Source organism: Rhinatrema bivittatum, chromosome 14 (assembly GCF_901001135.1).
Source record: "Rhinatrema bivittatum chromosome 14, aRhiBiv1.1, whole genome shotgun sequence".
NCBI classification, from domain to species: domain Eukaryota; kingdom Metazoa; phylum Chordata; class Amphibia; order Gymnophiona; family Rhinatrematidae; genus Rhinatrema; species Rhinatrema bivittatum.
In genome coordinates this window covers 28045750-28189928 of record NC_042628.1, presented here as the reverse complement: position 1 = coordinate 28189928, position 144179 = coordinate 28045750, and the positions used below count along the sequence as shown (strand labels likewise).

Below are 144179 nucleotides of genomic sequence, written 5' to 3'. Positions count from 1 at the left end.
ACTACAGTAACAAAAAATCCAACTGACCCCCAACAGTTTGATACAGAAAGCACACAACAAAGAACGGGTCGTATGAAAGAGGTTTTGAACCTTCGCTTTTTATGATACCAGCAGGTTCAAAATCTCTTTCATTCTTTGTTGTTGACTTTTAAGTTTGCTGAAGAAATTTATCAAATCTGCAAACTTATTGCTGGTTCATGAACTTTAAAAAATATTCCCCACCCTCTCTCTCTCTTTATTTATATATGCATTGTCAGTTGGTCCCCTGTGGCACATCATGATTTGTGTGCTGTACCATTGCCTGGTAAAAATGCATGAGCATTTTTTTTTTTTTGGTCTTGCTACCTAGAATGTCAGATCAATATACAATGTGAGAAAGTGATGTCTACTGAAGAGAGAAGAATAAAAGGAAAAGGTAGGAACAATAAACAATAGGTGGCTGATCAGTATGCTAGAAATGATGATGTTCCTTCACTGCAAAAAATAGGAAGGATGGGGGGTTTGTTTACATGAGAAAGTATCCCAATATTCTCAATGAAATATCATGGGGACAGCAGTAGATATTTTGAGAGTAATTTTTAAACAATTTGCCTAAATTAAGCAGCAAAAATGTATGTAAATTATATCTGGCTTTCAGCAGTTACCTACCTAAGTCCGCTTTGAAATCATCCTAGCAAATGTACCCCCACACAATTAAACCTGCATTTAAAATATTTTCAGAAAAAATTTTGAGCATACCTTTGAAAAAAAAAAAAAAGTATGCATACAATCCCAAATCCCTTATACCACCACCCCTGGAATGCCTCCATTCAATCTGGATGAATTTACATGCAGAGAGGACATCCACATATAAGTTTACCCATTCTGTATATTGGACAGGACATTTTGTAAAAGGCCATTTAAGAACTGGCAGCATGTGATCTCATGCATGGGTGTCATTTGCAATGGGGGGGGCCTTTGACCCACTTTCCTGAGCCTCCCGACTCACCAGATCTGCGGGAAGGTGGGATGGCTTGTCACCCTTGGCCCCTCCCCCTTGTGCATCTGTTTGCAGTGCAAGATGGTTAGGTGGGGTAAGGGGAGGTTGTGCTGGCCCTTTTCCCCTTGATGTGACAGATCTGGGGGAGGAAGAGAATAAAAAGCTGAGCTGGTGACAGGTGACAGGGCATCATCCACCAAAGCAAAGCAAGCTGGGGAAAGAGGTGGAGCCTCTGGAAAATTTCATCCTAAGTAAGAGGTGAGGACAAGGAAGTGAAGACACTCGGACTAGTGGCATGGGGAGGTAAATTCATTAGTGGGCTTCCAGTGTGATACACACTCCTTTTCCTCCTGGCTCGCCTTCTGGCTCAAGTCCTTATGACTGATCAGCAGGTGCCATGAACAGATTGGGGAGAGACACAATTGAGCGGTAACTTGCAAAGTGACATGCCGGCATGCACACATGGATGCGCCGATATTATAACGGGCACGTTTATGTGCACACTGTAAAATCAGCTACCTATACGAACATCTACATACAATTTTATATTGACATTTACACATGCGTGCGAATGCCATCTTGAGCGCATCAGTGGAGGGAATTTTAGAAGGTATGCGCTGCAGCAAAATTGGCCTTTTTCCTAGTTTGCTCCCAGTTCGCCCCAGTAAAGAAGAGGGCTTCCTAAACCCCGTAGTTAACTTGCCTCCCTTTCACACTGTACCCCAAACCCTTAAAACCCTGCTAACTAGTGTGTTTGTTTTTTTTTTACATGACTTTTCCGCCATCCATATCAGACGTAAAGTTACACGGTAGGGGACCCCGGCGCAAGTTTGTGCGCATAAGAGTTATGCGCTGGTGTCATTGGGAAAATCCGGAACACTCAGGCCCCACCTAGACCATGCCCCTCCCCTTTTCCACAAAAAATTGTTTTGGGTCTCACACATAAAATACATTGAAAGCATGAAAGCTTAAATTGTCAGTTGACTCAACTGATATGCTATTCACAACATACTCATAACAAATCAAGTAATTTTTCATTTCTAGTTTTTTTTTCCATCTTCTCTGGTAAGATTTATAGGGATGTGAATCATTTTTGAACGATTAAAATTATCATCAGATAATTTTAAAATCGTCCAAAATCGTTAGAGTGCACAATACAATACAAATGCCCCCGATTTATCGTCAGGGGCATTTGTATTGTATCGTTAAATAGGGCACGGGAATTATTTGGGGGAGGGCGGGAAAACTGGCACACCAAAACAACCCTAAAACCCACCCCGACCCTTTAAAACAAATCCCCCCTCCCCTCACCCGTATGACATAGTGAGGGCAAAGGTAGCGCCGGCGCCATTTTGAATATTGGCAATACGGCCCGCGTGCAGGAGGTCGCTCCCGGTCCCCCGCTGGACTTTTGGCAAGTCTTGTGGGGGTCAGGAGGCCCCCCCAAGCTGGCCAAAAGTCCCTGGGGGTCCAGCGGGGGTCCGGGAGTGATCTCCTGCACGCGTGACGTCGGGAGCCAGGAACCAAAATGGCTCCGGCGCTACCTTTGCCCTGTCACATGATAAGGGCAAAGGGCCACCAGCGCCATTTCTCTTAATGAGGCCGTGGCCAGAGAGTGGGAGATCGCGCCGGGACCCCCCCCCCACTGGACCCCAGGTAATTTAAAACATTTTGGGGGGGTTCGGGAGGGGGGGATTTGTTTTAAAGGTTCGGGGTGGGTTTTAGGGTTGTTTTGGTGTGCCGGTTTTCCCGCCCTCCCCTGATTTACAATTTTTAACGATTTAAAAAAAAAAACAAAAAACACGACGATCAGATTTCCCTCCCCCCCAGCCAAAATCGATCGTTAAGATGATCGATCACACGATTCACACCCCTAAAGATTTATACTTTGATGCTATTTAGGGGAAAATAATGCCACTGAACTGTATATACTCAACCTGATACTAAATTCATCAAAAACGGAACTTCTAATCATCACACCAGAAAACAGCTCCCTCACACACACTCATCCAACCTTACCAAACACTACACAAGTGAGAGACCTAGGAGTTCTAATTGACAATCACCTAAACCTGAAAGCCAACATCAACAAAACCACCAGAGACTGCTTTTATAAGCTCCAAGTGCTGAAAAGAATACGACCTCTCTTCCACACTCATGACTTCAGAACGATTCTACAATCAATCATTTTCGCAAAGCTGGACTATTGTAACACCATCATGCTTGGTCTCCCTTCATCACACACCAAACCATTGCAAATGGTCCAAAATGCCTCCGCCCGTATACTCACTAACACCAGGAGAAGAGAACACATAACACCTATCCTGATGGGCCTCCACTGGCTGCCTATCCACTTCAGAATAATCTACAAGGCCATTCTCACCATTTTCAAAAACATCCATCAATTAGCCCCAATCGATCTCCATATCCCCCTCCGATTACACTACTCAACAAGACCGACAAGAGATGCTTACAAAGGATCACTTCAAGTACCTCCAGCCAAAACTACCAGACACATCACGCTTAGAGATCGGGCCTTCTCCACAGCTGGTCCAACTTTATGGAACTCCATTCCCCCGGATCTTACAATGGAACCCAGCATCTCAACATTCAAGAAAAGACTCAAGACTTGGCTGTTCACGCAGGCCTTTCCTAACTCCAACATTACTTAACTCCCTTCAATCAACATACTTCGCTAGGAATAGCATTAATAGCCACCCCTTATAATGTTATTATATATATATATATAATTATCTGATCTTCATTTTCCTCCTTACTCCAAGTTATTGTTTCCCTGTTACATGTAACTGCTTTTCTGCACTATTGTTCAAATTGTAAAGTTTATTTTAATCGCACCCCTGTTTCTTGTGAACCTGCATGATGGGACTATCGTCTTGAATGTTGGTATATAAAAAAACTTAAATAAATAAATAAATAAATTTAACCATCAGTTTAACCATCTTGCTATTGCTATAGTCCATCCTTGAGTTTTGTTGAACATTACGTTTTTGAAGAAACTGAAACATAAGGCCAGTTATAATAAAAGGTTCTTCCTATTACATGTGTATGGCAAAAATGCTTTGTATATCTGTCTTATAGAGTATCAACAAAAAGTGAATCAGAAAAAAGTTGTACAAGCATAGGTGAAGTACATATTCAATATGGTAGACAAAATTCAGCTATATTGTGTCTAAAATATACTTGACAGGTTGTAGAAAATATTTCAGTTTCTGTCAGTTGGAAGATGTTCCATGTCCAGTTTTTTAAATTGACATTAATAGGGGAGTCAAATATTGGAATAGTTTTTCCCTGAACAATAGAGCTGTGAATGAGAATAATTCTGCATACTCCTTAAGCACTAAGCAGTTGAAAGTATTATACTAAATCCTGGAAGGAGAAAAATAGTTTGTAAAAAAAAACAAAACAAAACACTATCTGTTTTTTTTTTTTGTGGACTCTAGATGCTCTTTATTGTATAATGGTTCTCATAAAAGGTCTTAATAAATAAGATCCTTGTAGACTTACTAGGAAATCTCAAGAGCAAAGCAGTGGAGGCCATTGCATTTAAATTAGAAAGTAATTAGAGTCTAGAGGAAAAGATGGCCGTGTACACTTCGTTTCTCATATCTCACTAAAAACATATTTAATAAGCTGAGTGAGAATGCAAAGAACCAGCACTCTGGAGAAAGGATATGTTAGACTGCAAGAACTTTGATCCCATGAAGTTGGAATTAATCTAAGAGGTCATCATCATAATACCCAAACAAAAAATAAAAAGAAATGAAAAAATAAACCATAAACATGGGAGCTTTTAAATAGAATGCTTTTTCTTTTTTTTTCGGGGGGGGGGGGGGGGGGTTGGTAGGAAGGGGCCAGGACCTGACATTTTTTTCTTGCTTTCTATTTCTTTTTCTCCCATTGCTATTTTCTGTTTTAAATAAATCAAAAAAAGAAAAAAACAACAACAAATGGAAAGTAAAAGAAAACAAAATGAAACAAAAAATCCAGTGCATACCTCTCTGGTCTCCACCATCATTGATGGATTATACCTATGGACGAGATTTGTGATGCACAGATATCAGGTTCCTGAGGTAGCTCTGGCCCTTTGCCAGGGACTGGAACTACAAATGGCTGAGTTAGATGGGGGGAGAGAATTACCTTTTGATCTTTACTTAAAAACTAACTGAAGTTTGTGGAAATCTGTGGCATATTTTTGTAAAATAATGGAGTGTACAATGGATGCCTAAAGACTGTATGCAAAAATATTCAACTTTATGGCATTTTGCACTGTGCACAAAAATGGACTTTCAAATCTATATTTTTTCTTTCTTTCTTTACATTTGTGATCTAAAGTGTGAAACTGCATGAAAAAAATGTTTTCTACATTCGCTTCTTTTTACCATTATGAATTATTATTAAATGCAAGGCTGTTACAGAGTATCTATCTGAGTGTATTCCCTTTTCATCACATTTCAGCTTTGAGTAATAGTGCATGTATGGCATGCATGTACTGAGTAAACAGATTAGCTTTTAACATGAACTTATTTTTCCCTATGGGAATGGACAAACTATGTTCTGATGCTAACCATTATTCAAACCTCTATCTCATCTGTTCTTGTCCAGAAATGTCTATTCATGCTATAATAGAAACATTATTAAAAGAGTAATCATTTAAGAAGCAATATGGCACAATGCAATCAATTAAAATGTCTTCTCATGTAGGCTTTCTTTGTTAGTCAAGTTTGATGAGGTTCTATGTCCAGGAAGCCATTAATACCTAACCTTGGAAAACGTAAATGTTTAACCTTTTGACTTAAGCAATAAATACTTAGCTTTCAAAGAAATACCCATGGGGCACTTTGTAAACTATATAGCACTATAGAAATAAGTCAGGTCAGGAAGATAAAACCCTGACTCGAATTTGATTCAGCCATATAGTACAATATCTAAAATACCACATAGCATAGAACCAGTGATATTAAGGATATGGCTCATCATTTACATGGGGAAAAAAGAGAATAGAAAAATATTGTTCTTTCATTTCAACCAGTTACAATGTGAAGATCTTTCAATTAATGGGATGTTGGAGAATATAGTTAACTGTAACAGTATAAGTAGAAATAAAAGACCATGAACCTGCTGTTCAGGCAGCCAGCATACTGTATCTCTGCTACTGAGAGGGTTTTAAGATAGGCAAATAATTGTCCAGAATGGTGGTATAGTGGATCTTGCCAGACATAAGGGGTGAGGACTGGATGACCTCTTCAAGTCTTTTCCATTTGGTTTTCCATGATTCTGTAACCATATCATAAAACACCAGGTTGGACATCTCTAGCTATCATTATTTAGGAAATTCTATGAAGGCATAGTGACGTAGAGGAAGAAAGAGTGTGTTACTTTGATTCCTCCTACATGAATGTGTAATAATCTAGATTAACCAGGAACAGTATCTCTGCATTCATTATTTATGGGTTTATTCAAATCAGTATATCAGATATTAAACAAATTAAATCAATGTATGTTTTAAGAAAATTAACATGGTTGCTATGTCTAGAATTTCAAAAGTAAAAACTGAATACAACAAAGTCAAAAGCAATAAACCCCTCCTTGAGGAGAAGTCTATAAACTGCTATTAATCAATGGGAATAGCCACTGCTTGTTGCTGGCATTAGTAGCATGGGATCTAATTAATGTTTGGGTACATGTCAGGTGCTTGTGAACTGGACTGGCCACTGTTGGAGACAGGATACTGGGCTTGATGGACCCTTGGTCTCACCCAGTATGGTATATACCCAGTATGGTAAATGCCCAGTATTGTAATCATAGTTCCTTATGCTATCATCTGAACTGAATTTTTAAAATAATCTCACTTATCTCAGTTTCAAGTGTTCATGTATGCAATCGTGTCTCTTTGTTGAAAACTGACCATATCAATAGAAGGAAATTTCTAGGGCTTCTAGATGTTATGTGTAGTTCCTCAGACCCCATGGAAGATACCTCTTCCTGCTTCAAAGGGATATGTCACCCAATGATAAAAACTTCCATATGGCAAGAACTCAGCAAAACTTCATCTCTTCATTAGTATCAAAGTGCACAATCCATTAACATGGCAACTAATATTCCTTGCACTCAAGGAAGGAATAGATCAGTGGTTGTCAGGCCCATGAGCTATAAACAATGGCATCGGCCAGACTCGTAGACCAGAATGATTAAGTCAGGAGTCACAGCGTCATCTCAACAGAGCAGTAGTGACAGCTGATGACAGAGCTCACTTTCGCCTTGAACAGAAGAGGTGTGTGTGTGTGTGTGTGTTATATAACTTGTTATTATAAATGTATATATTGAAATTGTGTGTGGGTAGTCCAGGAGGGTACCCGTCTGTATGTCTGTCTAGGGCACCTAATACCCTTCAACTGGCCCTGGTTCTGAAGAAGAGCTACTTATCTGGCTAACTTAGTCATATTCATCTTACCCAGCTAACCCCTAGATGGACCATTCTGCTAAATTTATAGCAGAATGACATGTCATGAGTGCAGAGTCGGGCATTTCAACAGCAAGCTAACACGGTATTTAAAACAGCGTCTTAATAGCAGGTTAACATAGCTTTGGCACAAAAACATTTTTTGGCATAGACCTCTTGCCTCTCAGCTACTTACCAGCAGATTATGTATCTTTGACAAAAGAGCATTTAATCTGAGTGCCCTTCTGTTAATTATTTTCAAGGCAGACAAGCACCATCCAAAAGCACCAAATCTGCTTATTCAATGAGATTCATGTTTTGAGTCTACAATAGCAACTGATGATTATACTTTAGCACATTGAAGCATTTTGCTCTTAGGGTCACCTGGTTTGTTATCCGGGACTCAGTGCTCTATGATGGTTGCTGTTAATTAAATACAACATTTATTTTATGTTCAACACAAAAAGTAATGTCATTTTTTTGGGTTTATATAATTTTTTTTCTTACATATAAAGGGGTAGATTTTTAAAGAAGCACGCGCTGGGTACATTTGTGCACGCTACCCAGTGCGCACAAATGTACACCCGACTTTATAACATAAGCGCGCTACCACGCGCATGTTATAAAATCCGGGGTCAGCGCACACAAGGGGGTGCACACTTGTGCACCTTGCGGGCGCCGAGCCCTAGGGGAGCCCCGATGGCTTTCCCCGTTCCCTCCAAGGCCGCTCTGAAATCGGAGCGGCCTTGGAGGGAACACTTCTTCCGCTTCCCCTCCCTTCCCTTATCTAACCCACCCCCCAGCCCTACCTAAATCCACCCCCTACCTTGTTTTACTTTTTATGCCTGTCTGTGGCAGGCGTATCTTGCACGCACCAGGCGGCTGCCGGCGCACCATCCCCCGGCACAACCGCTGTGCCAGAGGCCTCTGTCCCGCCCCCGGACTGGTGCCATGCCCATGTCCCCGCCCCCTTCCTGCCCCTTTTTCAAAGCCCCGGGACATACACGTATCCCGGGGCTTGCGCGCGCCACCAAGCAGGTTTTCGGAGTTACGTATGTAACCCTTTGAAAATCTACCTCTCAGGTTCTATTTATTGGGTATTGTGAAAAAAAAGGGGCAGGGGGGTGATAGTGGGCAGCCGGCCGTTTCACAGTGGTGCAGTTTCTCCCGCCACAGTGCAGCTGTGCTGCACACTATCGCCCTCATATTGCCATGGGAAAAGGTGTATTTATTTCCCACGGTGCTGCCGGGAGATAACTCCGCCCAAACCCCACCCACACTCTTCCCCATAATTTGAATAATACCACTGAGATAAGGCCATATCGCATGTGATACCGGCACATCGCAGATTAAAGAATGACTCTGACAGTTATCTGGATAAATCAGACAGCTGGATAAACGTATGCGGCTAACTTTAAATTATCTAGGTATATTCAGCAGAGTGACTGTGCCGCTGAGTATCCTGAACAAGTTAGCTGGATAAGTTTATCTGGCTAACTTTTTCAGCTGGATAAGTTCTGAATATGGATCACTTAGAGTTTAAATGCTAAATTTATTATAAAATCTGTGGCTAAAGAACATTTTGTCAAGAAGTTTTCCACATTTGCAAAATAATTCTGCAATAAATGAACACAGAAATGAATACAATGCTGATCTAATCGATAAAACCTTATGGAATTAGTATAGCACAGTTATCTGAAATGATGAATTAAATCTCAGCATGCAGAAATATTTCAAATTATCCAGTATTTAAATCTCTTGAGTCAGTATGGCATGACAAGCTGATGGAGGCTGCATTTTTCATAATTCATTCTGAACTCTGTCCCTTGTTACAAGTGTGAGTAGTTTCTCTGCTGTCAAGGTCACAAGATGGAAAAGGTTAGGACAGGCATCTGCCGGAGGGTTCCCACAACGTAGCCATTTTGATGGGGATCACTGGCCAGTATATACTATTACTTTTCAGTTATAATGAGAAAGTTGTCATAGTAGTGGATACTCTATTTTTAAAACCATCTTAACAATCTAAGAATGAGCTTCTCTGAAGATGGAAGTATTTAGTAGAAGAATCAAATTCCTAGATTCTTCAGTGCTGAAAGTTTGCAGGTGCATGTGAAAGACAATATTATTGCTGGCCTGGGAGGAAGGTTTAATAAAACCAGTGTATATAATAACCTCTAGAATGTGCTGAACTACTTTTTAGATGAGCCTTTCTGGTTTGGTGTGGATTTAATTTAAGCCTGTGTCTCAGCTTGTTTTAAAAGGATTGTGAACCAACATACAAAGAAAAAAAATATCTGTTTCAAGTCTTACCATTTTTATCTTTAAATCTGCGAGGCCAGGAAACTACCTCACATAGGGCCGGATTTTAAAAGCCCTACGCGCGTAAAGCCTTGCGATGCGTGTAAGTCCCGGGGTTTGCAAAAAAGGGCGGTCCGGGTGCAGGGCCAGAGACCTCTGACACAGCCGGAAGCAGGTGCAAAAGGTAAGACAAAGGTCAGGGGGGGTATAGAGTAGGGGTGGGGGGGAAGGGGTGGGGAAGATCAGGCTAGGGGGAAGGGACGTTCCCTCACAGGCCGCCCCTTGCGCGTGCCGACCCCCATGCGCATGTTATAAAATCAGGCGTACATGTGTGCGCCCCGGGTAGCGTGTGCACCTTTTAAAATCTACCCCATAATATTTTAACATATGACTCGGGCATCGTAAGTTCCCGGAGAGAGAAACAAAACAAACTCAACCAATCTTCTCTGTTTTTCCTAATGGTAAGAATGGTAGTTTCTCTAACCTGGAAGCCATTCATCTCATCAGGTTTTCTTTCTTCCCTCTTCCCCTGCTTAATCCTCAGTAGTCCTGATTTCTCATAGTTCCTTTAGCATTAAGCACTTTTTTCCAATACAACGTAGAAGCACGATGATGATGGCAGCTGCACAGAGTGCAGAGCAGTTTGATTTTCCATGGGAAAAATATCAGCATTAACGTTTAGAACATTTGTCAGTTTTGTCAGCCATTCCTAGTTTCTGTGCAGGCCTCTGTCTGTTACTTCACTTTAGCATACTAAACTTTATTTATTAGTTTAACTATATGTTTATTTTACTTATTTATTTAAAATCTCTTATCGCATGCGCCCACCAACATTTAGGGTAGGTAACAAAAACATCCATAAAATTCATAAGAAAATCCATACGCACACGTGGTTAAATAGATAGGACTGATGAGGGAGAAAAAAAAACCTCTGCTTGAGAAAGGACACATTTGCTAATTAATTACAGGAATCAATTGATATTAGATATTTGCAAGCTTGGTTGAAGAAATAGGTTTTTTAAAGCTTTCCTGAATTCCTTTGTATTGCTGACATGAGGGAGTTGTATTATTGCATTGTCTGTATTACTGTGCATTAGCCATTCATTTATCTAAATTGAAAGGTGATGCCATTATTTTCCATGTCTTCACGCTACAATATGAATCTACAAAACAATTACAATACAGAATTGTCCCTTTTTTGTTATTCATTGGAGTGTACAAACGAGACATGGAACACATGAATTGACTTTTGTTCAACACTATTCGTTAAAATGGATACATGAAAACTACTAACATGAGGAACGATGGTATGAAATGCTGTCCAACGAAATGTTAGTTAATGCAAATTTTTGTATTAATGAGTTAATATTCAAAAGACTTACATGTGTAATATTAGCTATTGTGTGGGTAAATAGCTTATATTCACGCTATTTAATAAACACGTTTTGCTTTCATGTACATATTTACCTGCTCAAAAAAGGGATGGTTTAGGGGCATTCCAGGGCAGAGACATGGAAGTTGCTATTTTATAAGACATTGATATGAATACATTAGGCAAGCTATTTGTGCAATTTTACACCTGTTAATTAGAAAACACTATTGATGTTAAACACATCTGTTGTCTGCTGTTTTGGGGTAGGTGATATGGGTGAACTGGGGGAGAATTCCATATGTGCTACTAGGAGGGACTTGGTGAACTGGTGGAAATATTGGCAAATGTGATTTTAAGTATGTGCCCATATTTTAAAATATGCCTACTTCTATGTATAAATTAGGATTTTATGCCTATGTGCTGTTTTTTTTTCACACAAAAAATATATACACTTATGTTTATAAAATAAAGTATGCACTTTAATTGCATTGCAAAATATTCTCACATACTGAAACATATGGATATGTTGAGGCAGATGTATGCATATTTTATAATCTACATGGACTGATACGTGCAGATTATAAAATACTATAGTAGATCTCAACATGCTCATATATGTGCATATATGGGGCCACTCAAAGTTGTTTGAAAGTTATCCTAAGAAGGTAATTTTATAAAAACGCATATAATTTATAACAATTTTCAAAGTGAATTTATGTACTTATGTTTGCTTTATTTACATATTTATTTATTTCACTTAATATCCTGCCTTTGTCACATCATCAGCACGGCTTTACATTAAAGACATATGCAATCATACTTGTCATAAAATGTAACCCTCTTGCCTAAATACCATTGAACCACTCCTCTCCCACTACCCCCTAAACAAATTAACTCACTCAACCAATTCAACCAGAATAGACACGTCCAAAGGGTAATGCTTTGAAAATGATCCTATCAAACTATCCACACAGAATAACACTTGCTAAATTTTGTGCAGGACATTTTTGTGGAAATCTACATGCATACTTTTGAAAAACCAAAAGTGTGCATGGATGCCCAAATCCTTCCTCTTCGTGCTCCCGGGAATGCCTCCTGGCAGTCCTGGTAAACTTACATTCATAAAGGGCATACACACATACGTTTACCCACATACCAGGTGGATAATTTTATAATAATTCATTTTCATAGGTAAAACACGGTTTGAAAATGACCCTGTATGAGCATGAGGTTAATTTATGTTCTATTATATTTAGTAGGATGAACTTATAAACTGATATTGAAATTGACATCTATTGACACTATAGACATTTGTATTAGAATTTGTAATAACTGTAGATGGTTTACAAGTTATTTACTGCGACGTAGGAAGTCTAGTTAATTATTACTAATGGATGTTTGTTAATTATCGGGTATAAATTATTTGTGACATTTAAGTGCAACATTTCCAGTCCTTATAGCTACTTTTCATGGGGCAATTTTCCTAATCCTCGCATAAATTCATGAAGATTATAAAGGTAACTGTGGCAAAACTCAGATATTCTCCAGATTCTGTTATACTTTCTAAGCACTAGGAGGTCGATATTCAAAAGCCATTTAGATGGATAACTGCAACCGTCTAAATGGCTGACCTGCGATATGCGGCTCAATTCTAGAATTTAACCGAATAAGTTGAGGAAGTTCCAAGGGTGGGAGGGAGGCATTTCAGGGAGGAGCGGAGTTAGCCGCTTAACTTATGTGGCTAACTCTGATCACGCCTTAGGGCTTTTCTAAAATTAGTTACATAAACATATGTGACCGCGCTGCTGAATATAACTTACTAGTTAGCTGAATATTTCTATCTGACTAATTTGCCAAGACACTCAGCAGCTGAGCAGCTTCTACAATACTTGAAGCCTTCAGTGTGACTGTATGTGAACTGGTAGAGATGAGTGAAACATTTTGACATCAAGCTCAAACCAGGCAAATTGCAGCCTAGTTTGAATGCAATTTGTGAAATTTTCCCAGATCCACTGGGGAGAATCTATATATACTTTTTCCCCCCCCAATTTTAACCACTGGATCATCTAAAATTCCCAAATTAATCTACAGATCTGAAAAACCTGCTTTGAAGCTTTCAGCATTTGAAACAGATTTTTGGACCTGCTTCTGACCTTTTCAATTGTCAAGGTGAAAAAAATAATTCCAGGTTCATTAAATTGTTCAACAGCCCTGCTTTAAAGCACATCTCTAGCACTGGGGCTGGCATGGATAGATTTGATCACAAATTCTTTGCAGGTCATACATTTCAGTCTTGAGGGCTGAATTTTCAAAAGCATTCATGTGCATAAAACCCACGTACATTTTATAACTTGCATTCATGTGCATAAAACCCATGTACATTTTATAACTTGCACCCATAAATGCACACATGTTATAAAATAGCCCCACTGTGTGCACATGTGCATCCAATTTTATGCACGTAAATCCTGCTTCTATTGCGTTGTCAGAGAATTTTAAAAGGGGCGAACGTCCACTCCATTGCCAGTTTGTCCACCAGTTCATCCAGTTAACAGCTATGTCTTCCGAACCCCCCTGATTGAATAGCTTATACTCCACCCAGTTACCCCAGACCCTTAAAACCCTTCAGGTATGAATCTTTTGTATTTTTGGTAAACTTATACCTCATCCCTTGCAGAAATGAACTTATGTAGCAGGAGACCTGGGTGTGTGCCCAGATGTGTAAGTATTTATGTGCACATCTCTTGGACACGCCCCAAAATGCCCATGTCCCACCAGGACCACACCCACACCCCCCACCCCTTTTTGAAAACATTTGAGATGTGCGCGCATCTGTGTGGCTTTTAAAATTCAGTGGGCATGCGCCAATCCGCCTTGCGCGTGCATGTTTGGATTTTGGCATGTGCTGGTCTTTAAAATTATACCTGAAATCATCTTTTGAAAATTCTCCAGAGGCTTTGCGTGTAAAAACACTCGCAGAACAGATTGTGTGGACTTTTATGTGCACTACAAAGAGGCATTCTGGGGGAGGGGGGGGACGACAGATTTAGGGTAGGGAAAAGCCATTTATGTGCGTACCTTTGATTTTCAAAAATGTTCATGTAAATGTATCATCCGCGTATAGAGTCTACCTGCTACCTAGCAGCTGTAAATGTGTGTGCATATGCCAAGCTGAAATATTCACATACCCACTATTTTTCAAAGTGGACTAACATATGTAAGTCCACTTTGAAAATGTAGGTAAAAGGCTGCATGTAATTTCTGCACAGGCTGGAGGTAATTACATTTATTATGATCTCCTAACTCTCAGTGCAACTACTGCACTTTCCTGATAGCTTCTACTTTCCACAACTGCAGGAGGAGCTTCATAAGAACATAAGAAAATGCCATACTGGGTCAGACCAAGGGTCCATCAAGCCCAGCATCCTGTTTCCAACAGTGGCCAATCCAAGTCAGTTGATAGATTCATTTTTTTTTTTTTTTTTTTACTGTGGCCGTTGAGCAAGTCTGCAGTCAGAGTTTGGCCCTGTGAAACAGCTAAGGAAGTTACCATTTCAAAGTACAGGAGAATGAAGTCTTGGTAGAAAAAAAAAAATAACAGAACAATAATAGCTCCTGAACATTTCTAGAGCACTAAAGAAGTAGAAAACGGTGGCCCTCTTTAAGAAGCGCCAAGTGTGAAACAGAATTTTGCACTCAATTAAGTTGGTAAGGTACCATTAGGATGATTTGAAGGAATGAGGATGTGAATGGACAGACCTTTAAAGTGGATGGGAGAGAGGCTGAGTACCTTTCAAATTGCTAGCAAAGCAACAAAACAAAGGCTACCAGAACTACTCCGTCTCATTTTAGGGCTTCATATAGAAAAAGACATTTTCGACACAGTCTAGTGATAGTGTGGAGAGAGATTTTTGACAGCTGGTTTAATTCTCTCCTTATTACATCACAGGTAAAGCCACAAAACAAAGAATGCACATGCTCAGTAATTACCTGGATCACCTTTAGGTCAGCCTCTGGAAAAGACATTCCATAGTAAGTGGACAAATGGTATATTTCCAAAACCTCTTGTGCTATCACGGGCCATTTTCAACTCTTTCAAGCAAAAAGCATTTTGGGTAAGTCACAGTACTGCACTGTCTGCTTTGCTGATTATCTTCTGAATTCTCAAATAGTCTGTTAGATACTATTGTGCTTTATTATCTTATACAGACTGGAATCTAGAGACAATTTTATTCTCTGGTGGTTTTTATCCTTTGTTGGGATTCTGACTAATGACACTCCACTGTTAAAACTTGTAGCGCGTAAGAAATTCTACCTAACTTTTTCTCAATAACTGATTATTAATTTAGATGTTAACATTTCTCTCATCCACCACAGATGTTGCTTAGCATAACTGTGAAAATGATCATTCCCTTTCCATATTTTATTTTATTTTTATTTATTTAAGGTATTTATATACCGGCATTCAAGAACTCGTTCTCATCATGTCGGTTTACAGATAACAGGGGTGCAAAACTATAACCAAAAACATAAATAAACGTGAAGAAGCGATGCAGTTACATTTAACAAGGGCTAAGAACTGGGATTGTAAGAATTAAAAAGAGATAGAGGAGGATAAATTATATACAAGTGTACAGTGTAAATATGGAGTCCACTATATATACACATCTTCTAAGCAGAGAAAATGATTGATTTTCTCTGATTGATATTCTTTTTGAATATCTGATTGATATTCTTTTCTACACTCCATACACTGCCACCCCCCCAGCACCACCACCAATCAACTTATTTTCATGTATATGTCCCCCATCTCCTCAAACTGCACATTATGCATTTGGCAAATTGTATTTTTGTCCTTGAAAGCTCATTTCTCAGTAAATCAGTTTGCCTATAGTGTGCCGCTAGTCTCTTTGTTGGCAATACAGATAGAGGTAGATTTTAAAAGCATTGCTTGTGCAAAAATGGCCACATATGCGGGCCACGTGCATTTTAGGAAGCCGGGAAGGGTGCGCATATGTTGCATGTCTGTGCACCCAGTAGGTCGCAAAGGTGCAGGGCCAAGGCTGAGGTGCGTGTAAGCACACATTTTATACAGGCAATGCATGTATGTTGCCTGTGTAATTTTGCTACTGCTCCTCATGAGGGGCAGGACTCAGAGCTTGGGGGAGAGAGAGAGAATCAGCCCCTGTATAGAGTCAGTCTGACATTCTCTCTATAGGTACCACTCTAGAGAGGCATTTTGAATGGGGGTGGGTTTTTGGGAGGCGGGTTGAGGTTAGGGGAGGTGGTGTTACAGACCCATTCCGAGGTATTCATAGTACAATTGGCATCAGTAAAGAATTATAGCCCTTTTTAAGTGATGACAAGGAGTAGGTTTGTACACTGCAATAAAGCTCCCCCCTTCTTCCCACACACACCTATAACGGATCCAGCCCTGGAAGTAAGAGAGATTGTGAAAAAGCTAGCCAATGAGTGGTTCCAGGCCCAATGAGAACCACATTTTTTATGGCTCCATCCGTGCAGGATAGGCACACTGGAGTGTGTTCCCCCCCTCACCTCCCATCACCCCCAAAATGCATACAAAATTGAATTATGTGCATACTTTTTGCATGGAAAAACTGGCAAATTTTCTAATGACACTTAAAATCATTAAACCAATATGGGTAGATACATAATACAGCAAAACCACTCTACAAAGTGTTTTATTTAATAAATAACTGAGTGCATTGTATTGAAAAACAAAAAAAAACACAAAAAAAACCCCCACAAAAAAGTAGCCAGAAGCTAGAAATAAGCTAGGAGCAGTATATACCAAAGTAAAAAAGTTGAATAGTTCAGCTCAGTTACTCACCTTGGAAAGGTGTTGAGGTAGTGTGATTAGGTTTGAATAGGGAACAACATTTGTTAATCAAGGTTGCTGTGAGTCACTCAGGCTGACTAACTAAAGTTAGACTGTTTGTAATTCTTGATTATATTGTATACTAATCTGTTTGGTTTCTTGATATTAGATTGTTGTAAGATTCAAAAAAGCCAAAAAAAAAGAAAAAAAAATTCCCAGTATCCCTCTAATTGTAAAGCTGTCATATAATCTGTTCCAAATTGGGATATAAGTGCTGTGGGATCTTTTACTAGCTAAAGGACAAGAAAGTGTCTTGCCCTACCCAGCTTGACCTAGGTATAAACTGTTTAACTCCCTCCCACCCTACCCCTCTGCCCACCCACCCCTAGGTTTGTATTTCTAATGTAGTCATCCTAACTTCATAATAGGCAACCAGATAAATTAGTAAATTGATTATTCCTTAGGTGCACCAATCAAATAACTTACCTAAATGAGTACTATTCAATGCAACTGCTGTGGAGCCTTTATATTGAGGGTAATCATATGGAAACTTAAGGCTTGCCCCTTTTGTTCAAAACTCGCTACCTTGGAAAAGGAGCTGGATGACTTTAAAGCTGAATTAGCTTCAATAAAGAGAGTCTCAGCCACGGTACATTATTCAGGAAATAATTTCCACTTACCACTGAATAACCAAAACTCAAGAAAAAAGAGATTTACCGTGGGCTCAGGTAGGATAAGACCTGTAACCCACAGACACCCATTATTGAAAGCTGTGCAACCCACAACTCTATCCCACCACTCACACAGGCCATTAATGAACTTAAAAAGTATTACAGTGGGCTCTGGAAGAATAAGACCTGTGTTCCGTAGACACACACTGTATCAAGTGCAACAAGTACAAAATGCCTTCTCTGTATTAAATTCTGAAGAAGTCCTTGAGAAAAAGATTGAAATGTTATCGGAAAAGAGAGAAAAAACCCAATGCATACAGAAATTCCAAATCAGAAACCAAAGGAAAAAGCTCACAGTGATGGATGACTCTGTCATCAGAGGCATTAATATCTTCCCTTGCACAAATGCAAAGAGAAAAGTGGATAACAAAACTCAACTAAATAGGTCACAAAAGGAGTCCAGGAACAGCAGTAACCTGAGCAAAGAAAGCTGGAAAGCTATGAGCACAAATGCTCGTAGTTTGGGTAATAAAATCCCAGAGCTGCAAGCCCTAATGGTGGAGGCAGACTTGGACGTTGTTGCTGTCACGGAAACATGGTTTACAGAATATCATGACTGGGATACGGCAATACCAGGCTATAACTTGTTAAGGAAGGACAGAGAGGATAGGAAAGGGGGAGGAGTGGCTCTATATGTCAGAAACAATATCCAAGCATCTGAGCTGCAAGGAAGATGGGGCAAAGAAGAAGCACTATGGGCCGACTTAAAAAAAGATGGGGCATCCATTTTTATTGGAGTGGTTTACAGGCCTCCAAACCAAAAGGAAGAGCTGGACAGAGATCTGATTGAAGACATCCACAGGATAGCAAAGAAAGGAGAAGTGGTGATCGTTGGAGACTTTAATATGCCAGATGTAGACTGGAGAATCCCATCTGCAGAATCTAATAATAGTAGAGAAATAGTAGATGCCCTGCAATTAGCTTTGTTCAAACAAATGGTAATGGAACCCACGAGAGAAGGAGCTATACTCGACTTAGTGCTCACTAATGGAGATAATGTCTCAGACGTCCAGGTGGGTGCCCACTAGGGGTGTGCATTCGGATTGACCGCATTAGTAAAACGCAACTCATATTTTTTTTTTACTTAAAAAATTGATTCGACATAAACGATCGGATTTCCCACATATCGAACATAGATATGTTCGATATGTGGGAAATCGCGATTGTTGAGCCAAAATAAAAATATAAACCTCCTCACCCTCCTTAATCCCCCCCCCCCCCCCGACTTACCACAACTCCCTGGTGATGGAGCGAGGAGTGAGGACGCCATTTCTGCAATCCTTGGCGAGAAGCATGTGACGTCGGCGGCACGTCGAGTGACGCTGGCGTCACGTGATTCCCGGCTCGTTCGCGCCGGACGGCTCGTTCGGCCCAAAAAGAACTTTTGGCCAGCTTGGGGGGGCCTCCTGACCCCCTCAAGCTGGCCAAAAGTTCTTTTTGGGCCGAACGAGCCGTCCGGCGCGAACGAGCCGGGAATCACGTGACGCCAGCGTCACTCGACGTGCCGCCGACGTCACATGCTTCCCCCCAAGGATTGCAGAAATGGCGTCCTCACTCCTCGCTCCATCACCAGGGAGTTGTGGTAAGTCTGGGGGGGGGATTAAGGAGGGTGAGGGGGTTTAAATTTTTTTTTTGCACATATGTACATATACCCAACTCATTGGATTTTTTTTATGTCCATATTGGCCGCAAGTGGGACCCCCTTTCGGACATAAAAAATATGAACATAAAATTTTGCTCTGCACATCCCTAGTGCCCACCTCAGCACCAGTGATCATCAAACGGTATGGTTTAATATCACAAAAAGGACACGGAAAAGAAGCACAAAAACCCAAGTTTTGATGTTCAAAAACACAGACTTTGATGAAATGGGGAAGTACCTGGAGGAAGAACTAAAAGGCTGGGAAAACGAGAGAGATGTGGATCAACAGTGGACCAATCTAAAAGGAGCAATCACCAAGGCAACTAATCTATATGTTAGAAAAGTAAAGAAAAGCAAAAGAAAAAAGAAACCTATCTGGTTCTCAAAGGAGGTGGCTGACAAAATAAAGGCTAAAAGAACAGCGTTCAAGAAATATAAAAGATCCCAAAAGGAGGAACACAAAGAAGAATATCTGGTAGAACTGAGGGAGACGAAGAAATTAATCAAGATGGCAAAAAGTCAAGCGGAAGAGAGGATTGCCAAAGAGGTAAAGAGTGGTAACAAAACATTTTTCAGATACATCAGTGAAAAGAGAAAAGTTCAAAGTGGTATAGTGAAATTGAAAGGTGGAAAGGATCAATGTGTGGAGAGAGACGAAGAAATGGCAGAAATATTAAATGAATACTTCAGTTCTGTGTTCACTAAAGAGGACCCTGGAGAAGGACCGACACTAGTTAACAAGAAACTGGAGGGGAATGGAGTAGATGTAACTCCATTCACAGTAGAAAATGTATGGGAAGAGCTGGTGAAACTGAAAGTGGACAAAGCCATGGGGCCTGATGAAGTTCATCCCAGAATACTGAGGGAGCTCAGAGATGTGCTGGCGGGTCCGCTGTGTGACCTATTCAATAGATCCCTAGAAACAGGAGTGGTGCCGAATGATTGGAGGAGAGCGGTGGTGGTCCCGCTTCACAAGAGTGGGAACAGAGAAGAGGCTGGTAACTACAGACCGGTTAGCCTCACTTCGGTGGTGGGAAAAGTAATGGAGTCACTGTTGAAAGAGAGAATAGTGAACTATCTACAGTCGGGAGAATTGCTGGACCAGAGGCAGCATGGATTCACCATTGGAAGATCCTGTCAAACAAATCTGATTGACTTTTTTGACTGGGTAACCAAGGAATTGGATCGAGGAAGAGCACTCGATGTCATCTACTTGGATTTCAGCAAAGCTTTTGACACTGTCCCGCACAGGAGACTGGTGAATAAAATGAAAAGCTTAGGAGTGAGTGCCGAGGTGGTGGCCTGGATTGCAAACTGGTTGACGGACAGAAGACAATGTGTGATGGTAAATGGAACTCTCTCTGAAGAGAGAGCGGTTTTAAGCGGTGTACCGCAGGGATCGGTGTTGGGACCGGTCCTTTTCAATATCTTTGTGAGCGACATTGCGGAAGGGATAGAAGGTAAGGTATGTCTTTTTGCGGATGACACTAAGATCTGCAACAGAGTGGACTCGCCGGAAGGAGTGGAGAGAATGAGACGGGATTTAAGGAAGATGGAAGAGTGGTCGAAGACATGGCAGCTGACATTCAATGCCAAGAAGTGCAAAGTCATGCATATGGGGAATGGAAATCCGAATGAACTGTATTCGATGGGGGGAGAAAGGCTGATGTGCACGGAGCAGGAGAGAGACCTTGGGGTGATGGTGTCTAATGATCTGAAGTCGGCGAAACAATGTGACAAGGCGATAGCTAAAGCCAGAAGAATGCTGGGCTGCATAGAGAGAGGAATATCGAGTAAGAAAAGGGAAGTGATTATCCCCTTGTACAGGTCCTTGGTGAGACCTCACCTGGAGTATTGTGTTCAGTTCTGGAGACCGTATCTCCGAAGAGACAGAGACAAGATGGAGGCGGTCCAGAGAAGGGTGACCAAAAAGGTGGAAGGTCTTCATCAAATGACTTATGAGGAGAGATTGAAGAATCTAAATATGTACACCCTGGAGGAAAGGAGGAGCAGAGGTGATATGATACAGACTTTCAGATACTTGAAAGGTTTTAATGATCCAAAGACAACGACAAACCTTTTCCATAGGAAAAAAATCAGCAGAACCAGGGGTCACGATTTGAAGCTCCAGGGAGGAAGATTCAGAACCAATGTCAGGAAGTATTTCTTCACGGAGAGGGTGGTGGATGCCTGGAATGCCCTTCCAGAGGAAGTGGTGAAGACCAGAACTGTGAAGGACTTCAAAGGGGCGTGGGATAAACACTGTGGATCCATAAAATCAAGAGGCCGTCAATAAAGAGTGGGTGGCTAGCCAGAATGACGGCTACTGCCTGGAGACAATACCCTTATTCAATAAACATACACATGGTTACTGTGACTCCAACATCGCTCTAAGCTACAACAGCAAGAGGAAATGTGGAAAAAAGGATTTGCACTCACAAAGTGGGGAGTAGCTGGCTTGTTACGGCGGTTACTACCCCAAACCAAATAAGCCTGATACTTCACTTTCAATGCATATCCAGCATAGCTCTCTGCTTCAACGGCAGGGGAGAAGAAAACCTGATACTTCACGCATATCCAGCATAGCTCCCTGCTTCAACAGCAGGGGAGAAGAAAAACTGATACTTCACGCATATCCAGCATAGCTCCCTGCTTCAACAGCAGGGGAGAAGAAAAACTGATACTTCACGCATATCCAGCATAGCTCTCTGCTTCAACGGCAGGGGAGAAGAAAAACTGATACTTCACGCATATCCAGCATAGCTCTCTGCTTCAACGGCAGGGGAGAAGAAAAACTGATACTTCACGCATATCCAGCATAGCTCTCTGCTTCAACAGCAGGGGAGAAGAAAAAAGGATTCGCACTCACAAAGCGGGGAGTAGCTGGCTTGTTACGGCGGTTACTACCCCAAACCAAATAAGCCTGATACTTCACTTTCAATGCATATCCTGCTTCAACGGCAGGGGAGAAGAAAAACTGATACTACAAGCATATCCAGCATAGCTCCCTGCTTCAACAGCAGGGGAGAAGAAAAACAACCAATAAGGGCTGAATAACACAGTCTGGGTAAAACAAATAAGCATGGGTGTAGCTTGCTTATTGTGGCGGTTACTTCCCCTACTACCCATAACTAATCAAGCTTGATATTTCACTTGGTTGCAGCTCCATCACTGCTCTCTACATTAATGGTGGGGGTGGAAGGGAAATAGAACCAAAGAGCTAAGAGAAACAGATAAGTATGAGAAAAAAATGTGAAGCTTGCTGGGCAGACTGGATGGGCCATTTGGTCTTCTTCTGCCGTCATTTCTATGTTTCTATGTTTCTATGTTTCTATGTTTCTATGTTTAAAATCATGAGAGGTCTAGAACGGGTAGATGTGAATCGGTTATTTACTCTTTCGGATAGTAGAAGGACTAGGGGACACTCCATGAAGTTAGCATGGGGCACATTTAAAACTAATCGGAGAAAGTTCTTTTTTACTCAACGCACAATTAAACTCTGGAATTTGTTGCCAGAGAATGTGGTTCGTGCAGTTAGTATAGCTGTGTTTAAAAAAGGATTGGATAAGTTCTTGGAGGAGAAGTCCATTACCTGCTATTAAGTTCACTTAGAGAATAGCCACTGCCATTAGCAATGGTTACATGGAATAGACTTAGTTTTTGGGTACTTGCCAGGTTCTTATGGCCTGGATTGGCCACTGTTGGAAACAGGATGCTGGGCTTGATGGACCCTTGGTCTGACCCAGTATGGCATTTTCTTATGTTCTTATGTTCTTATGAGACCATCACGGTTGAGTTTCCAAGCTGCACTTGTGAAATAATTCACTTATATGGTACAGCTGTAATTATAGGTCTCTCTTATGATCCTAATATTTTTTATATTTTAGCACACATATAAAAACAAACTACTATGTGGAAACTTATGTTTAGAAAACATGGTTACTCGTCCACTTGCCCATTAATATGTCTCTGCTTCAGGAAAATTTTCTTCTTCCTAATGCAGGTCCTTGTTTCTGAAAAGGAAGAGACATCCTGTAGAAAAACACTATTCGATTTCCCATCATCCAGTGACTTTACATGCTAGATGCGTGCCCTGACAATCTCACATCACAAACCCTTGAACCAACCAATCACTTCACTGAGTCCTTCTGGCACGGATGTATGTAATGTAAATAAATATCCAAAACAATTTCCATTTGTTTAATTTTTATTCCCTGTTGCCCCCTCAGACGTCATTGGACACTTGCTCTATGACGGTCCATCACAACTCCTCAAAAAACACGATGATATTGCAGATAGTAGGGCAGATTTTAGAAAAGTACACGCGCGTGTACTTTTGTTCGCACACCCGGCGCAAACAAGGGTACGCCGGATTTTAATAGATACGCACGTAGCCACGCGTATCTTTTAAAATCCGGGGTCGACGTGCGCAAGGCTGGGCAAAATCAGCAGCCTGTGCGCGCCGAGCCGCGCAGCCTACCTCTGTTCCCTCCGAGGCCGCTCCGAAATCGGAGCAGCCTCGGAGGGAACTTTCCTTCCGTCTCCCCCCACCTTCCCCTCCCTTCCCCTACCTAACTCACCCCCCGGCCCTAATTCCCCCCCTACCTTTATTCCAAAAGTTACGCCTGCCCGAGGCTGCCGGCGTGCCATGTTCCGGTCCGGGGGCTGGTCCGGAGGCCACGGCCACGCCCCCGATGATGTGCCGGCCGTGACACGCCCCCAACACGCCCCCAACACGCCCCCCCAGGAAAACCCCGGGACTTATGCGCGTCCTGGGGCTTTGCGCTCGCCAGCAGCCTGTGCAACATAGGCTCGGTGCACGCAGGGGGAGCTTGGGGCAGGTTTTCAGGGGGTACGCGTGTATCTTACGCGTGTACCCCTTTGAAAATCTGCCCCAATGGGTCAGCATCAAGGCCTGTAATTTGGATGGATGGAGACAACTTCGGAGTTCTGTTAATATAATCCAGACGTTCTGTTTAGTATGTCCAGTGTACACCTTAGGAGATGGACATGCGTAGACAGATACTTGGTATTACATTTCCACTTAACTTGATAGTGAGTAGTAGGATGAATCCATAATTTTCCTGTAATAGCCTGATCACACTTATCACATGTCCCACAATGTCTATGTTGTCCATTAAATATCTCCCTTTATGCTTCATCGTTTAACATAGAATGGACTGAGTGATCTTTAATGTTTCATCCCCAAGAGTAAGCAAACATAGGAGGCACAGGAAAAATAGGGTGCATCCCCAGTTTTTGACAGGGTGTCTATTTATATGATTGTTCTAGCCTCCGTAGTTCAATTTGTGTGAGGTAACACACAAATCAATCTGGCCATACTGTTCTTAGTTCTATAGTCCACGAATTGTGTATGGTCTGAATGCAAAGTTCTCGAATGTGTGTTTGATGACCACTTCAAGAAATCCCCCTTTGCTGCTCTAGGTGTATGGCAGTCCTGAGCAGCACTATTATTAGAGAAGAGGCTATATGACCCGTGCTTGAATTATGAATTCAGCTATATCAGAACAAAGTTGGAGGATCCTAAAAAACTGGCCCGAAGGCCAGACTTAAAAAATTGTGGATGATTTATTTAGATTTTTATATTCTGCTTTTGTGAAGGGGTATTTCCTTTTCCCCAGAGGGCTTATAATTTAAGTTTGTATCTGAGTTAACGGAGGGTAAAGTGAATAGCCCACTGCTCTAACCACTAGGCTACTCCTCAACTCCATGATGGCTCTGAAATGTATAGCTCCTGTCAATAGATTTCTGGTATACACAGTGGTATTAATAATATTACCCTCCTTCTTAACCAATATATCAAAAAAGGAGTTACTTTCTTGAGATTTCCATAGAGAAATTTAAATTGATGTCCATAGTGTGGTAACTCTATTTATTGCTGGACTGCTGGGTGACCTTTCAATTTGCAGACCAAGAAACGTACATGCATTTTTCTCTCAAGATGAGTAGATTTGCTTAGGGTCCCACAGAGAGTCCATGGTAAATATAAGCCTGGTGCTCATGTCCCAGGACATCTCCTGAATTGTAGGCCAGCACCACTAGGCCTCTTCTCTAATAATAGTGCTGCTCAGGACTGCCGTACACCTAGAGCAGCAAACAATAAAACACAGTCCCTTGAAAAAAATAAAAGCCTTGTGGTTGTTTATCTATTTGAAATACTAGCTGGGCATTTCCTTTGCTTGTGAATATGTCTAAATCTTCTATGCATCCATTAAACCTAAAAGATTGTTATTTCCCTTGGCGATATAGCAATAAAATAACTAAATGCATGTATCCCAAGTCTTTAATCAGCAGAAATGAACCTTTTTGGATTAAAAACCTCTCGTCTCTAGCTTACCCTTGACACATTTGTGTTGATTGCTTCACTCTTCATTTACAGGGAGAAAACTGAGGCATCAGCAGCTATAACAACAAGAATCAGCAATATCAGTTTTGTACAGTGATAAGAATGTTTTGGTTAATCAAAAAGCAGTATCCTGTCTTTTAACGCATTTTGACCGAGAATTATGAAAGAATGCAGAAAAGTGAATAAGTTATTTAGCTCTTGACACTTCCCTGCTGTTATCTGCAAGGAATTTCAGATTCACTATTTTGTATGTTTTGTTTTGGGGTTTTTTTTTGGGGGGGGGGGTGCGGAGGGGGCTTTGCAAATGTGCCCTTGGAATAAAAAGATGAATGCAATCATGCTAAAGAAGAAGTCTAGCTTTCTTGGATCAGGACATTTTGGTTGATCGTGGACAGAGTGGTTCACACTCCATCTGGCCCAGATCACAAAGAAAATGATTTGCAACTCCCTTTGCTGAATTCGATTCTGAGAAAGAAAGCCTCACGGCTGTCGTATGTTTTCGTGCTTGCATGGGTCCTGGGCAAAGCAGCCATATCTCTGTCTCCTCACCAGTGGTGCTTTGCGTTTATATGTATGTATTGATGTGTGCTTATAGGGGGAAAAGAATACAAGACTGTTCCAAAAGTTCAGTCACTAACAAATGGCTGTTTTTTTCTATGTACCTGGTTACTTACATTGTCTTCAAAAAATGCAAACCTTTGGAAAGAACTGAAATCTATAAAGAGCCAACTGTCTTGTGATTCATGCATCCTTCTTATGTACTGCCTCAGAAGCATGTACTTATGTGCTAATAACCCTGTCCTAGAAAGGGAATCTTGGAGACATATTCTATTGCTGTTAGTCATTTGTAGCATTAGAATTTATCTGTTTGGCATGAGTTATGGTCAATAAGCTTATTAGAAGGGCATCAAATGTTGCAGATTAGTCTAATGCAAGTAATATCAATACCAACTATGCATCATGTTGCATTCAACCTCCTGCTTTAAAGCTGAATTTATATTTCAAGTTAGATCAGAGGTAGAGCATGCATCTACCATGCCAAGATTGCAGTACACACTGTTTTGTTTGTTATAGAAATGGCTATGGCTAGATGTCTTTATTGACCTAGAAACAGAAGATGTTGGCTGGAAAGGGCTATTTGATCATCCCCAATCTACCAATTTGAGCCTGCCTATTTTGCTGTCACAGACCCTACCTCGATTGTTGTCCTCTCCCTCCTTCTGCCATTAAGCTCACCTTGTGCCTGTCCCGTACGTATTAAAATTTTACCAGTGTTTTTGGCTCCTGTAGCCTGCACTAGAAGTTCATTCCAAGTCTTTACCGCCCTTTCACTGATAAAGAAAATACTTCACCAAGCAACACTTCCTTGCTATTAAACTTGCACACCTGCTACTCAGGCCCCCGTGTTGTATAATGTCATGCAGATTATTTAGACCTGTGGTTTAGATGCCAAAATATTAGTGAGCATCTAGGGTTTGTTTGCTTTTTTCCAGAAGCCTTCCTCCCAAACTCAGCCCAAGATCATAAATTAAAATCTACAAAATCTCATTTATTCTATCAAAAGTTCCATGAATATTTATCAGATATGAATATAGCAATAATTGGTTGTTTGATTTGTACTGAAACTAAAGTGATTTTACTTTTGCAGTGTCCTATCATGTACAGTGAAACCTGCATGAAAGCTTAGACCCCTGCATACTTGTCGACTCAGTGCATTGGCACAGTGATACAGAACCTCTCAGTTATTGATTCCTTCTAACCACCATTCCACTAGGGTCACTTGATAGACTTTAAAATGTGCTGATAGCGTTAGTATAGTTCCCAGTGGGCAAATAGCCCCATCACTGAAAGTACAATGAGAGTTGACACCTCTGCGTGAGAATCTTGGTACAAAAGTCTTCAAATGAATCTAGAGAGAGAGACCCTCAAAATAAATTGAACATTGTTGAGAAGTGTAAGAAAGCCTGATTTAATTCCTTCCTTGCTCTACTATGCATTTTTGCAGATACATTTTCAATAAGGCTCCTAAGTGGCAAGGTATGCCCTTACTTTTCAGCCTGCACAAATCAACCTGAAATTCAAACACCAAATGCCTGCATAATTTATGTTTGAAGATCAGGTTGCTATGCAGATAAAAATCTGTGGGTCATTTCAAATGAAGGTGTAAAGTATGCACACTAGCTATATATGCATATCGTAAACGTATGTGCATTGTTTTCAGCTAAGTTACTGAAATGCACATCTCTTCTTGAAATGCCTCCTTTTAATTCAGTTAAAAGTATGAGTGCTGTAAACCATTGATGAGGTTGAAAATCTACCTATTTGGATTCAGGAATCCTACTCACCTAACTCCTCTTTTTACACATGTCAATCCTGAATAAGACATAGGGTACATTTACCCTAAGTGCTTCACTTTCCACTGCTGGGAATCTGTCATTATTTACTGGCTACAAATGTGCAAGGAAGCTAATGTTAACAAATGTTTCTCTTCCTTCCTTAAAAGACAGGGCATTCCAAGTCAAACTGGGTAATCAAATTTCTGACACCTTTCCAATTGATACAGGTATCCCCCAATGTTCAGCACTCTCGGCCACATTATTCAACATCTGTTTGCTGCCTTTATGTGCATTACTAGCAAATCTAGGAATAAGCTTCTTCCTATATGCAGATGACATAGAATTCTACATCCCCTTCGACAAAACGTTTGAAAAAACTGCATCGTCTCTGACAAAATATATGAAGGACATACAACAAAAACTTTCTCATCTGAAACTAACTGTAAACCCTAAAAAAAACTGAAAGTGTGTGGTTAAGGAGAGAGAACACGTTTATCAAACTGCCAACCCTAGACCTAGGAATTAATATTACTCCCTCAGATCAAGTACGAGACCTAGGAATGCAGATCGATGAGAACTTCACTATGAAAATTCATATAAGCAAATTAATCAAAACAGGATACACCAAGTTGAGAATATTATATCGGCTGAAACCATTGCTAACAATACTGGACTTCCGCACTGTCTTATAAACACTAATATTTTCAAACTTAGACTACTGCAACTCCCTACTACTAGGCCTACCATAAGGACTATTAAAACCACTACAGTTACTTCAAAATGCATCTGCCAGGCTCTTACTAGGGACAAGAAAATTTGAAGACATCACCCCCTCACTGATAGCACTACACTGGCTTCCTGTATAATCCAGAATTCATTATAAAGTATTAGGGGTGTGCATTTGTTTGCAACATATTGTCAATCTGCAACGTATATGCCATATTCGTTGTATTCATGGGGGATCACGAAATGTATGGCAAACCCCCACGAAAACAACTTATCACTAACGAATAAACTCCCACCCTCCTGACCCCCCCAAGACTTGCCAAAAGTCCCTGATGGTCCAGCGGGGGTCCTGGAGCAATCTCCTGCACTCGGGCTGTCAGCTGCAGGTACTCAAAATGGCACCGTTAGCTTTGCCCTTACTATGTCACAGGGGCTACCGGTGCCATTGGTCAGCCCCTGTCACATGGTAGGAGCAATAGACTTGTGCTCCTACTATGTGACGGGGCCGACCAATGGCATCGGTAGCCCCTGTGACATAGTAAGGGCAAAGGCTATCGGCGCCATTTTTGAATACTGGCAGCCGACAGCCCAAGTGCAGGTGATCACTCCAGGACTCCCGCTGGACCACCAGGGACTTTTGGAAAGTCTTGGGGGGGTCAGGAAGGTGGGAAGTTGTAGTTAATTAAATTTAAAGGGTTGTGATGGGGCTTTTTTGGGAAACGAATACATATGTAACTAATGAACGGATCGGGGTCCCCCAAGAATGGATGCAATGGATTTGGGTCCCAACGAATCCGAATACCGAATGGGATGAATCCGTCCCTGCTGCACATCCCTATAAAGTATTAACTAATTTTCAGTATCATCAACAATACTAACCCATGCTTAATAGGAATGACACTTCAACTTTACACACCACAGAGAGCCCTAAAATCACAAAACAAAGGACTTCTAATGGTGCCTTCTACTCAGAACACACACCTAACACAAATAAGAGACCGAATATTCTCCATAGCGGGCCCCAAGTTGTGGAACTCTCTTCCAGAGTCATTACGTCAGAGGATAGAGAGAGAGAGTTTCAAGCATGAACTGAAAATGTGGCTCTTTAGAAAAGCATTCAACTTAACATAAAATACCAATATACTGATAATCTCAACCTCAATACCAAAGATAGTATTAGTGGAGAGAGCAATAAGTAATGCACAATGTAAAGTGTTTTGTAAGTAAAATTAGAATCGGTAACTACTGTTGTGTCGACCTAAAAATGTTCAAATGTGAACTAGATTATATCCTTTACTATTGTGATGTCCTAGAATATACATGAATATGAACTAGAACATATATTTATTGTGGTTTTAACCTAGAATGTGAATGTGAACACACTTTATGTGATTGTTGACCAAGAATATGAAAGCTGATATTGTAAATCTTTGTGATTTTCATTTGGAATGACGGTATATAAAATGCCTAAATAAATAAAGGGGTAGATTTTCAAAAATTGGCTAACTTTAGGAGTAAGCCAGTTACACTTACCCAGTTAAAATCTTTCCCTTCCAACTAGCTAAATTTAACTAGATGAATGAACAAAACATAGATTTAGCCAGCTGAAAAAGAGGTAGGGGCCAGAGGCATAGGACATTTAGTTAACTTCTGGTGATTTTCAGATCAGCTTGTTAAATTATCCATTTAACTGTGAGTGTAATAATAGGTCTAAATCGAGTAAGACACATTTTATCTGGCTAGATATAGGTGAATTTTAAGCTGAAATCCTATTTGGTTAGCTCCAGCTGAAAATTCAGCTAAAGATATATGTGGGGAAATTGCAGCATTTTCTTTTCCACTCAGCAAGTTTTTGAAAATAGATACAGTTGCCAACATCATTGTCTTTAAAGTCTGTTTAAATAATATAGGGTCAATTCATCCCGAGGTTGGGACCTTCCCGTGGTGAACAGCAATCATTTCTAAATCTCTACAGGTAGAAAAGAGGATATCTGGCAACTCTCTAGGTAGTTTGTAAACTTAAAAAAAAAAAAAAGATTCAAAATGAGTGGGAGGCAGATCCTATCCATCTCACCATTATTTACTGTGCATTCTTTTGCACCTCCGACTGTTTATTCACTCTCCTACATAAGCAGCTTTTTTTTCACCTCAATAAGACCTCTTCCCCTAATAAATGTGATCCTGTTCAAGTGAATGAATCCAGGGAAATGAAGGCAGTCTGAACAGTGCCTATGGCAGGAAGAGTGATTGTTTCTTTAACTTACATTAAAAAAAAAAAAACCCCCATGGGAGCTAGAACATGGCAAAATCTTTTCTTTTACTTTATCCTTGGAAGCCTAAAAACGCTTTATGAAAAAGTTTTTAAAAGTCCATTTTCTGTTTGTCGAGAACAATGGTCCATCATTACTGGGGGAACACATATAGTATTATTGTGAGTGTTTGCTCCCCCCATGTGGGTGCCTGAGATAGTGAGATCTCAGAGTATATGAACCCCTGCTACCATCTTAGGTTGTGGATTTTTCAGTTGTTGTTGTAGCAGTAGCATGTCCCTTTCCTGTTCCTGTTTTGTTTATTTACCTAGGAAAGGACCCTCTGTTTCCTGGGGTGAGACCTGGGTAGAGTAAAGGTACAAGTGTGCCTTTAATTTACCGGAGTTTGGAAACTTTTGGTTTTGAAGAACACTTTCCCCATCCTTCCTCTCTCTGAATTTTTAAGGATGTTGGGCTTAAGATTTTATTTTTCTAATATGCCTGAGTACCCTAAGGCCTAGGGACTCAGTGTATTTCATCTTCATGGAGTGGGGAGACTCAAAGAGAGAGAGACCCAATGGATTACTGTTAGTCCTGGACAGAATCTGCTGCCCTGGGCAAGGGATGATATGGTGCTTCCCCCCCCCCCCCCCCCCCCACCCCGAAGGCATAGCACAGGTCAAACAATCAAGAGCAACAAGAAGGAGGGGGGGGGGGCTTGTTGGCCTTTCAGTAATTTCTAATGCAGTGGAAGGGGGAAAACAGGGGTCAGAGTACCCAGAGGAGTGGCAGATAGTGTGCTGGCAATAGTGTTTCTATGATGCTGACAACCCTGCCATACTCCCAGGTACGCTAAGACCTGCCTCCCACCTTTTCCTCAGAATGTTCCCCTGGAGAAGTGGGAGATGGGTGAATGGTGGAGGTCTTTGTACAGCAAACTCTCTCTAGGCAAGTGCATCAGACGCCCTAGGTGAACTTTACAGCCATGCGTGCGCGTGCCCCTCTGGCCTCACCACACACACAATTAAAAATTCTGCATTTATAATATTGTATTTATTTATTTTTTTTAAAAAATTCTTCTTAATCACCTTCTTGATTACATTTCTCCAAGCGATTTACAACAAAAATTAAAATAATATATCATAAACAACCAGCTCCAGTCCTACCCCCTCTGGTCTTGTATTGCTTCTGCAGGGGTGCTCCCTGACTCCAGCCTGCTAGACCATGACAGCTCTCACATATTCTCTTCATACACACATAGATGCTCTTATACATCATCTTTCACACACACACATAGAGATGCTGTCACACATGCTCTTTCACATGCACAGATGCTGTCATACATGCTCTTTTACACACAAACACACACACACACACACAGATGGTCTCCCACCCTCCCAGTACCTTCTAATCTGTTTATTCTTCAGCTCGGATGATGGCAAAGACAATGCATTGAACAACCCCAAGACATGATATCAGTATCTGGTTTCCGGACTAGGCTCCAGCTAGGTCAAGACCCAAGTGTTGGGTGTAGGGACCAAGCCTTCAAGCCTTCAAGCCTGGACCTTGCATAGGGCCTAGGCAAAGGTCATGGTGACCTACCATGGCCTAGGCGAAGCCGAAGCCTGGCCTAGGCCTCTTCAGCGGTTCCACCCAGGACCAGGTAAATGGGGTCTAGGGAGGATAATGGTCCCAACATTTTTTCAGGTAGGGATGTGAGGCCCTGTTTCTTATTATTCTGTTTTGTTTTTTTTTGGGGGGGAGGGGGGGTTAATGTTTTTTGTTTGTTTGTTTTAACTAAATAAACATTAAGTGAAACAAAACAAAATTCATCAGGGAAAACCCTCCCAAAAATGAAATTAAATTTTTACTCCTGTACACCCCTAATTTCAATTAAGAATTATCTGTTGTTCTCCAGAACAGTGTTTCCCAGACTTGTTTTAGAGGCACACCTAGCCAGTCAGGTTTTCAGAAATTCCATAATGAATATGCATGGGATAAATCAGTATATATATTATAAACCCAATGTATGCAAATATATCTCATGCATATTCACTGTGGCAATCCTGAAAACCTAATTGGGTTGGGAAACATTGATCCAGAGGAAACCCTAAGAAATACATGCATGTATTTGTGCATCTACAAGTAACAAGTCTGGTCTTAATCATATCAATCTTTCGGAGAGGCAGCTTCGTATACTGGGTAGTCTTTGGAACAGAGCACATGAGGATGAAACTCAGATACAGTAGGGATGCAGTTACACATAAAAGCATGAAGAGAGAATGTGAAAGACAGGATGTACCGTATGCCTTCTTCTTAGTCTCTTGTGCTCTCTTAATTTAGTTTTCTTTTTCACCTCTCCTGTATTTTTATCTTGGGCTGTTATCCATGGTCTCCCAGCATCCGCTTTCAGATACTTTCCTCCCTGTGTGCTCTGTGTTTTTCTGCTTGTTATTTAACCTCAGGGTGTGGTTGTCTGGGGGGGGGGGGGGCAGGGCAGTCATTTTTGGCTTTTTGTCCCTCAATCATACTGACATCATGGCCTGTGGTTCCTCAATACATTCTCTTTTCCTTATTCTATTGGGACTGAAATCATGTGAGTGAGTTTGCATCTCAGAGAAGGAATAATGAGGCTCATGCATAAGGAAATGAGGTAAATAATGCACTCCAAGGTTAGGAACAGGTGAGCAAGATAGCCTGAGTTATTGAATATGCTCTTTTGAGTCCAACTCAATGGAGCTCAGGGCTTAGGCTTGAGCGATTAGGACATGTTAATAAATGAAAATGAATGAAAACATGAATTTGCTTCTATTCTTTGTCCTGAATAGCTTCTGTTCTAGCTTTCAATAGTAAATATTTGTATGTGAAAACTGGCCCAAATAACTATACACCCTGACCTCGTTACTGGTTTTAAAATGGGCAAATAAACCTGTATAGTTTTAGTGTATCAGAGGCTGTGGGTATCAAACTTTTCTCCTTCTTGAAAGCTTTCAGACTTGTTTATCTCTGGGGTGATATTATGGAGATATTCAGGAAAGGAAATATAAGTTGTTTGCTTGACAGCTATTGATGAAAACATGAGATTTCAGATAATGGGTTTTAATTCACCTTGTTCAAGGTAATTTATAAATTAACCAAATCCAAATGTCTTCGAGGCATGTAGTTGTAATGGGAAAACTGCCACTGAGAATGAAAGAACACAGAGACGTTAAGTAATTTTGTAGCTTACATTAAAAATAATGTTGAGCAGTGTGCAAATAATACCCCAGGATATACATGAAAATGCTTTTTGCAAGTAGCTGTGTGTTAACTTATCTAGGATTTACCTTTATTCAATTCCTTTGTGAAGCGCTTATGTGTCAAAACTCTTTTTTTTTTTTTTTTTTTTTGCTAGAACTGCTGAAACTGAATGTTGAAGGGCACCAGCACATTTTGCTTGCCTTTTCCCTTGGAGCAGTAAGCATTGCTGTTGAAGACCATTAAAAACCAGTCATGTCATCTCCGTTTCTGACTCTGGAGATCTTTCAGGGCTAGGCAGACCTGATCTTAATATGGGCTGACAGTAGTTAAAAATCCGTGCCAGGGTCAGGTAACAGCAAGCAATCAGAGTGACCGGTATTCAGCCTAACTTCGATTTGCAATTTTAGTCATTTCCTCATTCTTCACTGCTTTACCTTCTGCCTTTGTGTTTATTTCATCAAAGTACAGTAGCATAGCTGTAATGATGGAAACATGGGGGGGGGGGGGGGGGGGGGGTGATTGGTTTATTCCGAGGCTGGATTATGATACAGAATATTTTTTTTAAGTTATCTGTTCTGGAAGCTGTTTAAATTGAACTTTTTTTTTTTTTTTTTTTTTAATAAATGCATATAGTTTATTTTGTGTTTTAAGGAGGTTTCTTGTAGGAGGTAATTTTAAGACATTTCTGCCAAGCTTGCATGTCCAGCGTATATTTAAATAATAAGAACATAAGAATATGCCATACTGGGTCAGACAAAGGGTCCATCAAGCCCAGTATCCTGTTTCCAATCCAGGTTACAAGTACCTGGCAAGTACCCAAACACTAAGTAGATCCCATGCTACTGATGCCAGTGATAGCAGTGGCTATTCCCTAAGTCAGAGTTTAAAGGCTGTAGTCCCCCCCCCCCCCCCCCCCCTCACTCCCACCTGGGCCTTCATCTCTCCCTTCCCACCCCACTGGAGTTTTATTACTCAATCCCTGGGATTTGGGCAAGAGTACTCAAGGAATTCCGCTTTTAACATTTTACGGTGTTGCTGATGGTTTGTTTCGGTGAGGTGTGGTGGGGGGGGGGCCTGTTGGTTTCATTGAAAATGAATCAAAAGAAAAAAACAACACAATTTTGTTTGTTTTTCGTTCATTTCAATAAAGCACATCCTTGTTGAAAAACAAGATGGTCACCTCCCTATAATTATTGTATTCCTTCTGTAAAGAACAATTTTCAGAGCTATTTACATGGATAAATAGCAATGTATGTGTGAAAATGAGGACTAGACCGCCAAAAATATTGTCCGTCCATCCCCCCCTCCCCTTTAATGCAGCTTAAAGCATGTGCCTGGTTCCACAAATATTTGTGCTTTGGGCTTCATTTATAGGAGGCTTTCGCTGGGCTTGTTTAGGTCAGAGGAAGAAAATAAGGTACATGGATTGAGCGTTCAAGCCCCTATGCATGTTATTTTCTATGAAAAAAGTATGGTGAAAATCCCCTTGCCAACTTTTCAAAATGAAAGCACATGCGTCGAGTCAGAAGCTTAACTATATCTTTGGTACCATATGTATTGACACAAAATGCAGGTATGGCACATACTTTACAGCCAGAAGTTTCAGGCAGTACTAAACCTTTAGATGTTGATATTTAAAAGTTAGCTGTTTATTTAAGTTAGCCGGTTAGACGTATCTGGCTAACTTAAGATGGACGTTTAGCAGCATGGCTATGCTGCTGAATATCCCCATAGTATAAATCACTAATTAGGCAGATAAGTCTTATCCATCTAAGTTTAGACCTGCTATTAAGCTGGTCTAACTTAGTCAGATATATTATCCACCTAAGGCTGAATATCGCTACTTACCCAGATAACTTATCCGGCTAATTAGCGCCGCTCCGGTCCACCCATTGCCCGCCGACAATTTATCTGGCTAACCAGATAACTAGATAAGTGACTTAACTGTCTAACTAGTGGTTGCTGAAATAAACAGATAAGCCCTACTTATCTGGCTATCTAGCATCTGAATATAGACCTCTTAAAAACCAGCTCCAAAGAGAAACTATTTGCATAACTGAAAGTGAACTAAATTCTCTATTCTTGGATCTTAAAAGCCCTGTACTGTAAGATGTTTTTTGTTTTTAATTCTCAAGATAATATTGATTGCAACTTACAAAGTTGCTCTGTAGATCTGCAGTTGCCTCTGGGAAAATAGTTGACTGGAAGATGGACTTTCAGCTTATTAAATGTTTTAAAGATTGATGGCAATGTAACTGAAATTATCATAATTAATAATTGCAAGTGCAGCTGTATAATTCCAGTGATCTCAGTTTGTTGTGTTTTTCTATATAAAGGATATTGCATGGTTTGACTGAATAATGTACAGCGGGAATTGAAGCAAAGTGATTATGCTGACACAATAAATCAAAAACACAAGAAGTTTATGAAGGGTGATAGAGCCCCGAGAGGAGATTTGTACCCTGAAATTTATTTTTCATCAAGTGTTGCAAATGGACTCTATTTGCATAATTTCAGAGCTAAGTATTTAATCTGAAGCAAAGGAAATATGGAGCTATTTTTAATAAGCTTTGCTCTGCAAAGAATAGAGAGGAAAAGATAAGGTAAGGTATGTGATCTGGATAGCCTTGATGCATCCATTCCACAGTTGTCTATTGCATTAGTGGAGTCTGGGGAGTAAATCTCACGCAGCCATTTTAATATGGAGTTTGCTCCACTTTTCACCCTCATCACTCTGATCCCCCCCCCCCCCCCCTCCATCTCAGCATGGCTCGCGTTGTCCCCTGCCCGTTCTTATGGCGCAGTTTTTCAAATTTTGAATAATGGCAGGATGATTGGTTGCACTGCGGGGGTGGATGGGAATGGGTGGGGCAGGCCAGGAAAGTTTAAATAGTCCCGAAGGAGCATCATCATCCTTCATTCACGGTTCATGCACTGTATTGTTGTTTGTATTGTGTTGTCGTAGAGGCAGGTAGTCTGAGCCCTGTTCGAGGGGGTTGTGGAACAGTTAAGTTAGAGCTAAAGGGCTGTTAAGGTGGCACTATATGGGCCAGGAGGCCCGGTATCACCTGCAGACGTTTGGACAGTGGACACACTGATTGATGGCATGGGACATCTACCCTTAAGGCCTTGACAGGGAGGTCTTGGCAGGTTGGTTTATAGGGCTGGCTAATGTGGGAAGCTAGAGTTGGTGCTAAGCTGCCACTGCTGGGTTGTGGCAGAGGCAGCTAACATGTTGGTTGGGGGATTCATTTGACATTGGGAATTCTGGTTTGGGCCCTGGTTAATCTCTGATATCATGGAATTGAAATTTGGTTAATAAACTTTGGGGCTGGGTATAGTGGGGTAGGAATGGGGCAGGAGCCAATTTGTCCCCATTGATCATGTTTTAGGGCAATTTTAAAAGCTATTTTTGCAGATAGAAATTGTTTTACCAGCATACATTGGTTGTCAAGAAAAATTCCCTCCCTCAATGCAGCAAAATGTCTGTGCCTTGTTCTACTATGTATTTAGACTTTTAGCTTTGTGTTTTGGTTTGGAGAGGAAACTAACTCAAGTAGATTGTATTTTCAATTCTATATATTATTTTCAATGAAAGAATGTACCCACAGAAAAACACAGATTCAAATGCCCATGGGTACTTTGTACCTGCCCAGAAGTTTAAAAGTGAAAGGACATGTAAATGTTTGCTTTCAAACTCAGGGCAAAATCCAAGGATATAAAATACTCAGACTATGCTTTCCAACACTGTTCCTAGCAAAGGATTTGACTAAAGTTCATAATTTTTGTGATCCAGTTGGAGTTTCTTCAGTTTTTCATGCTATTTAAATGTCATGGCCATGACTTATTCACCTACTTGTCTTTCATTCTATTATTTAAATAACTATAGTAAAGAGTTTTGCTGAGAAATGCCTCTTAAATAAGTTTTATGGATATTGTGCTTATTTGTATTATTTGTAATAGTTTTTTAAATTTATGTAACATAGAAACATAGAAATGACGGCAGAAGAAGACCAAATGGCCCATCTAATCTGCCCAGCAAGCTTCACACATATTTTCTCTCATACTTATCTGTTTCTCTTAGCTCTTGGTTCTATTTCCCTTCCATCCCCACCTTTAATGTAGAGAGCAGTGATGGAGCTGCATCCAAGTGAAATATCTAGCTTGATTAGTTTGGGGTAGTAGCCGCCGCAATAAGCAAGCTGCACCCATGCTTATTTGTTCTACCCAGACTATGTTATTAGCCCTTATTGGTTGTTTTTCTTCTCCCCTGCCGTTGAAGCAGGGAGCTATGCTGGATATGCGTGACGTATAAGTCTTCTCCCATGCCGTTTGAAGCAGAGAGCCATGCTGGATGTGCATCGAAAGTGAAGTATCAGGCCCATTTGGTTTGGGGTAGTAACCGCCCGTAACAAGCCAGCTACTCCCCGCTTTGTGAGTGCGAACCCTCTTTTTCTTCTCCCTGCCGTTGAATCAGAGAACTATGCTGTATATGCATTGAAAGTGAAGTATCAGGCTTATTTGATTTGGGGTAGTAACCGCCGTAACAAGCCAGCTACTCCCCTCTTTGTGAGTGTGAATCCTTTTTTCCACATTTCCTCTTGCTGTGAAGCTTAGAGCGATGTTGGAGTCACGCCTGTGTATGTTTATTTAATAAGGGTATTGACTCCAGGCAGTAGCCATCATTCTGGCGAGTCACCCACTCTTCATTGGCAGCCTCTTGACTTTATGGATCCACAGTGTTTATCCCACGCCCCTTTGAAGTCCTTCACAGTTCTGGTCTTCACCACATCCTCCGGAAGGGCATTCCAGGCATCCACCACCCTCTCCGTGAAGAAATACTTCCTGACATTGGTTCTGAATCTTCCTCCCTGGAGCTTCAAATCGTGACCCCTGGTTCTGCTGATTTTTTTTCCTTAGGAAAAGGTTTGTCGTTGTCTTTTGATCATTAACACCTTTCAAGTATCTGAAAGTCTGTATCATATCACCTCTGCTCCTCCTTTCCTCCAGGGTGTACATATTTAGATTCTTCAATCTCTCCTCGTACGTCATCCGAGGAAGATCCTCCACCTTCCTGGTCGCCCTTCTCTGTACCGCCTCCATCTTGTCTTTGTCTTTTTGAAGGTACGGTCTCCAGAACTGAACACAGTACTCCAGGTGAGGCCTCACCAAGGAATTATTATTCTTAATGCATTTTTTTCCTCATTTCTCATGTATGGTGCGGTGTTGATGTTGGACATTGCTATAGGCAGTTTGATATGGCAACTCATATGTATGAATTAATAAATAAATAGATATAATTTCTCTACTGTGAAGCAAAGCTCTGTCTGTTGTGACCTGGCAGGGTAGATCCTAGGCGGTTGCAGGGACCAGGGTCAACTGACTTGGGGGGGGGGGGGGGGGGGGGGGGGGCGCGGCCCTTCCCCCACTGAGTTGATGCTGCAGAATAGGGATGTGCAGACCAAAAGTTTAAGTCCATAAGTCGAAAGGGGGTCCCATTTGCGGTCAATATGGACATATGGAGAATTCCATAAGTTGAGTCTATGTCCATATGTGCAAATAAAAATTTAAACCCCTCACCCGCCTTAATCCCCCCCCCCCCCCCCCCAAGGCTTACCAAACTCCCTGGTGGTCCAGCGGGGTCAGGACGCCATTCCTGAACTCCTTTGCAAGGAGCACGTGACGTCGGCGTCACGTCGGAGTGACGCGGCGTCACGTGATTCCCCTCGGGTTCACTCCCGGACCCCTCGTTGGGCCCAAAAGGAACTTTTGGCCAGCTTGGGGGGGTCAGGAGGCCCCCCCAAGCTGGCCTCCTGACCCCCCCAAGCTGGCCAAAAGTGCCTTTTGAGCCCAACGAGGGGTCCGGGAGCGAACCCGAGGGGAATCACGTGACGCCGCGTCACTCCGACGTGACGCGGACGTCACGTGATTCCCCACGCGTCCGCTCCCGGACCCTCACGGAACTTTTGGCCAGCTTTGGTAAGTCTTGGGGGGGGATTAAGGAGGGTGAGGGGTTTAAATTTTTATTTAGATCAACAGTCGCGATTTCCAACGTATTCAACATAGCTATGTTGAATAAGTTGGAAATCCGATCGTTTAAGCCTCATCTTTTTTTTAAGTTAAAAAAAAAAAAAAAGTTGCGTTTTCCATTTAAGTTCAAAACGAATACACACCCCTACTGCAGAAGTTGCGCTAATACACATCCACAGAACAGCCCTGTCTCTTAACCTCATCCCTCAGTCTTCTGTCTCTCTCTCCCCCATTTCTATCTCTGTCCCTAGTCTCTCTCTCCCACTCATCCTCTCCCTCCATCCCTTTTCCAACCTCTTGTGGACCTCTCTCTATCTGTAGCCTGCCCAGCAGGCGAATGAAGCTGGTGGTCACTACCTCCTGTTGCTGCCTGCTCCTCTCCCTTCCACACTAGTCAGATCAGCTGTTTGATGGGTGTTGGAGGAAGAGGAGCCCATGGTAGCAGGTGCCAGTTCAAAGGCCTGACTACTAGGCCATGGATTGGGGGGGGGGGGAGGGGAGGCAGTGTTGCCATTCACTTCTGTGATTCCACGACTGCTGAAGGGAACAGCAGCAGCAGCTGCAGTTCTTTGGTCCCATCGAGACTGCCTTAGAGCAGAAGGGGGGCAGCAGCAGCAGCAGAAAGTTATTTGGACCTAGGCTGTATCAGGAGGAGAGGGGAAGAGCTACCGTGGTGATGTAAGGGCCTTCAAAGTGCATGCCTAGAGTGGCATCATCGGTTCATGCCCCCAAAGGATGGCTCTATAACCTGGACTTGGACCACCCTATTCAAAGTTAGGGATGTGCAGCCACATTTTAGCCACTGGCTAATTTCATTTATATTTGGGACTTTTTTCCCCCAAATTTTATTTTGTGGCATTTTTTTTTTGTTTGTTTGTAGAAAGAAACACGCAGTATTTTAAATAGTAAGCAATTTGCAAATAGTGCACACTATTTGCAAATAATGAACTCTCTTTTCCAAAAATAAAAAACACAATTTTTTTCATTTTTTGGAAGAATTTAGCATTTGTTTTGAGGGAAAATGAACCAAACCAAAAATGGCTGATTGAGTTCAGATAAGCACATCCCAACTTACAGTAACATAGTAGATGACATCAGATAAAGACTAATTGGTATATATGCCTCACTGATACCTAAGAGAATGGTTAATGCATGCAATATTTATCATCATTATTCTGTATTCTAGGTGAGCCAATTCATTATTGGCAGTTCATGATATTATCAAAATAAATAGCTATCCTTATGATCTATTTACTAAGCCATGCTAACTGTGATTTTAATGCCTGATGTATTAAAAGTGTTACGTTTTTCGAGAATCTGGTATTGAAACCAAAACTAATATCAGCATTACAGATGACAGTAATTGGAATCAAAATGAGGGCTCAAAGTGTGCCCTGGTCCTCTCTCCAAAGCATAATCAAAACCCCTCTAGGCCAAGAATTTTCCCCACCCAGGGAGGGTAACTTTCAAACTGGCACATGTGTGCACATTTGTTCGCATACGTCTGCCCGTATGCAGGTACATGGCCATTTTATATGTGCACATGTTATAAAATAGCTTGGTAGGGGTGTGCATTCGTTTGCAACGTACTGGTAATCCGCAACGTATATGCCATATTCGTTGTATTCGTGGGGGTCGTGAAACGTATGGCGAACCCCCACGAATACAACGTATCACTAACTAATAAACCCCCACCCTCCTGACCCACCCCCCCAAGACTTGCCAAAAGTCCCTGGTGGTCCAGCGGGGGTCCTGGAGTGATCTCCTGCACTCAGGCTGTCGGCTGCCAGTATTCAAATGGCGTCGATAGTCTTTGCCCTTACTATGTCACAGATGGCGCCGGCCGTCCATTGCTCCTACCATGTGTCAGGGGCCGACCAATGGCACCGGTAGCCCCTGTGACTTAGTAAGGGCAAAGGCTATCGGTGCCATTTTGAATACTGGCAGCCGACGGCCCGAGTGCAGGAGATCACTCCAGGACCCCTGATAGAACACCAGGCAAGTCTTGGGGGTGTAAGGAGGGTGGGGGGGGGGGGGGGGTTGTAGTTAATTAAATTTAAAGGGTTGGGATGGGGTTTTTTTTGGGTAACAAATACATATGTAACTAATGAATGGATCGGGGTCCCCCGAGAATGGATGCAATGGATTTGGGTCCCGATGAATACGAATACCGAATGTGACGAATCCGTCCCTGCTGCACATCCCTATAGCTTGCTCGCACACACATGTGCACATGTGTGTACAATCCTTCTACCTTGTAAATTAGGGTATTTTAAAAGGGGAGCAGGCTGACACCATTCCCAGTTTTACCAGTTCATTCCCTGTTCACTTAAATCCTCGAAACCCCCCTAGTTTAATTGCCTTCACCCCCCCCCCCCCCAGTTAGCTCCTACCCTTAAAACCCTGCAGATCTGCCTATTTTTCTTTACATTTTAGCTTACACTGCATCCATAGCAGAAGTAAAGTTATGCAGCAGAGGACCTCAGCACATGTTTTATGTGCGCAACTCGGGTTCACGCCCCGAAATGCCCATCCCATGCCCAGGCCATGAACACATTCCACCCCTTTTTGAAAACTGTTGATATGTGCACAATCTGGGAGATATGTGTATCTCAGTGGCTTTTAAAATCCACTCGGAGCATGTAAAATTCACCTCAAAATGCTCAACTGGTCCCCTGGGCCTTAATAGCTCCAATCCCTACCTTTACCCTCAAGTCAGCATTACATGCTTTCCCAGGACTTCCCTACTCCAACATCCTTTAAAAAGAGTGAGAACAAGCTTCCCTCTCACTTCTGACCCCTCTGAAATTCTGATCAAGGGGATCTGGGTTCCTGACCCACCTCTGGGTGTCCTGTTCCTTCCTTTCTCCACCCATTACTCCTGAGGTTTGCAGAAAGAAGGAAAACTCTTCCCTTCTCTCCCAATGGTAGCAAATGTATGTATGTACTCACTGTAAACTGCTTAGATCCACCACAATTGTATAGGCGGTATACAAGAATTTCAAATAAATATATAAATAAATTTAAAACAATGGCATACAAAGTCCTTAAATTCTCCTTTGCCCCAGGACAAAAGTCCCAAAGGTTGGGAAGATAAGAACATAAGATATGCCATACTCGGTCAGACCAAGGGTCCATCAGGCTTAGTATCCTACTTCCAACAGTGGCCAAGCCAAGTCACAAGTACCTGGCAAGAACCTAAACATTAGATAAATCACAACCTATTGTTGCTTATTAATTACCGTGATAGCAGTTTATGGAGTTTTATTTATTTATTTATTTATTTAATTTATTTAAAGGCTTTTATATACCGATGTTCATGTACTGGTACATATCACGTCAGTTTACATAGAACCAAAGTTGGAAATTACATCGAACAAGAGGTTTTCTCTAGGAACTTATCCAAACTATGGAGGAATAGCCACCCCATCAGTGCATGATAGCTCTTAGCCCTTCAGACCATAAGCCCCGTGAGCTGCTGATACAAAGCTTGGGTGGATTTATAGGAAAAGCATATAGTTAGTGCAAGTAAGATGAGGGCCATAATCAGCCTCTTTCCGTGGGGCATAGATCAATCCAGCAAATCCAGGATGCCTTGTTTCTCTCTCCACAGAATTCATTGAAGATACACAGAAAAAACAACTGAACTGATATCGACTGGTTTTCTTTTTATAAACTGCTTTTGGTCTTTATACTAAACTGTCCTTTGTTTAACAGTGTGAGATAATGCCTCTATGTTCCCCCTTAAACCAGTACAGGACCAGGCTAGATGCCTGTTCCTCTTTAATTTCTCTTGTGAGAAAGAGCTCTGTGGGCGGGGTCCAGCAGGGGAGGAATAAGAGCTGGAATCCAGGTGGGAATAGTCAGTTCAGGCCCAGGTCTCCAGGAGGAAGGCAGCTCCTATAGAATATTGCTGTCCAAACCCTGAGCTGTAATGAAGCTTTGTGAGTACTGAGGGAACTGATACTGTGAGTAATTGGAATACACTGTTCTGAAGGTAAAGGCAATCTAATCTGTATGTGTTAAAGTAGCAAATAAAGATAAAGTGTTTTAAGACAGGCTGGAATCAGTCCAGGTTTGGGCTAGGGAATCACCGCTCATTCCCACAAACAGTTTTGGAAAAAGTGGAAGAATGGCTGTCTGGAATGGACAAGTTAATCTGCATGCATGACCAGAAAGAGAAAACTGCTAATAAAATAAAGGTCAAGTTGCAGAAGAAGGCCTTGCCATGTGGTCATAAGAAAGATATGTCAGTGTCTACAGGTGAAAGGCCTAACTACAAGTCAACATGAACTTTCATGCCTTGGCCATGGGCATAACCTCTTACCAGTCCAAAAAAGGCTGAGCTCCATCTTCTGTATTTTTGTCTGTTATTGACACAGGTAATATAATTGACATTTGCCACCTCCATATCTAATGAGTGTAAACACAATTCCAAATGTGGTCTCAAAGATCCTCTATATATCGTCAGTGACAGACGGCATAAAAAATACATACACCCTCTCTCACAGATAGAAGAAACAGAATGAAGACAGTATCTCTGACTTCAGACCTCTGGCTAAATAAAGAAGTCACTCCTTATCTTACTGAGCAGCTACTTTCAGAAAAGCTCATTGCCTGGAGAAGGCCACTCCTCAGTATCTACTACAAGAAGGTCTTTGTATATTAATACAAATAAATTGTGTTATTGTCAGAATTGTCTGTGTTTGTAGTCACAGTATGCTGTGAGAAGCTTGTTATAGTCGAATAACAAAGGTGCCGAAGTAGACATTGAAGGACCCGAAAATTTACTGGCACTTTCCTTGGTAGAGCCGGCATTGACTATAGAGAGTAGTTTGATTGCAGAGCAAAGTGAGACATGGGGGAAGACAAGCAGGAGAAGGCAGGAGATGGGAAATATAGCAGCCAAGATGAGGAAAAGAACCATCTCCCTGTAATGAGATCAAAGAATTTTCCAGTGAGACTCCTGTTACCAGCATATTAAAAGAAACTGTCTCTGATTAAATCTTCAGTGGTGATGCTAGAATCCTTCTGGACTATTCCAGTGGGTCTAGATGCTTCTGTTACTATTTGTTCTCAAGAGATTTATTTATTTAAGAGTTTTTATTTAAGAGTTTTTATATACCGTCATTAAGTTATTCACCATCACAACGGTTTACAATAGGGCACCAGTAAAAATATGGGTGGTACATTACATAGGTGGTGCCAATAGTTTTCGGGTAACAATAAGGTGTTTATTAGGGGGATTAAGTGTATCATAGCAATATGTCCTGAATGTTGCCTACAGTTAAAAATGTTGAAATAATTCGGTAAGGATTTAACAATTTCTATTAAACAGTGTGAATCATTTAGTGCAGAATCGGGATTCCTGATTAAAATACCATGCTGGGAAAATTGAGGCTTTACAGAAAAGTATCTAAGAAATTAGAGCTGTTAATACCACATGAATTCAAGATAAAAGTTTGTTACATTACATCGTGATATGAGACAGCTGGAAAATCATTGCCTCTTAAATTTCCCTAAAATGGTAGGTATAATACTAAGAGGCTTACTCAATAAATAACTGATGGAAATATTAGGGCTTACAGCAGAGGCTGTTCCACCAGTGAATAAAATCTACATTTTGTATGATGGTAGACATGGTAACTGGCTGACGTAGGTGGAGAAATCCACTTATCCATAAACAACCTCAATTTAATGGGTTGTCTAGAGGGGCCAATTTTAATTGGACAGGACAGGAACATAGTTATGCTTTTTTTTTTTTTTTTTTTTTGCAAAATTTAAGTAATATTTATAGACCAAAGAATCTGTGATTTTCCAGATCTTGAAAAAATTACACAGGAAAGGAGGACAATGGTTTTGGCATATGTGCCAAGAGACTTGTGCTGTTAGTGTTTCATTTATTTTGCAGTACCCATGTAAATATTTAGTTATCCTGGTATATTTTGTGCACTGGTGTACCCCAGAAGTCATTCCTGTTGGCAATATTGTTCATCATTTATTTGAGAACCCTATGTAAATTTTTCTTTGGTCTAGGTTTATATTACCATCTTTATGAAGACAATATACAATTTTTCTTTTGATATCAGCACCACACTTGGTGTGTGGGGGCCTCCCAGGGTTTTGCATTGAGTGTCGCATGTATGATTTTTTTACCACCAGTGAGAGGTTGTATGTGTGCAACCTGTGCAAAGAACTGGATCTCAGAGAACAAGTCCAATCCCTGGAAGCTAGATTGACAGACTTGGAGGAGTTGAGGCAGACAGACAGATATAAAGTTGAGACCTTCAGGTATGTAGTAAGTCCCAATGCCAGTCCTGTAGCAATGGTGATGCTTGAATCAGGAAAGTCTCCTGGTCGGAGTGAAGTGATCCTGTGGCAATGATCTGCTCTCCAGGTGATATGGTGTCCTTTTGCATCAAGGACGAGTCTCCCAGGGCTACTGTCCAAAAGGGAAGGGTTAGGTCAGCTTTCATAGTTGGTGATTCAATTATTAGGAATGTAGATAGTTAGATGACTGGTGGATATGGAACTGCCTGGTACTGGGCAATCTTTTGCAGATGGGGGAATCTTTTCTTGGACAGGCTTCTCCTTAACCAGGGTAGAACATGGCTGCTGGCACTAAACTTTACAAAGAAGATAGAGCAGCTTTTAATCTAGAAGAAGGGGGAAAGCCAAAAGTTGCTCTGCATCTTCGAAAGATACTAATGAAACAGGAGAGTTTGGACATTCCAACAGAGAGGTTCCAATAAAAGCAAAAGTATTCCATGTGACTATAAGTAAAGAATAACCTGAGCTAAAGGATTCTAAATTATCCCTGTCAGCTGAAAAGCAGTTTGTTAATTCAAACAAAAATCACAATTTGAAATGTCTGTATGCCAATGCAAGAAGACTAAGAAGTAAGATGGAAAAGTTAGAATGTATAGCAGTGAATGACAAGATTGAGATGCCAGTGGAAGGATGATCCAGTGGAAGGATGATAACCAATGGGATAGTGCTATACCAAGATCTAAAATATATTGCAATAATAGGAAGGATCAACTTGATGGGGGAGTGGTGCTTTATGTCTGGAATAGCATAGAGTCCAACGGGATAAAGATAATATATGAGACAAAGGGGTAGATTTTCAAACTATGCGAATAGGCCTACTTTTGCTGGCGCATCAGGCGCAAGCAAAAGTACGCTGGATTTTAGTAGATACGCGCGGAGCCACTAAAATCCTGGATCGGCGCGCGCAAGGCTATCAATTCTGTATAGCCGGCGCGCGCCGAGCCGCGCAGCCTACCCCCGTTCCCTCCGAGGCCGCTCCGAAATCGGAGCGGCCTCGGAGGGAACTTCCTTTTGCCCTCCCCTCACCTTCCCCTCCCTTACCCACCCACCCGGCCCTGTCTAAGCCCCCCCCCTTACCTTTGTCGGGGGATTTACGCCTCCCTCTGGGAGGCGTAAATCCCCGCGCGTCAGCGGACCTCCTGCGCGCCGGGACGCGACCTGGGGGCGGCCAGGAGGGCGCGGCCACGCCCCCGGGCCGCCCCGGGCCGTAACCACGCCTCCGGGTCCGCCCCCGAAACGCTCCCGGCACGCCCCCTAAATGCCGCGCCGTTTGGGCCCGCCCCCGACACGCCCCTGACACGCCCCCTCGGAGAACCCCGGGACTTACGCGAGTCCCGGGGTCTGCGCGCGCCGGTGAGCCTATGTAAAATAGGCTCACAGGCGCGCAGGGCCCTGCTCGCCTAAATCCGCCCGGATTTGGGCGGATTTAGGCGAGCAGGGCTCTTAAAATCCGCCCCTAAGTGTACAGTAGAATATTTATGGGTAAAAATTCCATGTAGGTTAAGGTAAGAGTATGGTAACTGGAGTTTACTTCCATTCACATGGCCCAAATAATGGACAGACGATGAAATGCTAAGAGAAATCAGGGAAGCTAACCAATTTGGCAATGCCTGACCAGTTGAGATTTTTCCTGGTTGCTAAGAAGCTTACCAGATTGGTCTCAGGGCTAATGTGTGAGAGAATATGCTTGTACGATATGGCTTTTGAAATATTCCTAAGTTAATATGTAAAGTCATTATTATTTTTTTTCAAACTTCATATATTGCTCCTGAATTTCTAGCGGTCCTCTCTCCCAGTTTGTGGACTAATATAACGACCAAACTGATGAATGTTTAGTTTTCTTATGTTTGATAATTTCATGGTAAAGGTTTATGAATGAAAAATGACAAAAAGACTGATGTACCTCTATCATCTGAAAATTAATCAATGACCATTGTTATCAAATTTTTGTATCATTTAAATGACCTCATAATTGGGCATCATCGCAAATGCTATCAAACATGGCTTTTCTCTGCTGGTATTATAATCATAGGTCATAAATGAATCCAATGTTTCATGTGCAATGTCAATTCTTCTTTAGAAATTATATGTGAACTTCAGTGCAAAAGATACTTTTCATTACTGTTTGTTAAATATTAAAGTTATTTAGCTTAGCATAGTCAGAGAAACACTTGTAAGCCCAGCATATTGAGAGGCTGCAAATGAGACTGCCTGACACGGTCTGTATTTCGGCATACACCTTCTTCATGGGGCTGAAAATATCTGTAAAATTAATGATAGAAGATTACAAGAACAATTTTAACTATTCAATAAGGCACAATAGAGTTTCATACTAACGCGTTGTAGCTTCAGTGGCATTTCACCATCCTGCTGGTAGTGTGCTTCTTCTACCAGAGGGGCCGCACATGCGCCATTTTTAAAGGGACTTCCAACCAATAAGAGACTTCTACGTGTGGATCAATACCAGCGTCATGATTGCTATCATTTAGTGCAAATCAATGTACTCAAATAATAGTGTACCATTCTATGGAAGTGTTTAAGCCTGCAGACTACATGCTAGTCAAGCGGTAAATCCATCTTTGTTCGTAATAATTTAATAAACTTTGTGGATCATCCCCCCCTACTTGTCATCTGAATGCTATCTATGGCCTGCCACTTCAGATCCACAAATTTTTGCGCGTGTTATATGCAATACAATACTATTGGGGCTTGAATTTTTTCTGTAGTCAAACAACTACGATGTTCTGTAAGCCATGTACGAATGGGCTGTTTGATTTTGTCTATGTAATATTTATTACACGGACAAATAATCATATAAATTACATGAGAAGTAGTGCAATCCGAATGAGTCCTTGCTGTTTACGTTTTTCCTTATAATCAGTCCAAGAGGGTCCTGCTAAGGTTTGTGAAAGGTAATAATTAGAACTGATGCATTCTAGCAAAGAATGTTTTTAGTGACCTTTTAACAACCTGTAGAAAATGTATGATTCCCACGTATATCATCTTTGTCTTCTGTTTTATTTTACATTTAGAAGATATTATTTCCTCTAGACGCTGGTCTTACTTAATTGCAGTTCATAACCGAATAATATTTAAATGTTTTGACTTTTTTTTTATTAATGCCAGTGACATTACTTCAGCAACTTCCTTCCTGATATTACAGTATATTAAAGACAATTTTGCAATTAGTTTCTCAACCACATTTTGTAACAGCATTGGCTGTCATCACTGAATTACATATTCCTTCCTAATTGGGAAAAGGTTTCAAGAAATGTGGTAAAAAATATAATTGAACATATGATTAATATTTCATATTAATATTCACGTGGCCTATATGTATCAAACCAGCAGATGTAACAGAAGTAAACTTACAATGGGAGCACAGAATATATATTTGTATTTTGTAATTAAGAATACCAATTAAAAGTAGCCAGGGCAATGTCTCTTTTTTTAAGCAGGAAGAGGAGGTGTTAAGGTCATTCTTTGGATCTTCATATGCTAGTATTGCTTTGAGATGATGTATTACACCAGAACAGGTTTCTGATGACAGACACAAAAAAAAAAAAAAGCAGTCTTAAGTGTCTTGCATGCATAATAGAGGAGCTTGCAAGGTTAGCAGAGGTGAAAGATGCAGTGCACTTTAGAATGAACTGCTTTGGAGACTTGCACAGACTCAGATCTGAGTGGGTTTAAATGAAGACAAATTCTATGTTTCATTTCTGTTGAAATAGGAACTGAAGTATAACTAGTGTCTTTGTACCCTGAAGCTAGGTGTAGATGATTCTCTGATTTTGGAAGGATTAAGATAGGGCAAGAAATTCAGAAAGCTGCCTGAGTCAGAAAAACCCTGAAGGGTAAATATTTAAAAAGCCGCTAAGCGGGTAATATAACTTGGTAATTTTAACTGGTTATCTTGAGCTGAACTTTCACCAAATCTAACCAGCAAGGTTTGGGGCTGAAAATATTTCTAAATTTTGTCCAGCTGGATTCAGGAACTCTAGTTGCGCTTCAGATTTGTCAGTTAAATTAGACAGCATTGAACATACTAACTAACAAAATCTAAAAGCAGCCGCAAGAATACCTTTGGCTATGCCCCTTTTTTCCCAAAATTGTATGCACCTTGCAAATGTAACTGAATACATTTATTTAGTCAGAGAGGATACATCTAAGCCTGTTAAACTGAATCAAATGTAGTTGTTTGTTTGCATCTATTGAAAATCTATCAATAGGGTTTTGTTAACCTTCAGAAATCCTGCAAAAGTCTCGGAGGAAAACTCTTGAGATGAGATGGTTACCTGCTAATCTTCTTTCCTGCTACTAGAGAAATGGGCTAAGAGATTGCCAGAAAGTCACAGCTTCATTATAAGAGCCTTCTACCAGACAGGGCTGAGGACAAACTTCTACAACAGCCTATTATAAAGAAATGGCTAAATGTCTGTTAAACTTCAGATAGACAGCAAGAGTCTGCATGCAATAGGATCACATAAAAATCCTGTTTTTGAAAATTCTACTAAACTACCTGTGGAATTGGAAGTTGTATGTTCCCTGCCAGAGAATGAAGGTTTTATTCCAACAAACGGTCTGAGAATTCCCCCTGGCCAACACCCTGAAATGTTTATACTATAAATAAGAGAAGGTAGGTCTGTGAAACTATGGACTGTGTGTTGTGACCTTCAGTCTACGACTGCTTCGCCCCACCTACCTTACTCTTCATGCGGCTCCTCCCGCTCACCTCGGACTACTGGCTGCCGCGGCGTCTGTCTGCTGACCTCTCTGGTGTCCCCGGACTGACTTTGGTGCTGCTTCCTGCCATGCTCCTCCAAGGTACCATAGGGCGTGCGTGCACACCGCCCTCATCTTTATTTTCTCATTGGCGCGAACCTCAGGGGCGTTCCCCTGAGATGACGTCAAGCTGCCCGGATATTTAAGCCTACCTCTTTTTGCTAGCTAATCGAGTTAGCAACAACTCGGATTCTACGGATGGGATTCACTCTCCGTACCGAAGCTACTCTGCCACTCCAGCGATATCTGAAACCCTTACTGCTAACAGGGTACCTGCTCCTCGGGGGCCTCTTCTGCTTCTTTCAGGTGCTATCAGGAAACCGGTACTCGCTCCTCGAGGGCCCATGTTCCCTGAGATGCTGCTTGCATCTACAATCCTTTCTACTTGGAAGACTTCACTAACAGTATCCATCTGTGAGTACAACTACCATCTATTCCACAGTACTGCTTCCCTGGAACCAGGTACTCGCTCCTCAAGGGACTCCACTCTGTTCCAGTGCCAGACCTCTCGTCTAGTGGAACCGCTGTGTGAGTACAATACCACTGAGTCTCCCTGCTCTAAGGGATCAGGTACTCGCTTCTCATGGGCCTGCTCTCCCTGTCTCAGAGCTTCACCTATTCTACCTGGGACTCTGTATATTTCTCACTGTGTACTCATAACTCTCAGTCTCTTTCCACTACAGCACAGCCAAGCAGAGGATCCGCTGTTCCAGTGTTCTGTGGGAAACTCGCCCAGCCGGGCTCCACATCTACTACTCACTACTGCCACCTCTGGTGGTTTCCAAAACTGTTTAAATAAAGATTCAATCTGTGTTTGTGTGTCCAGAGTCTAGCCTGACACCGTGGTCCCTCACGGGACTGCCCCCCTTGGGCGTGGTCAGCTGCCACAGTGTCCAAGGATCCACCCAAACACCAATAACCATAATACTGTGGACTGTTTCTTCAGGAACAACCTATGTAAACAAGTATTTAATCAACTTTGACTTTATAAGGCACATGGTTATATGTGAAGATACATGTGTTCTCTAATAAAGTCAGAGCAGAGGACTGAGAATTAATCCCAGACATTTTATGTTCCTGTCATCTTGTCTCATCACTTTAGAACTATTTACTGCTCTTTAGTCTACAAATGTGTAGTTGAGTTAGTACTAATTATAATCGTGAGAGCAGGCATGGAGAAAATTCACTTTGAAATGGCTGAAAGACAGAATATAAATAAATAAATAAATAAATAGGACTTATTTATATGTATTTATTTATCTATCATGTGTTGTGTAAATGATCTGTTTTTTGAAACACAGAATACCAGATGAATTTATATACATCTAAAACTGGTGAACAGTGCTACTATCATAAAGAAATCAGTCATTGCTTCTGGTAGGTTCTTCATTTCTTGTAAGCATTCATTCTTTACATCCAGCTCCCAGAATACTTATAAGATCATAGGATCATGTCATTGTTATACTGGGTCAGACCAAAAGCCTATCAAGCCCAGCATCTTATTTCCAACAATGGTGAATCCAGCTCACAAGTACTTGGCAGGATCCCAAAAATTCGATAGATTCCATGCGGCTTATCCCAGGCATGAGGAGTACATTTCCCCAAGTCCATCTTAATCATGATTTATGGACCTTTCTTCCAGGAAGAAACAGTACAACAATAATAATTAATACAAACAATCCATCTTGCATAAAATAAAGTGGTTAGTACAATCCCCATCAACATAAAATCAAAACAGTAACCTCTATCAAATTGCTTATGAGAGACCTGTAACAAGGATTACTAATGCTGGGCCATTTTTTCTGGATGCCCAAATTGAATATTTATAAGAGCTACTGTATCATTACAACTGGTACAGTTTTAGATAAGCCCTGGTTAATTTAAAAATGAGCTGTACACCCACTTCTGATCTATAATTTTGGTACTGAATGTAATAAGAAGACTTGCAGATGTTGTTCAGACTAATGCTGCTATTTGCTAGTACAATATGAAATGCTGCAAATTGTGTTCACAGTATAATCGGAACAGATTATTTTTATCTGGTTTTTTTTTTTATGTATTAATGAGAGCTTGATGGGACCAGGAATGTTCTGTTAGCAGTTTTCATATCATACTTATTGGTAGACTGAATATTTTTTTTCAGGCACTCTTAATATCATGTAGTATATTCACTTCAATTCTATGCATATCCTGCTGTGAAAATTGGAAAGGCTGAATAAAAATCATCCCATCATCTGAAGCACAGGTTTCTTAATGATGTTGAGGGACCTTTAACCACTGTAAGAGCACAGTCAGCCAGTGCAATAATAAAGTCTTAAACAGACATAACAAATGAACTTCAGAGTGAGCTAAATGAGATACAGTTACCATAATGAACTAGTACCTTTAGTAATTAGCTAGAGCACAACTGATCTCTATTTCACTGTTTCACTCTCCGAAGTCTAAATTATACTTAGTCTATTGATCCTTACCTAAAGCCCAGAGTTTATTGTATTTTCTATTGTATTGTTTTCTGTTTGCCTGTGAAAGGGTTGGTGTTAAATTTTTTTATCTTCTGAACTTGAACGTGACAGCATCTGGCTGAGCCAAGCTTGATTCACCCCAAATTATTTTTAGCTTCTTGCAGATAACTCCATGGATCAAAGAATGGGAATCATAGGAAATTACAAACAAGTCCCTTTGTTTCAAACCTCGCTCATCAGTTTGCTGGCTTGGAATGAACAGCGTGAGGACAGGCCCTGCTAATGAGGCTCCAGACGGGCAAAGGCCAATGCCAAGTAGGGGAATGCAGAGAAATTGTTTGCATATTTTTTTTGTTTGTTTCTTTTTTCTGTTTCTTTTGCTTATTTCATTTGTTTACTTAAATTTTTAAAACTGCGCGCACAAGTTATAAAACCGGGTGCATATGTGCGCGTGCCGGGTGGCGCGCGCACGTGTACGCCTGCGCGCACCTTTTAAAATCTACCCCATAAAGTGCACTTACATGTGAATATCCTACACAAAATTCAATGGCATATACTGTATAATTTTCAAAAGCCCTCTTACATGGCTAAAGTGCATTTGCACATGTAAAACCCATTTTTATGCATGTAAATCCCCTCTGCTTTCAATTTAGTTCTATCTGCTTTTTATGTAGTGAATTGTTATTCGTACTAGATAAATGTCTTCATTGTAGATCTAATTTAGGACCTTATTGTGAAATTGGCATGGAAAAGTCAGTTTCATCAGGCTTGGAAGTGTTGCAAGTTAAAGGCAATATTTCTTTAGAAATGTCCTTTTGTCTTAGCTGGAAAAGGCTTTTTAAATTTACAACCCAGTGAGAAAATTGCAGATCTCTTGTAATTTTTTAAATAAATATATTATCAGTAGTTTTCTGGCAAAAAAAAATTAGTTGTTGAATTTATTCCAGCGGAATTTTTAAGCTATCTTCTTATTAAGCCAGTTTGGGTAAATTTATTATACAGTGCTAGTGCAGCTATTAAGTAAAACTCCTGTTATTGGTATTTAGAGTTAACTCTGAAACATCAACAGGCTTAAGGTTTTGTGCAGGTTAGGCTTGTAAAAGACAGAATGATTAATGGCTAACCTCAGAGCCTCAAACTGACTATTTGCTCCAACAGCATGTAAATGTTGTATATGTGTTGGTAGGCTATACAGCCCTATATACTGAAGAGAATTCATATAATAAACAAAAAGTTCATCTAACAATCACGCCATTCTAAATTATATACCTTTATACCAGTCTGGAAAGGAAATCTCCAGCATGCACAGGAAAGATTAAGATAGGGTCTCCAATTCACAGATGTGAGAATGCAAACTAATAATGAATTTATCAAGAAAGAAAACATTTCCTATTGACCTAACCGGGCTCAGATTTAGAGACGGGCAACTAGCGAGGATACCACATTTTGAAGGCATCAAATATACAGGCCCCAGAACAGCCTGCTTCCTCTTGCTTTCGGGGCAGTGTGCTAGCACAGCTTTAACAGGACACCCATGTGGCACGCTTGGCCTTAAGTGCCAAAATCTTAAATCTAGTCCTGGATCCAACTTGACCTATATTTAGGGACCCTCATTTTCAATTTTTATTGTTCTTTATTTTCCTGGGAATTTATTGGGGCTTATTATGGCAAGAACAAAAACAGGAGAACATCAGTTGAAAAAAAAAAAAAAGGACTCATTATTTTTCCGAGTCAATTTCAGACTTTATTTTGGTGGACTAAAGCCAGGGCCATAAAACAATATTAAGCAGATTCTCCTAGCCAGCCAGCCAGCATCCCCACTTCTACCCCTACCTTCTCTCTCCCTACCCCACCCTGCTGAGAGTCTCCCTCTCCCCACCCCCCCACTACCCTGCACTGCAACAGCATTAATCCTTACTGGTGATGGTTCCAGGTTTTTCCCTCTGTCCTTCAGCGGCATCCTGCTGAGGATCCTGTGCTGTGCAGCCCTGCACTTCCACTTTCGTAGGGAGCTTGCCAGGAAGGGCTTCTGGTGGACAACAGGGCCTGCTTCAAATGCATTTGCAGCACCAGGTACTTTGGCTGCTTGGGGGGGGGGGCGGTGAGGAGGTGGGACTTGAAACAGCATGGGAGGCACTGGAGGGAGGCCACTTTCACTTGTGGGAGGCAGGACTTGAAATGCAACCTGCGCATTGGCCCATGTGGCTTCCAGCAGTGGCTGGAGGCCTTGAAGCATTAACATCTGCTCGCGCATGTGCAGGCGGCCCGTGACTCGCGCGGGGGGGATTTTCAAAAGTACATGCGGTGACGCGATCGAGCCTTTGCCCAGTTCCCTCCCAGTCCGCTCCAATTAAGGAGCGGACTGGGAGGGAACTTTCCTTTAGCCCTACCTACTCTTCCTCTCTTTTCCCCTCTCCTCCCCAACCCCTAAACTAACTACCTAGCCTCTTTTTTAAATTGTCATACTTAATGCTCCTCAGGAGCAGAAGTAAACTCTGTGCGCCGGCTGGCGCTGTCCAGGCCCACCCTACCTCTCCCCACCCAGACCATGCCCTCGACCCGCCCCTTTTGCAGGGCCTGGCACTTCTGTGCATATCAGGGGTTACGCAAGTGGCCCTTTTAAAATCGGGCCTTTAGTGAAATACAAGTCATGAACATTGCCATTAATGCAAGATAAGAAGTGCATGGTAACTATGTTATTTCAATTTAGTCTATTACCCTCATTGTAGATGTTATTACTCTTTAAGAAAATTGCAGGTTAGATTTGTTGAAAGTTATGATATGACTCTAAAAGTCATGTTATATATATGATGCTTAAAAATGTCCCAGAAATAATCTGTAACTTCTTGTACTATATATAACACAAGCAAATTGAAAAAAATAGCTTGTAAGCAATGTATCTGACTGCCTTAACTCTGATCAATTATTGAAGACCTAGTGGATAAAAGAGAAAGTGTCAGAACAGAGGAGAATTAGGATCCTATACAAAGTAAGAGTACTGTGCAAAAAAAAAAGGAAACTATGAAACAGACTCCAAATTCTATCTTGGGCTTCTTTTGACATTGATGAACCATTCAATCTTTATTCCTCTAGTTTATGATGTCGCCAGAACCTCTCAATGGATTTACAACCTTTCAGTTCAAAGGTAGCTATCATTTAGTTTATGTTTTTCCTGCTTGCATTCTTTCATGTATTCTAGGCAGCTGGTAAAAGGGGTCAGTGGATAAAAGCAGATAATTCATTTTTCCCAGGTGCTGCAAGCTAGGTGTCATGCGTAGGTAAAATATTAAAAGGTACAGTAAATCAATACCTAGGTACTAGAGATGTGCACAGAAAAAAAATGTGCTTTGGTTTATTATTTTGGTTTGTTTGTTGTTTTAATTTGCTTAGTCCATTTTGGTTCCCATTTCCAAGTTCATCCATTATTTCATTATGACATTTCATTGAATATCCATTAAAGTTACAGGGGAAACAATTTGCCCTGTTCTGGACTCCCACAGTTGGATTTTCTATCCAAGTTTAATGAAACTTGCAGGCAGGCATCAGCAGCAGAGAGAGCAGCACTCCAAGACAACAAGAGTGGAGAAAAGTGGTATCAACAGTGGTATGAAAAACCGAAGCTACCATGAAGGGGGCAAAGCAGCATCAACAGTGGCATGAAGACCCCCAAGGCACCACTTGAAAGGCGAAGGACACTAACAACGGCACCAATGGCATGAACAGGCCAAAGTACCAAAGAGAAGCAAAGCAGCATAGATAATAGTGGTAGCACAAAGAGAGGGGCAAAGCATCACCAATTGTGACTGCCCTGAAGGTGGAGAGAACTCTGGGGAAGGTCTGTAGTGGCCCTGATGGGCAAATCAGTTGTCGGGTCTGGATATAAGTGTGAAAGACAAATCGAATTACCTGGTAGCTGGAAAATGGTCAGCCTACTATCCCTGGGCAGGGTGAAGAAAAAGAAATCTCTGGAGGAGGTTTATATAACAGGCCTGGAAAATTTTCCAATAGCAAGAAATGGGGAAGAGGCTAAAGGTTCAGGCTGGGAGAGTGACATCTCCGTTGCTATGTCTTTGCTGATTCTTATAGCATTGGATGTGGTCTCCAGCATGCCAGTCTTCTCTGAAAGCAAAAAGAGATGAGCAGGGTAGTGACATCGGCACACCAAGGAAATGAGGGAGGTTCAAGGAAAAAGCAGCTGTCACATTAACAATGCAAAGCATTGATTGAGAAAAGGACCAAGGAAACAGTAGAAGCAGATGCAACCGAAGCAAAAACACTTTAAGGCACGAAGGGGGTCATTTTTCAAATCGCATTAGGGCCTTAACACATGCAATAAATAACACATCATGAGATGCATATGCAAATTTTAAAAATTTAGTCATGGGAGGAGTTTATGAAAATGAGGGGTGCTTAACATTGTGTGCAATAGCATAACTGCTATTGTGGGATTTAACATTGCAAATATCTACACCTTTTTTCCTGGTGTTATGCTGTGCATTTTGGCCGAAATGGGATTGTAAGAAGTGGTTGGAAGAGAAGTAGAGAGCTCCTTCCATTTCAGCTAAGGCTCAATTAGGAAAATAAGGACCTAGGACTAAGGAAGAGGTATTCAATCCCAATCCTTGATGGGCTGCAAAGAGGTTCATTTTTCAGGATATCCCTAATAAATATGCATGAAATAAATTTGCATGCATACTGCCTCCATTTATGCAAATACATCTCATGCATATTCATTAGGGATATTCTAAAAACCTGACCTGTTGTGGCCTTCGAGGGCTGGGACTGAATGCTACCAATCTAAGGGGACACCAATTCTGACTGAGTGAGCCCCAGTTTAAACAAATTCTGCAAGAAAAGAAGTTTTTCTGTCTGTGTTCTTCAGCAGGGTCTTAAAGAAGAGCAAGGCCTTGGCAAGGAGCTGAAGAAAATCAGAGGTAGGGCCAGCACAACCTACTATGCAAGCCATGCACTTGCACAGGGCAGCGGCCTGGAGTGGGCAGAGGCCTGAGGGCCACGACCAAGTTGAGTAAAGCTGCGGTACCACCGTGCTGCAAAGAAGAAGAGAAGCTGCAGGGCCATAGCGGTAAAGTGAAAGAAGTTGCAGGGCCACATATCGGTTCCCAACCCGCCACACAGTGAAGATGAGGAGGAGCTGGAGGGGCCACTTGGTAAAGAAGAGGAGGAGCCGTAGGGCCATGTGGCAGTTCCCAACCCACCGCGCGGTGAAGAAGAGAAAGAGCCGAAGGGCCGTGCAGCGAAGAAGAGGAGAGGCCTTAAGGCCTTGCAGTGGTTCACAATCCACCATGTAGCAAAGATGGGAGATTTACAGGGCCATGCAGCAAAGAAGAGGAGGAGCGATAGGACTGTTCAGCTGTTGAGTTGCAGAGCAACGAGGTGAAGATGAGGAACTGCAGGACCAAGTGGTTCCCAACCTGGTAGATTTTTAATTGGAAACTGTGTGCGTAGGTTTCAATAATCTCTCTCCCAAGGATTGCCTCTAGAGTCCATGGGTTAAAGTAAGCACGTTGTTAACAACAATCATACTTTTACCCGTAGACAGCTTGGGCAATATTCAAACTCCCACTTCCACACGTAAAATGCATTTTTACCCAAAAGAAGGACTTTGAATATTGCTCACATATAATTCAAATTACATAAAAACTATTTTCTGTAGCATTTGCAAACATTTAAGAAGACTTTTTTGTTAAAATAGTGCTAAATGATTTTCATGCTATATATATGCTTGGTATAGTATGTTATCCAGTGTTTACCTCATTTACTGAGATGCTTTGACTTGCATTTTAAATGTTTATGATAGTTAATGTACTTTTGTGGAAGGCTATTTTCAAAGCAATTTACATGGGTAAATGGTGATTTAAACAGGTAAATTGGTTGTCAAAATTGTTCTTCCTGAATGCAGCTAAAAGTGTGCACATTCTTCCACAATATGCATGCTTTTACCTACATTTAGAGGAAATATTCTCAGGGGCGTGTTTAAGTTGAAGGAGAAAAAGTGAAATTATACTTACTTGATAATTTTCTTTCCTTGAGTGCTGCTAGACCAGTCCATTAGACTCGGGATTATCCTGCTCCTCAGCTGTCAGAGACAGAGGACACACCCCCATCTATGATGTCAGACTTTGCATAAAAGGGGAGTGGTCAGAGGCTCATTAGCAGACCACTGTCAAAGCAATCAGAGAAGAACCCCACAAAGTACTTTATTTTTGTTTTAGGTCCTCTCTTCCTCTTGGGAGGGTATAGAGGTAATAGAGAAGAGAGGAAAGGTGGGCGAAGAAGAAAACAGGAAAGAAAGCTGCCCCATATTAGGAGTGGGAAGAGGAAAAAAATTTGTTTCATTTTTTTGTTTGTTTTCGGGGGCTTTCTCCTCTCTTACTAACCCAAGACTCTATGCTTTCTTTCTTGTGACACTGTGTGTGTGGTATGGTCTTCCTGAGTTGGCGCATATTTCTCCATCTCTGGTCTGTCCTGCTTAAAGTCCTACATGATCGGCGGCGCGGGCTTGTCCCGTGCCGTCGAGTGTAGCAAGGGGAAAGGCGTGCGGTGGTGAACGTGTCGTGGGGGGCGCTGAGCGCGGGAAGCGGAGGGGTGCAGTGATTTGAATCGCTGTGTCCCTATGGGTTGTGTTTCCCTCAGCCTGCCGGTGATGTGGCGATTCCAGGCCAAACGGTCCCGGCAGACTGAGGTAAAGGCTGTGCTGGCTCATCGTCCCTCCTACCCACCCATTATAAATGCAAGTGCAGTTGTTGCAGTTGGGGGCGGAAACCCGAGCTCAAACTGTGTTTATTAATAATGCATTGTTAAAAGGACATGGGGGGGGGGGAGTCCCGTTAGCTGGGGGGGGCTGCTACATGGGACAGCCAAAAAGTAAGGGGCTAAGCTCAAGGCCGGAGTTTACTCTCACTGGGATGAGGCGGGGTAAGCAAGGGGGGAAGAAATTATTCCTTATGCCTTGCCGCTGGGACGTGGTGGTTGAGGCAGATAAGGATGAAGATATGGATCAAAGGGGGGGGGCATGTTATATATATGTTGTATATATGTTAAATGGATAAGGTATTGTATGGGCTTGGGTTAATAATTAATAAACTGCGGCCTTTTATAATGCCAAAAGTTGTTGTCTCTGTTGGGGGGTGAGGGAGAGGAGCAACGCGCAGATCTTGACTCCCTGAGTTACTCTTTGAAAGATCCTTTACATATAGAATCCCTGACTCTTTCTGATCTTGACCCTCACAAGTTAAATATGTTTTTAATTTAATAACTAGATTGTAAGCCCCATCAATCAGAGACTGTCTTTTGTATGTATCTGTATAGCATTGCATATGTCTTGTGGTACTATATAAATGTTTACTAGTAGTAGTAACCCTACCTCTAATCCACCCAGTTTAGTTTATTTTTTATCCCAATCATGGCCTCTTGTTTTTTGTCTGTCTTGTCTCCCTGCTTTGACTAGATTAAACTTCAGAGAGCAGGGCCTGTCTCCTATGTGTGTCTGCACAGTACTGTATACATCTCTTACAATACAAATTAATAATAATAGTATAGTAGTATATGTAATTGATTGGCATTTATTAAAATACTGTTTTACCTGCAGTAAGAAATGGCATTTGAACTGTTACAAGGACCAGCAGTAATGCCCTATAATGCTACCTGTTTTTGTGAAGCATGGCTATGACATCCTGGATTCTGAGACAGCGTCGCTTTCCCTGTTATAGAGTTTCTGATCTTGTGACTTGTTCAGTGTTTGCCCCTTCTCCCCAGCAGGTAAACATACTCTTTGCAGTACTGTAAGTCACATGCATGGGAGACAAAAAGGCCTTGCTGTAAGATTTGATGTTAATGTCAAGGCTGAAACTATTTGTTCCACGGAAAACTCTTGTTGCACAGTCCTATATTATGAATGATCTTTTTTTTTCTGTAAAGCTCCAAAAAGTTATATAGGAAATGAAGAAGGAAAAGAAGGTGAAGGTTAGGGGAAAGTTCTTTATTTTAAGTCTGCACTACAAATACAATTTGTGCAGTGAAACAGTTCAACATTCATCATTTAGTATACAGTAGTATATCAGCTACAGCTTGAGAGACACATCTGGCTTTTCATGGCACTTAGTGCATCACAGAAATAAAAAAAGATCCAATATAAAGGGATAAAATTTTAAATTTTAAGGCAGTGAAGCAATTTGCCATTGCCATTTTCCTATGTAGCCAATCCCACTTGCAGTTTTGCACTGCAATCATAGTTAATGAGCTGCTTTGCATGATTTTGCTTGGCAACAGCTCATTAAGTATGAATTTGAATAAAACTGTATGCACACACAACTGCACACAAAATTTTATATGTGAAACCTCCCACGTAATGTTTATCTCCTGTTATTATATTGGGCCCCAACAATTGTTGGTTGCTTATTCAGAGTGATTTCACTGTTTAAGTGAATCATTGGATGTAAAAAATTGAATATTTCTTTCAAGATAGTACAGATCTGTAACTAGAGAAAAAAATGGATTTACTATGACTATCCAGACTTCAATTCACCACTACCAATGACTATTCATTGAATTAATTTCCACAAGTCAATCCTAGCTCTAAATGTTTTTTGGATCCTCCTTTCCTTAAGGTTATGAGCAGAGGTAGACCATCACAAACGACATTGCATTTTCAGGAACTTAAGGAAGCTATTTTTAAAGATCGTACCTAGGGACTTGCAAGCTCCCTCTTGCAGATTTTCCCTTTGAAAATTCAGGCTGGCAGGGATTATGGGTACAAATGTACTCACAAACGTTGCCCCTGCTTAATGAAAATCCTTTGCATATTTTCCCTTCCTCATCCTCAAGCCATCTCCAGGTCCATCCCTTTCATAGCAGAAGAGAAGGCAATTGTCAGCCCAGGGAATTTAATTGGGTTACTGCTCCGTTATCCTGGCCAATGCCTTTTAAAATTTGCATTCCCCAAGTTTCCTTGAATGGACTTCATACCTTTCTTGGCCAATCAAGTGATACAATGAGTAGGTAAAGTTCTAATAATCATTTTACTATCTAGGATTGTTACAGTGTCATAAACTTTGCAATATTGTCTAAGAAGTCAACTGATTGGAGATGGGACTATGGATCTCCCAGAATTACAGAGACATTAAAAAATGCATACAATTACAATACTGGTATATTGTATTGTTATATTATAAAACAAAATGCATTCATATTGACTACTTATAGCTCTTGCTTATTAAATTCTGTCTCCAAATCTAAGCTCCTCCAGTAGGAAGAAACCTGTACAAGTATCTACCATTCCATGTCTTGAAATGTATGATGTTGTAAAATGAAAAGATCAACCATTGATGCCTGTGTTTACTAGTTTGCATGCAACTCTGATGTTCAAAGGGTCTTGTCTTGGCATCCATTTGATTGAGCTTTGCATTTTTACATTGCAAGCATTTTAACCCTAAGAAATGGATCACGATATTGAGTGGCACACTTTATAGCTTTCACATTAGAATATTGAGGATCAAGTATAAACAAGTGTGATCATGAATTAATTATGTCAATATGTAATTAAGAAGTATGCTTAAATTCTGCTCTTTGGTTTATTGCAGTAATGGTTGATTCATGAGAGATTGCTGAAATATTTCCAATGACACAGGCATTCAAAACGTGGATCCACAATAATGAAGAGAGTCAATAGTGAAGAAAGATGAAAAGGTCATCAGTGAAGATGGATGTAAAGGAGGGTTACAGTGATTTCATGGTTTGGACATAAGTAATTTATGAGAGACAATATATCAAGATACATCAAAAAGATAAGTTGACAAGAGGTAAGTCATTTTATTTTATTTACTTCTCTTAAAAATCGAGAGAAATAATGGTCCAATGATTACAACCTAGAGGCTTCTTCTTAATATAGCCATAAAGTAGGTCACATGTTTTGTAAATAGCACTCTATCACAACAATTTATGATCACTAAATGGAACAGCATTTACACATATTTAGAAAATTCAGATTTGACCAATTTTGGTTGGTGTTTGACATAGTGCCATCCAGCTTTGGAGTGTTCAGGATTCCCTGGTTGGGGGGAAGATAAGTCTTCTAGGCCCTATACATTACTTTTACTTCAACTCCACTGTAAAGTTCATATACACAGCACTGATGAGCATTCAGTGATAACTACATGGGATGGTTTCCGACATAATTTTTACTGATAACAAGATGAAGTTGGAAGAAATTATTTACAGCTTTTCATAATTATAACTCTGAATATTTACACTTTCACTCTTTATAATACATTTGTGACCTTCTGATTCTAGTAATTTTGACCAAGTAGTCAAGTAAAATCCAATGCATAATTTATTTCTCACTCCTTTCCAATTATTACAAGTTTCTAAGCTACCTCACAATACCTGGTTGAAAAGGATGCTAGCCCAAGTTATACTAAACATTTCAAGACACAATATCCATACTTTTAGTGGTGTTTACTTCAAGTTCCTCACCCTCCTTCCTTCATACTTGGAAGGTACATGAAGGCTCATCTCTTTCTCCTTAGATCTCATTTGAGATTATAATGGCCGCACCTGGATGGTACCACTGATCTTTCTCTCCACTCTTCTCTGGGAATGATTGTGGAGTCATTCCTTTTTGCAGAAATTAATGGTCCTTCTGTTCTTTCTCAGTGAGAGATACCACCTGCCCTGGTGTTAAAGGAAACTTGAGTCCCTGGGCCCTGGAATACTCAAGAAAATTAAATTTCTTTTAAATCCAAAAACAGAGGCAGGAAGGGTAGATAAAACGTCTTCACATAAAGGAAAAATAACCAAAAGGGACCAGCAAACCAGCCATGCTGTCCCAGGAGAGTCAACTAAAAAATCCACACCTTAAAATGGTGGCAGAAGCTCAACATCTAGACTCTCCCATGGGGAAGCTATAATCCCACACTAGCTATTCTGTTTTCTCCCAGCCAGTAAATGGATCAGTCCTTCTGGTAGAAATGTAGTTCTGGTAGTGATCTGGAAAGATCTCTAAACAGTAAAAGCTTACAAATGTGCAAACTGATTAAACAAACAGTTCCCAACACAATCAGCAAAAAAATCATTAAGATTGCATTTTGTCATCCAAGTTACAACTGGCCTTATGCAGGAAGCACTGATTCACTACACTTTGATTATGGTGATTTTATACAGGGTCAGTGCTCAGTCAACTATTAAATAAATTATATGTCCTACAAAACAACGCCAGCAGAATCATTATTAACTGTAATGCTAAAACTGCAAACAAAATTGCATCTGGCTACAATGCTCTTCCAATGCATAAATTATGCATCCCCTGATTAATCTGAAGGTAATTTTCAGCCATTAAACACATTTTATAGACACAAAATCAGAAGTATGTTGTAATCAATTTGTTTATCTCAAAAATAAACAAAAATAATTGTTAAAACTTTATCACTTTCTACCTCCTGTTGGTTTAGTCAGCATAGATCTACACCACTATAATATTTGAAATCAGACCTTAGCAGGTAAAAGACTATCCACCTTAAATTTCAATGAACCTGATTTTCAAAAGTATTTACATGCTTAAAAATGGGTTTTACATACCTAAATGCACTTTACCCATGTAAGTGGGCTTTTGAAAATTGCTATAATAATATGCTGTTGAATTGTCCATAGGATTTACTCACATATGATGTACTTCATGTGAGTAAATGGCTTTTGAAAATTGTTTACAATAGTATGTTATATTTATGTGAGTAACTTCTTTAAAAATTCACCTGATTGTTCACATCTCATCATCATGCTCACTGTATATCCTTGGATAAGTCAATTTACCTGCCCAAGTTCATCGTCTCCTTGTGCTGTGCTTAATAACTTTAAGCATTATTTTTACCTGCTTTCTTCCTTTTTTATTTATAGGGGGCATGCAGTGTACTTATTGCTTTGACAAACACAATAAGGACATGATTTTACCTAGATGCTGTGTAGTGTTATGCTATAATAGTGACAAGTGAATATAATGATTTAATTTCTTTCTTATTAGAGCCATACACATGAAATTTTATAATCTATACTTTCCTTTGCTCTTTCCATTGTATTCTCTCTGTATATCCTCATATTTACCTATCTTATTATCTCTGTTCTTTACCATTGTCTTTGTTGGATTTCCACCATTAGGTATTTCTCTGCTTAACTTATGTGTTGTTTGAGGATGACAGCCCAAGTCAACCGCATTCTATTCACTCCACCCCTCATCTAGTCAAAGTATTAGCTGAACTATTCACCTGGTACCGTGAATCCCTTCTCAGACAGATATGGGCCATCATTATTCTAAATTTATTTCTTTATCCCTCTAGATGGAGCTCCAATCCTCAAGAAATCAAAACACTCTTCCTTAGAACAGTGGTACTCAAACCAGTCTATGGGGCCCCCAGCCTGTCGGATTTTCAGGATATCTCTAATTAATATGTATGAGATTTATTTGCATGCACTACCTCCTATGTATGTAAATATTTTTCATGTATATTCTGGCTAGGGAGTAGGTTGGGGGGGGGGGGGGCCTGAAGACCGGTTTGTGCATCCCTGCCTTATAATACCTTCCATGACTTTCTTTGCATAATCTGTAGCATAATCCGACTCCTTACACAGGTAATACTTCAGGAAAGGCCACTGTTCCTGACAGCTAAGGCTTTCCTGACATGCTCTTCTATTGCCCTCACTTGGTTTTTAGAGGTCATTTGTCCCCAAATGAACTATGACTAGGGACCTTCATTTTTAGTTTCTATTTTATTTCTCCTGGGAATTTATCAGCATTTATTGCAATTAGATTTTCTCAGAAAAATGAAGACATTTTTTTCCACTAATTTCTCCCAGTTTTTTGCTTTTTATACCAATTACTGATAAATCCCAAGAAAAAAATTAAATAAAAACTAAAAAAGAAGATCCCTAACTATGCCATAAATTTCTCCTTCCCCTTTTTCTGCTCCAGCAATCCTCATAATTTTTGTTTTTATTAATTGTATTCATTTATTTTTATTTCATTTCTGCTTTCGACACTTCAAGCGGATTACACTAAGAACATAAGAAATTGCCATGCTGGGACAGACCAAGGGTCCATCAAGCCCAGCATCCTGTTTCCAACAGAGGCCAAAAACCAGGCCACAAGAACCTGGCAATTACCCAAACACTAAGAAGAATCCATGCTACTGATGCAATTAATAGCAGTGGCTATTCCCTAAGTATAATTGATTAATAGCCATTAATGGACTTCTCCTCCAAGAACTTATCCAAACATTTTTTAAACCCAGCTACACTAACTGCACTAACTACCTTCTCTGGCAACAAATTCCAGAGCTTTATTGTGCGTTGAGTGAAAAAGAATTTTCTCCGATTAGTCTTAAATGTGTTACTTGCTAACTTCATGGAATGCCCCCTAGTCCTTCTATTATTCGAAAGTGTAAATAACCGAGTCACATCTACTCATTCAAGACCTCTCATGATCTTAAAGACCTCTATCATATCCCCCCTTAGCCGTCTCTTCTCCAAGCTGAACAGCCCTAACCTCTTCAGCCTTTCCTCATAGGGGAGCTGTTCCATCCCCTTTATCATTTTGGTTGCCCTTCTCTGTACCTTCTACATCGCAACTATATCTTTTTTAAGATGCGGTGACCAGAATTGTACACAGTATTCAAGGTGCGGTCTCACCATGGAAACATACAGAGGCATTATGTCATTTTCCGTTCTATTAACCATTCCCTTCCTAATAATTCCTAACATTCTATTTGCTTTTTTGACTGCTGCAGCACACTGAGCCGACGATTTTAAAGTATTATCCACTATGATGCCTAGATATTTTTCCTGGGTGGTAGCTCCTAATATGGAACCTAACATTTGTAACTACAGCAAGGGTTATTTTTCCCTATGTACAACACCTTGCACTTGTCCACATTAAATTTCATCTGCCAGGTACTGTTCTTTGTATCTCTGCTGTGGGTCCTGCTGGCATTTAACCACCATGTCTCTCTCTCTCTCTAATCCAGGTCCCAAACTGATTCTCTGACCATAGTCCTCCACCAGAAACAGTTTCTTCCTTTTCTGATATCCTCTGCCACTGACTCCACTTCCCTCCTTACCTTTACCTCCTCTTACCTCTCTATTGCAGATGTCTGAGTGAGGCCCTCCTCTACTGCCAATGCAAAGAAACAGTTGTTTAATGGTATCATTTTGTAGCATGTGTCTGTGACTGTCAACTCTTATTTTACCTTAACCCACTATTATCCATCTGCCCCTTATTTGGGCGATCCTTTGAGGAAACTGTTGCAGACTGGGTGGACTCTGGAAATAGATATAGGTGTTTTCAGTTTGTTTGCTTTATTTAATACCCTCTCTATCACCTCCAGGCCCCTAACATTTCTTCCTACTAAGTCCAGCTGGGGCATTCCCAGGCCCCTCTGACCTCCTTCTCCTCGAAAAAGCCAGAGATCTCCCCAGCCTCAACTTACTCCTTGCTTCTACCCCACCAGCATCCCTTTAAAAATGGTGCCAGCCAATCCTAAGACTGGCACCATAAAGACATCAAAATGAATGAAGTTTTGTGTGGTCATAAAACAAAATGGCTTTGGTTAGCCCTGTGACCAGTGCCATTTTGACGTCATGATGAAACAGGTCAAAGGACCAGCTGGTGTCATTTTACAAAGGACAGGAACTAGTGGGCATCACTTCTGCCCTTTTCTTTATCCAGGACCCTCCCACCCCCCCCCCCCCCACCCCCACACCCCAAAATGAAAAAAAACCAAAAACATGAAATTTTCAGGCCTGCCCAGACCTGTCATCCCACCCCAATTAACTCCGGCCTGTTAAATTTAAATGAGAGCTAGTTCATCTTTTCATAGGTCAGGGCTTCTCAAATCTATCTTGGGTACCACAGAGTCAGTTGGGTTTTCAGGATATGTACAATGATGTATGAGATAAATTAGCATATACTGGGTTTACAATACATGCAAATTTACCCCATATTTCTTTATTATGGATATCCTGAAAACCCAGATGGCTGGGGGGATCCCATGAGCAGGTTTGGGAAGCTCTGGTTTAGGTCATTTGTCTCAGTACTTAAACAGATTTTTATAGATGGTTATATTTATCATCCCAGGTGCAATCGAAGTCCATTAATGCCTGACCTTTACCCATTGGCAAGGGAGAAAGACTGGATACCCAGTCTTACTGTAACTTCCGTTTATAGACTTGCTGATTGTTATTAAAGTCAAAGTTACTACACAACTGTGTATGCTGGCAATGATGGATCATTTTTGTATTCTAAATTTTTGTTGCACAATTAACATCATAGATCGCTATGCCAAAATGTTACCATTGTTCATAAGACTGTACAAGGGAATCAATGGAGACAGCTTCATTTTTTTTATGCATTTACTATAAATTTAACAAAATGTATACTTCTGCATGAAGCTGCACCTCCTTTGTAGGAATGTTCATGAACATTTACACAGTACAATACACAAGTCTTGCTGGAATATATAGTGATTCTCATTCTAACAGCGTTTGTGGGGGGGGGTTCTTTTTTTTTTTTTTTTTTTTAACTTATTTCTACCTTTCTGACCTCTTTAGTTTGGTAGGAAATTGAAGGAACAAGCCTCTCCAGTGAGTGATTAAGAAAAACCTATCTGAAATTTTGTCAGGAATGGATTATAGTAAATCATATTTCTTACTCTCCCTTGTTGGTTCTGCTTTTAGGGAGCATGAGTTTTAAAGACATGGCTAGGATAGCCTATTTGATAGTTGAAGATAGTTCTGCAATTTCTTTCTGACTGTGGAATGCCAGTCAGGAAGAAAATAATTTCTTCTTTTAAAGGCTTTCTGTGTGTACCCTTGCAATCGTGAGCGAAACAAGGCTTCAGCGCCAGGGTGATTGCACCCAAAATGGCTCTTTTATAAAGATTTTAGAATTATCTGTTATACAGGTAAGGAATTAAAATCTAATTGAGTGTATTTTCAAAGGGGGTTATGTGGAAAATTGGCATATACGCACGTAAGTAGCCCGAATTTGCGTACATTCAATTTTATAGATACCAAAATTGTGCGCCTAATTTTAGTTTCATGCAGATATTTACCAGCGCAAAAAAAAGGGGCAGTCTAGGGGTATTTTTGTGCAAGCGCAAGAAATCCATGTGAAAGTTGCTAATTTACATCTGCTAATTAATCACAGCCATTGAAATCAGACTTGTCTGTTGTCTGCAGTTTTTGCTTTGGAGATCTGGGTGAACTGGTGGGCACTGAAAATGAAGTGCTAGAGGGTTTAAGTGAACTGGAGAAGGACTGGATGTACTGACAAGAGGTATCAGCGAACTGGTGATTTCTAGGACGCGTGCTAGTATTTTCAAACTGTATATGCGCAAAATGGCGGCGGCCGTACGGCAACACAATTCGACTGCAGGAGGTCGTTCCAGACCCCCCCTGGACTTTTGGCAAGTCTTGTGGGGGTCAGGAGGCCCCCCCAAGCTGGCCAAAAGTTCCTGGGGGTCCAGCGGGGGTCCGGGAGCGATCTCCTGCCGCAAATCATTTTTCCATATGGAAAATGGCGCCGGCTATACGGTGTATGGCCGGCGCCATTTTCCGTACGGAAAAACGATTCGCGTGCAGGAAGTCGTTCCCGGACCCCCGCTGGACTTTTGGCAAGTCTTGTGGGGGTCAGGAGGCCCCCACAAGCTGGCCAAAAGTCCCTGGGGGTCCAGCGGGGGTCCGGGAGCGATCTCCTATGCTCCTGCCGTCGGGGGACAAAAAAACAAAATGGCGCCGGCGCTACCTTTGCCCTGTCATATGAGAGGGCAAAGGTAGCGCCGGCACCATTTCTACAACGCACAAGAGGTCTGAGAGTAAAAGATCACACCGGGACCCTTCCTCTGGACCCCAGGTAATTTAAGGCATTTTGGGGGGGTTCGGGAGGGTGGGGGATTTATTTTAAAGGGTCGGGGTGGGTTTTAGGGTTGTTTTAGTGTGCCGGTTTTCCCGCCCTCCCCCTTCCCCTCCCCCCCACTGGACCCCAGGTAATTTAAGGCATTTTGGGGGGGTTCGGGAGGGTGGGGGATTTATTTTACAGGGTCGGGGTGGGTTTTAGGGATGTTTTAGTGTGCCGGTTTTCGATTTACACGATTTACACGATATTTAAAAAACCCAAACTGCGACCATACGATTCCCTCCCCCTCCCAGCCGAAATTGATCGTTAAGACGATCGATCACACGATTCACATCTCTAATATGCGTGTACATTCTAATTTTTTATGTGTATATACAAAAGCAGATTTTAAAAGCCCTACGTGTACCAAAGCCGGAAGATATGTACCCATCTCAAGTCGGCGCATGCCGTAGGGATTTTAAGAAACACCCGACTACGCGTGTATCTCCCAGTACGCCCACAAAGGGAAAAAGCAAAAAAAAGGGGCGAGGCAATGGGCGAGGTCTGGGCAAGTCATGGGCGGTCCGAGTCTGTAAAATGAAGTCTGTACATAAGTATTTACACACACAAGCATGCACCGAAGTCCCCTGTTGTGTAACTTTACTTCTGTTATGGCTGGCGTGTAAGTTTTAAAATAAAAAAGTCAGGGCTAGTCTGCGTGGTTATTAGGATAAAAGAGAGGCTATCTAGCTAGGGGGGGGGGGGGGGGTTAGGAATTCTTATCCTTTTACCAGGGCAAACTGGGAATGAACTGGGGAAATGGGTATTTGTGTCGGCATTTGCGTGCACATGTGCATGTCCATATAAAATTGTGTGCACATGTACTGCCAATTTTATAACACATGTGCATATACACACATGGGGCAGATTTTAAAAAGTTGCTTGAGCGCGTACTTTTGTTTGCGCAGCAGGCGCGAACAAAAGTACGCCTGATTTTATAAGATGCGCGCGTAGCTTATAAAATCTGGGGTCGGCGCGCGCAAGGCTGCGCAAAATCGGCAGCCTGTGCGCGCCGAGCCGCGCAGCCTGCCTCCGTTCCCTCCAATGCCGTTCCGATTTCTGAGCGGCCTCGGAGGGAACTTTCCTTCACCCTCCCCGCACCTTCCCCTCCCTTCCCCTACCTAACCCACCCCCCCGGCCCTATCTAAACCCCCCCCCTTACCTTTGTCGGCAAAGGTACGCCTGCTGATAGCAGGCGTAACTTTGCGCGTGTCAGCCGGGTGCCCCGCTCCGTGGTCCGGTCCAGGGGGCTGTTCCGGAGGCCGCCGCCATGCCCCCGGAATGTCCCCGGGCCGAAACCACGCCCATGCCACCCCCTAAACGGCGCATCATCTCGACACGCCCCCAACAGGAAGCCCCGGGACTTACGCGCGTCCCGGGGCTTTACGCGCACCGGCGGCCTATGCAAAATAGGCGCGCGAGGGCCCTGCGCACGTAAATCCGGAAGGATTTACGTGCGCAGGCCTTTGAAAATCCGCCCCATATATTATAGAATGGCTGCATCTGTTGGCACGAGCCGTCCTAGTATATTTGTTTATGCTTCTAAAATATATGTGTAAATGTTTACATGCATAGTTTGAAGCATAAGCACACTGTTTTATAAACTGTTCAGCTCCTGCTACGCAGTTTCTAAAATGCTACACTAAATCTCAATATGTACATCCAGTATCGCAAATTGGTTTGAAAGTTAGGATCTTAATTGTGTATAAAAGATTAAAAATGAAATCTTTTAAACATTATCTTTCAGATTTGCAAAAGCATATGGCATGTAATGGTGGTCCCTGATATTTATATTATAGTCAATTTGATACACCAATCCCAGCCAGTCTAGTTTTCAGAATGTTTCTAATAAATATGCATGAGATATATTTGCATATAGTAAAGATTAATTACATAAATATTTGTCATACATATTCATTAACAAAATCCTGAAAACCAGACTATGGGATTGCAAGGGGCATCTGAAGGTCTGATGACTTGTTTGAGCACTACAGCTATACATCATGAAGTCCATATTCAAAAGCATTTAGAGGGAACCAGAAGTTAACCAGCTGAATGAAGATTTGGACACCTATCCGACTAGAATTTAGCTGGATAAGTTAGGGGCATTCCGAGGGCATAACTAGAAGGAGTTAAATTAGCTGGCTAAGTTATCCTACTAACTCCCCATATTCAGAGTTAGCTCGATAACTTAGCTGATTAAATCTTGTCAGGTCATAGAAACATAGAAATGATGGCAGAAGAAGACCAACAGCCCATCCAGTCTGCCCAGCAAGCTTTCACACTTATTTTTTTTTCTCATACTTATCTGTTACTCTTGGTCCCCATCAGCAACCCCCTGGTTCCAGTTTCCCTCCACCCCCGCTATTGATGTAGAGAGCAGCGCTGGAGCTGCATCCAAGCGAAGCATCCAGCTCAGTTGCTCAGGGGTAGCAACTGCTGCAATAAGCAAGTTACTCCCATGCTTGTTTGTTTACCCAGCCTGTGCCATTCAGTCCTTGTTAGTTGTTGTCTGAATATAATTCCTCTTTTCTTTATTCCCCCTGCTATTGAAGCAGTGTGTTGCGCTGGATATGTATTCCCAGTGAAGTATCAGGCTTAATTAATTCAGGGTAGTAACCGCCGTAACAAGCAAGCTACTCCCTTAATTATTTGTTTACCCAGACTATGTAATTCATTCCTTGTTGGTTCTTGCCTGAATAAAAATCCTCTTTACCTCTTTCCCCCCGGCTGTTGAAGCAGAGAGGTATGCTGGATATGCATTGAAGGTGAAGTATCAGACTTATTTGGTTTGGGGTAGTAACCGCCGCAACAAGCAAGCTACTCCCTGGTTTTTGTTTTTTTTTTTTGCAAATCCTTTTTTTCCACATTTCCTCTTGCTGTTGAAGCATAGAGCAATGCTGGAGTTGCATTGACAGTGAGTATGTTTATTGAATAAGGGTATTAATCTCCAGGTAGTAGCCATAATTCCCGCAAACTACCCCCCTGCCTCTTCTCGTCATTCACCTCCTTTAGACTTTATGGATCCACAGTATTTATCCCACGCCCCTTTGAAGGCCTTCACAGTTTTGGTCTTCACCACTTCCTCCGGAAGGGCGTTCCAGGCATCCGCCATCCTCTTCGTGAAGAAATACTTCCTGACATTGGTTCTGAGTCTTCCTCTCTGGAGTTTCAAATCGTGACCCCTGGTTCTGCTGATTTTTTTCCAATGGAAAAGTTTTGTCATTGTCTTTAGATCATTAATACCTTTCAAGTATCTGAAAGTCTGTATCATATCACCTCTGCTCCTCCTTTTCTCCAGGGTGTACATATTTAGATTCTTCAATCTCTCCTCATAAATCATTTGATGAAGACCCTCCACCTTTTTGGTCGCCCTTCTCTGGACCACTTCAATCCTGTCTCTGTCCCTTCGGAGATACAGTCTCCAGAACTGAGCACAGTACTCTAGGTGAGGCCTCACCAAGGACCTGTACAAGGGGATAATCACTTCCCTTTTCTTGCTCAATATTTCTCTCTCTATGCAGCCCAGCATTCTTCTGGCTTTAACTATTGCCTTTTCACATTTTCGCCGACTTCAGATCGTTAGACAATGTCACCCCAAGGTCTCTCTTCTGCTCCGTGCACACCAGCCCTCACACCCCCCCCCCCCCCCCCCCCCCCCCCCGCATCGAATACAGTTCATTCGGATTTCCACTCCCCATATGCATGACTCTGCACTTCTTGGCATTGAATCTCAGCTGCCATATCTTCGACTACTCTTCCGCTTCCTTAAATCCCATCTCATTCTCTCCACTCCTTCTGGCATGTCCACTCTGTTGCAGATCTTAGTGTCATCCGCAAAAAGACAAACCTTACCTTCTATCCCGTCCGCAATGTCGCTCACGAAGATATTGAACAGGACCGGTCCCAACACCGATCCTTGCGGAACTCCACTTAACACCGCTCTCTCTTAAGAGTAAGTTCCATTTAACATCACACATTGTCTTCTGTCCGTCAACCAATTTGCAATCCAGGCCACCGCCTTGGCACTCACTCCTAAGCTTCTCATTTTATTCACCAGCCTCCTGTACGGGACTGTATCAAAAGCTTTGCTAAAATCCAAGTAGATGACATCGAGCACTCTTCCTTGATCCAACTCCTTAGTCACCCAACCAAAAAAGTCGATCAGATTTGTCTGACAGGACCTTCCCTTGGTGAAACCATGCTGCCTCTGGTCCATCAATTCTGCTGCTTGTAGATAGTTTACAAATCTTTCCTTCAGCAGTGACTCTAATATCTTTCCCACCACCGAGGTGAGGCAAACCGGCTTGTAGTTTCCAGCCTCTTGACTGCTCCCGCTCTTGTGAAGCAGGACCACCGTCACTCTTCTCCAATCACTCAGCACCACTCCCGTTTCAAGGGCGCTATTGAACTGGTCACACAGTGGAGCCGCCAGCACATCTCCGTGCTCCCTCAGTATCCAGGGCTGAACCTCATCAGGCCCCATGGCTTTGTCCACCTTCAGTTTTCCTAGCTCTTCCCATACATTCCTAGAGTTTTCATAAAGTTACTAGATAAAGGGGCCAATGCTGAGCGCACTGTTTAACCCATGGTCGGATGTGGGTTTTGTATGCACATCCAAAATGCATGTCCAACCACCCCCTCCCCCCCCCCCCCCCGAAGCTAATAGTGCTTGCAAATCCATGTTGATGAGGCTATTAGCTATTCTCTCTCGATTGAAAAAAAAAAAGTGCACCGTGGGGTAGATTTTTTAAAATGGCGCGTTTGCGTACTTTTGTTTGCGCTCCAGGTGCAAACAAAAGTACGCTGGATTTTAGCAGATACGTGCGTATCTGCTAAAATCCAGGATCGGAGCGCGCAAGGCTCCGATTTTGGGCAGCCGGCGCGCGCCGAGCCACGCAGCCTGCCTCCGTTCTCTCCCCTCACCTTCCCCTCCCTTCCTCTACCTAACCCACCCCCCCGGCCCTATCTAAACCCCCCCTACCTTTATCCATGGATTTACGCCTCCCGGAGGGAGACGTAAATCCACGCGCGCCAGCGGGCTGCTGGCACGCCGAGACGCGATCCGGGGGCGGTTCCGGAGGGCGCGGCCACACCCCCGAATCGCCCCGGCCCTGAAACCACGCCCCTGGGCCCGCCCCCGAAACGCCGCGTCCCACCCCCAAAACGCCACGCCGATCGGCCCCGCTCCCAACACACCCCCGACTGAAAACCCCGGGACTTACGCGAGTCCCGGGGATCTGCGCGCGCCGGCGGCCTATCGAAAATAGGCGCGCCGGCGCGCAAGGCCCTGCTCGCGTAAATCCTCCCGGATTTACGCGAGCAGGGCTTTTAAAATCTGCCCCCCAATGCGCACATTTTCACCCTCAGAAATTAACACCTGCCCAGAGCAGGCAATTTCTGAGCAGCCCAAAAAGTGTTCAGAAAAGCAGAAATACTGCTTTTCTGTACTTTCTCCAACTTAATATCATGGCAATATTAAGTTGAAGGAACCAAAAGGACCAGAGTGTTTAAAAAAAAAATTTACAAAAAAAAAGTGAGCCGGCGGTCAGGTTAGGTAAAGGGACATTTAATTAATGAGCGTCCAGTTTCCTGAACTGTGTTCGTTTTCTTAACCCACTGACAGCCACCTCTCCTAGGCGCCCACTGCCAAGGAGGCACTAGAGATGCACATTTGTCCCTAGCACCTCCTTTTTAGTACAACCCTTCATTTAAATATTCAGTCACGCACCCAGGAGAGGTGGTTGGGCGCATTAGGAAAGTGGGTGCTCAACACTGAGCACCCATTTTCCACACAGGTTTATTGCATTGGACCCAAAGTTAGCCAGCTAACTTTAAGATAGCCAGCCATATTCAATAGTGTGGCTGTACTTACTGGGGTGGATTTTAAAAGGGTTACGCGCATAAGTTACATGCGTAACCCTTAAAAAAAAAAAAAAAAAAACCCTGCGCGTGCCGAGCCTATTTTGCATAGGCTCAGTGAAGCGTACAAGCCCCGGGATGCGCGTAAGTCCCGGGGCTTTGCTAGGGGTGTGTGTCGGGGGCGGTGCAACGTTCGGAGCGTTCTGGGGGGCGTTCCGGGGGGCATGGTGCTGGCCCGGGGGCATTCCGGGGGGCATGGCCGAGGCCTCCGGACCAGCCCCTGGGTCGGGTGATGGCACGCCAGCGGGCCACCAGCGCGTGCGAGTTTCACCTGCCTCGAGCAGGCGTAACTTTTGCGATACAGGTGGGGGGGGTTTAGATAGGGCTGGGGGGGTGAGTTAGGTAGGGGAAGGGAGGGGAAGGTGGGGGAAGGCAGAAGGAAAGTTCCCTCCGAGGCCGCTCTGATTTCGGAGCGGCCTCGGAGGGAATGGGCAGCACGCGCAGGGCTTGGCGCTTGCAAGGTGCACAAATGTGCACCCCCTTGCGTGCGCCGACCCCGGATTTTAATAGATACGCGCGGCTACGCGTACTTTTGTTCACGCCTGGTGCGTGAACAAAAGTACGTGCTCGCGCTTTTTTTTTTTAAATGTACCCCTCTATTAACCAGATAAGTTTGACAGCTAACTTTGGTATCTGGACAGTGACTGAATGTGGATCTTTGTAATTAAAGATTTATGATGGCTGAATAAAGTAGTACTCAGTACATACAACATTACTGGTGGCCAGTAAGTAGAACTAGAATACAAATTAAGCAGCTATGTTGTACATGTATCCTACATTCATCGCACTTTGTATAATGGCTCAGTACTGCCTAGCTTATGCCCTTGGTCAGGAATGAGTTATATGGGTACTACTGTGGGGCGGTTCTCATCTTTTCAAGTACTAATGCTTCAGACTGCTTTTAAATAGCAAAATGAATTATTCTTAGCCATCATGGAATATATTCGAACTAGTTTGAAATTGATTTCAACTATTGTGAGAAAAAATTAATTGAGCCGTCTACTATAGTATATAATTCTGTTCCCAAGCTAGACGAATTCTCCTATATACTATCTTAATAGCAAAATCCAAGTATAAAGCTTGACTAGGCAATTATAGGCATTATACAATCATTGTGCTTTAAAAAATAAAATAAAAATGCATCCACAGAAATTCATAACAATCCAATTATATTCAATGGCATTCCCTGCTGATTGGAGCTGGTACCTGACATTTTTGTTTTACTAAGATGTAAGTCTTTTTATTATTACCTATAACCCCCTGCACATACACATCCATACACATTTTGCACCATTTTTTTCCTAGCACAATCAAAATGAGAAATTCAAAGACAAAGATGCAGAACTGGTTTTTGGTTGCTGCATCAGGCATTTATTCGCAATCTGAGAACACCTATTGTAATGACAGTGCTATCATGCCACGATATTGTCTAGGAAAGAAAATAGATGGCCCAAATCTAATGCCTCTATCACAGAGAAAGTGTGAATAGGAACCATAAACTGAAAGAGGCTGAGAGGTCAAGTAGCTCTTCAGATAAAATTAGAAGACAATTGCTACTTAGTGAATAAGGGAAACAAGAGGCATACACTGTCAACTACTAATGCCTCAGGCAAGGAACATATGCCAAGTGGGATGAAAACCAAAGAAATAACTCAATTGCAAGAAATAATTTTTCAGTTTTCAAGCTTCTTTTATGATATTTGTGCAATAGATTTTGCAATGCACAAGTATAGCAAGAAAAGTAACAGAAGATACTATATTTCTACTAGCCTACTGGGACATCTTGTGTGTATATAGATAGACATATTAAGATATTAGAGTCAATGTACTAAAGTGCTTTAACATTGGCCATTTAGATGTATATATATTAATGGATGATATTCACGAGATGCAAATTAGGCACAGACCGTATAGTATGGGCATGAAAGTATGCAATGCTAATGTGGACAGTAATGCAAACTCTTAGCTATGCCTCCTTGAGGTGTATTCACATTTTTAACATTAATGCATCTGGGTTACATTTTGCATATTATAGTGCACAGTTTTTCAAAGCGCTAATAGGTAATGAGCTAATTACCTAATTAGCTTAGATCTTATGTTAACACTAATGCAAGCTAGTTTATACACATTAACAGCACTGCTAATATGTGTTAACTGCTTACAATACTTAATGCAGGAGTTTAATGCATGTTCACACTTGCATTACCTTTAATGCATTTTATTACATTGGTTCCACAATGAGCTAACTAGTTATACCATATCAGATTGTGAACACATATGCTTTTATGAGTCTATTTACTAAACCATGTTATATAGCTAATGCGTGCACTCCAAAATACGGATTTGCTGAAGCCATTAACATGGTGTTAGGATCCCTAACATGTCCTCATTAAAGACAGCCTGGCTGCCAATTTGAATATCATGGAAATGAGCTCATTGCTCTCTTCTATGGTGTTTTCTAAGCTGCATTAAAGTTATTTTGGCCAACTTGCTTAGCAAAATTGAATTAGTCCTGGGAAAAGGGTGGGTAGGCAGGGGTTGTGTTTGGTTGTCAGAGTGCAGGGTCTTTGACTGTTGGAGGATTGACTGAGATGGAGGCAGGGGAAGGGGGGGGGGGGGAGGGCAGGATCATTGGCCTTGGGATCGGGAGGATTGTTCATATTGGGGGGAAGTTAGTAGACTTTGGGCAGGCCAAGAAGCCCTATATTGGTGCTCTCACTTGTTTCTGCCTGATCTTTTGCAGCCTGTGATAAATGGATCCACATCTCTGGGCCAGTTAAAAGAGAGCTGCGGGGAAGGACGCAAAACACAGCCACACTAAAATGGCTACATTCCATTTAATGTTGCTTCGATCTGTTTCTCATTGGCTCTGAGAACCATATTCAAAAGCCTCTGACTGGTAGATTATCTATTTCTTCAGTTAACGTTACTTGGATATTCAGCACCACTTGTCTGCATTACAGCGCCACTGAACTTTAGGGCAATGATTTGTCCAAACTGAGTTACTCAAGTAATTTTTGACTCTGTACTGCTAAATATCCATGTTGCCAGAACAACATGAAACCATGCACCAGGAATGCCCCACAGAACTTCCTTTTTTTTAGCAGGGTGAATTGAGTGTGGGTAATGACATGCCTGGAAAAAATTTAGCAGGGGAGCAAGATAAAAATGTCACACCTCAGGGTTTGTCCAGTTGACTCCTAAAGTTACCTGGACAAAGCCTTTGAAAACAGACCTCTTTTTGAATGCTGTGTTAAACTGCTGTTTAATATGGATATTAAAATGGGCAAGTAATGTGTTTTACTTCTTGATTTCAATGTAGCTTAGTATATAGATCCCTAAATATTCTACATGGGACAACTGATTACTGAACAGTATAAGGTTGAACTTCAGATTAAATACATATTCCAGATTTAGCTGGTGCATATATTCCCGAGTACATTCATATGCAGTAACACAGTGCTATCCCACTTTCTATCTGCATTATGGAAAGTAATTTAATGGAATAGCTGATGCAAAAAAAAATGATGTGAAGCTCTGAATTTAAGTATTGCCAGCACAGCTAAACTGATAGTAATAGATACGCTTGATATTATTGCTTCAACAGCCATAAATGCACAGAATCATATCACAGAATGCTCTTAAAATATGTTATAATTAGACATGTGCAAATAATATAAGTTTGAACTTGAATCAGGTACATTTTTCCTTGGTTTTAACAATACTCAAATTTTGGATTTTTCTTTATGTTCACTGAGGAAATCCATTTAACCTGATGCAATGAATTTTCCATAGTTTTGACAAAATCCATTAAAATTTTGGCAACCTGGTTTAGAAGTTTGACATTAGAGTAAGTCATTCATAACATAGAAACATAGTAATGACAAAACATAAAGACCAAATGGTCCATATAGTCTGCCCAGCAATTTGCTTCTGGTAGTAATTGCCAATCCATGCAGATTGCACTCTTTTAAGGATAGTAACTAGGGCTATGCATTCGTTTAAAATGAAACTGCAAAACGAGATGAATAAGGCTAATTTGTTTCATTTGGGGTTCTCTGAACTGAATTGGGAGCCTCCCGAATGAAAAAAATCGTATTCGTTCATTTTGTTTTAAGAAAAAAAAAATACATTGGGCCTAGTTCTAGACCCGAAGCTGGGGCCTCGCCTAGGGTATAGGCTGAGACCCAAAGCAGAAGCTGTGGTCTATGCTCTAGGCAAGACCCTGGCTTCGAGCCTAGGCCGAGGTGCCGGCATTGTGTTCAGGCATAGGCCGAAGCCCAAAGCAGGTACTGTGGCCTAGGCCCACCCACAATGACAGGGTCTAGGCCAAGGCCCCTGAACAGTTTTAAAAAATATAAACAAGAACTTACCTGATCCATCGGGTTCTGTTGAAGGCTGAGGCCTGGGTCTGATGCCATGACCCGATCCAGAGGCCAGGTCCCAGCACCAGGGCTGAGACCTGGAACCAAGCTTCATGCCAGGGCCTCAGCCAGGAGGCTGAGTCCTGATGTATGGGCTTTGGCCTAGGCTCAGGCCCAGGCCTCAGTGTTCAGGCCTGGAGCTCCCCCTTCTGACGTCTTCTTTCTTTGGATCTTCACTGCCAAATGATGACATCCTCTGGGGGCTAAGGTGGTGGAGAGCTACCATGTCCTCAGCCTGTATGAGGCTGAGGCTTCAGGCTGGGCCTAGGCTGAAGCCGGCAGATCCTCACCGGACTGGGTGTGAGGTCCGAGGGGATCCTGGCCCTGGATGTTTCCAGTCAGGAGGCCCCGGGAGGCCTCGTTTTCTTTTTTTGGCTATTTTGTTTTTGTTTCTTTAATTGATTGATTTATTTTTTCTCACAAATGAAAATGAATCAAACAATCCATGAACAGAAATTCATGGGAAAAAACCTGCCGAAAATGAACTGATTAACAAAAACAATATTTTTTTGTTCATCCCTAGTACTTAGATATGTTATATTATATTGTTTATGTTGGATGTGAATGTTTTTACCATGTACACCGATATGATATGCTTTGAATACCGGTATAAAAAAGTGAATAAATAATAATAAATAATAGTAACTGCTGCTCCGTGAAGGTTATCCCATGTGTTCTATTCACCATGTGTGTTGTATAAGAGTATAGTGATAGGAGTATACTACCATCCACCTGGACAAAATGGTCAGACAGATGATGAAATGTTAAGAGAAATCAGGGAAGGTAACCAATTTGGCAGTGCAATAATAATGGGAGATTTCAATTACCAAACAATCAACAGAAGCCAACCTTGCACATAAGCAAGTATTCTGTCCTGCACCTGTCTAGATGAAGATTTCAATTACCCCAATATTGATTGGGTAAATGTAACATCAGGTCTTGTTAGAGACATAAAGTTCCTGGATGTAATAAATGACTGCTTCATGGAGCAATTGGTTCAGGAACCAACAAGAGAGGGAGCTATTTTAGATTTAATTCTTAGTGGAATGCAGGATTTGCTGAGAGAGGTAATGGTGGGGGTGGGGGGGTGGCCACTTGGCAACAGTGATCATAACATGATCAAATTTAAACTAATAACTGGAAGGGGGACAATAAGTAAATCTGCAGCTCTAACACTAAACTTTCAAAAGGGAAACTTTGATAAAATGAGGAAAATAGAAAAAAAATTGAAAGGTGCAGCTGCAAAGGTTAAAAGTGTTCAACAGGCTTGGACATTGTTTAAAAATACAAGCCTAGAGGCGCAGTTCATATGTATTCCATGCATTGAAGGAAGGCAAAACAATTACCGTCATGGTTAAAAGGTGAGGTGAAAGAGGCTATTTTAGCCAAAAAAAATCCTTCAAAAATTGGAAGAAGGATCCATCTGAAGAAAATAGGATAAAACATAAGCATTGTCAAGTTAAGTGTAAAACATTGATAAGTCAGGCGAAGAGAGAATTTGAAATGAAGGTGGCCATTGAGGCAAAGACTCATAATAAAAACTTGTTAAAATATATCCGAAGCAAGAAACCTGTGAGGGAGTCAGTTGGACCATTATTTGACTGAGGGGTTAAAGGGGCTCTTAGGGAAGATAAGGCCATTGCAGAAAGACTAAATGAATTCTTTGCCTCTGTGTTTACCAGTTCCGGGATGAGTCAAATGAACTGAACAAAATCACTGTGAACCTGGAAGAATTAGTAGGCCAGATTGACAAACTAAAGAGTAGCAAATTACCTGGACCAGATGGTATGCATCCTAGGGTACTGAAGGAACTAAAAAATGAAATTTCTGATCTATTAGTTAAAATTTGTAACCTATCATTAAAATCATCCATTGTACCTGAAGACTGGAGGGTGGCCAATGTAACCCCAATATTTAAAAAAGGCTCCAGGGGCGATCCGGGTAACTATAGACCAGTGAGCCTGACTTCAGTGCCGGGAAAAATAGTGGAAACTATTCTCAAGATCAAAATCGTAGAGCATATAGAAAGACATGATTTAATGGAACACAGTCAACATGGATTTACCCAAGGGAAGTCTTGCCTAACAAATCTGCTTCATTTTTTTGAAGGGGCTAATAAACATGTGGATAAAGGTGAACCAGTAGATGTAGTGTATTTGGATTTTCAGAAGGCGTTTGACAAAGTCACTCATGAGAGGCTTCTACGAAAACTAAAAAGTCATGGGATAGGAGGCGATGTCCTTTCGTGGATTACAAACTGGTTAAAAGACAGGAAACAGAGAGTAGGATTAAATGGTCAGTTTCCTCAGTGGAAAAGGGTAAACAGTGGAGTGCCTCAGGGATCTGTACTTGGACCAGTGCTTTTCAATATATATATAAATGATCTGGAAAGGAATATGAGTGAGGTTATCAAATTTGCGGATGATACAAAATTATTCAGAGTTGTTAAATCACAAGCAGACTGTGATACATTACAGGAGGACCTTGCAAGACTGGCAGATTGGGCATCCAAATGGCAGATTAAATTTAATGTGGACAAGTGCGAGGTGTTGCATATAGGGAAAAATAACCCTTGCTGTAGTTACAAGATGTTAGGTTCCATATTAGAAGCTACCACCCATGAAAAAGATCTAGGCATCATAGTGGACAATACTTTAAAATCGTCGGCTCAGTGTGCTGCAGCAGTCAAAAAAGCAAACAGAATGTTAGGAATTATTAAGAAGGGAATGGTTAATAAAATGGAAAATGTCATAATGCCTCTATATTGCTCCATGGTGAGATTGCACCTTGAATACTGTGTACAATTCTGGTCGCCGCATCTCAAAAAAGATATAGTTGCGATGGAGAAGGTACAGAGAAGGGCAACCAAAATGATAAAGGGGATGGAACAGCTCCCCTATGAGGAAAGGCTGAAGAGGTTAGGGCTGTTCAGCTTGGAGAAGATACAGCTGAGGGGGGATATGATAGAGGTTTTTAAGATCATGAGAGGTCTTGAACGAGTAGATGTGACTCGGTTATTTACACTTCCGAATAATAGAAGGACTAGGGGGCATTCCATGGAGTTAGCAAGTAGCACATTTAAGACTAATCGTATAAAATTATTTTTCACTCAACGCACAATAAAGCTCTGGAATTTGTTGCCAGAGGATGTGGTTAGTACAGTTAGTGTAGCTGGGTTCAAAAAAGGTTTGGATAAGTTCTTGGAGGAGAAGTCCATTAATGGCTATTAATCAAGTTTACTTGGGGAATAGCCACTGCTATTAATTGCATCAGTAGCATGGGATCTTCTTAGTGTTTGGGTAATTTTCAGGTTCTTGTGGCCTGGTTTGGCCTCTGTTGGAAACAGGGTGCTGGGCTTGATGGACCCTTGGTCTGACCCAGCATGGCAATTTCTTATGTTCTTATGTTCATTGTAATGGACAATGGGAATGGGTGGACACGGATTTTTTCTACTCATGCATGAAAGCATAAAAATAGGTCTGACTTAGCTTGCTTAGTGCCAATGCTTTATGGGAGGCAGAGGAAGAGGGAAGAGGTTTTTCAGTCAATAATCAAAGGTCTCAAGCTTAAAATAGGCCAGCAGACTCAAACATGTCATGAATTCTCACTTGTAGGGATGTGCAGCAGGGACGGATTAGTTCCATTCTGTATTCGTATTCGTGCGGAGCCAAATCCGTTGCATCCGTTCTCGGGGGACCCTGATCTGTTCATTAGTTACATATGTAACTAATGAACAGGGGCTACCAGTGCCATTGGTCGGCCCCTGTCACATGGTAGGAGCAACTTGTAACATAGTGAGGGCAAAGGCTATCGGCGCCATTTTGAATACCGGCAGCCGACAGCCCGAGTGCAGGAGATCATGCCAGGACCCCCGCTGGACCACTAGGGACTTTTGGTAAGTCTTAGGGGGGGGGGGGTCAGGAAGGTGGGGGTTTTATTCGGTAGATACGTTGTATTCATGGGGGTTCGCCATACGTTCGTGACCCCACGAATACAACGAATAGGGACATATACTTTGCGGATTGCCAGTACGTCAAAAATGAATGCACACCCCTACTCACTTGTAACTTAGTCATTGGTTAGTGGTGTCACAATCTAACAATATTCTTGTTCAGTGTCTTACATAATTAGTACACATACGCTGAATATAGGAGAGAAGTATTATTTTTTCTGATGATTTTGGTAATATGCCATTCCTGCTATCTTGTATAACATGGATCACTCTGGTCAGTAGTCACAGATCAGCAACAACAGATGTTTTCTAATGTGCTGCACTATTATCATTTGCAACTGGCTAATACTACCATTGGTTGTGTCAATATCTCCCTGCTGCTGCTATAATGTTGGTCATAGGGATGTGCATTTGTTAAAAATGAATGAAAAGAGCAACAAATGAAGGCATTTTTGGCTTGTCTTGAATGAAATGAACAAAAAATGGCCTACCATTACTACTATTATTTATCATTCTATAGCATTACTTGACATATGCAACACTGTACAAAAATAGATGAGAATCCTTCCTCAGTAGATTACAATCTAATCAAGACAAACATACAAAGTAAAAGCCTTTTTGAATTTTATTTATTAAGAAAATAATTAAAATCAATGAGGTCCTGGTTTTCAAAAGCATTACAAATGTAAATGTACTTTATCTTTTTATCTTTATTTAAAATGTATATATTGCCTATATCCTAGGTGGTATACAAAATGATCTACAAGGAAATCTAATAACATACATAATAGTAACAACATAAAATCAAATACATAAACTAACATAACTAAACATAAAAGCATGAGTAAAACTGAATACATATACAAACTTAAAACCTAAGAACATTAATAAAACCTAACTACAAATAAAACATAAAAAGGAAACTGAGACCATTATTAAGTTATGAAGAAACTAATAAAATGCCTGTCTGAGCAGCCATGTTTTTAAAAGACACCATCTGCCTGCCTCAATTGAAAGGAAGAGAATTCCAGAGAGTAGGTGTCGCCACTGAAAAAACATAGTCTCTGGTTGTTCAAAGTTTGGCTTGCTGAGGTGATGAAATGTCTAGTAAGCCTCATTGAGAAGACCATAACTGTTGAGTAGGACAATAAAGATGTAAAAGAGCATTACCCTAAGGATAAGCCGCAGATATGGTCAATTTGAAGGTGATGATAGCAACCTTATATTTGTTGTGTTCAATGGTGAGTAGCCAATGTAACTCAATGAGAGTGGGGGTAATGTGAACTCATTTCTTTGTGCCAGCAATAAGGCAAGCATTGGCATTAACCAGTAACTGTAGGGGTTTTAAGGTAACTGCAGGTAAACCCAAAAGGACAGAGTTGCAGTGTGTCCACCAAAGGGAGAATTGACGCCTGTACAACTGTCTTAAAGTCGGGGGGGGGGGGGGGGGGGGGGGGGGTCTAGTAAGTGTTTAAGACCACAAAGAACATGTAATTAAAAAAAAAAAACAGATTTGATTCTGCTTTTCATGTCGGGTCAAAAACAATACTTTTGAAAATTGCTACAATATATGCCATTGTCCATAAGATTTACTTGCATAAGTGGCTTTTGAAAATTGCTACAACAGTATGTTATATTTATGCGCATAACGTTTGAAAATTTACCTATAAGACTGTAAATGGAACAAGGAAAAGTTAAGATTTAAAAGCAGTCTAAAAATTGTGGATTTTTAGATTGGATTTAAATAAGACAAGAGAGGGAGCATGACACACCAACTCAGTAAGTCTTTTCGAAGCATTTGGTACAGCCAGGTAGAAAGTATGGAGTAGGGAATCAAAAGTAGAGGAGAATAGATAGGAGTGATTTATCTAAGTGGAGTTCACAAGGAGAGAGATAAGAGAGGAAAAGTAACTAGGAGCTGCAGAGTGAAGTCTCTTATAGGTAAGTAAGAGGAGCCTGAACTGTATGTACAAATAGATAGGGAGCCAATATAGTACTTGAGAAGTAGGGTTATTTGAGTGCAGCAAGTTAGATGAAAGGAAAATCGTGCAGCAGAATTTTGGATAGATTGTAGTGGAGAGAGATGGTTCACTGGGAGACCTGTGAGGAGCAGATTGCAGTAGTGTACGTGAAAGATGATTAGAAAGTGGACAAGGGATCTGGTGGTATGTTCAAAATGGAAAGGATGGATTTTGGTGATGCTATAGATAAAGGAGCAACTCATTTTAGCAGTATTTTGGGTATGTGTAGAGAAGCTGAGAGACAAATCGATGATGACCCAAAGGTTACAGTCTGAGGAGAATGGGAAGATTTCAGTGATACACACAGAAGTAAGATAAGTGAAAAGAGAAGACACATGGGCTTGGGGAAAATTTGCAGCTATCCATCTTGGCCATGTTGAGTTTAAAGTGGTGATGGGACATCCATGCAGCAACGTCAGATGAGCAGGCTGAGATTTGGGACATGGTAGCTGATTAAATTTCTACTGTGAAGAGATAAATCTGGGAATCATCAGTATAAAAAGGCTGGAAATCAGACCAACAAGGGAATTAATATACAGAGAGGAGAGGGCTCAGGACAGAATCTTGAGGCACACCAATTGAGGCTGTTCAACATAATGGCATCAGCTACACCTAAGGCAGGCACTGAATGATGTCACTTTGGCATTAGCCTCAGTGCGGCTGGCTACATTTTTAAATCAACTGCAAGCAGTCCCAGATATTTAGACTCAATGCTGTGCAGCCTGCAGGATTTCATGAGGAATTAGAATGGCCCTCATTATAATAAACAACATATTGTGATGCTAGTGAATCCAGACATATGTGATTGGTTAGCTAGGTATTTCAAAAGTTTTTGGACTCCTTTTTTCATTTAAGAAGTCATATATACAAAGATGGATGAGTGTCTAGCTTACATGTCGGGGTGAAGAAAGCTATCATCAGTCGCATAAAGTTAAATAGAGTTTTCTGAAAAATATGGACATCATGATTTAGAGTTTGTATCTGATAATTTACTTGTTTCTGCAAACCAAATAAAAATAGATAAGAATGTTTTCCAATATGGAATCTTAAAATACCAGCAATGGACCTATGATTGTAATTCATAATCTCTATACAATGTTTTAGGTGAGAGATTTCTATATATGAAAGTCCTTCCACCAATCATTAGAAAACCTTTTGAGATAGCAATAAGAAATAGTTTTCATTTTTCCTTTTTGGGGGGATTACTTCTATTTTTGACAGTGTTGTGTTGTGTTTCTTTTCCCATTTTTTGACTTTTTTTTTTTGTGTGTACACTGACAGATATCATGAATGTAGTGCATTACAAATTCCCTGCTGCTTGAAGCTATCATTGGCAATGCCAGAGCCTACTGTGGTAAGTCAGTGTTTGTTGTCACTCTGATTTTGATGCGTTCACTACCCCCAGCAATCTCAGGACTGGTGTGATGAGGAAGTATTTCTGCAATATGGCTATGCTCAGTGTGGTTGCAGGTTCAAGACTATTGCATTAGCTTGCTTCTTGTACTCTGAATACATAACCCCATAACACGCTTCCTAGAAACAGTCCCTTTTGTAGTAGAAAATCTGATGACAACTTTATTTACTTTTGAGTTGGCAGCTCTTGTCTGCAGCTTCATTCAACTCAGAGATGAACAAGTTATTAGATCTGGTGAGTTAAATGGAATTTGTCATAATTTTGGAAGTCTGAAAAATCCAAAGAAAATCTGTAGAACTGATTTTCTAAAGATGTACGCATGCTTAGTTACAATCATATCAATGTGTGTAGTTGGTAAACTGCATCCAGAATGCTCTGCTCTTTCTGATCCAAGCGTATAGTATATTTATGGATTTATACTTTATTTACACTTTACCGCAAAACCCTAAAGTGGATTGCAACTTAAATAACAGAAACAAAATAGTGAATGTAACATGTACTTTTGATTATTATATCTCGTGTTTTTTGTAAGGTAATTGTTTATGAATGCTAATGAAAAATCTATGAATGGAAAGTAGCCAGAGTTGAAGTGCTGGCAACTGGTGCTACTGCTCACAAGTTTAAAACTTATGGTATTTCAAACTCTTATTTGTCTATTGACATGTGTTCAATATATGCATATTTAATTTTCTATGTAATCTATTTAAGTATATATAATATATAGGGATTATGCAAAGTATGCTATCATATCAGTCTAAATCATGTCAATTATATGCAATTGTATCACAGGATATCTGAAGATATCACAAGAAATCCATGCAATACTCATTGACTTTACTTAGTTACCCTGGGGTATCATGCAGCCACTACTACTACTACTACTACTACTACTACTACTACTACTATTACTACTACTACTACTACTTATCATTTCTATAACACTATTACATACCTGCAGCACTGTACAGATATTTAAAATATATAATTTGTGTATGTGTTTTATTCATTACTTATATAATAGTTTGTAGCTTACTGAAAAAAAAATATTTATTTTTATAGGTGAGCCATGGACTTAAAAGCATTGTGATTGGAGATTTGTTTATTATAAGATAACATGGATATTCATTCACTCTATTACTTCTTCTGTACAGATGACTTCATTTAAAAAAAAAATTGTTTATTTTGTAGTAACAGTCAGTGTGAAATCTCAGGAATTTAGTGAGTTGTCATAAAAGTATTTTATTTATAGAAATATTTAAAAACTCCAAAAGTCAAAGGGTATTTCTTTCAGAATTATTTTTCTTTAACATTTTCTGTGACCTTATTCTTTTGACTTTCAACAACAAGAACATATTTGTAAATTGCGATATGTGAAATGTTTTGATTTCTAAAATGTAAAATTTAACTAAACCCTGGTACTATCTTCCCTGCTGCACTGAGCTAATGTTCAACTAACTATGCAACTCGATTGAACTGACATGTATTCTTACCTTAGTTAATCACACATGGAAATATTTCACTACATAGATAAATTTACAATTTCTGCTTGTCCTAATCTTCTTTTTCTAAACAATTTGAAAATTATTTCAAGTTATTAAGTTGCAAGAGGTTATATTTTAAAGCAAACAAATGGGTTTTTTTAAGATGTTCCAATTTCTTTCACTCTCTCTCTCTCTCTTTCCTCCTCCCCTCTCCTCTCTCCCTTGAAACTTGCTAATTTTTCTTACTCATCCACTAATGGCTCATAGTTGTCACAAAAAGGAAAAATTAGTATATGTATAAAGATGTACTGACTAGTGTTCAAATTCTTGACTTTATGTGAATCACTTATTGAAGTACGTATCATAGTTAAGAGCTATGAGTATAAATGTTAATAATCTATGCTATCCAGGACATGGTTCAATGTGTCCCATGAATGGGAAGTGGCTATACCAGTTTATAATCTATTTAGAAAAGAAAGAGTTGGTAGATAGGGGGGGGCGGGGGGGTAGAGTATCGCTTTAAAAATGCATGGAATAAGCATAGAGGATCCATAGTGGCAAATGCTTGGAAAAGCAATACATTGGGATAGTCTGCACATAGCAGTCGTTACAACCCAAAACAGCAGAAGTATGATTGAATCAGGACACCAAGGAAGCATGGGGATAACCTGTACAGCAGTGGTATGACTTAAGGGATCAAAGAAAGCATGGGGAGGTCAACTCTGTGTTGACCATGATGGACTTGGCCATGCTTGGTTCAGATATGAAAGGAGGGTTGAAAGAGACAGTGGAAGACCCAAAAGGGGAGTTGATGTTGGGTTGCATTTGGAAATTTTATATGCACATCTACCAAAAGAGGATGAATTTTAATTGGGTACACTGGATGGACCATTTTCTTCTTTATTTGCCATCATTTGTTATGTTACTATGTAAATACCTTTAGATCCAGAAGGTAGGAGTTTCTACTCATAGCAACTTTGGAAGAAGATATATAGCTTTTAATTTTCTTGGGAAACTGAGGTAGTGAATTTATTGCTAGAAACATGAGCTTGAAAATCATCTGTACACTTTCAGTTAATGGGTACTAAACTGTGAATGCAATTCTTGATAGCCTTTTAATGCATGTTTTCCTCTTAGCACATTGCTCAAAGATGTTTGAACAATGCACAAATAGTAGGCATGCATATAAGCCAGAAGACATGGAAATATGAAATTCAAATGGGAAAAGAAGAATCTTGTAGGCTATATAGTGTGCACAATATCATAACTATCTCATAATTATATTATAATAAACATATTCTTCAGACCTTCTTCTTATCTGTATGTCATACCTGTATAGGGTTTTATGTGCTCAATAGAGATGTGTATTCATTTAAAAAAATGGTAATCTGAATGGAAATGACCATTGTTGTTTTGATTCATTGTAACCTGAAACAAATATTCAATCCCTTTAAAATAAAATAAAAAAATGTTCAGGTTTTTGTTTTCGGAAAATAGTGCATACTGTTTGCAAATAGTGGGGCAGATCTTAAAATCTGCACGTGGGCGTAGATTTGTTCGCACAACCTGGCGCAAACAAATCTGCGCCCGATTTTATAACATGTGCGAGCAGCCGCGCACATATTATAAAATCCAGGGTCAGCGCGCAAGGGGGTGCACAATTGTGCAACTTGGGCGCGCCGAGCAGCGCAGCCTTCCTCCGTTCCCTCCGAGGCTGCTCTGAAATTGCAATGCAATGGCCGCCGTGTTGCAGGCCGCTAGCCCCGCCCCCAGATCGCCACTTTAGTAAAGCCCCAGGACTTACATGCATCCTGGAGCTTTATGCCCGTTGCTGGGCCTTTTTAAAATCCAGCCCTGTGTGAATAAGCTTGCGAGAGGTAGGAGATGAATTTCATTTTCCAGGCTTAGACAAATACAGTGCATTTTATGCAGTACCAGAGCTGCAAAGGGGAAACAATTTTCAAGTGGGAGATTTTTAGGGCGTGACATTCCATGCTACCGCAATCTCTCCTGCCATCTCCCCCTTGCAATTAAAACACATGAGAGGCACATTTACATACACACATGCTTTGAGTGAACATGTATGGAGACTGCAAAAAAAGAAAAGGAAAGTAGCTTCAATATGTGCAATTTCTTGAAACCCAGAAACCATTTTTTTAAAAAGAAGTTTGATGTTAAAAACTCCCTCATTGTGCTAGAGGAATTTTTGTAGGATGTGATAGTTGTTTTTTTTTGTGGGTCCTTTAAAAGCTATCATAGCCTACAAAGACTCCAGTTTCTAGCATGATCAGCATGGCTATCAGTCCTGCGCGATTCTTCTAATGAAGAAATTCTAGTTTGATATGTGATATATTATGTGAAAAGAGATGTATGAAGGGTGAGATTACCATGAAAAATGGAATCAAATATAATTAAGCACACACCATACACCAAGAACTATGCAAGATACTCTTCATCCCATCCAGTGCTTACTAATCCCAGTACTTCTCTTTTGCCAATTACCTTGTACTGCAACAGAGATGTTTTTAAATAAAATATTTTCATTCCTTTATTTTGCTTGCTCTTTATTCATGCTATCTACATCTGTTTTGTTCCTTTTTCCTTATCCCTCCTCAATTTCCCATATGTTTTATTTATTCTTATACACTGTAGACCTGGTATATGCAAAATCACTTATAATATGGTCAATGGTTGGTTCTCAATTTCTTCAATGTTAAAAAAATATATTTTATGATTTTTTAAATTGATAATGATAGACAGGTGTTTTGTTTTTGTTCTTAGCTTTTTTTATTCTTAGCAATAAAACCTTATTTCAATGAATTATTTATTTCCAGCATCAAAAAAATTGTTCAATATAAGATTATCAAAACTTTCTTATCTATTACAGCAAAATATAACTCAAGCTCCCTTATGATGCGGACAAACTTTTTGGATGCCATTGCCCACATTATACCATGCTTACAGTGTATGTATACTTATTTTCATTTTCCTCTTTTTTCCTTATTTATTAATTTTGCACTTCCTCTCCCTCTGATTTCAACATTTCCTTCTTTCCTTACCCATGCTATGCTCTTAGACGTTTTTCTAGATTTTTCCATTCTTCTTCCCTTCTCTTCCTGATCTCATTCCTCAATATTGTTTCTTTTTGTTAATTCTTTTTTTTTCTTCTTTTTGTTTTTCTTTATCCTACTTTTACCTATGTAACTATACTCTTTTCTTCTCCTTCCTTGTGGGAAGATAATTTTAGGCAAGCTGGCTAGATCTCCAGAAGACTTTGTACCACGAATAGACAGCTATGGATCAGAATAGACTAATGATTGAGTATGAATCAATATATTGCATGGGTTTGAGTGCAGTGATTGTATAAAGGCAGGACACTATCACAATTTGCTTCCTGCATTCCTGAGACTTTCTGGCAACAATGAGCTGATAAAGAGCTGGGATGGCCCCAAGGAACATCTGGTATCTCTGGGGACATCAAAGACCAAGACATTTGGTATTTATCATCTGGGAAGATTAAATGCTGAAGACTATTTCCCATACCAATGAGCTGATAAGTTAAACATTTGGTGTCTTCTACCCAATGGGAGATCAAAAGACTGGTACTGAAATACCTTCCTGGGTAAAGTGCAAAATAAAGCACCTAACTTGCAGAGAGGAATATATAAGGCATAGTATTTTCTTATTTTAGTTGGATGAGCTGAGAGGAACACAGAGCAAGCTGTTCGAGTCCCCATGCCCTCAAATCCTCCAGATTTCCTATGAACACTGGCTTATATAGAGGAAGTTATATAAGGGAGGTGTTCTTCTATTCTTTATTGCTCTTTGTTAATATTCTGTCTATTTCTGTCTCCTATTTACCTGTATTGATTTATGTACAGTTTGCTGTGATACCATATTCAATGTTGATATTACTTTGCTGATTTATTATCCATATATTTACAACATTTAGTAACTAAGGGCTGGATTTACTAATGCCGCAAGGAATAGTGAATTCGGTAGTAACAGGGGCGGGGGGCAGTCCTGTGATAGCTGGCAGTGATCACACCTCCACAGTGTGAACTACACCATAAAAGGTGTAGTTATTCGGCGCAAAACTGGCAGCGAAAATGCAGTGTACCTTTTGCAATCAGTGAAGTCTTTGTGGCATCAGCCCCAGTGCCGCCCTGATTCCTCCTCTTCCAAGGCTGACACCACCCCGACTCCGCCCCAATCTTGGTATCACGTGCAATCCGCTTGGAAAATGACCCCCTAAGTTTTGCTTTACCAGATTGTATGTAGAGTGTTCTGTGACATAATATAAAATATACCTCCATATGACCACCGCACACATTCCTTCACAAAAGCATCCCTCCTCCTCCTCCTCACACAAAATTGACTCCCGTTCTCCTAACATACACATCCTTTCTCAACTCTTTATTACACAAACACACACACATACACACGTACACATACCCCTCATTGTCTTCCTTCTCTCATTTCCCTTCATCTCCAATAATCTTTCCTTCCCTCACTTTTCTTTTCACCCTTCCTACCTTATTTTGCTCCCTTCTATTCTTCCCTCATCTCTATCTTCCACCTTTACCATTTCCTCCCTCCATCCATCATCTCTTCTCACTCTTCTTTATTTCCCTCTCACATCTCTTTCTCTTCCAAATAGCCCTTCTTTTCTTCCCTTATTGCTCTTTCCTCCATACCTCCTGTTCCACTGAAGTTCTCCTGAACCATGGTAGTGTGAAACTCAGAGATACTGAGAATAAATAGCACTACCTGCCCATATGGCCCTTCTGAGCTACAAGGAAGTTGGGGTAAAGAAGAAGCTCTATGGGTCGACCTAAAAAAAGATGACGGAGTGTCCATTTATATTGGAGTGGTTTACAGGCCTCCAAACCAAAAGGAAGAGCTGGACAGAGATCTGATTGAAGACATCCATAAGATAGGTAAGAAGGGAGAAGTGGTGATCGTGGGTGACTTTAATATGCCAGATGTAGACTGGAAAATCCCCTCTGCAGAAACTAAAAATAGTAGAGCAATAATGGATGCCATGCAAGTATCTTTGTTCAAACAAATGGTGTTGGAACCCACGAGAGAAGGTGCTATACTCGACTTATTGCTCAATAATGCAGATAATGTCTCAGATGTCCAGGTGGGCGCCCACCTCAGCAGCAGTGATCATCGAACGGTATGGTTTAATATCACTAATAGAATAGGGAAAAGAACCACAAAGACCCGAGTTTTACAGTTCAAAAACACAGACTTTGAGGAAATGGGAAAGTACCTGGAGGAAGAACTTAAAGGATGGGAGAACGAGAGAGATGTGGATCAGCAGTGGACCAATCTAAAAGGAGCAATCACCAAGGCAAACTGCTCTATATGTTAGAAACATAAAGAAAAGCAAAAGAAAATTGAAACCTATCTGGTTCTCAAGGAGGTGGCTGACAAAATTAAAGCTAAAAGAACAGCATTCAAGAAATATAAAGGATCCCAAAGGGAGGAGCACAAAGAAGAATATTTGTATCAACTGAGGGAGACGAAGAAAACAATCAAGTTGGCAAAAAATCAAGCAGAAGAGAGGATTGCCAAGGAGATAAAAATGGTGACAAAACATTTTTCAGATACATCAGCGAAAAGAGAAAGGTCCAAAGTGGTATAGTGAAATTGAAAGGTGGTAATGATCAATGTGTGGAGACAGACGAAGAAATGGCAGAAATATTAAACGAATACTTCAGCTCTGTGTTCACTAAAGAAGACCCTGGAGAAGGACCATCTCTACACAACAAGAAACTGGAGGGAAGTGGAATAGATGAAAATCCTTTTACAGTAGAAAATGTGTGGGAAGAGCTAAAGAACCTGAAAGTGGACAAAGCCATGGGGCCTGATGGGATTCATCCAAGGATATTGAGGGAGCTCAGAGATGTTCTGGCGGGTCCGCTGTGTGACCTGTTCAATAGATCCCTAGAAACGGGAGTGGTGCCGAGAGACTGGAGAAGAGCGGTGGTGGTCCCGCTTCACAAGAGTGGGAACAGGGAGGAGGCTGGCAACTACAGGCCGGTTAGCCTCACTTCGGTGGTGGGAAAAGTAATGGAGTCTCTGCTGAAAGAGAGAATAGTGAACTATCTACAGTCCAGAGAATTGATGGACCAGAGGCAACATGGATTCACCAGGGGAAGATCCTGTCAGACAAATCTGATTGACTTTTTTGACTGGGTAACCAAGGAATTGGACCAAGGAAGAGCGCTCGATGTCATATACTTGGATTTCAGCAAAGCTTTTGATACGGTTCCGCACAGGAGACTGGTGAATAAAACGAGAAGCTTGGGAGTGAGTGACAAGGTGGTGACCTGGATTGCAAATTGGTTGACGGACAGAAGACAATGTGTGATGGTAAACGGAACCTTCTCTGAAGAGAGAGCGGTTTTAAGTGGTGTACTGCAAGGATCGGTGTTGGGACCGGTCCTGTTCAATATCTTTGTGAGCGACATTGCAGACGGGATAGAAGGTAAGGTTTGTCTTTTTGCGGATGACACTAAGATCTGCAACAGAGTGGACACGCCGGAAGGAGTGGAGAGAATGAGACGGGATCTAAGGAAACTGGAAGAGTGGTCGAAGATATGGCAGCTGAGATTCAATGCCAAGAAGTGCAAAGTCATGCATATGGGGAGCGGAAATCCGAATGAACTGTATTCGATGGGGGGGGGAAAGGCTGACGTGCACGGAGCAGGAGAGGGACCTTGGGGTGATAGTGTCTAATGATATGAAGTCTGCGAAACAATGCGACAAGGCGATAGCAAAAGCCAGAAGAATGCTGGGCTGCATAGAGAGAGGAATATCGAGTAAGAAAAGGGAAGTGATTATTCCCTTGTACAGGTCCTTGGTGAGGCCTCACCTGGAGTACTGTGTTCAGTTCTGGAGACCGTATCTACAAAAAGACAAAGACAAGATGGAAGCGGTACAGAGAAGGGCGACCAGGAAGGTGGAGGATCTTCATCGCATGACGTACGAGGAGAGATTGAAGAATCTAAATATGTACACCCTGGAGGAAAGGAGGAGCAGAGGTGATATGATACAGACTTTCAGATACTTGAAAGGTTTTAATGATCCAAAGGCAACGACAAACCTTTACCATAAGAAAAAAATCAGCAGAACCAGGGGTCACGATTTGAAGCTCCAGGGAGGAAGATTCAGAACCAATGTCAGGAAGTATTTCTTCACGGAGAGGGTGGTGGATGCCTGGAATGCCCTTCCGGAGGAAGTGGTGAAGACCAGAACTGTGAAGGACTTCAAAGGGGCGTGGGATAAACACTGTGGATCCATAAAGTCAAGATGGCCGCCAATGAAGAGTGGGTGACTCGCCAGAATGATGGCTACTGCCTGGAGACAATACCCTTAGTCAATAAACATACACATGGTTACTGTGACTCCAACATCACTCTAAGATTCAACAGCAAGAGGAAATGTGGAAAAAAGGATTTGCACTCACAATGACGGGAGTAGCTGGCTTGTTACGGCGGTTACTACCCCAAACCAAATATCCAGATTACTACCTCCACCTTCCTCTATTCCTGATGCCTTTCAACTAGCTTGATCACTCCATTCTTATACTTCACTTTCAATGCATATCCAGCATAGTTCTCTGCTTCAACAGCAGGGGAAAAGAAAAACTGTTACTTCACACATCCAGCAGAGCTCTCTGCTTAAACGGCAGGGGAGAAGAAAAAAGGGTTCGCACTCACAAAGCGGGGAGTAGCTGGCTTGTTACGGCGGTTACTACCCCAAACCAAATGTACCTGATACTTCACTCTCGACGCATATCCAGCATGGCTCTCTACTTCAACGGCATCGGAGAAAGACTGATACATCACGAATTTCCAGCATAGCTCTCTGCTTCAACGGCAGGGGAAAAGAAAAACTGATACTTCACGCATATCCAGCATAACTTCAACGGCAGGGGAGAAGAAAAAAGGATTCACACTCACAAAGCGGGGAGTAGCTGGCTTGTCACGGCGGTTACTACCCCAAACCAAATGTGCCTGATACTTCACTTTCGATGCATATCCAGCATAGCTCTCTGCTTCAACGGCAGGGGAGAAGAAAAAAACTGATACCTCACGCATATCCAGCATAGCTCCCTGCTTCAACGGCAGGGGAGAAGATAAACAACCAATAAGGGCTGTATAACATAATCTGGGTAAAAACAAATAAGCATGGGTGTAGCTTGCTTATTGCGGCGGTTACTACTCCTACTACCTCTAACTAATCAAGCTAGATATTTCACTTGGATGCAGCTCCTCCACCGCTCTCTACATTAATGGCGGGGGTGGAAGGGAATTAGAACCAAGAGCTAAGAGAAACAGATAAGTATGGGAGAAGAAATGAGGGAAGCTTGCTGGGCAGACTGGATGGGCCATTTGGTCTTCTTCTGCCGTCATTTCTATGTTTCTATGTTTCTATGTTTACTCATGCTTCTGTTTTTGAACAGGAAGTGATCAGGTGGAGGGAGGTGAAGGCCCATGGGGACAGGCAGTGTTATATATGTTCAATGTCCTTCAGCTTGTACTGCTATTGTTTCTAAACAGTACCAGCAGGATGGGAGAAGGCAGCATCAGTTGCCTCAAGTCACCCTTATCTGGCAGGCATTTACCACTTCCAAGCAGGAGAATGGGAGATTGACTCTCAGTGGGTGACTCTTGCCAAATGCAGACTTGGTAGGCCTACTGCACTTTTGTCTGGGTATACCATGGAGACAATCATAATGTTTAGTGATGCAATAGGTTTTGTTTTTTTTCTGCCACACATCAGTCAATGATTTTGATGAAAGAAATTACCATGATGCCCTGACTATTATAACTAGTTTTAGGAACCAGAAGGTGACTGTCTTGGACTATTCAGATGTTTCTAACAAATGTTGCTAAAGAGGATATTTATGTTGATGAGCAAATATTATATGCAACTTTAAAACTGTATGTTATTTAGGGCATGAAGGAGGAGTAGCCACTTTAATCATTCCATTAATGCCTTCTGATCTGCCAACAAACTGGCCCACAAAAGGTTATTAACCCACAACATTATGCAGTTTTCTTCCACCTCCCAGAGCTCTCAAATCCACATATATTTATTACTGGCTAGGGATTGAATATCTCCTGAAGGTCCTGTTCCTCAATCAGGTGGTTCCTATTATATTCAATGGAATGATTTTGTAACTATTTTTTTCCTCTCATAGCAAAAGTGGAAAACCAGTTTAAAGAGCCCATGTCATTTTACTCTATTGCATGCCATGAGAGGGAAATTTGACAAAGCTTTGATTGCAAAAGCTCTTGACTATACTCTTTTATAACAAAAGTTGCTTGGAAAGAGAATATATTTTTCCACAGAAGAAAGTGGTATTCATCATTTTAAAAATTAATTGGCCATACACTATATCTCTATAGTCATCCTAACAGTGCCGCTTACCACATATGCCTCCTGCTCTCTCCTCCCCCCTGTCCTCCCACTACTCACCATTTTATTTTATCTTCACATACTCTTTGTTAACCCAGTAGCAACACACATAATCTGGACAAGCATATTCCATCACTCAAGCCCATCATTCCTATTCACATGTAAGCTTAAAAATATGTCTCAAAGTAGTTCCTTGACTTTATGCATAGCAAAGAACACATTCATTACAGCCACTTATCACACACACACTCAGATGTTCATCAGAAATAAGTGTAGTCCCCATCCTGTTCTGGGCCTGGGCAGAAGGAGGGCAACGGACTAGTCAATGCACTAAGGCTGTTCTGGGGTTCTCATTCAAGGAAAAACACAGTTTTTAAGGCCTTAGGGTTTATTCACTCATAAAGGTTCCAATAATCACTCTTCATTCCCAAGACTGTAGTTCAAATTAAAGTTTTTACTGAAGAAAAAACAGGTAGCAGAACACAAACGTAATGTACTTAGGAGTGGATTTTAAAAGACTTGCTCGCATTAAAAGGCCCATATATGCTAGAATCTGGGCTGAGAGTGAGCAACTCATTCTTTTAAAAGGCCAAATTACACAAATCTTTGCACATGTGCAAGCGACCCGATGTGCTGGAAAAAGAGGCGGAGTTAGGGCATGTCATAGGTGTTCCAGGGAGTGGGCAATATTTATGAGTGAAAAATTGGATTTTAAATTCCAGGCTCACGGTGTGCATTGGGCTTATTTACTTCTGCTTTTTGATGAGGTGTAAGTTTGAAGAAAACTCATTTTAGGACTAAAATGACTGGGTGAGCAGTCTGGGTAAGCTGGGGGGAGTGTAGGCTGAAGAATCAGTGGTGTCTGGATCAGCTAGAGATAGACTGGGCAAACTGATGGATTAATGGGTTAAACTGGTGATTTCACACACAAATGTTTTTTAAAATCTGTTTAACTGCACGTATTAAAGCCAACAAATTCCTAAGGAAGATATACAGATAACATTTCCCCGCATAACTGCTTAAAATTAGGAGCATAGGTGTCAGGTGTATTTTACATCATATGTGCGCACTTGCACAGATGATTTGAAATTCCAGTGTATATGGGTGCACGCATGCTCATTTTAAAGTTATTGTCCCAGGGTAGTGCACCAATACTGCAACAAAAACTCACAGCACAAGGATCAAAATCAGTCTCTTTCCACCTCTTCTTCAAACAGGTCAGCTCATTGGGAAAGGTAATCTCTTCCTCATTGGACTCTCCCCAAATCTCTTTGGTAACTGTAATCTTTCCCTCTGCAAGCCAGTAGAGTCATGGGCTGATGGTAGCGGGGTCAATCCTTGACTCAAATGACCTTCCCAGGCAGGCAGGCTACTCTTTCTCCTAGCACTACCCAGTACATCGGTCCATCACATTCTGCAAGAATCTCCCCTCTCTCTCTCTGGACTCCCAGGCACTCCATGCTGGAATTCTTCTCTATCCTTTGAGACCTTCTCAGTGGGAGACAGGCTAAGGACTAGGGCTTAGAATCCTCTGCCAAAATCTCATTTCATCCTCTAAATTCTTCCAAATGCAAGCCCCTACTCATAGAAACATGATGGCAGAAAAAGACAGTAGGGCCCATCTAGTCTGCCCATCCACCCAACTAATTTAGCTTTATAATTCCTATCACTTCCTTAGAGGTCCCCTGTATTTATCCCATGCTTTCTTGAATCTAGATACTGTTTTTGTCTTTATCACCTCCACTGGAAGGCTGTTCCATTCATCCACCTTCCTCTCTGTAAAGAAATAATTCCTAAGATTACTCCTGAGTCTACTCCCTTTTACCATCATCCCATGACCCCTCGTTCTAGAGCCTTCTTTCTAGTGAAAGAAGCTTGCCTTCTGTGCATAGAAACTGAGATATTTAAATGTATCTATTATATCTCTCCAATCTCACCTTTCCTCTAGGATGGAGGGGGTCCATATTCAGAAGCCATTTAGATGGATAACTAGGGACGTGCAGAGGGACGCCATACGTTGCATTTGTATTCATCGGGGGGCAGATACGTTGCATTCAGCAAGGGGGGCCCCCCGATACATTAATGTGTTCATTCTTATTCATTTCCCAGCTAAAATTAAATTAACTACAACCCCCCACCCTCCTGACCCCCCCCCCCCAAGACTTACCAAAACTCCCTGGTGGTCCAGCGGGGGGTCCGGGCGCCATCTCCTGCACTCACACCTTCGGCTGCCGGTATTCAAAATGGCACCGATAGCCTTTGATATTACTATGTCACAGAGGCTACTGGTGCCATTGGTCAGCCCCTGTCACATGGTAGGAGCAATGGATGGCCAGCACCATCTTGTGCTCCTACCATGTGATAAAGACCATGTGATAAAGACTCAGCTCTACCATCAAGCTTCTCAACTAATCATATCCTTTGATCCAAATAGAAAGGGCAGATACCAAACAAACTGTCCAATTGGCTAGAACATTAAATAGAACACTGTTATATACTGACTGGCTTACAGATTATAGACTCTATCAAGGCTCATAAAGTGGGAGCCATGGCAACTTCAGTGGCTCATGTCAGGGCCACTTCTATTGAAGACATTTGCAAAGCTGCTACTTTGTCATCTGTTCACAGCTTCACATCCCAGTACTGTCTATGTCCCACAACAACAACAGTAACTATGGTCAAGCAGATCTGAGCATCCTGTTCATCCAGTAGTCCACTTTCTACTTAGTAGGATCAGATTGCTTTTAAGTACTTGCTCTGCTAAGCAACACTCAGCTTCGAACTCCCCATGTGTTATGGCTAATTCATGCCTACTTGTCTATTTTTTATTTTTATTTATTTACCAGTTATTTCTATACCGATGTATAGACTTAACCTTCACATTGGTTTACAATCATTTCATATAAATCCATATCATACATACAACAATATAAAATATCAATAGCAATTAAAATAATCATTTAAAATCAAGCCATCTCATACCTAAAACAATATAAAATCAAATCTTTGTGAATGAAAGTAAGTTTGCTAGGGATCTCCATAAATGGCAGGGTGAATTAGTCACACGTAATATCTGCCTACATCCATGGATAGTCAATTATCTCACTAAAGCTTAAACTCCAGAATAGACTGAGAGACATACAAGAAAGTGTATATTCATGACCACACATTCTCAGAAAATTCTTTACTGAGCTCTGAAACTGGGTCTGTGTTGGTGCCATCAGATGACATTACCCACACATTATGGTTAATTCATCCTGCTATCTATGCAGAACTTGGTTTACAGGTAAGCAAGCTTGCTTTACCTTTCATGAGAGCAGATCATAATGCTTTATACCTTCCTAACCAAACACAAATCTCCACACAAGGAGATTTGTGTTTGGTTATTATTATTATTAAATAATGTCATTAGAATAGAACTTTTGGATTGAGCAAATGGATTTTCTATTATACCTTCATAAAGTATAGGAGATTTTTCTTTGACAGGAAATAGGTGGTTTTCTATGTGTGTGTTAATGGTGTGTTTCCCCCATCATTTCCTATGGAGCAGGCCTCACAAGTGATTGTGAGTACATTAATATGTCCTCAGCAGGAACTGAATTGTAGGTTAGCATTCTTAGCTTTTTAACCATATTTTATACTGATGTCATGCTGTGATCACGCTCAGTGTGCTTCTCTGTCCCCTTACAGATGTTGCTGATGAGCATTATATATATTTACCTATATATGTCATAACAGGCAAAAAGGAAGGAACCAGTCTAAAAAGAGCATTTTCAAAATGTAGGATACAATTAAATGTATTCACCCAAAAGAGTGAATACCATTCGGCCATAAATGTTTCTCTGTCCCATGGTGGGCTGCATAATGCCCATTGTCACTGTTTCTCTACTGCATTCACATGTGAAACGCAACAATATTTAAGGCATACTGGTTATATTAGTCAATGAAAATGTGATTCCATTGTTCTGAAACAAGCAGCAAAAGTAAGAAAACTTGAATACAACTATGCACAGTTAATGGATGTGCCATTCCTGGGACCCGTGCCAATACACTTTGTAGCTGCAAACATGAGAATCTTAGACTCCTGGAAAATTGATCCATATACTGTACAGTACTGTATTTCACCTTGTCGCAAGGTCTGCTAGCTAATGATTGTGCCAAGCCTTTAGGGATCCTTATTGCTGTCTTTCTGGCTAGGGACAGAATGTGCTGATAATAGCTGTTATCGAATTGGAAGGGATTGAGAAGCAAGACAAATGAAAGATTAATTTTATTTTGTTACATACTAGGTTAGGTTGCCTATGTCTAAATGCCTGGTATTTCCTGCAGTTGGCTTGAGATCAGTTGATTTAGCAGAAACATGGTTTTCTCTTCCTGTTTAATACCAGTTATTCCAATTCATACTACATTTTTATGCCACTACTACGTGCAAGTCAACACTTACCTATTCTTTTCTTATTTGGAAACAGTTCTAATTAGCTTTCCCAGTCTACAGGCCACCCACATGCTCTAAAAAGCTAAAATATTCAAAAGCAGTAATTATAAGGACCATTTTGCCTTCTTGTTTGGATACCAATTAATATTAACAATAATTTTATTACTACTACTAAAGTGCTATTCCACAGATACACATAGAAGACAAGTCCCTGCTCCATGGAGCTTATAATCTAGTTATGACAAAAATACATGCAAACGAGTCTATGGGAAGGTGAGTTTTCAAACTGGATTTGAATATGTTTAGGGAGCATGACGTAGCAATTCAGGAAGTCTATTCCAGGCATTCTGTGCAGCAAGGTGGAAAGCATGGCTTCAGGGGTTGATGGTGGAGAAGGAGAGCAAAGATCACAGTAACTTGTAGAGATGTGCAGTTCTTTGCATCGAAATAGGAAATTTTGCCTTTTATTTCTTATTTCGTTGCATTTCAGGAAGAAAAAAACCCAATATGGGTTTTCCATAATTTCATGGGTTTTCCTATAATTTTTTTTCAGGAACTGCAACATCTAAGAAAAGAAAAAAACCCACCCCAATTCTTCAAATTTAACTAAATGGAAAGCCTCCTGATCCCCCCACGACTCACTCAATGTCCCTGGTGGTCCAACGGGGGGGGGGGGGGCCTCGGGAGCTCAGGGAGGGTGAGGGGCTTTCCATTTAGTTAAATTTGAAGGATTGTGGCTTTTTTTTCTTTTTTTTTTTTTTTTTTAAACAAAATTGGAAATGGAAAAAAAGTTTCTGATTCGGGGTGGACCAAAATGGCTCACCCCCGAACCAAAAAACAAACCAGCACGAAATGTTTTTAATGCACATATCTAATAACTTGCTAGATGAACGGAGTTCACAAGAAATGGTGTAGGGAAAGTAGAGGAGTCTTAGTAATGAATTCATTTATAGGTGAGTAAGAGCTTGAACTGCATGTGGAAGTGGACAGGGACACAATGTAGCAAATTGAGAAAAGGGGTTATAAGGTGGTAGTAATGTTGAAGGAGAAACCTGTCCACCTGAATTTTGAACAGATTACAGTGCAGTTCAGAGAGAGGTCTGCAAAGAAAAAAATGTTGTAGTACAAGTGGGAGGTGATAAGAGAATGGATCAATATTTTGGTAATGATCAAAAAAGAAGAGACAAATTTTTGCATTTATAGAGCGGAGGCACCCAAACTCAGTCCCCAAGGGCTTGTAACCCAGTCGGGCCCTCAGGATTTCCCAAAAAACATGTATGAGACTCGCCTGCATATGATGGAGGCACGATATGTAAACTGATGGCTATCCTGAAAACCCGGTTGTGCTGCGGCTCTTGAGGTCCAAGCCTGGGAACTGCTACAATTGGCGAAGAAATGTCCCATTTTCGCAGTGTTTTGCATGTGCATAGGGAAGGGGAGGGGCATCAAAGATGATCCCAAGGTTACGAGCTGAAGGAACCATCAATAGTCAGAAAAAGAGGGAAGGAGGAAGGCTGTTTAGGAGGCCTTGTTCAGGTGGTGACGGATATTCAGGCAGCAATTTCAGATAAGTAGGCAGAAATATGATACTGAATTTTCGGTGCTATCTCTGCTGGAGTAGCTGTGTAGATCTTGGGGGGAGTCACAATAATTTTTTTAATTGAGTGCACTCAGCATTTTTATACAGGAGGGGATGATCTTCAGCTGGCATTTAAACTTCTGGCTTTTACAACCAGAATGCCAAAAACTCAGAAGCTCCCAATATCGAGCCAGTAGATATGCTGAGTTAACAGCATCCAACTATGCTGATATCTGATCACAATAACATTATTTCAAGCAACATTTGTATATGTCTGGTTGACCTTAGGGGAAGTAAACCCAAACAACACATCCTTCCAAGGAGAATCTGAAAACCTCAAATTTAAGAATTGGTCAGAAGTTCCACTGTGGTGTTCACACAAACTTTTCTCTGCACTCATTATTTCTTCTGTGGCATTTTATCCTTTATAGAAGATCCAGGAAACTGCACACATTTTATCCAATGATTTGGTTTCAAAATTTTGCTAGGAAACTAAATTTTCAGACTATTTGCCATGTTTTACTTTTGCCCTCCTTTTGTCTGAAACAAAAATGAGGCCATTGGCGTTCAGTGGTGGGCTGTCTAAAATAAAAATGACCTTCTCTCTCTGTATTAGGGATGTGCAGTCCCAAAAGTTTCAATTTGGTTCATTGTTTCAGTTGGGGGGGGATTCAATTTTATTTGGTTTATTAAATGTTTTTTTTTCCAGGTTCAATTTGCCAAACTTAAAGCAAACATCAAAATAAATGAAGCGCTAAACAAAAAAAAAAAAGCCAGAAGGGCCTCAGCAACTCTAGCTGCCATTCTTGGACCAAAAAAAAAATGACCCGAACTTGGTGCTGAGGCCTAAGCCTGAAGCCAAGAACTAGCCCTGTGCCAGGGTCCAATAACAAGGCCTAAGTCCTGGCACAAAGGTTTAAATCTGGGCCGAGCCTGGCTCTGGGCCCTGTGCTAGGACCTAGTCCCAGGATTTGACCAGAGTGAACTGGGGCTGGGTCCTTGACAAGTGCCTGGGACTGGGTAGTTCCCACTTCATCCCTCCTTATCTTCTTCCCGTCCCCAGCAATGAAAGAGACAGGAGCTCCCTCCCATGTACTAGCAATACTGGCCGGGCCCAGATCTAGTCCTCAGGATAGGCCTCAACGCCATGCTTGGCCTGAAGCTAGCTCTTGGCACTGGGAACTAGATCTAGGTGCTGGGCCCAGCCCTGGGCTAGGCTGCTGTGTCAGGCTCATGGGCACTCATTTTTTCTTTAGTAGCCATTTTTAGTTCATTTATTAGATTTTTTTTGCATTCGTTAAAACACACTCCTACTCTGGATCTGTGGATTTTCCATCCTCAATCTGTTTGTAGAACTTGTATGCCTTTTCATGGATTTCACGATCTTTGTAAAGCCATGAGGATGTGATTAGAGATTGGAGATATTCTATTTACATGGTTTGATGGAAAATCCATATAAATAGCAGTGCCTGAACAGCAAATGTCAGAAACTAAAAAATGTGTGAAGTCTCTAGTATGCCCAGTTGAGGAAAAACTAGAGGTTTTCGCAACATTATTTTTGTGCACGTATCATGCCCATTCAAAAACAGCATCCACGGCTCCTTTGTGGCTTTATGTCTGGAAACTAGAAGAGATTTTTAATAGCACTGTCGCTTTTCAGCCAATCCGGTGACGGACACGAGCGAATAATATAAATTCTCTAGCTATTCCTTGGCATTTATTTCACTGTAAGTGTATTTATTTCAAGTAGAAAGCCCAATAGTCATTTATCAAGAGACAAATCATTTTTTCTTGGCACTGAAGTCTGCAAAATCCCCATTTTTAAGGCACTAAATCTCCTTTCTCTGACAGGAATAAGAAAGCATTAAAAGCTTTGATTTAGCTGGATCATACCAAATAGTTTCTCATAATTATCTTTTCAGATGATATATGCTTGTCTTTCCCCCCCATCCTCCCACACATTATTAAACCTGAGGTCTCCATTCTTCATCTGACTGTATTACTAAATTAAATTGCCTTTTGTTGTGTTTAAGTTAAGCACTTTGCCGAAAGCTTTTCTTTGTACAGGGAAATAACATTTACCCAATGCGTGCTTCTAGTTTTACTGTTTAAATTTACTGTTTGCAATTGTTTTGTTTGCTGAGCAATTTGAAGATATTGTTTGTTTTAATAGGAATAATGAATCACTTTAAATTACTATTGTGTCTTAGAGTACAATAGGTGAATAAACAGTGCAAATGTAATATACAAAATGACCTTATCTCAGATCCAGTACTATAGATTTTGTGTAAAAAAAAAAAAAAAAAGTTATGTAAGAATGTTGTTTACAAATAATTTCTAGATTATTTTGTCTGGCGTTAATGGAAAGGGAAAAATGATTGCACTACTGGTACTGATGGCACTACTATTTTCTAAATGAAGCATAATATATATTGCATTATTTTTTAGGGGACTTGACCTCGTTTGTCTGCCTCTATACCTGAGCTTCTAGCCCTGACAGGATCTGTCATCCAGAACCTCACTGCCAAAGAAGTGCTATGGGTCTACATTTTGGCTTTAAGAGAGGTTTCACTTTGAGGACCAACTCTCTGATTTTTATAGCCCATCTATCTTATCAACAGTCCTGGCTAGCTGGACATCTACTGCAGAATTTGATGCATGTGCACCCTGAACCACATGGGTAGGTGTTTCTTTTGTGCCCTGTCCCCAAAAGGCACAGTATCCTTAGCCCCTTCTAGACCCATGAGTAGATAGATAATAGCGCAGTGGTCTCCACACCTGTCCTATTGATTCCATAGTCATTCCATTTTCAGGATATCCACAATGAATATGCATGAGATATATTTGCATCCTTTGGTGCATATTCACTGTGGATATTCTGAAAACCTGATTGGCTGTGGGTCACTAGGACAGGTTTTGGAAACCAGAGTTAGGTATAGGAATTGCATCTAGGTCTCTCCCATATGGTAGCCTATGATGATGTAGTTGTGCTGATGCTTTCTATTCTATTTCTAGGAACTAGAACACAAATATATCAGTGTTCTTACTATGTGGCATGAGCTACCTGCCGGATTATGCAGGGAACCAGATTATCTAAAATTTAGAAAGCTAGTAAAAGCAGAATTATTTCATTAAGCATGTGGAGTAGGTGAGCTAGGGCACAGTAGTTGATATGGTTTTGCACAGTGTTTTTTAATGGATTTAATTTTGAATTTTGTATGATTGTATTCATTATTCATTTAAAACATTTTATGAGTGTTTTTTTTCTAATCTGCATTCAAATTTGGTAAAATTATGTAGAATATACATTTTTTATAAATAAATAAATAAATAGATAGATAAATAAATAAATAAATAAACATTTATAAATTTAAATGAAAATGTTTCCATTTCTGTTGGTCTTTAGCTAGAAGGTGCATGCATATGTTTGACATGAATTGTGAAATTTTAACAATTTCCTGTTTCGATTTCAATTCATTTCCATTAGAAAACAAAAGAAAAACACAATTTTGCTGATTTTCATTTAAGAGAAAGTTTTCACTGCCACCAAGAAAAGAAAAAACTCCTCCCAGACCCACTCTATAATCCTGCCCTAAAACCCACTTCCCATATTTTTCTTCCTTCATAGGACAATGTCTTCCATACAAAATGGCACTGGCCAGGCCCAGACCCAGGCTAGCATCATTTTCTATGAAAGCAACAATGGTGCCTGCCTCAGTTTGCTGACACTATGACTAAGCATTCCATCGGTGGGACAGGATTCACCAGAGAGAGAAAAATATTCAGAGACTTTAAGGGGATTGGAGTATATGCTGGAAGGGATTTTTTTTTCTTCTCCTACAGGGTCCAACTTTTTTATGCTTTGTTTTTCTTTCTTTCTTTTTTTTTTTTTTAATTTGAATGCTTGTTTAGGTTTTTGTTCATTTTAAATAGATACACAAACACAAAAAAAAAAACCCAACCCAAAATTAAAAATGTCTATGCAGTACTGATTTGCTCAAGCAAATAAGCACCTCTGACAAGCTCATGCTTCTTTATTCGATTTTTTTTTGTTTTATGAATACCTGCAATTTGGCATAAAAGGCAAGTTCCAAAAGGGCTTCCACGAGTAAAGCTTGTGCTAACCTCCTTTGAAAATTGCTCCCCCCTTCCTATGAGGAAAAGGGGATTTTGTTTTGAAATCCTGGCAGATTCTGTTCCCAGCATATTTTGCACCTGCAAAGCACGTGGGGTACAAATATCTTCTTGGCACTGGTGGCAGGAAGTTTCCCTTTGAAAACAGGCCCACTTTTGACCTAGGATTATATTTCAGCTGAGAAACACATGCAAATAAAAGCTGTTGTATCTTTAGATACTTTTACCTCAAAGTGCTACACTTTAAGAACTGGGGATTAGAGCTATAGCACTTTTTACATGTGGCATTGCATATATCTTTTTTTTTTTCTTTTCCCAAAGTTGCAGGACATTGAAATACTTGGCCAAACGACACTTGAAATAGCGTCAAGTGGTTTGCTGAGTGTTTGCCCTTTTTGTTTGCTGATACTTAAATTTGTTCCTTGTATGTAAGAGATGCATTCTTGAGAAACTACTTGACAATAATCTGACTTCAAGCAGTGGATAACGTCAGTGATTAACCATATGGAGATGAACTAGATGACAGTTGCAAAACAAAAGGATAAAGATTATGACAAGGCATTTTCCTATTTGAAGCACATTTATCAATCAGCTGCCACACACCACTAAAAACACAATATATAAAACATTCATGGACTCCACATGGTGTGATAAATGGTCCTTTTGTCATCCAGGAAACGGTGGAAGCTATGAATTTACTGAGTCTTTACAAGGAATGATTCTATGAATGCTATTGTTGTTCTCATGCTTCTGTTTTTCTTTTGGCAATACTTTGTGTTGTCATAAAGTTGAATATACTTGTTGAGTAGAAATGAGATTACCTTCAGACTCTTACAATTCAAATATAACTTTAGAGAACATTGTAAATTCTGTATCTATGCTTTATTATATCTTTGTCTTAATTTTTCTATTGCCCACTAGACCAATGTTTCTCAAGCAGGTTCTCTGCTTTATGCAAAATGAGAGGTGGTGTCTTAAAAGTTCTTTATTTAAAGAGAAGAAACTACAGTTTCCTATAACATACAGTATTAAATGGTTGAACAAAAGACTTGCTACATAAACTTTGTATAAAGAATTGAGAAATCACTTCAAATACTTTTCAAACACCCTTCACTGGGATTAAAGGGCTCTGTAACAATTGCCCACTCTTAATCCAGCAAAAGCTACATGCAGATTTCCACAGTGTACATATGGAGGGAACCTGTTAGTCCCCTACTAATACTGAATCAGGGTTATGCATTTGGATATGGGATTAGACAGATTTGGTGACTCCCCTATGTGATAATTAGCAATGGAATTGTCCCAGGGTTTTTCTAGAGAGCACCATTTTACCTTTGTGGATCCAGTTTGCTTTTGAGGAGGCAGCATGTCCTGTGCTATGCTCTTAACTTTAAGCTCCACGGAGACTTTTGTTTTGGATGGGAGGGTTTTTTTTACACCATCTCATGCCACCTTTAAATTTTTTGAGTTTGGAGTGCCAAATCCTTTTGGACTCTGTTAAGCTTTTTTGAGTTTTCTCTTCTAATCATGTAATCAATGGACAAGGTTCCCTTCCTGCCAGTAGAACCTGAGATCACCAGAATCCAAGGAGAGGATAATGTCCAGCTATCCTGAGAGAAAGAAAGAGAAAAAGAGAAGAGATGAAACACATACATGGTCCACGAATATCTATGGAAGGTGAGGAGAAAGAGGAGTAAGATTTATCACCCTTGCTAGGAAGAAGTACGAGATAAGACTAAAACCTTTAAAACATACTCTATGATACTTCATCTATATTGGGAAGTGATACTTCACCTCCCATTGGGATACATCATTTACCTTTCCAATGGGAAGGAAGAAAGCAAGTAACTAAGGGGTGGATTTATCAAAATGCGGTAAGTACTACATGCAATAGCAAAAGGGGCGTGTTTTATGCTAATATAGCATTTATCACAATTTGCGCTAATTACCTGTGCAAAGAGCTAAGTTAGCGCAAATTGCAATACCATTTCAGATTCTGCGATAAGTGCCAGACCTGTTGTATTTCCTGCATTCAACCACTGGGGGACCATTTTTAAGGATCCCAGACACACGAGAGAGAGAGAGAGCGCATAAATATAACTACAAGACTTTTGTAGTAGTTAACTATTTATGCCCACCTAGTAACTTGAGGTGAGGTTTAGGTAGTAAGTTAGGGATTAGGGGTCACTTTTACATGCAGAGTGAGACATACGGACAGAACAGTGCAGTCTTGTGAAAATTTGATGTCCTTCAGAGTGAGGAAACTCAGACAATGATGAGATTTGTACAATCTTCTCTCAACCTAGCTTGATGGACTCTCTACCTGGGTAACATCAAGCTAGGTTGAGAGAACCTTGACATAAGGAATCAGGATTAACTTTCAGTCAAAAGAAACCTTATGTGCCTTTCTCAATTTCCTAAGGCACACACTAGCATACTATTATACTAACCTCTTCAGTTGTTCCTCTTTAAATTGGTGGCTGAATACTCTAAGTTCTTTTTTTTTTCTCTTGGAGTATAAATGGACCAGCATAGCATCTCTGCCCTAGTCCAGTCACACCGATCTTCTCCCTCTAATCCCCCCTTTTTTTTTTTTCCAAAAACTCTTGGTCCCGAGATCTCTGCTCGGATGACCTCACAAAAATAGTGCCATAATCCTGTGTTCACCAGCCTTCCCCATTCCATGGAACAGGTGCCAGCTACTTCTACTTAATTTCTAACATATTCCAAAACTCTCTGGTGATCTTACACTGGGTATTTCACTCCCACGAGTCCATCAGTCTATCCTATCAGGCTACAGTGATTGATAGGATTAACTCCCCTGTTGTTCAGAGTGCTAGGAAGAAAGAGCAATGAATTGCAGGTAAAATAGTGAGCTGCAGGAATTGTCTGGCACAGATTCCTGATTACACTGGATATCCTGGTGCAGGAGCATTCCTGGCTCACAAAAATGTACCCAAACTCCCTAGGACATCTAATGGGGCATATACTAGACACCCAATCACTAAAATTGCGCCAGCTCTATATTTTAAATTATTTCCCTGTGGGGGCTGCTTTCTGGGGGGACTAGGTTAGGGTTAGAGGGGTGGGTAGGTAAGGGGAAGGGAGGTTAGTGTAGGGGGTTGGAAAGTTCCCTCCCAATTTTATAACATGCGTGCGCAGGTCACACCCTAAACGATACAAATCACAAACTCGGCTTGCCGAAACAATCTCATGTGATGGGTAAAGGCCAAGTAGTGCGGCTTAGTGAATGAGCTCCTGTGTTTGATCTATTGCAAGCAGGAGCTAATTAAATCATTTATATGTATAGATGGGATAATCAATAAAGGTAAAATTCTGATCTGATAACTTCGCTTTAATTAACATGCTAGTCCAATATCTGTGGGAAATGTTATATAATATTTCCATATGAAAGGAACATCGGAGGAGGGGAGTGATGGTGAGTGACAGATGAGAGCAACCACATTTATAGTGAAGACCAATTATTTGAGCAAATGTGGCAAGAACAAATAAAAGATAGCTTGAGAGATCTGGCACATCAATCACAGAACCCCCAGAAACAAACATTCTTGTTTATTATATAGAATGCTGATCATCAGTCTAACGCACATAAATAATGGTTCCATCTTGTTTTGCTTTTTATCCTGAAAAATAGTCAGAGGCTGATCGTCCTTTCTCCACATTACCCTATCCACAATGTCTTCTGTATTTCTAAGAAGATATGAGCTAATTAGAGGTTTGCAGTCAGATTTAGCAGATAAAGCATAGTTTGGGTATCCGGAATTATTCTAAACCTATATCTTCTCTTCTGTTCCTCCCCCACACATAAACACACACCGCACCAATCAATCTGTGACCTCAGCACTCAAAATTATGTTAAGGGCAAAAATAGCATTCAAGCCACTATTCGATCGCACAGTTTTAAAATAGCCCATCACTAACCCAAGGATTTAATTTTCTTTGGCTTCAAAACAAATGCACAAAAATGACTGGAAAAATGTAAAATCAGTTGCCTAAAGTTCTGTAGGATGTTTTCATGGAAAATGTTACCTACATGTGCGCGCACTACACTGTTAACAAATCGGGGGTTGGCACGCACAAGGGGGTGCACAATTATGCACCTTGCACATGCCGAGCCACGCTGCCTTCCCCCTTTCCCCCCCAGCCCATCTCTACTCCCCCCAAGCCCATCCTTTGTCTTATCTTTTGCGCCTGCCGGCAGGCTGCAACCACATAATCCTCCGACACAGCGGCAATGGCTGCTCTGTTGGAGGCCTCTGGCCCCGCCCTCGGACTTACACGCGTCGCCTGGCCTTTTTAAAATAGGCCCGGCGCGCGTAGACCCAGTTACGTGCATAAATCCGGCCCATTATTTCTGTGAATTTCTTTTCTCTTTTACTTGGGATATGACCACCTCCAAGGGCAGCGTGCAGTGAAGTGGGGATGGGACAGGAGGTCACTGGGGATGGATTGGATGAATGTCGGGGACTTCATGCTCTTTTAAGCAGAGATGTATGTATGGAAAGAAGGAGGTGTGGGAGAGAATGAGCAGGCACATTATCTAGTTAACTCTACCTTTTGAGGTGTAGTTAGGTACTGCTGCTTAATACAGATCACCGTGCCTATTGAGATGTGATCTGTACTAAACTATTTGCTTATTAGGGAGTAGCCTTTGCATGTATTTGCAAATGATGCAGCTTATTTGTTTTTGACATGCGTTTTAACTGATTTTTCTCACAAGATCAGTAACACAGAAGTGTATATTAATGATTTTTAAAAATAGAACATTTTTAAAGCACTTTGAGTGCTATTTTTTCATTTAATGTGCGTTAATGTTTTTGCGGCTTTGTAAATAGGCCTTTTAAAGAGAAAAAGTCAATTAAATATAAATTATAAACTCTTTTTACATTTTTGGTAAAACCCTGCCAGGTTTATTTGGGTGTCCTCTAGATTTGTTCTGCATTTACAGGTCATACCTGTGTTCTTTGCAAATCACATTAAACCTTTCTTGGGAGGCCTGAACTGAAGTACAGCACTATAGAAATCTGTGTCCTTGGAAAGGAAGAGTATGCTGAAGGATATACTGAAAGGTCAAGTTTGATGGATGAAATACCAAAGAAAAATATGCTAACTAGATATGCTAATCCCAATGAGAAATGGACTTCTATTATAAAGCTTTCCCAGCTGACATCTTAGAGACCCTAAAGGTTTGATATCTCATGACAACTCAATATAAAAAAAGAGGTACAGATAATTTAACAGCATTATTTCTTCCTAAGTGCAATTTATATCTGCATACAGAGCAGCTGGGATCCTGTTGAACTTCCTGATGCTAGAGGATCTGCCATGTCCCCAGTGACCACCAACCGAGCACAAGTTCTATGAAAAGTTGATGATGCCCTCATGAGTGTCCACCACATGCATACTGTACTTAGCGACTAACACTAATAAACATGGGGACTTTTTGAGCTCCTCCTTGCTTGTTTTTCTTTCTAGTGAATTTGGGGTCTGCTAGGGATGTGCTGTCATTCCCTTTCATGAAAGGGAATGACAGCACATCCCTAGCAGAAATGGGAGGGGGGGGGGGAGAAGGTACAGAGAAGGGGTGCCAAAATGATAAAGGGAATGGAACAGCTGCCCTATGAGGAAAGATTAAAGAGGTTAGGACTTTTCAGCTTGGAGAAGAGATGGCTGAGGGGGGATATGATAGAGATGTTTAAAATCATGAGAGGTCTAGAACGGGTAGATGTGAATCGGTTATTTACTTTTTCAGATAATAGAAAGACTAGGGGGCACTCCATGAAGTTAGCATGGGGCACATTTAAAACTAATCGGAGAAAGTTCTTTTTCACTCAACGCACAATTAAACTCTGGAATTTGTTGCCAGAGGATGTGATTAGTGCAGTTAGTGTAGCTGAGTTCAAAAAAGGTTTGGATAAGTTCCTGGAGGAGAAGTCCATTACCTGCTATTAATTAAGTTGACTTAGATAATAACCACCGCTATTACTAGCAACGGTAACATGGAATAGACTTTTGCTTTTGGTACTTGCCAGGTTCTTATGGCCTGGATTGGCCTCTGTTGGAAACAGGATGCTGGGCTTGATGGACCCAGTATGGCATGTTCTTATGTTCTTACAATGAAAGAAAACCAAATGAAATATAATTTCGGTTTCATTTTATTTCCAACATCTCATCCCAGCATCCTGCTCCATGGGGGTCGAAATGGAGCAGAAGGCAATCCCCAGTGACTCCTGCTCCGCCGGTGCCACAATTTAAAATGGCACCACCTGAATTGAAGTGAAGTCAGTTTCAACACCATTTTGGATTACGATACCAAGGCAGCAGGTGCCTGTCATCCATTATCAAGTTTGCTTAATAATACATTATCCCATGTCTAAAACAATGATATTTTTTCTACATTTTCATAATCAGAATAAATCTAAATGGTTTTATACAAAATTAGAAGTGGCTCCGTTTAGTGTTATATTCCCTACTACAATTTGAAGTTAGGTTATAGCTCTGGCCAATGTACAACGTTAGTATGCAATCCATGGCGTCTAAGTTATCCTATCCTTTTAGAAATGGCTCTAATTGTAAAACAAAAACTCTTTTCTTACCCGCAGATATGGGGTTACTTTTGTACTCAGTAATGGTTACAGAAATGGGCTGTACTTACAATGCTTTGTTAATAATAACAAATCTGCTTCCATTTTAAGCACTGTTTTTTCTGTTTTTTTAGAAACCCTGTTTTTTTGGTTCTTCATCCCTGATTTCTCTTCTGTATCAAGATTTTTTGTATACAGTTTGGGAAAGGATGGCATGAGGCTGAAACGGGGGGGGGGGGGGGGTGGTGGCGGTCCTGCGCTAGCCGGCAGCGATCGCACCTTCGTGGTGTGATCGCTGCCAGCATCGTGCCCAATAACTTCATCATAGAAGCTGTAGTTATTGGGCGCGAAATAGGCAGCGAAAAGGTTCCTTACCTTTTCGCTGTCTGTGCCATCCTCGCAGAGTCGGTCCCGGTGATGCCCCGACTCCTCCTCTTCCGGGGCCGACTCCGCCCCAATGTTGGTAGCGCAGGCGTGCGCTACCTTCGCTAGCTATCGCAGGCTTGAGCTGTTAGTGCAAGCCTGCGATAGCCTTAGAAAATAAGACCTTAAATCAGTCAGAGTCATATAGACAAGGATTATTGTTCCCCCCTTTTAAGAAAAAAGTTCTTTTTCTTCCTTCCTCCTGTTGTTGTACATGTGCTATAGGCCTCATGGAATAGAGAGGTGCATGCCTTTCCCAGCATTTGCTGAGCCAGCATGGAGTATTTACTCTAGGCTCACTGAGGTACAACAGCAGCTATAAACTGTTGTACAGTCCAGGGGAACCAGCAGCAAGCGCTAAAAGCATGTTTTGATGAACAACAAACTTTGCTGACACATATAGCACAAACCATGCAAGTTATTATACCTTGGCCTACCCCTCTGAATCTCATGATATCTAAGATGAGTCCAGGAGAGAACCTGTAATATCTCCTAGTGAACTTTAAATGAACTGCCCAGCAAGCAAAGTGTCCAGTGTCCACTTGGACCACCTTTTTGGGCAATTTGCTGACAGGTAGCAGCCAGGCTGCTTTCCAGGCCATTAATCCAGATGGAGGGGGGGGGGGGGGGCACTTATGCAGATGTTAAAGCAATCATCCTTGTCAGGTGTATCCCAAAAGTGTACTGACAACAATTCCAGCAGGGATCCCTCTGACCACGAAAAGTCCACAGAATCTCTTCTATTAATTGAAGGATGTAGGATGCAAGTTGCATGAAGGTGATCAATTTAATTCTCCTGGGATATATGTCTTGCACCACTCTATGTGGCACTGGGTATGCTAGTATTCAAACCTTACTCATGAAAACTCCCTAAAAGCTGCTGTCTTCTATCATGCCCAATCAATGCTGGAGTGTATGACAGTACAAGAGACAGTTACCACTGGATCCCAGAGTCAACAGTCAGAGAGCTAGGTGCCAGCCACAGACCCCAGAGGACACACCTGAAATATACTGGCCACATGCTTAAATTGTAGAGAGAAAGGCCACTTCATAAGGGAATGTCCTCAGAACTAGGGAAGAAATTATGGATATCAACTTATTAATACCTCATATTTATAACTTTTTTGATTCTCCTTGTTGTGGATGTAGTTCTTTTGTGTAGTCTAGATGGGGATCTTACTCAGGCCCTGGGTGTACATCCATGGCTCTCATATCCTGTCTTCCCGGGACATGATTTTCTGATCTTTGGGACTCTTTAGGTCCAATTTAACATTGGATCATCTGACTCTGTATATGAAGAACAGTAATTTCCATAGGTCTTCCCTTGGGGGATCCCAGAGATATATAAGGATAGCAAAATACCCAAATCCTGATAGCAGTGGTGTCAGGGGAAGACTGGATATTCCAGATACCCACAGTAGATAGGCTTACTGAGACAAATGCAGAACTGTGGGAACTCCAGGCACTCTTAATTGGTTCCTCATAATGGGTAGGGGAGAGTAACCATGAAAAATTTAGATGAACTCAAGCACAAGATGGTTCCCCCTGTTTGCCTAGAGCCATGTACAGGTGATAGAGGGGAAGTTTAGTCCCTGGATTAGGAGTTCAGACCTTGACTCTACCCTCTTTTAGAAGAAGAAAGGGACAGGTCCAGCATAAGGCAGGAAAGAGGCATGGAGGTTTCCTTTCCCAGGTGGTATCCCTAGTAGTGGTAGGTGTTCAGCCTAGAAAGGTTGAGCTGAGGGGATGGGTATGCAAAGGGATATATAGATTAGAACTCCAGAACACCTTAAAGGACTTGGGCCGCTATTTGGCCTGATCCTCCTTAAATAATGAAAGTGGGATTTCAGGCCACAAGGCATTTCCCAGGGGAATGGAATAAAAGCCCAGGTTCAGGAAGGACAAAAGGGGCCTAGCAGGGGAGAAGTTCCAGGAATGATGCCAGAACCCTGAATGTTTGAATGCTTAGCTGTTGAGATAACACTGCTGAGGTAGGCAGGCTTTTTGTTCTCTTCCTGTATATGTAAAGAATAAAAGTGCTTTTCTGTTGAAAGCTAGAGGCCAGCTGGTTTCCTGTCTTCTGGCAACCTCCCTGAAGCCAAAGAGTGTTCCACGCTATCACAGATGGGTATTAAAATAAATCATACAAACTATATCATTTTTTGTCTCCATCATGACATTGAGTTACCTTGGCATGAATACTGAGGGTCTTTAAACTCTGTAACATATAATTTTAAATTACTGAATTTTAGGCTCCTAAAAGGAAACCATATTGGGCACAGTTTGGGAATGTCCTGAACAATGTGCTGCAAATAATGCTCATATCTCACAAACCTTCACACACATACACAGGCAACTACACATTCAATAAGATAATTTTTGGCATTTCCTGGAGACACTCACTAAATGGTTTCAGCATATCTCTGTTGACACATTTATTCAATTTGCAAATGTCAACAAAAATACATACTATGTCTTTGAATACTTTAGTTTCACTGAGATAGCTACAATATCAAATCTCCTCAGAAGATGGGGTAGCTGAAAAGATATATCCACTATATAATGTTTATATTTAAAGTCCCTATTGAAAAAAGTCATGGTTCAGGCATCACAGTTTAAGTTATACAGTTCTTTGGATAAAATTGCTTTTTTGTATATTCAGTATCTGCATAATTAAAATGGAATTAAAAAAAAACAAACTCAAGATCTGTTTTTCCTAAAGAGGGTATTGTCAAATTACCTGTTAGTAATTAGTGATGTGAACTTGGCGGGGTGGCTGGGGAGGAAACATCTCCCAGCCCTCATATTAAATTTTAATTTAATTTGAGATTTACAGCCCTCCATTCCAAGGGCAGAGAACCTGTTCAAGACAGATAACAAGACTGAGAGAGTTCATAGAGCCATCTGACAAATTTACAAGTTACAATCAAGGGACAAAGAGGCAAACAACAGTTGTCGTCATGAGTGTGAAACAATTTGGCGAAGCAGAGACACAAATTTGGGTAGTATATTAAGTGAAAGTGACATCTATGGGGGATGGAAATGGATCATTTAAATTGTGCTGGGCTCTAGAGTCTTGACTATGACCCTGAGAGTCAAAGTAGGGAACTTGGGTAAGGTAGTGTTGGCTTAGGTCTGACTCATTGAATCATGGCAAAGAAATAGGATTTTAGGTCTTTGCGGAAGATCTGTTCATGTCTTAGTTCTTTTGGGATTGAGTTCCATAGCTGCAGGATTGCACCACTAGATGATCTTATGCTGGATTTAATCAGTCTCATTTCTTTGAGTAGGATATCCCCAATCAAGCTTCCTTCTGGGAGATACCAGGATAAATGGCTTTGAAGGCCAGACTCAGGTCTTTAAAAAAAAGAAAGCAAGCTTAGGCCTGGATTTTCTAAGATCACAGGCCTTTATGAATCACACGGTACCAGGGGGCGGGAGGGCGAAGCAGGGGGCAGGCCTGCAAAAACCGGCAGCAATCGCACCTCTGCGGTATGATCGCTGCCGGCTTTCGCACCCAATAGTACCACCGTGAAAGGTGGTGCTATTGAGCACAATGCTGGCAGCGATAAGGTGTCCTACCTTTTTGCTGTCAGTGGAGTCCGCCCCAACGCCACCCCCGACAACGCCTCTTCTGGTGCGGACTCCGCCCTGACTTAGCTATCACGTGCAATCACTTTGGAAAATGACCCCCTTAGTGGTAGCCAGTGGAGGAATAAGAATAGGGGTGAGGTCCTTTTCCATTTCTGGTGTTCTGTGACTACTCTGGCCAATGCATTTTGCAGCAACTGGAGCATGGACAGGGTTTTCTTTGTGATTCTAATAGTCATGATATTGTAATAGTCCAGGTGGGATAATGCTACTAGGGATGTGCATTCATGCATCCAATCAAATCAAACGAATGGATGCATGAATGCCCATCCCTAAAAATCACTGCTTCTATGACAGTTCTCAACTTGCTTCTACATTTTTTTTTATTTACATAGGTAAAGGTACAAATGATTAATTCAGTGTAAAGACAGGAAGGTATTCTATGTAGGCTACCTGAATCTCCATAGTGCAGAGTTGATAATGACTCGTGATGGGGTTAAGATTGAACTATCCACCATCAGGGATAGGTTGAAAAATAGGCATCTCACCACTTAGCAATTTGTGCACATACTTACGAACCCCACCCTGGAGCACCCCTAAAACAACACTTTTTCTTCTTGTTAATATTTATGTGCAACACTATAAGTATATGCATAATTGTGATGTTTCCAAAATAGCATATATATGTGTATATACACTACTTTACACACATTATATGCTGATTTTATGTGCATAACTACCGCATATCTCTTTAAAAACTATCCCCTAAATCTGCGAGCTACACATCTTAAAAATTGTCTGAATATACTCATCCTCTGAGGCAGATTTGCTAATGTGAAGAAATTCACATCTATTTTTTCTTATGTTCTTTTTCTATTTAAAAAATGTATGAAAATATTTCTCAGTAAATACCTTAACTAGGAAAAAAAGTGTTATCAAGGAAATGCATAATCAATATGAAAAAAATATAACAGTATTTACATCAAATCCATGAAAAAGGAAGGGGAACCAAGACAGCAGTAACAATTTACAAGACAAAATTTGAACAATATTATGACACTATTATGACACTAAGGAAGTAGAGATTAATATCCCAACATATGTGAACTGATAGTATCTCCACTGTAAAGAAAACCAAATGAAAAATAGCAAATGGCCCCTACTGAAAGTCTGTGGTATGACAGCAAGGCAGCAAGACCCTCAAGGTGTAAAGTCTGGGGTATGACAGCAATGCTGAGTGGAAGAAAGACTTCTAAATTGAAGGATAAGGGGTATAGCAGCAAGGCAGAGTAACATGGGAGATATCTGTATTCCTGTTGAAGCACTTGCCACTTGTCAGATTTAGTACAAGAGAATGATCTGTCTTCAGTATCACTTATGTGACATAAGCTTTTATTATATTCCCTAAACAGAAGGCAAGGAGGTAACTTGCATGGAGTATCATTTACCATCCTGAACAAGAAGGCAAGGGGGCAACCTGAATGGAGAGGCAAGTACAACCCCTAACCATCTTGCTGGTTGTACTGGATGAGTCATTTCCATCTGTCGTCATTTTTGATCCCTATGTATACAAATGTTTTCTTTTAGGACCTGCAGCATTGTCTTAGCTAATTAATGCTGCAATTTTGAAAATTTCCTAGGGATAAAGTACCCAGAGAGATCTGTACTTGCTCTTTCTGCTGATACTTTTTCCCAGAAAAACACACACAGTTTTGAAAATACAAAATGATGCACATTCCTCCACTGGCCTAGCCCTGTCCCAGGAACACCATCACAAAAATGCAGGCAAAAGTAGTTGTGTTGTGGGACAAGGTACCTACTTTTACCTCCATACAGGGTTGGAAATTTTTGAAAGTCCCTTTACCAACATCAATAGTCATTTACATGGGTAAATGATTTTGAAAATTGCTCTCTAGATTGGCACACAAGTGGGCTTTAACTGAGCAGAACTCAAAACTGTCACAAGATCTTGCAATTTAAAACATTGTAAACTTACAAAGCGATCCATTTATCACATTATTTTAGCCACAAACATTTTCAGTTTAATTTAGACCTGCAAATACATACAGTCCTTATTTAACTCCGCATTCCATTTGAGTTGGAAACATTTCCTAGTGACTGTGTTTACTGGTCAAGTAAAATGCATTTTAAAGAAACTAGAGCACTCAGTTCTTGTACCTGTAGTAGTCCTAGAGAAACTGGATTTTTCAGACTGTCATGCTCTTTAGTAGATCAACATGAGAGTACAAACAAAATGGTAACATAGTTGAGCTTTTAGGACCACAAAAGGCCATTTTTCTATTAAATTTTTATTTCTTTTGGTGTTGAAATAGTACCCTAAACTGAAAGTTTCTGCATCGATAAGCAGACAGCAGTGAGCATTTGCTTTAAATTCTAGTAAACTATTCTAGTTTAATGGGCTTTATAGGAGTCTCTCTGTCCTATTTGGCGTTGATATTTCATTGCACTGATTATCGGTTGTGACAATCTAAACTGAAGATTATCTAGTCATTTTTTTAAATTAATGAGCCTCATGTCATCTGACACTTTTCCACTCTTCTTGAAACATAGCGTTATAACATCTGGTACAGGCAGCCATGGCTGCCAGAAGTTCCTAAATTTACAAATAAAAACAGGTGGCAGAGAAGTAAATCTGCAGCCGTTACTTTAAATTCCTGCTCTTGTTATTTTACTTCTCTTGATTGCTTTGAAATGAATGTCAGTGCCTCTCAAGGGAATGTGTTTGTTTTTTGTTTTTTTTTTCTTTTATCCACAAATGTTATTTTTCTGAGATTGGGCAACCTCTTAATGACTAATCTTTAGGGTTTAGCACTACTGCTCACAAGTTTCAAATCTGAGCTAATTCACCTCTTTTTGTGTCTGCTAATCTTTAGGGTAAAAGACTATTAGTATTCATGGATTTAGAGTTAAGAATGGTATTATACTGTCTATGGACCTGATTGATTGAGGAGGGTTTTGGTTTGTTTTGTTTTTTTTCCCATGGATACAGAAAGGGAGTAAAGTCTTAATGGCGTGGGTCCTAGCATGCAGTGCTTCCCAAACTTTATTCTGAGGAGCGCACAGCCAGTCAGGTTTTGAGGATATGAACAATGAAGACATATGATACAGATGTAGAGTACACACATTGAAAAGCCAGTATATGCACATTTACCCCATACATGTTCTTTGTGGATATCCTGAAAAACCCGACTGGCTGTGAGGTCCTCGGGACAGGCATATGAAACCCTGCTATATAATGACTCAGTTCAAAGGCAGCAGCTGAGCAGAACAGCTGAGAGGTCTACTCCCAGTTTAGCTAGTAGAATCTGTAACTAACTTCTGCATTGCAGTTCTGACTTGTTGCTTGCTACTAGTGTCTTACTTCTTTCACTCACATTTCATTTGCATTTGGCATGCAATGAATAAAGGATTCTCGTTGGTAATTTAATCTTCTCAATATTCAGGTGAGAAAGATAAAAACACTGGGAATACATCAGTGGGGTGATAGCATTAGCAAGTGCCACCTTGAATAAAATTATGAGTAAAAATATGTAAGCAGCTTAGCAAACACTGCCTAGCTGATTATTTCTATTTTGGGGCAGAAAATTGTGGGGCCAGTTTTCAAACTGTCTCTCAGGGAGGTGCAGCTAAGTCGTTTTTTTGGCAATAAAGTCCATGATTTTCCATGGACATCATGACAAGCAAAATCCCATTTAGCATGCATATTATCACAAATAAAGCCATATTCAACACTGGATTGTTACTTTCAGCGGCTCACAGGAGGGGCCAGCTAGCCGCACAACTCACTCCTAATGTGGCCAGACCTCTCTCACAGTCAGCACGCAGCCTCCTATTCCAAACGGCTGCCCAGCATGGCCTGAGATGCCACTAGCCACCACTCTTCCTGCCATACATGAGGCGTGGACACACACATGCATATGTGCATTCTATGTAGGCCCCACAGCGGGAAAAGCTAAGCAGCACCCTCTGATGACCAGCCTACTTAAGTAAGGGCCTCGCAGTACTACCTGGCCTTAACAATGGGTCTCCTGCCTTAGCAGTGCATGTTGCCTTTGAGTTTGTGGTTCCTGAGGCCTGTGTTGCTGATTCTTCATCCAGCCTTGCCTCTCCAACCTTATCTTGTCCAGCCTTACTTGTCCAGCCTTGCCTTGTATTAGGGGTGTGCGTTCGTTTCTAACGTATTGGAAATCCGCAACGTATAGGGCCATATTCGTTGTATTTGTGGGGAAACGAAACCGGAAGGGAAGGTGTCAGGGCGGCACTGGGGGGGGGGGGGGACGCCGCCGCCGCCGCCGCCGCCGCCGCAAAGACACCGCTGATGGCAAAAAGGTAAGGACCCTTTTTGCCGCCACTTTCGCGCCCAATAGCACCGCCTTTTACGATGGTGCTATTGGGTGTGAAAGTGGAGACAGCGATTACACCGCGGAGGTGCGATCACTGCTGGCTTTCGCAGGCCTGCCCCCCACTTAGCCCCCCCCCCCCCCCGTTACCGCGGATTTTCAAAGGTCTGCGACCTTAGAAAATCCAGGCCTTAGATTGCTGCTCCAAATGTATTAAAAAAAAATTAATTAAGGAATTGTATTAAAATATAGTACCATAGTTTTGGACTTGTATATTGTGCTTACAGAAAGAAAGAAATATTAAGAAAGTGAAAAGTCATTTTGCCATTTTTTGATTTTGACTGACTAGAATAAATATCAGATTTTGGATAGATATTAAACTGTTCAGCTTTTCTGTTATGTGGCTTATTATTTTAGTGAAGTTCATTGGCAGGCAATGAGGGTCATCAGTTAATTTTTTTTCTATATCACTAATGGACCTAATTTTAAGTCGCTGTCAAGATTTTGACCAAGAAAACAAATGGGAGACAGTAGTTTTTCACTCAATACACAATTAAGCCATGGAATCTTTTGCCAGAGGATGTGTTCAAGGCAGAGAGCATACCTGGGTATGAAAAGGGTTTGGACAAGATCCTATTAGTGGCTTTCCCTGCTTAATAATTGTTTATGGACTTTTCTGTTTGTTCCTGAGAGTGGACAAGAAGCAATGAATCTGACCTTTGGGATCTGCCCTGTACTTCCTGGAAAGATGGATTGGTCACTGTCACAGACAAGATGCTGGGATTGATGGACCCTTGCCTGATCCAGTATGGCACCTCTTATGTTCTTTCACAACTGAATGCACATGCTCTGTGTTGAAAGTGAAAATCAATCATTTCAATTAAGCCTGTTAGCCACCATGCTCATGATTAGCAATAAGGTCCTAAAAATGAACTGCATATTAATTTGTTCATTGCATAGGATTTTATTTCTCTGACACAGAAACTGGATTTTATGGTTGGTCCAATCATTTTTAACAGACTAGGAACCTGATTCAGTAAGATGGATACTTTTAAGCAGGGGCGAGGACGTGGCCATTTCATAACATGCGCACGTGTATGCGCCTAAAATAGCCTGACTGTATGCAAATGCCGCGTCTACTGTGTGGGGGATTTTAATAGACACAAGTGCCCGCGCCATTGCCAGTTTTCCCAGTTCACCCAGGAAAGGGATAGGACTTCTGAGCCTGCCTAGTTTAAGAGCTCCCTTCTTCCCTGTTAGCCCCTACCTTTAAAACCCTGCTGATCTGCCTATACCTTTTGTTTTATTACTTACACACTATCCATAGCAGAAGTAAAGTTAAGCGGCAATTGTGCATACAACGGGAAGTATGCAAATCAAGTGGGTGGCTTTTAAAATCCATTTGGCATGCGGTGGCCCGACCTGTGCACGTTCCTCCTGGTTTTGGAACACGCCAGGCTTTTAAAATTCACCTTTAAGGATTTAATCCTATTCTGTGCCTGCGGAAAATAACTTAATAAATCATATTGGCTAGATTGAAAGACTTCCACTCAATTGTATAACTATAATAATAACAGCATAATGTAGGCAGTTGCACTGTTTGCAGTACTCATCATCTATGGTGCTCACTTTTTAGGTCAGTAAAAGCAAGATAGATTATTGAGAGCATATATCAAATACACCTTTCCTGCAGCTTTTATTAGCATAAATGCAATTTTACTTTTATTTGTGTTAGCCACAAAGGCACAGCATCTATACATTAACAGGATAATATTCAAAGGAAAATATAAATGAAACACGTTAATGCACTTAATGTGGGTAAATGGGCTTTTGAAAATTGCGGTGATGGTATATTAGATTTACATTTTTCTTTGAAAATTGCCTCCTAAAATTGTAAGTTTTTACAATGGAAAGAAGTCAAATAAGAATTTAACTATTTGTGCTGTAAACTGTAAAAAAAAATCTTGAGTAGGGGAAGCAGGAACTAGGCTTTCAACTTAGGCTGTCCTCCAAAACATCCTCAACTTGGGGTACAATTCCTCCCTCTTAATTTCATTCCTGATATTCATGACTAGGTGGTTAAGATCCTTGTCAATTAAACATCTTAGGAGCGATACATTATCTGTTATGTGCTTACTACTGTACCTGTCTACTGTCCAGTGTCCACCTGCTGCAATGATAGACACCCCCTCTAAATACACCAGACACACATCACTACCTCCACATAATCTCCTGATTTTCACCTACAATACCTCAAATGCGTTGATTATATCAGTAAGAGAAGGGGGAGAGCAGGGGAAATCACTGGCATTGGAACAGAGGGAACATTAATCCCTGTCCCCTCTCCCCCCAAAACACACCACATTATTCCATCCTCGATGGGAAGGATCTGCTGCTCACAGGATTTTTCTAGCCCTTCCTCTAACGAGCATGACAGCGTGAAAATAGGGCCAGCCAGGACTGTGACAAGGGGCAGGAGAATGGTGAGAAGGGGACAGTATTATAGAGACACTGCATCATGGTCCTCTCACGCTTGGTTGCTGCACTAGGGCTATTTTGCACACCTATTCATAGAATTGATACTGTTTACATAATCAGCTGTTTTCTTTATCATTTTCAAGTTAGCACATCATTCTGTCCCTAGATTCAGAGTCAGACTGGAATCTATTAGAGGGCAAGGGTTTGCAGATCAGCTGAAAGCACTGCTTTTAAGTAGGTCCGCATTTATCAAACAGTAATGGTTCTCCATGGAGAACCTCTGTCTCCACCTATGGGAATATTTTAATCCAGACAGCTTGTGAACATCCCTAGAAAGGATACACTAAAAATGCACACTTCTTTCGTGTGCCCTTTCATTTTTGGGCTTGCAAAATAGCAGGTTTAAAGCTTAAATTGGTTGCACTGAACTGAAGGTACACAATTCGAACTGTCCTCTCTCTCACCTATGAGATCCCACCTGGAATATTGTGTAACATTTCTGATCAGTCCATCTCTTAAAAGGAATACTGGAAACTAGAAAAGCTGCAGAGAAAAGTGACACAAATGATAAAGGGGGATGGGACAGCTCCCCTACGATGAGACACTATGCAGGTCAGGGATCTTCAGCATGGAAAAGAGAAGGCTGAGAAGGGGACGTGATTGAAGTTTATGAAATCATGAGTGGGGAGGATTGCGTAAACAAAGAACGGTTATTCGCCCCTTCAAATAATACTGAAACAAGGACAAGGACACTCCATGAAAGTAACAATCGCTAGAAAACAAATCGTAAAAACTCATTGCTCTATCAAGCTCTTGCCAGAGGATGGGATCGGCTAGCATAGCAGGGTTTAAAAGAGGCTTGCACGAGTCCGTAAAAGTGAAATTAGCCAAGGAGACCAAAGAAAGCAATTGCTATCCGTGGCAGTGAGTGACAGGAAACAGATCTACTCTATAATATGGAGGGTCTGTCAGGTACCGGCTCGATGGATCTTGACCTTTCTCGGCATAGCAGATTTTCATCTTCTTATGTTCCCATTTCAAATTAGGTCCTGGATGGGGGATGGGGGGGGGGGGGGGGAGCAATTCTGCATTCGGTTGTTTTATTCTCACCAGGACCAGCACAATATTAGAAGCAAACATTTCCACTTTTAAGGTTCCTGAAACCCCTGTGGATAGTTCAACATGTTTCGGCATGATGTAGTATTCAGGTCACTCAGGCTCTCACACTAGCAGATTCTTCACTGATAATTTATCACAGTCATTCATGATTTATTTACTTCCGTCTGTTAGTGAGTCTGCCTTATGCTAATATGATTGCGTGCCTGCAACTGCAATGTATTAAACATTCAACAGAAACAATTAAAAGCGAGGATAATTAAAGGAATAAATATATATTATTATTTTTACTTCCAACTCCAGAAATTGTTATGCTTTGATTTTTTTTTCTTAACCAACAAGTATCCTCGCTTGTAAATGTTTCTGTTGAATGTTTAAATCTATATATACATATATGTCTATTCATCTGGAAGCTGGATTGGTTAAAGAAGTTTGTTTTTTTTTCAAGCTATGCAGTGTTTCTTTGTCAGAATGTTCTAATTTTTCCTGATGTTTCAAAGGCTACCTATGCTAGATGTAAAATACTTCTCTTAAAAAGAAAATAAAAAGCAGAGTTTTTGCTCTGAAAACCTCTTTCCTTTTATAATTTCCCTACAAATGTGAAATGAAATAAATTTAAAAAAATTAAAATTTCAGGGAAAAAGATGTTTTATGAACCTTATCACTTAAACTCTTTCTTGCAAGCTAGAGCAGGCTCTACCAGTGTTCGAGGTTCATAGATGCAAATGACAACAGTGTCCAAGTTGTGAAAAATGATATACAATGACTTTTTATGCAATTTTAACATAATCACTTATCTAGCTATCTTTTAGCTGCTTAGAAAGTGGGCGGGCAGAGGGCGGTTCAGGATGGCGCTACTTATCCAGTTAAATTAACCAGATGAGTAGCAATATTCACTCTTATCTGGTTATGTTAATCGGATAAGTTAGACCAACCACATCTGGCTCAGTAGAAGTTTGTACTTAGCCGGATACAGATGAATATTAGACCATATTAGACACCAACAATATTCAGTGGTAGAATGTGGCTGTCATGTATGAAGGTCTCTTGTTGATACTCATTATATACTCATTTCATTTTTATTGGTGGAGTTTTGTTAGTATCAATTGAAAATTTTTACACCTCAAGTGGCTTTTTTGGCATTGAGTATGATTTAATAGGGAACTAGCCAACAGGTACTGTCTGCTACAAGTACTTCCATTCAGAATAAGTTTGAGTTTATCTTTGTTTTACCAATAAAATCAGAATTCTTATATTTTATGGAAGGCCGGAATCCAGGATAATTTAAATGGGTATCTCAATAAGAAGTGCCATAATATGTTTATTTGGAAGCATTTATAACCATTATTATTGTGCAGTTGACTGGTGCACAATAACAACTTCTAAAGTCAGCTTAAATTATGTTTTTAAAAGCCTGCTACATGATAGCTAAACACATTGAATTCAGGTGGATGTCAATTACAGTCACACTGGCCCCATCATGTAACACTGAGTGATAGCTTCCTGCCCAGATGATCTTAAGGTATCCAGTTAATGTAATAAAGCAACTGAAAAAACTAACAGAATGGTAGCTTGTATAACTAGTGGGAATATAAATTAGAAAAAGAAGGCAATAGTGTCCCTGTTTAGGTTATTTGTAAGATCTCCACCTTCAATACTGTGTTAAGTGTCAGAGGCTGTAGGGACATCAAGAAGATGGAGGTGGTTCAGAAAAGGGCTATTAAAATGATAAAGGTACTGAGACAAAAGCCATACAAAGAAAGCTTTAAGATACTTAAAATGTACTAGCAGGAGTATAAAAGGGATAGAGAAGCATGATAAAACCTTCAAATATTTGATGGACTGCAAAAAAATAAGGGAATGTGAAATATTTCATAGAAGCAGGAATTCAAGGTAAAATTGCAGGAACAAAGGTATAAGAAAAAAGGAAGAATGGAAAATTATAGAATGGAAAGTATAGAGCAGTGGTATTCACTTTCAGCCCTCAAAAGGTATGTTAGGTTTGTATAAAATGGAGCAGAATGCATACAAATCTATATCATATATATATATATATATATAGAAACACATAGAAACATAGAAACATAGAAATGACGGCAGAAGAAGACCAACCGGTCCATCCAGTCTGCCCAGCAAGCTTCACACATTTGTTCTCATACTTAACTGTTTCTCTTGGCTCTTAGTAACCTTATGTTCTAATTCCCTTTTCACCCCCACCATTAATGTAGAGAGCATATATATATATATATATATATATATATATATATTCATTAGGGATATCCTGAAAACCCAACTTGTTTGCAGCTGTCTAGTACTGGGAATGAATATCACTTGTATAGAGAAAACATGAAGGAATGTTTCTTGAATGCTAAAAAAGGTTTTCCTGCTAAGGTAGTGGTAATCAACCAAAACCATGACAGAACTAAAAGATGTCTAGGATAATATGAGGCAATGCCCCTAGTGTTCCCCTATTTACCTGTACAGGACCAGAGTAGATGCCTGGTTCAGCTTAAATTTCTTAAGGAGTGATTGTTCTATGGGTAGGATACTGCAGGGCAAATGGAGCTCAGAGACTGGATAATAAGAGCTGGGATCCAGGTGAGAATAACCAGGCCAGGCCCAGGTCTCCAGGAGGAAGGCATCGCCTGTAACGTAACATGTCCAAACACTGAGCTAAGACTAACTGTAAGTAAAAAGAGTACACTGTTCTGAAGGGAAGACAGTCTACTGTTGTGTGATTGTAAAGCTGTAATAAAGATAATTGTTTTAAGAATGGCTGGAATCAGACTACTTTGTCTCCAGGCCTGTGGGAATCACCGCTCAGACCCACATATGTTTTCATGCATAGGATTTATTCTAAAGCTTTGCATAGAACCCCCTCCCCCAGCCTCCAAGAAAGTGTCTATTTGAAGTAAGAGTTGTGAAGAGGACCTGTGGTTCTAAACATAGTATAGAACACAGGGGGCCTGTGGCTCTAAATCAAAGTATAGAGCACAGTGGCTTGTAAAATGGTATGGCTCAGAAGTTTCACTGAAGAAAAAAACCAAAGTTTAAAAGTTTCAGGCAGAGAGGAAACTGTGAGTGAGCCTGGTTGCAGGGACAGCCAGGAAGTGATAGGTTTGTACCAGCTAACAAGAGAAGCTTGGCTGGAGTAGATAAGAATTAATAGTGATTTAGTTACTGCTAATTGTGCAGGCTTTTTTTAAAATTTACTTTTCTTGCCTTGAAAAAAGAAAAGAAGGAACACTGGTGCAGTAAGGCTGTGCTGTGCAGGGTATAGCCATGGAAAAGCTGCCAGAGTGAGCCATGAGTGCAGTGAATGGGAACAGAGTGGGACCCTCTTCCAGCATGCAAACTACTCTAAGGTTTGAGATGTGCAGATACAGGAAAACCTGGAGTGGAGCAGTCAGGGTACTGTAGCAATTGGTAAAGCAAAAGCAGCCAGAGGGCTCAAAGGAAAAAACAGCATGAATTTCTGTGTAGTGGGAGTTTCGCAGTCCCAAGAGCCAAGTCAGTGGGAGGACCTGAGGCTCAAAGTTTGGTAGCTGGAAAGGGCATCCAGGGTAATCAAGCGAGGGAACCAACTCCCAAATGTCCAGACCAGGCATGAGAGTGAATGCCTAGACTGGTTGGGCAAGGAATACCAACAGCATAGTGTAACTGGATGAGTGGCTGGCAGAGGGATCTGGTGAACTGAGTCATAGCAACAGTCTGAGATTGGTGCTAGAGGTGGTCCTGAGGAAGACCCTGTAGGGTGCCCAAATACTGTAAGAGTCCAGAGACTGTTCCCATGAGAAGGTAGAGAAGGGGGCTTTGAAGAACCCTGAGAGAGGGATCACAGAGAGCCCTAGGGAAGGTGATGTAGACTGCCCAGGAGGAGGGCAGTGTTGGGAAGCACTACAAGAGGTCCTGATGAAGACCCTGTAGGGTACCCAAACACTATCTGGAGTCCATAGAAAACTCCCATGAGAAGTCCAGAGAGGGCAAAAGAGGGTGACGCTGCAGAAACCCCAGCAAGTAAAGCTACCGATGAGTCAGTGACCAGTGTGGGCAAGTGGCCAGAGTGTACAAAGGAGGAAACTGTGGAGAGCCCAGAGGATTTTGCTGTGGAGATGCAGAGGAGTCAAGGAGGGGCTCTACATTAGAGATACCAGATGCCAGGAAGCAGGCACAGCTGATTATTGAGGAACCAGCACTTGTTGTTCCCCAGTCGGCTCATAAAAATCCATAGAAGTAGAATTAGAACCCAGAGCCAGCAAAGGACTTAATTGAAGGACTGGAGATGTGCATAGCATGAATGGCACGCTGGGTGGTGGTCATGATGATGTCAAGGGTAACCCTAACAGATGGGGGTGAGCATGTCACTAGATTGCTGTTTCCAAGCTTAGCTGGTGGGAAGCCAGAGGAAAGGGAATGGGATGACTTGGACTCTCCTTGATATGATCTAGGAGGGAGTAAGGATGCTTGACCTGATGGGTCCAAGCTGAGGGGAAGGGTATATAAGGCAGTGCCCATAGTGTTCCCTTGTTTACCTGTGCAGGACCAGGTTAGACACTTGGTCCACCTTAAATTCCTTAAGGAGAGAATGCACTATCAGTGGGATCCTGTGGGGCAGATGGGGTTCAAAGGGTAAACCAGAGACTGAGGAATAAGAGCTGGGATTCAGGTGGGGATAGCCAGACCAGGCTCAGGTCTCCAGGAGGAAGGTAGCTCCTGTATTGTAACACTGTCCAAACACTGAACTAAGACAAAGCTGAACTCTAAGTAAGCTGTTCTAAATGGAAGACAGTCTACTGTTGTGTGATTGTGAAGCTGTAATAAAGATAAGTGTTTTAAGAAAGGTTGGAATGAGACTAGTTTATCTCTAGGCCTGTGGGAATCACCATTTGGTCCCACAGGCAGGCATAGAGTAGTAGTAGACGTTGTAAAGGACTGGTTGGGAGTTACAGATAGAAAATATGAAAGAAAGGAATAAACTTGAGACAATTTTGGGGGCAGTGGTGGAAGTAAGGTTGAAAGGTCAGTTAGGACATGGAGGGAGGAACTGGTGTTAGTTTCCAGTGGTGCACAAACTCAATCCTCAAGGGTCATAACCTAGTCAGGTTTTGGGGATTTTCAAAATGAATATGCATAAGATTTGTTTGCATATAATGGAGATAGTGCATGCAAATAGGTCTTATGCATATTCCCTGTGAAAATCCTGAAAACCTGACTGGATTTTGGGCCTCAAACATATTTGTACACTCCTGGCTTAGCAATGGGAATTTCTATGCTCATCTACTGAAGTGTTTGGAAACCAGAGAGAAAGGATCTCAATCTGGGCAGAGTGGATGGCCCAGCTGGTCTCTTCCTGCAATCATTTATGATCTTACTGTGTCTCTATGCCTCCCTTCATCTTCTCAGTGCCGGAGGGAAACAGGAAATTGATGTGTGACTCTTCAAACCAAGACTGGCGCGTCTGTGTTTGGCAGCCTTCTGATTTCCTAAGAAGATTTAGCTGTCTTGCAGTTTCTTTTTTTAAAATATGTTTTCAAGTGACTTTAGAAATTATGATTGTATGGCACTCAGCCGCATAATCATAACTTTTAAAAATCTATATTTCTGACAAGGAAAAACACAAATTAAGCATTCAGAGTAAATTCAAATGACTTCTTTACAACATGCAATGAGAGGTGGAGCTTCATAACCTTGTTTAAGGAAAGATTTGTATATTTCCTTACCACTGTTTTAGGTTGTGTATAATCATTGGTCCATGATGATTGAACAGTTTATGCAATTTGGGGGGGGGGGGGGGGGGGGAAACATTTTTTTGCAAGTAAAATCATTCATATTAAGCATTCATTAGCAGAAAATATGAAATTTATTTTTTTTTGCTCCATGGGAAATTGTCTGCTTGAGGATCCCCAATGTCAAAATGGCAAGGAACTAACAAGGGGCAGAGCATTCTCCTTGGTCAGACCGATTCTTTCAAACTCTCTACCTGATAACCTGAGGACTGTAGGCAGCACCAATCAGTTTAAAAACATGTTGAAGTCCTACCTGTTCAAGCAGGTGTACAGGTAAGATTGCGTGCCCCTTGTCTTTTTTCTTCAGGCTTGTTTCAAATGCTGTTCATTCATTGCAGATTTATTTGTTTTTATGTTTTTAATTTATTTTGTATTTTTATTTTAAAATGTTATATTGCAAGTCACCTTGAATGCCTTTTGAAAGCGTGCCACACACGTCTGAATAAACTGACACTAAAGAGAAGGGGGAGCTAGAGGCAGTGCTAGAAGTGTAACCTTAACAAAAGTGTGCACTTCCAGTGCTACCGCTCTTAAAAGGGAATTTTAGAAGCCCAATGCACACAGGAACTGCGCAAATATGTTAGGCCAGCATGTACCAAGCAGATTTTATAAGCCACTCATGTTCTTGCCGTCTCTCTGTTGCATGCACAAAAAGAAGTTTGGAAAAAGAGGTATGGCATGGGCGTGGTCTGGGTGGGCCATGGGTGTTCCGGGATTCACACTTGAAATTTGTGCGTGCATACGTACACGCACTGGTACACACCAGGGTCCCCTGCCGCGTAACTTTACTTCTGCAATGGATGATGCATAAGTGTTAAACAGTTTAGGGAAGTCAGCAGGGTTTCAAGGGTCAGATCTAACAGAGGGGAAGGGAGGCTATTAAACTAGTGGGGTTTGCAAGTCCAGTCGCTAAACTGGGTGAATTGAGAACAAAATTGGAAAATGGCAAATGGCATTGGTGAGCATCCCTTGTAAATTTTCCTCACTTACGTGGTAGAAGTGGCATCTGTGCGCATTCATATAAAATTGAGCGTGCATGTACGTGCATCCAGGCTATTTTATAACATGCATGTATATATGCCCGTATGTTACAAAATGATCGTGTCCCTGGGTTCAGGCCGTCGATCGCACGCCGGTTTAAAAGTTACCATCATGCTTGGAGGCATCGGGATCGGGGCAGAAGGTCCCTTGCTCCTAGAAATAAAAAGGAAGTTATTGGGGGAAGGATCCTTGCAGGAGAGTGGGAGGGGGCAGACTGCTCTTTAAATTTATAACAATCTCTGTTCCATTAAAAGGTTTTAGAAGGTGAGAAGAGCATGGCCCAACAGGGCCTTTATATAATATTGTGGGTGGCAGGGAGATTGGTCCGAAGGTCACTTTTTTTTTTTTTTTGTCTTAGCTTTCACATCTATATGACAGGGCTCTCTTAGCTGGATATCTGTTATCCGGTTAAGTAGCACATTATCCGGCCACACAAGGCTGGATAACTAAATAACCTACCCAACTATTTTCAAATATACAGTAGTCCGATAGGTTTTTTTTATTATTTATTATTTATTATTTATTTATTATTTATTATTAACTTTAAGCTAGTATATTCAGTGGGATGTTTATCCCACTGAATATATGGGACAAGTTATCGGGATAACTTGTCCACTAAACGGCCTACTGAACGGCCTCATTGTGCTTTGTCAACTGCAGATAGCACGCAGATTCAGCCTGAGTGTCTCCATAAGTGGTGAATATAAATGGTAGATGAGAAAGCAATTTGGTTAAATGCCATTAATGTAAGGATGAAAAGCTAAAAGTCTCAACATGGTTCTCGGGTCACTAGGCAGTTGATTTACGGATTACAAAGTGAATCTTTCAATAATTAATAAAAGTTTTTACTGCACTAATTTTATCATTTTGAATCTAGCTCATTTCTGCCTCAGATAGCTGCATAAATATTTCAAGAAGCTGAAAATGTTATTAAAAGATGTAGCCACAGGTTTTCTGCATTGTGGTTTGTATTCTGTTGCTGTAAGTATATTATTGCATAGCTTCTTTATGCTGATAGAACGCAACATACCTGAAGTAACTAGAATCTGATTGGTAGCATAACTCTAAAATGATATGCCTATAATAATTCACCTTTATTACATGCCAAATATAATTTATGGCTCAAAGAACACCCATTTTATAATGGTGTTATTCATATTTATTTACATCTGGGCAAAAAAAAAGGAATAAATCACTATGAAACACTAGACTTTGGGAGATTTCTTTCTTAATTACTTTATCTTTAAATACATTATTTCCTAAACAGATCAAATGATTTCAAGGGGGGAGGAAGGGTTCAGATATTGTAATTCCAAAGACCATAAAATGGTTTTACCAGTTTGGCTGAATATTTTGAAACTGTGAGGATAATGTATATGTTTTAACCTTGGTGTGCTTCTGTGGGGCTAGGCTATATGATGTAGGGATGTGCATTCCTTTAAAACAAGTAAGGAAGCCAGAATCAGGCAGATTTGTTTTGGTTCCTTGAAAATGATAAAGAATGACCCATGCTCCAGAAAGCAATGAAAAGCTTTGTTTCCATTAATTTTTATATTTCAGTGAAGTCTATGGAGCAAGCAAAACTGCATGGGATTTTTTTCTCCTCAAGGCAGCTAGCAGTGCCTAGCAACCAGTGATGCCACTTGACCGTAGACTAACTAAAGTCAGTGTAGGAAGGGACGGGAAGAAGACAGGAAACGGGAGCAAACAAGGTAAACATTTTTAAAGCAGCCTATCCTAGCTGGCATCTGCAAGGATTGACAGTGACTTACTTTTTTTTTTTTTCAAGCTGAAATTGAAAGCGATAACCCGACCATTTCACTTCTCTGTGTGCTGTAGGAGAGAATAGTTGTGTAACTCTGAGAGATGAAGACAAATGTTCTAAAGAATGGAAAAGACTGAGGGATTAGGAAAATTTGCTACTACAACTCCCTCTTTAATGGAATCATGTAATACAATTTGAAACATCCTCAGTTTTTTCAAAGTTCTGTCACTAGAATTTTGATTGGTGCCAAAGCAACCAACCACATAAAACCAATATTCAGTCTAGTTGAAAGCAGGTAAGAGGAAGGGGCAGAAGCTTGACACTAGAGAGATAATGACTATTATCTTAGAACTACTTAAATATTGCATAACTCTAATGTAATATAAACTGTATATAAAATTATCAGTGTGATACAGCTGAATTGCATACCATTATATGACAGATTGCTAGAAAGAGAATCCAATAAGTGGTAGGCTGCTCTGATCCTCAAGTGTTGCTGGATGGTCAGATTTTCAAGCTAGTCACACTGAATTCTCAAATGCACCTCATTCATATTCATTGTGGATATCCTAAAAACCTGACTGGCATGCAGCACTCAAGGACCAAAGTTCTCTATCTCAATCTAGTAAATCATTGCTAATGGTTAAATCTAAATATGGATGTTAGGTTCCATACACAACCTTGCTATGCATTTTTTTTGCACACATTTTTGCTTTATTTTTTCTTCCAGAAGTTACGGAAATGTAGTACCTTGGGGGAAAAGATCTGCCATTTGAAAATGATAGAAATGAATTGAAAAAGCATCTCTCATTTTAGGTCTTGAAAGATAATGGGGCGAGCAGGGTCAGAAAAACCCGCTGCAAGCACTACAGTATACAATACATTATATCCATAAATAACCCAAACCTCAGCTGCCATATCCATCTGAAAAAGATTAAGAGGTCCATATTCAAAGATTGTTGTCTGTGTAAATTTTCAGTTACCTGGAGAAAATCCATATTCTGAATATGTCCCCCCCCCCCATCCCCCCTCACCAGCTCAATTTTACCTCAGTTCAGTTTTACCTACATAAAATTTACCTAGGTAAAAGGTAGGAGGATTGGGAGGGGGGGGGGCCTTCTGGAGTAAGACAGACTAGAAAAAATGGTGACCTAAATGGCTGCCAGTGCCGCTGAAATTTGACTTTAAAAAAAAGTCCCCTACATGATACTCCCCTCCTCCCCTTCTCTGCTTTCCAAAAAAAATAAAAAGTCAGCAGCAGTTGAATGCCTCTCATCCCCTTCCAACTTATTTCTTTTTTAAAGCAAGTTTTGGGTGAAGGGTGCCCTCCATCCAAAGCCCTCTCCCTGCATATGCCCAAAATAATGATGGCAGCATCCCTTAAACCCTCTTCCTTCTCACTACCTCAATCCTTTTCAAAACAAAAAAGAGATTTCCCAAATCCCTTCCCCTTACCTCCTGATATCCATCGAAATAAAATGTAGTTGCTGGGTGCCGCCCCATCCACTTCAACTCTTTAAAAAGAAACAACCCAATGGTGGCTATGGCCCGAAACCCTACTACACATTCTCCCCCTCGCTTAAAATAACCCCCCCCCCCCCATCTGCCCCATTTCCCTCCCAATCCTGTACCTCCACCCTCCAGACCTGTTAAGAAGCTAAGGGGAGGATCAGGTATAACTCCTCTCCTTCAGCATCCTACGTTGCTCTTCACTGCCAGTAAGCAACAATGTTCTCCAGATAACTTTATCTGGGTAACTTTAGCAGAATATATTCAGCGAGAGACTTGCCCTGATGACTATTCATCTAAAATTATCTGGGTATCTTTTTTTGGGATAACTTTTCCACTCACTGGCTTGTTGCGTATGGACCTCTTCATATCTTCTATAAAACGAACTCTGAAGATCTCTTAGGTTTGTAATCTTTTTCTCTGGAAATGTCAATCAGGTCTTGTTTGGTTTATGCATTTAAATTTTTGCAAAATACAACCATTAGTGTCCTGTATCAACACGAGTTCATTGGCAATTCAGTACAACAGTTTGTGATTAGTACATCACAAGCAAGTCCCTATTAGGGAAATGCTTTCTTCTTAAGAAGAAAGTTTCGTGACTAGGAAGTTGCAGCTGCAAAGGTGCTGAGACTTCCGCATTCTGTTCCTCAGTTGATTTTGTTCATCTTCATTTCAATGGTCAAAAGGAAGGAGAAGACCTGGGTACCTCCTGAACTTGGGTCTTCTACTACCTCTGGCCCAATAGATTTGTTACCACTACAGTCCAGATGGCAGTCCATGGACCCTCAGTGAGACAAGGTTTTTCATTAGCAGGTCTGAACCTGGAAACATCTCTGATCTTGGAGCTACATGTTGCAGTACCTGTCCTTGCTGCAAGCCATTTCAGAGCCCCCAGCACTTCAGCTGAGGCTGATAATGTAAGTCAGGGAATACCTGAGAAGAGAGGACTGGCTGTGATGTCCACTTCTAACTTAAGACAGAAGAACATGATAGAACAGCAGACTTTTCTTGCCAGAGCTATCCTGAATTCTTCCAGACTGCAGGTACTTTCTAACCATTTATCAAAGTGCTATGTGGCATTTTCGCATGCGTTAAGCCGTTTTCACATGCAAAAATGCCTTAACGCATGCGAAAACCTCATTAATGCAAGTAACTTGAGGTGAGGTTTAGGTATTAGTGTAGGAGGTAGGGGCCACTTTGACATTCAAAGTGAAATGTACGAACAGAACAGTGTTCTCTTGTGAAGACTTGATGACCTTTTGAGTGAGGAAACTCACCCAAAGATGAGATTTGTGCAGTGTTCTCTCAACCTAGCTTGATGAACTCTCTACCATAAAACACACTCCTTTTCCTATTGCATGTGATATTTAGTGCATTTTGATAAATCCAGGCCCTAGTGCAATAAGTTTGGCTGGGGTTACCAGCGTGAATTGGCTTGGATTGATCACCATTAGCATGTTTTAAATCTCCACAGTGTTATTTCGTATGACTCATTTGACATAAGGTTTGTTGTGTTTGTGAATGATTTTTAGATGGAGAATATTTGCCTTGTCTTTGATAAATGTTTTGTGTGATTTTATTGATCTAGATGTACCTTCCCGATGCAGCCTTGAAGACAAAATGCAGACTATGTTGGTAGTTGTAGACAATTTTAATTTAGTATTGTAGACTACTTAGAGATTTCACTCTTCTTTGTAAAAATATGGACTCTCTTAGGGCTCCTTTTTGAATAAGTATTCTTGTAAATGAATTTTATTTAGCTATCTATTTATTCATTCACATTTAATTTCACACATAATCACTCCATAAACCTGGAAGCAAGAAACAATACTTAAGAAGGGATTAATGTCCCCCAGACATAGAAACAATACAAAGAAAAATATTAACAATAATATTAATAGAACTATAAAATAGCTCTAAACTGGGAAAAATGGACTCTTGATTCTAATTAGATCCTTTATCAAACTGGTCCACATCCAAAGGTTGCTAATGCAAAAGCCTGAGTTAACAACCAGATCAATATTCACTTCCTGAATATGAAATAGACTCTCTCAGAATGAATGTCCAAAGGAACCCACATGGGACCCCAATACTAAATGCTGATGTTTGTGTCATCACCAAATTTGCTACTGATGTGCATGGACCTCCAACAAGTCTAAGGTAAGCATAAATTTCGGGTTGCGCGTGTATGTCCCGGGGATTTGAAAAAGGGGCGGGAAGGGGGCAGATCCGGGGGGGGGGGTCAGGGGCGGTCCGGGGGCGGGTCCGGGGGCAGGGTGGCGGTTCAGGGCTGGGGCTGAATCCCCCGGCACAGCGGCCTGTGCTGGCGGATGGTAAGCTACACCTGCCTCGGGCAGGTGTAGCTTTTGAAATAAATGTAGGGGGACGATTTAGTTAGGGCTGGGGGGTGGGTTAGAAAGGGGAAGGGAGGGGAATGTGGGGGGGTGGCTGAAAAAAAGTTCCCTTCGAGGCCGCTCCGATTTCGGAGTGGCCTCGAAGGGAACTTGGCGGTAAAGCCATCGGGGCTCCCCTTAGGCTCGACGCGCGTAAGGTGCACATGTGTGCACCCCATTGCGCGCACCGAGCCCAGATTTTCTAACATGTGCGCAGTAGCGCGCACATGTTATAAAATCGAGCATAGATTTTAATATCTGGCCCTAACTGAGGCAATCCATGGTATAGCAAATTATAGTAACCTAGCCTACTCGTTAATAAAACATGCATATTTATGATGGATGGACTATTTGCATGCCACTGATTTATATTTTTGTTTGGATTTTATTTATTTTAAGTGTTTTAATTGATTTAAGTTTATGAATGAGTTAGGTTTTGCTTTTATTAGAACTTTATTAAGTATTTAATTGTAATTCCTGTAGTTTATAAGTGAATTTTATTTAAATTTTGTAGTTTGCATTTTGTATTGCATGTTCTTTTAGTTTTTATACAATTGTAAACCGTTGTGAAGGTTCAAAAAACCAAACATCGGTATATAAAACTGACTAAATAAATAAAATAAAATATTGATTTTGGCCAAGTATTGTGATTTACACAGGCACTTGGCATAAAAGAAAAAAATAGTATCTTAGGCTTGACATGATTATTATAGTATGCTATCTTATTGATGATTACTGGCAGACAGATATATGATCTCACCTTATACCTTAAAACCTTGATAGCTGAAGAATTCCAAATTAGGAGTGTGACAGACCAATCTGTGTGTGGTTCTGATAGAATGATTGCCTCTGTTTTATACTACCATGGCAGCACAGTACTTAAGTGGTTAATATGACAGGCACAAGTAGTTTTGTTTCATATAATCTCAGATGAAAACATTGTAAGTGCCATCTAACATTCAATCCATTACAAGCAGTTAGGACGGTTAATCAGCAGGTGTACAATGGTCTGCTTATATTTCTATCATCCATGAGCTATCTCATAGTCTTCTGATCAATCATGCAAAACAACAATCTGACTTTTAATGTCTGGGATTTACATTTCCTCTTAGAAACATCACCTACAATTCATGATCCAGTTTGACGTGAACAAGATGTAAGGCACATAACATACACTGCAACACATTAAAAAGTCAGTCTAATCTTTCAGGAGATACTTTTTCATGTACCATATCCAGGCAGGACATCTTTGTTATGACATAAATTTGAGTTTGGAAATCCATAGAACACTAATTTACTGGTTTGCAAAGTCAAATTGTAAACAATGTTGTTTTGGCTTTTCTAAACTAGATTTAAATGTCATGCCACTAAGATGGCATTCCAAATAAACTATGCTTTTAAAAGCATTTGTAAAGAGGTAAGGTTGCAACACAGTAGCAACAAGTTATTTGTTCAAATGGGATAAATACAAATGTGATTGAGTGCTTTCAGGTTAGTGTCCGCAAAAACATTTCCATTATAGTTAGCATGTGAAAGCTCTACAAATGGACATTTTTGTGGGGAAAAATAGAGCTTCAGCCCCAAGTGAAATACACTGTGGTTGAGATCTTTGCAGACAGAACAGCAAAATACTAATTTCTTACTCTGTGATTATCTCTGCTAAGGAGGGAAAATATACAGCTCTGTTAAACGCACTCCTGGGAAAGTCTGGACTCGTTCCCAGAGCAAACTGCAGTGCAAGTCCCGACTTACCCTTAAATTCTATGCAACCAATAAGACAGCATCTTTCATGGCGATGTTCGTGTGCACATGTGTGCATGTTCATCGGCCCGTGCACACGCGCGCTCGTTTAAATGGGCAGGCGCCTGTGTACACAAATGCCACTTCTATCACATAAGCAGGGGAATTTTAAAAGGGACATGCGCCGATGCCAGATTGTACCCTTCCTACCGCCCCCCCCCCCCCCCCCCCCATTAGCCCTGATCCTTAAAATCCTGCTGATCTGCCTAGATTTTTTTGTAATTTACACATCATCCATAGCAGAAGTAAACTTACGAGCACCAGTGCGCGCAAGTATTTATGCGCAAATTTTAGGTTAAAATCCCAGAACACCTATACACTGCCCAGACCACACCCATGCCCCGCCCTTTTTTGAGAACTTTTCATTTGTGTGCATAGCAGCATTTACGCTCGTATCTGGGTGCCTTTTAAAATCTGCTCAGCACATGCCGGCCTGACATATTCACACATCCCCTAATTGAAGAGAAGCATGAGGACAGAGCTTCAGCAGCCACTGCTGCTTCTGGTGAGTGCTATTGGCCTGCAAGGGAAAGGAGTAGGAGAGTTCCTGGAGAGGGTAAGTAAAGGTGGCTTTTTAAGTGTATCTTCATGACTGACTGCCATTTTAATTATTGGGTATTATGTAATGTGTCTGCTGTTTGAAATATTTTATTGGGGTTTAGAGAATTTTTAATAATTTTGTAAGTTTTTAATTATTGGATGTTATTCTATTTATCTCTTGTTTTGAAACATTTATTATATTTATTATTCTAGTTTTAGAATTATTATTTTATATTACTTGAGAAATGTATAAATAGAAATGTGGGGACAAAAACTGAACTGGAAACAGCAGGAAGCCAGACTGAGTGTATGCAGTGAAACAATGGAAAAAACAAAAGCATTAACCTTATGGTCACTTTATTCTGCATTTGGTAAGGGTCTGCTTGTGTTCTGTTTGTGTGATCTACGTAAGGGTATTCTGCAAGCTTGTAGTTTCTGTGTAGGGATCTTAGCAGCTTGGCTTATTCTGTTTTCCTAATAGGAGGTGTATTGGTATTTAGGGTCTGGTTAAATATTTGTAGTATTGTCTTTTCATAGATAGGGTTGCAACTGTTTGAATGAGTTCCATAATGTAGGTTTAACTTTGTACAGATTAGTTTGAGTATATTATTGCAGATCCTGGTATTATGTTAGGTTCTATATTTCTGTTTCCATTTGTTGAGTTTTGCACTGCATACAGATTGGCTTTTTTGGCTTTCCATTCCATTTTCTGTCCATATTTGTAATTTGTGTTATTTCTGTTCTTGGTGAAGATCAGTTATGATTGTGTGACTGAGGTGAGGTATTTTACTGCATGTAAGCATTTGTATCAATATTATTTGTTGTGTTTTCTTAATAGGACATTTATTGGTGGTAAATTGTCTTTTCATAAGGAAGGCTATTGCGCCTGGTAGGAGAGAGTGTTTATGTTTCTGTTACTTAGATGATACCAGAAATATCTTTTTTGTATGGTAAATTCTAGGGATGTGCAGAGCAAAATTTTATGTTCATATTTTTTATGTCCGAAAGGGGGTCCCACTTGCGGCCAATATGGACATAAAAAAAATCCAATGAGTTGGGTATATGTACATATGTGCAAAAAAAAAAATTAAACCCCCTCACCCTCCTTAATCCCCCCCCCCCAGACTTACCACAACTCCCTGGTGATCGAGCGAGGAGTGAGGACGTCATTTCT

The 144179-nt window shown here is 40.9% G+C and overlaps 1 long non-coding RNA gene across 1 annotated transcript; it reads left to right on the top strand.

Moving 5' to 3' along the window:
• Window positions 1–63501: 63501 nt before the first annotated feature.
• Window positions 63502–108641, top strand: LOC115075595. The gene is made up of 3 exons (XR_003852565.1): window positions 63502–63661; window positions 88398–88470; window positions 107912–108641. It is a non-coding gene; the product is annotated as an uncharacterized LOC115075595 (long non-coding RNA).
• Window positions 108642–144179: the final 35538 nt, after the last annotated feature.